This window comes from Salvelinus alpinus, chromosome 9, assembly GCF_045679555.1.
Source record: "Salvelinus alpinus chromosome 9, SLU_Salpinus.1, whole genome shotgun sequence".
NCBI lineage: Eukaryota > Metazoa > Chordata > Actinopteri > Salmoniformes > Salmonidae > Salvelinus > Salvelinus alpinus.
Window position 1 is genome coordinate 75,654,824 of NC_092094.1, and position 125,000 is coordinate 75,779,823.

At 44.1% G+C, this 125,000-nt stretch overlaps 1 protein-coding gene across 2 annotated transcripts; it reads right to left on the reverse strand.

The window, feature by feature from the left end:
• Positions 1–24,935: 24,935 nt before the first annotated feature.
• spata17 (spermatogenesis associated 17) lies at positions 24,936–89,695 on the reverse strand. Of its 2 annotated transcripts, XM_071415590.1 has the most exons (11): positions 89,483–89,695; positions 89,113–89,202; positions 88,098–88,179; positions 86,793–86,843; positions 83,363–83,466; positions 77,609–77,732; positions 75,672–75,881; positions 69,274–69,422; positions 54,715–54,850; positions 25,839–25,931; positions 24,936–25,025 (listed from the first exon to the last, which is right to left on the reverse strand). In XM_071415590.1, exons 1-10 carry the CDS (start codon positions 89,620–89,622, stop codon positions 25,851–25,853), a joined length of 1,167 nt encoding a protein of 388 aa, XP_071271691.1. In that variant the 5' UTR covers positions 89,623–89,695; the 3' UTR covers positions 24,936–25,025; positions 25,839–25,850. The 2 variants fall into 2 exon arrangements, with proteins under 2 accessions (XP_071271691.1, XP_071271690.1); XM_071415589.1 differs by lacking the exon at positions 24,936–25,025 and having other exon boundaries at positions 25,706–25,931; positions 89,483–89,694.
• Between the last annotated feature and the right edge of the window lie 35,305 nt (positions 89,696–125,000).

A 125,000-nucleotide genomic window follows, 5' to 3' on the forward strand; every position in this document is an offset into this window, starting at 1 on the left:
TGGCTGCTACTGATCTAGACAGTACAGTAGCACAGTTAACTCTACATGGCTGCTACTGATCTAGACAGTACAGTAGCACAGTTAACTCTACATGGCTGCTACTGATCTAGACAGCACAGTAGCACAGTTAACTATACATGGCTGCTACTGATCTAGACAGTACAGTAGCACAGTTAACTCTACATGGCTGCTACTGATCTAGACAGCACAGTAGCACAGTTAACTCTACATGGCTGCTACTGATCTAGAGAGCACAGTAGCACAGTTAACTCTACATGGCTGCTACTGATCTAGACAGTACAGTAGCACAGTTAACTCTACATGGCTGCTACTGATCTAGACAGTACAGTAGCACAGTTAACTCTACATGGCTGCTACTGATCTAGACAGTACAGTAGCACAGTTAACTCTACATGGCTGCTACTGATCTAGAGAGTACAGTAGCACAGTTAACTCTACATGGCTGCTACTGATCTAGAGAGTACAGTAGCACAGTTAACTCTACATGGCTGCTACTGATCTAGAGAGTACAGTAGCACAGTTAACTCTACATGGCTGCTACTGATCTAGAGAGTACAGTAGCACAGTTAACTCTACATGGCTGCTACTGATCTAGAGAGTACAGTAGCACAGTTAACTCTACATGGCTGCTACTGATCTAGACAGTACAGTAGCACAGTTAACTCTACATGGCTGCTACTGATCTAGACAGTACAGTAGCACAGTTAACTCTACATGGCTGCTACTGATCTAGACAGTACAGTAGCACAGTTAACTCTACATGGCTGCTACTGATCTAGACAGTACAGTAGCACAGTTAACTCTACATGGCTGCTACTGATCTAGACAGTACAGTAGCACAGTTAACTCTACATGGCTGCTACTGATCTAGACAGTACATTAGCACAGTTAACTCTACATGGCTGCTACTGATCTAGACAGTACAGTAGCACAGTTAACTCTACATGGCTGCTACTGATCTAGACAGTACAGTAGCACAGTTAACTCTACATGGCTGCTACTGATCTAGACAGTACAGTAGCACAGTTAACGCTACATGGCTGCTACTGATCTAGAGAGTACAGTAGAACAGTTAACTATACATGGCTGCTACTGATCTAGAGAGTACAGTAGAACAGTTAACTATACATGGCTGCTACTGATCTAGACAGTACACTGGCACAGTTAACTCTACATGGCTGCTACTGATCTAGACAGTACACTGGCACAGTTAACTCTACATGGCTGCTACTGATCTAGACAGTACACTGGCACAGTTAACTCTACATGGCTGCTACTGATCTAGACAGTACAGTAGCACAGTTAACTCTACATGGCTGCTACTGATCTAGACAGTACAGTAGCACAGTTAACTCTACATGGCTGCTACTGATCTAGACAGTACAGTAGCACAGTTAACTCTACATGGCTGCTACTGATCTAGACAGTACAGTAGCACAGTTAACTCTACATGGATGCTACTGATCTAGACAGTACAGTAGCACAGTTAACTCTACATGGCTGCTACTGATCTAGACAGTACAGTAGCACAGTTAACTCTACATGGCTGCTACTGATCTAGACAGTACAGTAGCACAGTTAACTCTACATGGCTGCTACTGATCTAGACAGTACAGTAGCACAGTTAACTCTACATGGCTGCTACTGATCTAGACAGTACAGTAGCACAGTTAACTCTACATGGCTGCTACTGATCTAGACAGTACACTGGCACAGTTAACTCTACATGGCTGCTACTGATCTAGACAGTACACTGGCACAGTTAACTCTACATGGCTGCTACTGATCTAGACAGTACAGTAGCACAGTTAACTCTACATGGCTGCTACTGATCTAGACAGTACAGTAGCACATTTAACTCTACATGGCTGCTACTGATCTAGAGAGTACAGTAGCACAGTTAACTCTACATGGCTGCTACTGATCTAGACAGTACAGTAGCACAGTTAACTCTACATGGCTGCTACTGATCTAGACAGTACAGTAGCACAGTTAACTCTACATGGCTGCTACTGATCTAGACAGTACAGTAGCACAGTTAACTCTACATGGCTGCTACTGATCTAGACAGTACAGTAGCACAGTTAACTCTACATGGCTGCTACTGATCTAGACAGTACAGTAGCACAGTTAACTCTACATGACTGCTACTGATCTAGACAGTACAGTAGCACAGTTAACTCTACATGGCTGCTACTGATCTAGAGAGTACAGTAGCACAGTTAACTCTACATGGCTGCTACTGATCTAGACAGTACAGTAGCACAGTTAACTCTACATGGCTGCTACTGATCTAGACAGTACAGTAGCACAGTTAACTCTACATGGCTGCTACTGATCTAGAGAGTACAGTAGCACAGTTAACTCTACATGGCTGCTACTGATCTAGAGAGTACAGTAGCACAGTTAACTCTACATGGCTGCTACTGATCTAGAGAGTACAGTAGCACAGTTAACTCTACATGGCTGCTACTGATCTAGACAGTCCAGTAGCACAGTTAACTCTACATGGCTGCTACTGATCTAGACAGTACAGTAGCACAGTTAACTCTACATGGCTGCTACTGATCTAGACAGTACAGTAGCACAGTTAACTCTACATGGCTGCTACTGATCTAGACAGTACAGTAGCACAGTTAACTCTACATGGCTGCTACTGATCTAGACAGTACAGTAGCACATTTAACTCTACATGGCTGCTACTGATCTAGACAGTACAGTAGCACAGTTAACTCTACATGGCTGCTACTGATCTAGACAGTACAGTAGCACAGTTAACTCTACATGGCTGCTACTGATCTAGACAGTACAGTAGCACAGTTAACTCTACATGGCTGCTACTGATCTAGACAGTACAGTAGCACAGTTAACTCTACATGGCTGCTACTGATCTAGACAGTACAGTAGCACAGTTAACTCTACATGGCTGCTACTGATCTAGACAGTACAGTAGCACAGTTAACTCTACATGGCTGCTACTGATCTAGACAGTACAGTAGCACAGTTAACTCTACATGGCTGCTACTGATCTAGAGAGTACAGTAGCACATTTAACTATACATGGCTGCTACTGATCTAGACAGTACAGTAGCACAGTTAACTCTACATGGCTGCTACTGATCTAGACAGTACAGTAGCACAGTTAACTCTACATGGCTGCTACTGATCTAGAGAGTACAGTAGCACAGTTAACTCTACATGGCTGCTACTGATCTAGAGAGTACAGTAGCACAGTTAACGCTACATGGCTGCTACTGATCTAGAGAGTACAGTAGCACAGTTAACTCTACATGGCTGCTACTGATCTAGACAGTCCAGTAGCACAGTTAACTCTACATGGCTGCCACTGATCTAGACAGTACAGTAGCACAGTTAACTCTACATGGCTGCTACTGATCTAGACAGTACAGTAGCACAGTTAACTCTACATGGCTGCTACTGATCTAGACAGTACAGTAGCACAGTTAACTCTACATGGCTGCTACTGATCTAGACAGTACAGTAGCACAGTTAACTCTACATGGCTGCTACTGATCTAGACAGTACAGTAGCACAGTTAACTCTACATGGCTGCTACTGATCTAGACAGTACAGTAGCACAGTTAACTCTACATGGCTGCTACTGATCTGGACAGTACAGTAGCACAGTTAACTCTACATGGCTGCTACTGATCTAGACAGTACAGTAGCACAGTTAACTCTACATGGCTGCTACTGATCTAGACAGTACAGTAGCACAGTTAACTCTACATGGCTGCTACTGATCTGGACAGTACAGTAGCACAGTTAACTCTACATGGCTGCTACTGATCTAGACAGTACAGTAGCACAGTTAACTCTACATGGCTGCTACTGATCTAGACAGTACAGTAGCACAGTTAACTCTACATGGCTGCTACTGATCTAGACAGCACAGTAGCACAGTTAACTATACATGGCTGCTACTGATCTAGACAGTACAGTAGCACAGTTAACTCTACATGGCTGCTACTGATCTAGACAGCACAGTAGCACAGTTAACTCTACATGGCTGCTACTGATCTAGAGAGCACAGTAGCACAGTTAACTCTACATGGCTGCTACTGATCTAGACAGTACAGTAGCACAGTTAACTCTACATGGCTGCTACTGATCTAGACAGTACAGTAGCACAGTTAACTCTACATGGCTGCTACTGATCTAGACAGTACAGTAGCACAGTTAACTCTACATGGCTGCTACTGATCTAGAGAGTACAGTAGCACAGTTAACTCTACATGGCTGCTACTGATCTAGAGAGTACAGTAGCACAGTTAACTCTACATGGCTGCTACTGATCTAGAGAGTACAGTAGCACAGTTAACTCTACATGGCTGCTACTGATCTAGAGAGTACAGTAGCACAGTTAACTCTACATGGCTGCTACTGATCTAGAGAGTACAGTAGCACAGTTAACTCTACATGGCTGCTACTGATCTAGACAGTACAGTAGCACAGTTAACTCTACATGGCTGCTACTGATCTAGACAGTACAGTAGCACAGTTAACTCTACATGGCTGCTACTGATCTAGACAGTACAGTAGCACAGTTAACTCTACATGGCTGCTACTGATCTAGACAGTACAGTAGCACAGTTAACTCTACATGGCTGCTACTGATCTAGACAGTACAGTAGCACAGTTAACTCTACATGGCTGCTACTGATCTAGACAGTACATTAGCACAGTTAACTCTACATGGCTGCTACTGATCTAGACAGTACAGTAGCACAGTTAACTCTACATGGCTGCTACTGATCTAGACAGTACAGTAGCACAGTTAACTCTACATGGCTGCTACTGATCTAGACAGTACAGTAGCACAGTTAACGCTACATGGCTGCTACTGATCTAGAGAGTACAGTAGAACAGTTAACTATACATGGCTGCTACTGATCTAGAGAGTACAGTAGAACAGTTAACTATACATGGCTGCTACTGATCTAGACAGTACACTGGCACAGTTAACTCTACATGGCTGCTACTGATCTAGACAGTACACTGGCACAGTTAACTCTACATGGCTGCTACTGATCTAGACAGTACACTGGCACAGTTAACTCTACATGGCTGCTACTGATCTAGACAGTACAGTAGCACAGTTAACTCTACATGGCTGCTACTGATCTAGACAGTACAGTAGCACAGTTAACTCTACATGGCTGCTACTGATCTAGACAGTACAGTAGCACAGTTAACTCTACATGGCTGCTACTGATCTAGACAGTACAGTAGCACAGTTAACTCTACATGGATGCTACTGATCTAGACAGTACAGTAGCACAGTTAACTCTACATGGCTGCTACTGATCTAGACAGTACAGTAGCACAGTTAACTCTACATGGCTGCTACTGATCTAGACAGTACAGTAGCACAGTTAACTCTACATGGCTGCTACTGATCTAGACAGTACACTGGCACAGTTAACTCTACATGGCTGCTACTGATCTAGACAGTACACTGGCACAGTTAACTCTACATGGCTGCTACTGATCTAGACAGTACAGTAGCACAGTTAACTCTACATGGCTGCTACTGATCTAGACAGTACAGTAGCACATTTAACTCTACATGGCTGCTACTGATCTAGAGAGTACAGTAGCACAGTTAACTCTACATGGCTGCTACTGATCTAGACAGTACAGTAGCACAGTTAACTCTACATGGCTGCTACTGATCTAGACAGTACAGTAGCACAGTTAACTCTACATGGCTGCTACTGATCTAGACAGTACAGTAGCACAGTTAACTCTACATGGCTGCTACTGATCTAGACAGTACAGTAGCACAGTTAACTCTACATGGCTGCTACTGATCTAGACAGTACAGTAGCACAGTTAACTCTACATGACTGCTACTGATCTAGACAGTACAGTAGCACAGTTAACTCTACATGGCTGCTACTGATCTAGAGAGTACAGTAGCACAGTTAACTCTACATGGCTGCTACTGATCTAGACAGTACAGTAGCACAGTTAACTCTACATGGCTGCTACTGATCTAGACAGTACAGTAGCACAGTTAACTCTACATGGCTGCTACTGATCTAGAGAGTACAGTAGCACAGTTAACTCTACATGGCTGCTACTGATCTAGAGAGTACAGTAGCACAGTTAACTCTACATGGCTGCTACTGATCTAGACAGTACAGTAGCACAGTTAACTCTACATGGCTGCTACTGATCTAGACAGTCCAGTAGCACAGTTAACTCTACATGGCTGCTACTGATCTAGACAGTACAGTAGCACAGTTAACTCTACATGGCTGCTACTGATCTAGACAGTACAGTAGCACAGTTAACTCTACATGGCTGCTACTGATCTAGACAGTACAGTAGCACAGTTAACTCTACATGGCTGCTACTGATCTAGACAGTACAGTAGCACATTTAACTCTACATGGCTGCTACTGATCTAGACAGTACAGTAGCACAGTTAACTCTACATGGCTGCTACTGATCTAGACAGTACAGTAGCACAGTTAACTCTACATGGCTGCTACTGATCTAGACAGTACAGTAGCACAGTTAACTCTACATGGCTGCTACTGATCTAGACAGTACAGTAGCACAGTTAACTCTACATGGCTGCTACTGATCTAGACAGTACAGTAGCACAGTTAACTCTACATGGCTGCTACTGATCTAGACAGTACAGTAGCACAGTTAACTCTACATGGCTGCTACTGATCTAGACAGTACAGTAGCACAGTTAACTCTACATGGCTGCTACTGATCTAGAGAGTACAGTAGCACATTTAACTATACATGGCTGCTACTGATCTAGACAGTACAGTAGCACAGTTAACTCTACATGGCTGCTACTGATCTAGACAGTACAGTAGCACAGTTAACTCTACATGGCTGCTACTGATCTAGAGAGTACAGTAGCACAGTTAACTCTACATGGCTGCTACTGATCTAGAGAGTACAGTAGCACAGTTAACGCTACATGGCTGCTACTGATCTAGAGAGTACAGTAGCACAGTTAACTCTACATGGCTGCTACTGATCTAGACAGTCCAGTAGCACAGTTAACTCTACATGGCTGCCACTGATCTAGACAGTACAGTAGCACAGTTAACTCTACATGGCTGCTACTGATCTAGACAGTACAGTAGCACAGTTAACTCTACATGGCTGCTACTGATCTAGACAGTACAGTAGCACAGTTAACTCTACATGGCTGCTACTGATCTAGACAGTACAGTAGCACAGTTAACTCTACATGGCTGCTACTGATCTAGACAGTACAGTAGCACAGTTAACTCTACATGGCTGCTACTGATCTAGACAGTACAGTAGCACAGTTAACTCTACATGGCTGCTACTGATCTAGACAGTACAGTAGCACAGTTAACTCTACATGGCTGCTACTTATCTAGACAGCACAGTAGCACAGTTAACCTCTTGACACTACAGGGGGTGCTGTTTCAACTTGGACATTTATCGTTCCCAAATTAAACTGCCTCGTACTCAATTCTTGCTCGTACAATATGCATATTATTATTACTATTGGATAGAAAACAATCTCTAGTTTCTAAAACCGTTTGAATTATGTCTGTGGGTGAACCAGAACTCTTTCTGCAGCGAAATCCATGACAGGAACTGCGAAGGTCTGAAAACGAGGCTCTGTTCTCAGATCAGTTTAAAGCTCTGTATGTATCCTATGGGTCGACATGAACTGCACCCGCCTTCCCCTGGATGTCAGTAACCAATGAGAAGTGGAATGGAGTGTCTACGTAGTTCTCAGAGCTTATAAAAGGCCAAGGAACGAAGGGAGCTCTCTTTTCGTCGTTCGTCATTGCGCAAAGCAAGACCTCAGAATGGCATTTTGAAACGCTCAGTTATCGGCTTTAGCTATATTCGTCTGTAATTTAATTCGATATAGGTGTTAGAAACATCATAACGAAGTTATTTTAAACCGAGTTATATCAGTTTATGCGAGTATATTGCTATTTTCGGAATTTCCTTAGTATTGCGTTTTGGGGATTTGGGCATGTTGTGGCCACATAGCTATTGTTAGCTGCTAATTCCGAAGTTGAAGACGACGTTTTACAACCAAGCAACGATTCTTTTGGACAAAGGACACCTTGCCCAAGATTCTGATGGAAGCTCGTCCAAAAGTAAGAGCTATTTATGATGTTATTCCGTATTTATGTGGAAAAATGTAAACGGATTTGTCCGCCATTATTGCGGCACTAGTCTGGCTGTAACGCACACTGTATGTCTAGTAACGTTAATTTTAAAAATCTAACTCAGCGGTTGCATTAATAACTAATGCATCTTTCATTTGCTGTCCAACCTGTATTTTTTAGTCAATCTAATCGATAAATAATCGTAAACTTAGGTGCCTTTCCAAGATGGCGCCGGCCAGAATGCATGACCTGTTGCCACTGATCACATTGTATAACCACGATTTGTGCTGCTAAATATGCACATTTTCGAACAAAACCTATATGCATTGTGTAATATGATGTTACAGGACTGTCATCTGACGAAGTATATCAAGGTTAGTCAAAAATTATATATCTTTTGCTGTATTGTTACGATCGCTAACCTGTGCTGCTGGTAAATTGCTTGTGTTTCTGGCTATTGTGCTAAGCTAATATAATGCTATATTGTGTTTTCGCTGTAAAACACTTAAAAAATCTGACATATTGGCTGGATTCACAAGATGTTGGGCTTTCATTTGCTGTACGCTGTGTATTTTTCAGAAATGTTTTAAGATGAGTAATTAGGTATTTGACGTTGGTCTCTGTAATTATTCTGGCAGCTTCGGCACTATTTCAGATTGCAGCTGCAATGTAGAACTGTGATTTATACCTGAAATATGCACATTTTTCTAAAAAAACATATGCTATACAATAAATATGTTATCAGACTGTCATCTTATGAAGTTGTTTCTTGGATAGTGGCTATTTATATCTTTATTTGGTCGAATTAGTGATGGCTACTGATGGAGTAAAAAACTGGTGGAGTAAAAAAAGTGGTGTCTTTTGCTAACGTGGTTAGCTAATAGATTTACATATTGTGTCTTCCCTGTAAAACATTTTAAAAATCAGAAATGATGGCTGGATTCACAAGATGTGTATCTTTCATCTGGTGTCTTGGACTTGTGATTTAATGATATTTAGATGCTAGTATTTACTTGTGACGCTATGCTAGGCTATGCTAGTCAGCTTTTTTACTGTGGGGGGTGCTCCCGGATCCGGGTTTGGGAGGAATTAGAGGTTAACTCTTTTCTGGACAACAATACTACAACATGGGCTTGACAGTAATACACTATCACATGTATTCTACATGGGTGATATTGTGATGGGACGTCAACAATTGACACTTAATGTTGTAACATTTTGAAAAGCTATTTAATCTGTCAATAACCATCTGAGGTGCAGACTGCAAAAGCTTTTTATTTTAACAACCAAACCTTTATAAAGTAAATAGCTACATATATTCTGTATTTTAGGTACATACAATAGATGAATGTGTCCAACCACCCCTGGTGACTGGGACAAATGAACATCACTGCAGGACTTACTGAGAGACAGAGGAAATGAACATCACTGCAGGACTTACTGAGAGACAGAGGAAATGAGCATCACTGCAGGACTTACTGAGATACAGAGGAAATGAACATCACTGCAGGACTTACTGAGATACAGAGGAAATGAACATCACTGCAGGACTTACTGAGAGACAGAGGAAATGAGCATCACTGCAGGACTTACTGAGAGACAGAGGAAATGAGCATCACTGCAGGACTTACTGAGAGACAGAGGACATGAACATCACTGCAGGACTTACTGAGAGACAGAGGAAATGACCATCACTGCAGGACTTACTGAGATACAGAGGAAATGAACATCACTGCAGGACTTACTGAGAGACAGAGGAAATGAACATCACTGCAGGACTTACTGAGAGACAGAGGAAATGAACATCACTGCAGGACTTAGTGAGAGACAGAGGACATGAACATCACTGCAGGACTTACTGAGAGACAGAGGAAATGAGCATCACTGCAGGACTTACTGAGAGACAGAGGAAATGAGCATCACTGCAGGACTTACTGAGAGACAGAGGAAATGAACATCACTGCAGGACTTAGTGAGAGACAGAGGACATGAACATCACTGCAGGACTTACTGAGAGACAGAGGAAATGAGCATCACTGCAGGACTTACTGAGAGACAGAGGAAATGAGCCATCACTGCAGGACTTACTGAGAGACAGAGGAAATGAACATCACTGCAGGACTTACTGAGAGACAGAGGACATGAACATCACTGCAGGACTTACTGAGAGACAGAGGAAATGAGCATCACTGCAGGACTTACTGAGAGACAGAGGAAATGAACATCACTGCAGGACTTACTGAGAGACAGAGGACATGAACATCACTGCAGGACTTACTGAGAGACAGAGGACATGAACATCACTGCAGGACTTACTGAGAGACAGAGGACATGAACATCACTGCAGGACTTACTGAGAGACAGAGGAAATGAACATCACTGCAGGACTTACTGAGAGACAGAGGAAATGAGCATCACTGCAGGACTTACTGAGAGACAGAGGAAATGAGCATCACTGCAGGACTTACTGAGAGACAGAGGAAATGAGCCATCACTGCAGGACTTACTGAGAGACAGAGGAAATGAGCATCACTGCAGGACTTACTGAGAGACAGAGGAAATGAGCATCACTGCAGGACTTACTGAGAGACAGAGGAAATGAGCATCACTGCAGGACTTACTGAGAGACAGAGGAAATGAGCATCACTGCAGGACTTACTGAGAGACAGAGGAAATGAGCCATCACGCGCACGCAGACCCGTTCCCATGTAATTCCTCATTAACTCTGTGAGAATGATAAAGGAATGAAAAACGTGTTTTATTTCCACCCCTCCAAAAGATTCTACACGAGGAGATAATATTTCAAGGTGCCAATGCTAAATATCTCATGATGAGTTTATTTGAAGAAAACAAGAGTACACTTAATAAGCAAATGATCCTGCTGTGGAGGAGAGGAGAGATAGATTAGAGGGAAACCTCCAGCTGAGACAGAGAGAGAGAAAGAGCGAGAGAGGCCTATATAATGATACTGAGGGAGAAAGAAAGGACTCTAAAAGCCAAACATTCAAAGATATAATTATGTTCGCCTTTCAGTGGCCGGTGGATAGATATCAGTAGAAGTTAAATGAGCATGATCACATGACAAACTCTCTCTCTCTCTCTGCTTCCCCCCTCTCTCTGTAACTGTGGGAAGAGTAGATAACTTTGAAGTTGCTCATAAAAGAAACATATCTGTGAGTGTTTCAGCATGAACTTATTATCCAGGGTGCCAATAAGGCTGTGCAAAAGCGAAGAATGTGTGTGTGTGTGTGTGTTGGGATGCGTGCGCGCTTGTGTGTGTGGAGGCGATAGATCATATCTAAGGAGTGTTTGCTCTCGGCACAGATGCCATCATCACTAACTACTTGCTGCAGATCCTTGAGAATTAAATCACTTTGCCATGCAACATTGGCTGTTCAGTCACTTCGCCGGCAGATGCTCCATCTGTTGGTGGAGATGTCTTCTACACTCCCTGCTCACCTTCAGCCAGAGCTACCCACACACAGGGGTGTGTGTGTGAGTGTGTCGTCAGCGAGCTAGGGGCAGAGAGGACCAGGTTCAGTATTACAGTCATGGTCCAGAGGCTTCTCTACAGTTAATGCTTTACCACAGTCACGGTCGTGTCTATGTTAATCGACAGAGCAGCCATAGCCACTCACTACCCCTCTTGACCGTACTCTCTCAACCGTTCCTAACCCGACCACACTCTCTTAACCCTCCGGACCTAATCGCCACGTCTATTGAGCATACCCTGTTTGACCCGACGAACCAGCCTCATCAGCCACTCCGCCTTCTCAACTAGACTCCTCTTGACCGCACTCTCCACCTCCCTCTCCACCGTCAGACACGCCACTCTACCAGGTCATTATGAACCGCCGGTGATGTGACGACGACTTCTCAACCCCAATTTAACACTGTTTTTCTAACCAAGGACTCGTTCTCTTTATCTTTCCCGCCACTCCAAAGCTCTTCTGAGTTAAGTGCTGCTGTAGATGAGATTGACTTGTAATAAAAAATTTAAAAAAAGTCACCAAGGTTTTGCCATTCAAGGTTGAATTCATTTTGGTTCACTAGCATCCTGTCTCTTCTCTGTTTAAATCTAGGAGTTGTCGGGTCCTCATGTCTCTGTGTGTCTGCCATTCAGATGTCACACAGCTAGCTGGAGCTATGGTTCACACTCATTTTACATGTATATTTTTGACATATGCTTAGTGGGGGCTGGGGAAATAGCTCCCTAGCACTGTGTGTGTGTGTGTGTGTGTGTGTGTGTGTGTGTGTGTGTGTATGATGGTTCCTCAGACTCCCTGAGCTGCCCCCCCCCCCCCTCCCCCTCCTGTTCCAATCTAATGAAGTTGTTGTTGGACTTTCCAGACTGACAGCTTAATTATCTTTTATGATAGTGGGACAAATGGAACTGTGTCTCCCCATCACATTCGGAACTATCCGGAAGCACCCAGGGTCCTCACTGCACTGTTGCCTGTGGTCTCAGCTAATCCACTCACACATACACACACACCCGTCACCACCATCCTGACACCCAGGCCGATCACACCCCTCTCCCAATCTCAGACCTCCTGATTTTTCTCCTACTCTCCTACTCCTCGCTTCCTATATCAAACAGGCCGTTCTGTCTACCCCTCATCTAACACAATCAAATAAAATTGTATTTGTCACATGCTTGGTAGACAACAGGTGTAGACGAACAGTGAAAACAGGCCCTTCCCGACAACGCAGAGAGAAAGAAAATAGAGAAATAATAGAAAAGTAATAACACGTTATTATAAAAGTTATATTAAATACACAATGGGTAATGATAACTTGGCTATATACATGGGGTACTAGGACAGAGTCCATGTGCAGGGGTACGAGGTCATTGAGGTAGATATGTACATATAACTAGGAAGAAAGTGATTAAGCAACAGGATAGATAATGCACAGTAGCAGCAGCGTATGAGTCAAAAATCTATAAACTCAACATGCAGTTTATACGTGGTTACACGTGGTCTTGTGTATCTGTCTTGAGACATCTGTGGCATTTTATTGTGTGACCAAACTGCACATTTTAGAATGGCCTTTTATTGTCCCCTGCACAAGGTGCACCTGTGTATTGATCATGCTGTTTAATACGTTTCTTGATTTGCCATACCTGTCAGGTGGATGGATTATCTTGGCAAAGGAGAAATACTCACCAACAGGGATGTAAACAAATTTGTGCACAAAATTTGCGAGAAATAAGCTTTTTGTGCAACTGGAAAATTTATGGGATCTTTTATTTCAGCTCATGAAACATGGGACCAACACTTTACATGTAGCGTTTATATTTTTGTTCAGTATATTTAGCAGTTATGACTTGGGGGTAAAAGCTATTCAAGGTCCTGTTGGTTCAAGACTTGGTGCATCGGTAGCCATGAGGTCTCGTAGAGAACAGTCTATGACTTGGGTGGCTGGAATTTGAGAAAATGTTTAGGGCCTTCCTATGACACCGCCTGGTATAGAGATCCTGGACAGCAGGGAGCTCGGCTGGGCTGTACGCACTAGTCTCTTTACCGCGTACCAAGCGGTGATGCAGCCAGTCAAGATGCTTTCAATGGTGCAGCAGTATAACTTTTTGAGGATCTGAGGTTGGGTTAAGTTGTAATCATCACAGTGGAAACAACATCCTCTATGCACTTCCTGATACCTGACTGACCCCCGTTACTTACCCCTCTCTCTTTTCTCCCTCCCTCCTTTTCTTTCCTGTCCCCCTCTCTCTTTAACCCCCTACCCTCTCTCTCTGTCCTTCTATCTTTCTTTCTGTCTTTCTCTCTTCACCCTTTCATCCCCTCTCACTACCCCCTCTGTCTTCCTCTTTCCCAGACTCCCTACCTCCATCCCTCTCTCTCCCTCCTCTCTCTCCCTCCTCTCTCTCCCTCCTCTCTCTCCCACCTCTCTCTCCCTCCTCTCTCTCCCTCCTCTCTCTCCCTCCTCTCTCTCCCACCTCTCTCTCCCTCCTCTCTCTCCGGAGTGTGTAGTCCATATGTTGTTTGACAGCAGGCATCAGTAAATTATAACTGCATCTAAATGTTGATGACTGGGACTCTGGGAGATGCAGGGAGATAGACAGGGAGCGGTGTGTGCGTGTATGTGTGTGTGCGCGTGTGTAGATGAACGGTTGTTTATGAAGGGAGGCGGCTGCGGAGATGGGGTGATATGATGGGGTAGAGGAGTCAGGGGAGGTAGGGGGTAGAGGGGGTGCTGGCAGATGTCAAACAGTTGAAGCTTCTCACGGACACGCTAACAATTCACTCAGAAGCAATGGGGGGGGGGGGGTAACAGACGTGACCTGCCCCCCAACCCCCACCCCATCTGTGGTCTGACACCTGACAGGACTCCCCCAATACACCCCAACACCTATACCTCCTGGGTCAGGGGTAAGCTGGGTAAGGGAGGTAAGGGAGAGAGCAGCCAGGTCGCGCAAGATCCACTTCGAAATCCGACGTCCGTCCAGAGACCCAGGACGTTATGAGATGCCTTCAGAACCAGCCACTAGGGGCAACGGTGAGCGATATTACCATCAAGCAGGCTTGGATTTTGCTAGTGTGTTGTGGATGGGCGTAAGCTGCAGGCTCTGGCTCCGAGGGTCGCGTGTTCAATCCCAGGGATAGGCACTCTTTTATAGATGTTTTACCCTATCTCAAACCTTAACCCTTAACTTAGAACTTCTTATGGCTGCAATCCCGTTAACGGGATGATATGACAACAGCCAGTGAAAGTGCAGGGCGCCAAATTCAAACAACAGAAATCTCATAATTAAAATTCCTCAAACATACATGTATCTTATACCATTTTAAAGGTAATCTTGTTGTTAATCCCACCAAAGTGTCCGATTTCAAATAGGCTTTACAGCGAAAGCACCACAAACGATTATATTAGGTCACCGCAAAATCACAGAAAAACAATTTTTCCAGCCAAAGAACAAAAAAAGCAGAAATAGAGATAAAATGAATCACTAACCTTTGATGATCTTCATCAGATGACACTCATAGGACTTCATGTTACACAATACATATATGTTTTGTTCGATAAAGTTCATATTTATATCCAAAAACCTCAGTTTACATTGGCGCCATGTTCAGAAATGCCTCCAAAATATCCGGAGAAATTGAGAGCCAAATTGAGAGCCACGTCAAATAACATAAATACTCATCATAAACTTTGATGAAAGATACATGTTTTACATAGAATTAAAGATACACTTGTTCTTAATGCAACCGCTGTGTCAGATTTCAAAAAGCTTTACGGCACAATATTCAATAATCTGAGAACAGCGTTCAGCCACAAAAGGAAGCCAAATAGTTACCCGCCAAATTGTGCGGTCAACAAAACTCAAATAGTATTATAAATCTTCACTTACCTTTGCTGATCTTCGTCGGAATGCACTCTCAGGACTCCCACTTCCAGAATAAATTTTCGTTTTGTTCATAATGTCCATCATTTATGTCCAAATAGCTATTTTTGTTAGCGTGTTTGGTAAACAAATCCAAAGTCAGGAAGAGCGTTCACTAAAAGCAGACGAAATGTCAAAAAGTTCCGTAACAGTCAGTAGAAACATGTCAAACGATGTATTGATGATGTATCAATCTTTAGAATGTTTTTAACATAAATCTTCAATAACGTTCCAACCGGAGAATTCCATTGACTTCAGATGTGCGATGGAACAGAGCTCCCTCTCATGTGAACGCGCATGGTCAGAGCATGGTCCGGTCATGGTAGACCTGAGTCATTCCTGTCTCCTTCGGCCCCACTTCACAGTAGAGGCATCAGACAAGGTTCTACAGACTGTTGACATCTAGTGGAAGCCGTAGGAAGTGCAAACATATCCATATCCCACTGTGTATTCAATAGGGGCTGGGTTGAAAATCGACCAACCTCAGAATTCCCACTTCCTGTTTGGATTTCTTCTCAGATTTTTGCCTGCCATATGAGTTCTGTTATACTCACAGACATCATTCAAACAGTTTTAGAAACTTCAGAGTTAACCATTCAGAATGAATGCCTAAACGTAACCTGCCGCGAGGCGTTGGCCACAGCAGCGGAGCAACCCAGAGTGCAGCTGCAGCAGGAGGAGCAACCCAGGTTGTCGTTTGGAGAAACGTGGATAAACGTTGGAATCTGAAGTCAAATTGGTCAGACCGTGAGATTTTGTTGGGGAGAGAGGGGAGGCAGGGCCAGGGTATGCTGTTTAAAGGTAATAGTATGGAAATGATTCCCCATGTTGCCTGAGACATGAGCGGTGGCCCTTTGGAAAGCTTGCAAACACACATGCACTCACGCACACAAACATCCAGCCACACACACTCCCCCACACACACACAGGTGGTACACAATCCTGACAGGGTCACACACCTTTCTTCTCATGATTAACCCACTATAAAACAGCAGCCAAATGTGTGTGTGTGTTCTGATGGACCCCTGCCTCCTTAGGACATTACCTATCAAATTAACCACATGACAGCGTCTCTTGTCCACCCTCTCACTACCTGTCAATCATCATGATTACACACAACCTAAAATGTCTACCATGGCACCAGCCAGGTGGGGGCTACATATTGGTAGTGGAAGAGGTAAGTTACCCTCTATACAATGTAAAGAGCTTTCAGACCTGGTGCTGTGTCAATAGAAAATGAGATTCATTCATTTTAAATAGACTTGAGATAGGCTGATGGCTCAATACGGTGGGTGGCTCAATTGGGCGTCCTGAGAAATGGACTATTTCAGCTCTCTACATCACGTATCCAAAGAATGACTGGCTTGACCCCTCTGTGACTAAAACTGTAGTTGAAGCCCAGGATAATTAAGCAATAAGGCCTGAGGGGGTGTGGTATATGGGCAATATACCACGGCTAAGGGCTGTTCTTAAGCATGACACAACGCGGAGTGCCTGGACACAGCCCTTAGCCGTGGTATATTGGCCATATATCACAAACCTCAGAGAAGCCTTACTGCTATTATAAACTGGTTACCAAAGTAATAAGAGCAGTAAAAACACATGTTTTGTCATACCCGTGGTATACGGTCTGATATACCACGGGTATATCAGAATTCAGGGCTCAAAACTCCTAGTTTATCATTTGAAATATCCAACCCATAGAGATAGATCTCTGAACCAACCCATAGAGATAGATCTCTGAACCAACCCATAGAGATAGATCTCTGAACCAACCCATAGAGATAGATCTCTGAACCAACCCAAAGAGATAGATCTCTGAACCAACCCAAAGAGATAGATCTATAAACCAACCCATAGAGATAGATCTACGAACCAACCCATACAGATGGATCTCCGAATCAACCCATACAGATGGATCTATGAACCAACCCTTAGCGATAGATCTCTGAACCAACCCATAGCGATAGATCTCTGAACCAACCCATAGAGATAGATCTCTGAACCAACCCATAGAGATAGATCTCTGAACCAACCCTTAGACATACATCTCTGAACCAACCCATAGAGATAGATCTACAAACCAACCCTTAGAGATAGATCTACGAACCAACCCATACAGATGGATCTCCGAATCAACCCATACAGATGGATCTATGAAACAACCCTTAGCGATAGATCTATGAACCAACCCATAGAGATAGATCTTTGAACCAACCAACAAATACAGATAGATCTATAAACCAACTCATAGAGATATAGTTGAAGTCGGAAGTTTACATACACTTAGGTTGGAGTCATTAAAACTAGATTTTCAACCACTCCACAAATTTCTTTTAACAAACTATAGTTTTGGCAAGTCGGTTAGGACATCTACTTTGTGAATGACACAAGTAATTTTTCAAACAATTGTTTACAGACAGATTATTTCACTTATAATTCAATTTATCACAATTCCAGTGGGTCATTAATTTACATACACTGAGTTGACTGTGCCTTTAAACAGCTTGGAAAATTCCAGAAAATGGCTTTAGAAGCTTCTGATAGGCTAATTGACATAATTTGAGTCAATTGGAGGTGTACCTGTGGATGTATTTCAAGGCCTACCTTCAAACTCAGTGCCTCTTTGCTTGACATCATGGGAAAATCAAAAGAAACCAGCCAAGACCTCAGAAAACAAATTGGAGACCGCCACAAGTCTGGTTCATCCTTGGGAGCAATTTCCAAATGCCTGAAGGTACCACGTTCATCTGTACAAACAATAGTACACAAGTATAAACACCATGGGACCACGCAGCCGTCATACCGCTCAGGAAGGAGACGCGTTCTGTCTCCTAGAGATGAACGTACTTTGGTGCGAAAAGTGCAAATCAATCCCAGAACAACAGCAAAGGATATTGTGAAGATACTGGAGGAAACAGGTACAAAAGTATCTATATCCACAGTAAAACGTATATCGACATAACCTGAAAAGCCGCTCAGCAAGGAAGAAGCCACTGCTCCAAAACCGCCATAAAAAAAGCCAGACTACGGTTTGCAACTGCACATGGGGACAAAGATTGTACTTTTTGGAGAAATGTCCTCTGGTCTGATGAAACAAAAATAGAACTGTTTGGCCATAATGACCATTGTTATGTTTGGAGGAAAAATGGGGAGGCTTGCAAGTCGAAGAACACCATCCCAACCGTGAAGCACAGGGGTGGCAGCATCATGTTGTGGGGGTGCTTTGCTGCAGGAGGGACTGGTGCACTTCACAAAATAGATGGCATCATGAGGGAGGAAAATTATGTGGATATATTGAAGCAACATCTCAAGACATCAGTCAGGAAGTTAAAGCTTGGTCACAAATGGTTCTTCCAAATGGACAATGACCCCAAGCATACTTCCAAAGTTGTGGCAAAATGGCTAAAGGACAACAATGTCAAGGTATTGGAGTGGCCATCACAAAGCCCTGACCTCCATCCTATAGAAAATGTGTGGGCAGAACTGAAAAAGCGTGTGCGAGCAAGGAGGCCTTAAAACCTGACTCAGTTACACCAGCTCTGTCAGGAGGAATGGGCCAAAATTCACCCAACTTATTGTGGGAAGCTTGTGGAAGGCTACCTGAAACGTTTGACCCAAGTTAAACAATTTAAAGGCAATGCTACCAAATATTAATTGAGTGTATGTAAACGTCTGACCCACTGGGAATGTGACGAAAGAAATAAAAGCTGAAATAAATCATTCTCTCTACTATTATTCTGACATTTCACATTCTTAAAATAAAGCGGTGATCCTAACTGACCTAAAGAAGGGAATCTACGAACCAACCCATGTCACACTTCTATACAGTAGATCTGTATACTCAGAACATCGAAATGCTAAGAATAGCGAAATACAAAGTTACTTAATACAGTTATTTACTCAATTTGAAAGGGTTATGGTGCAATGATTTAGAATGATAAAAAATAATAATTCCCTTCGAATTCCGTAAGAGTTACAAATAGGCACTTACAATGAGTGTACAAAACATTAAGGACACCGTCTTAATATTTAGTTATTTACTCAATTTGAAAGGGTTTTTAAGAAGGACACCTTCTTAATATTTAGTTATTTACTCAATTTGAAAGGGTTATGGTTCAATGAATATAAAAAATAAAATCCCTTCGTATTCCATAAGAGTTAGAGCTAACAGGATTACTGTGTGAGTGCTGCTGTTTTCAGAAGGCTAGGGTGTGTGTGTGTGTGTGTGTGTGTGTGTGTGTGTGTGTGTGTGTGTGTGTGTGTGTGTGTGAGCGTGCGTGCGTGCATGTGTGGGTGCGTGGGAGTGTGTGATTGCAGAGGACGATATTGTGTGGATAATAACTTGTGCAGTAGTCAGTGGCTGGGCTACAATATGATTAGAACCAAGCCCTGAGCATGGTGGACACGTAGAGGTAGAGTTAGGAAATGGACTTAATATTATATTTTTATTGGCCAGTCTGAGATATGGCTTTTTCTTTGCAACTGTTGACGTTGAAACTGGTGTTTTGCGGGTACTATTTAATGAAGCTGCCAGAACAAGAATAGACTGACGAGTTTCAGAAGAAAGTTATTTGTTTCTAGACATTTTGAGCCTGTAATCAAACCCACAAATGCTGATGCTCCAGATACTCAAATAGTCTAAAGAAGTCCAGTTTTATTGCTTTTGTAATCAGCACAGTTTTCAGCTGTGCTAACATAATTGCAAAAGGGTTTTCTAATGATCAATTAGCCTTTTAAAATGATAAACTTGGATTAGCTAACACAACGTGCCATTGGAACACAGGAGTGATGGTTGCTGATAATGGGCCTCTGTACGCCTATGTAGATATTCCAGAAAACATCTGCCGTTTCCAACTACAATAGTCATTTACAACATTAACAATGTCTACACTGTATTTCTGATCAATTTGATGTTATTTTAATGGACAAAAAATGTGCTTTTCTTTAAAAAACAAGGACATTTCTAAGTGACCCCAAACTTTTGAACGGTAGTGTATGTCTGACTGCACTGCTACAGAGCTGACTGGGACACTGAATGCAATACCAAACCATAGAATAAAAACCACACAGATATACAGTATGGGCCCCCAGGCTGTACAAACTGATCTACAACAAATTTGGCACAATGATTATGATATAAATTACATTTTAATGATACAATGGAGAGTTTGTCAGCACAAAACTGTTTACACAACCATTGGGCGGAATCTCCACAATGCTTGTGTAATAACTTTTCTGCAGAAAAACTCTGTGAATCACGACCATTGAGTCAAATGCGTTGTACATCGGTTGTACAACTTGAGTGTGAAAGGGGCCTTTGTGAGTAGATAGAGTTAGAATGAAACCACTTGCTGTCTCCTAATGATGACTGTAATTTAGCAAAAACACCACAGTGCTATCCCCTATAGAGTGAGACGAGACAGGCACACGTGCTACCACGGCCCGTGCACCAATCACACAGCAGATAGCACAGCGCCACGACAACCCACATGATGACCAATGGCGCGGCGCGACAGAGCAGAAGGCAGTAGTCACGGCGACCAGTATGTGATTGACGGGAGGGCCGATGCCCCCCCCCCCGTGTATGAACCATGCCTGTCTGCAAGTGAGCTGCCCCGCCATACGGACATGGTTTATATGTGTGTGAATTCTGAAAATAGTTACTTAGCCACCTAGCCACATCCAAGCTGCCCAGGTGGTCAGTACAGAGACCAGTACATTAACAGAATGAGCCACAAACCCATCTCTCTCTCTCTCTCTCTCTGTCTCTCTGTCTCTCTCTCTCTCTCACACACACACACACATACCATCTGGTCCTCCGTTGGAGCCCCCACTAACCCCTGCCTTGCCTACCCAGCGGTGTCTGTCTGATAGGGGCCACTGATGAGCCGTGTGTGTGTGAGTCTACGTGTGTGTGTGGCGCCAGCCCCCAGGCCTTCCATCACTCCCTGCTACCAGGTCTACACCAGCTGTCTGCGCTCATTTGCATTCCTCTCCCCCCCAAATAATGAAATTAGCCCCAAGTTTCCTGAGGTGCTGCAAGACACAGACTTAGGTTGCGTGTGACGGGGTGTGTGTCTGTGTGTGTGATCGAGGGGAAGGTCAGAGGGAAGAGAGAGTTGGAAAATGCTGCTCGCACAAGAAATCAAACGCTGATAAAACCCGAAAGCAAAAAAAAGAAAGAAAGTGATTTAGACTTTTTAGGTCCTTTCTTCACCCTCTTCTCTCACAGAGGTATTTTATACCATTTCAATTGCATGTCCTGCGCCAACGCATAATGTGTGTGTGCGTGTGTGTGTGTTGTATACGCGCGTATGTGTGTCTGGGAGGCAGAGTGCTAGCTGAGAGCTACTGTCGGTCTCTGTTTAACTCAACTCCACTGGCCCTGGACAATACGAGACTACAAAAACAAGTGCAGCGAGCCAGGATGGTTTTTCACTTAGCTCCTGGATCGCTGCTATTGCACTACATGATCAGAGGGGAGAAATATGAGACTGTTGCCAAGATCAGAAGTGAGTCTGTGTATCTCACCACTGCAAACCAATGTGAGGCAGGACATTGTGCTTCAGGACCTTGAGAGTTGGTCAGACGTTGTGTGGAGGTTATAGTTCATTGTAAAGGAACGTCAGCATATCCTGTCCATCAATAGTGTGCTGCCAGTCAACCCACAGCACAATCGGCAGGCCGGGACAGCTGTCAATACAGCAGCTACAGAGACAGACACCTGCCTCCGTACTCATCACCTCTCACAACAATCACCTGCCAATACCCCTAACCGCACTGATCAGCCCCCATCATCGCTGATTCACCTTGAAGAGGTGTGTGTGTGTGTGTGTGTGTGGTTGAGACACAACATGTTCTGGACTTCTGATCAGAGGGGAGACAAAAGGGACCTTTTCCTGTCTGAGGACAATGACTGTGAGAACACACAGACACACAGACACACACACACACACACACACACACACACACACACACACACACACACACACACACACACACACACACACACACACACACACACACACACACACACACACACACACACACACACAAAGGGGCATTATCATAATTGCTGCATTGAAAGCCTTTGCTGTGGCCTCCTCAGAGACACAATGGAACAGGTGAGAAATGGCGCCTCCAACTGGAAACCTTTAACATGACATGAGACCTAAATACTTTCCAACCATTATTTTCCTTGAACTGATCTCTGATCTCTGATGAGATGACTGGATCTGTGAAAGCTATGTAGTAGAACCCTGGGATTATTCGGCTCATATTAGATCAGTGATTACTAAAACGAAGAAAAGGGAACAGAGGAAAAGGGAGGAGGGAAGATGACACAGGAAACAGAGGGAACAGAGAGAAAGCAGGACAGAGGGAAGGAGGAGGATAGAAAGAGAGAGAGAGAGAGAGAGAGAGAGAGAGAGAGAGAGAGAGAGAGAGAGAGAGAGAGAGAGAGAGAGAGAGAGAGAGAGAGAGAGAGAGAGAGAGAGAGAGAGAGAGAGAGAGAGAGAGAGAGAGAGAGAGAGAGAGAGAGAGAGAGAGAGAGAGAGAGAGAGAGAGAGAGAGAGAGAGAGAGAGAGAGAGCGAGAGCATCGCGACGCCTGGGCTGTATCTGCATGAGAAATGTAATTACAAACGAGAGCGTGAGTGATCCTCAGCTCACCCACATCTGGTCTGGCATCTGGCAGCCAGCTCGTCTGTGCCCGCTGCCTGGTACTACCCACCCTAATGTTTCTGTCTACACGTCCATTAAGAGACCATTACAAAACGCTCCATCTCTCCCCTCACAGTCTACCACAGACCCAAGGGACTGGGAGGGACTTGGGGGAGAGAAGAAGGGAAGGAGAAGAGAGAGGGAGGGGAGAGAGAGAGAGCGAGAGCGAGAGGGAGGGAGGAGAAGATAGAGAGAGGAGAGAGAGACTTTTAAAAACGGTCCAAAGTCATTCACATTGCTCCACACAAACATGCTAAGTGCTTTCTATGGAGACTGAGATGCTGGGCCCTGAATGCTGTCTGATCAACACCCATCCATTAGCTGCTTTATAAACCAGACCTGGGTCAAATACATACAGTGTTACATATACAAATCTCAAATACACTCACTGAAAAACATGTCCACCTGGGTTAAGATAAATGTACAGGTCATTGGTGCTTTGATATCAAGATGAGATTTGACTGAGTGTGTGTCAGTGTGTCAGGGAATGTGAATGTGTGTGTTGGTGTGTGTGTGTGTGTGTGTGTGTGTGTGTGTGTGTGTGTGTGTGTGTCTTTATATGTGGATTGTAGTCCAAGCACGATGGTTGGGGGGGGGGGTCTATTTTCTGTGTGTGTGTGTCAGGGAGGGGGTGTAGGGATACGGGGTCAGGGGTGTGACAGGGGAGTGACGGGCTGTCTCAGCACACTGCAGCCTCACAGCAGGAGAACGTCAGAGACACACACACACACACGTTCCTGACACACCTGACCTTCCAGTCCACACACATGCACACACCCTTCCTGCCCACCACCCCACCTGCCTGTCTCAAGCTCACCTGTCGGACACATTCAGTTTCTAAAGTGTTTGTTAAAGTGACGCTCCAGAACTTTTGTGTCATTTCAGCCGGTAGTTTTAAAAGTGGTGCTCACGAGCCAAAACGGGTCCCCGTTTTTAGTGTACTACGTCATCCAATGCTGTACTACGTCATCCCTTCTTGTTGTTGTTGTGCAATCCGTATGGTATGTTATGAATCCAATTCATGCAATATGTTAGTCATTTGTTGTGTGTAAGATCATCTTTAAGTGGTAAGTGGTTTGTGGTCTGTTAATAATCTGTTGATTGTGGAGCGAGAGAGGGGTTGAGAAGGGGAGGGGTAAAGCGGGTGAGGAGTTGAGACATCGTTGTCAGGCTGAGACGGGGTGAGGCAACACGATCTCGTAGTTTCCGTATTATGGATGAACGTCTATTTTTGGACTCCTTTAATTTCGTGTGGTTACAGGTTTATAACAGAAACTACTCAAAAGGTTAAGAGTTTAGGCATCGTTTCAGTGTGGTTAAGGTTAGGGCTATGGTTTGAGGAACCCTTAAAACGAAATCATTGAAAATGACTCGCTCTTACCATCGAGTATCATCAATTATTCTCACGGATTACTCGAGTGTTGCCGCCATCGCAGCGGTCTGAGCAGCAGGCCTTGGCTCCGAGCGTCACCAGTTCACGCCCGGTGCTGGGTAAATGTCTTTATTATTGTTCTGTGAGTGCAGAGGTAGTGGGGATCTCAGGATCTTTTCAAACTTCCGGAATGCAAGGCTATTTTCGGTGATCAGGCTGGGTCGAGGAGGGTAAAGGGCAGGGCGGGGAGGGTGAGGAGGAGGAGGAGGGGGGGAGATCATTGTCAGCCTGGGTCATTTCCATGCCCTCCTCTGGTCTCCATCGAGCTGTCAGTAACAGCTGCCAGACCTGGCAAATAGGAAGCGCAGCACGCTCACACACACACACACACACACACACACACACACACACACACACACACACACACACACACACACACACACACACACACACACACACACACACACACACACACACACACACACACACACACACACACACACACACACACACACACAGTCAGCACAGGTTGAGTTATTGGGAAGTGATGGACTAGGCCAGAGCACAACAATCCCTCTACTGAATCTCCAGATTACACACTGCTGCCCTGGACTCATCACCAGACAACACACACCCGCCCAGACAGAACAAAGCACTCAGTATGAGGTGTGGAAATGAAATCAGGAAGCTATAGGCAGATGAGTTGCTCCACTCTCTCAAATTAAAGCACATTTATTTTGGGCCGCCAAGTGTGGCCCCGCTCTGTGGAAAAACGTCCGCATTAGCCTGATTCCAGGACGGGAAAAATGAGCAGAGGGATCAGGTAGTCGGCTTTATGTGCTCATGTGCTGTGTGTGTTTGGCGGTGTTGGCGGTTGACAGAATGAGGCGTTTCTTGGAAGAGAGAGGTGTGTGTGTGTGTGTGATTACATTGCTACTGTATAAAATGCATGGCATTATGAAACACTATCATTAGGTTAAGTTGAACTGGAACAGAGGTTGAAGAAAATGCTCATCATAACATTATGGTACATTTCTTGTGATCGTGAATTTAATGAATTTTGTGAATTTCCGTCCATATACAGTAAGACACACAAACGAAAAGGGATACAAAAGGAATACAGTTACCAATACAATATAATGTAGAGTTGAATTTTCTTACTGAACGATAGTTTCATACAATCTTCCCAGCGTTGGAGTAGAGGCGTCCAAATTTATCAAACACATGACAAGTGGTGAAGACTGTCTTGAATGGCTGGAGAGAGAGAGAGAGAGATGGAGAGAGAAGGAGAGACAGAGAAGGAGAGAGAGAAGGAGAGAGAGGAAACACACAAAGTCACTCACTTCCGGTTTTAGCTGTCGTCATCGAGGAGTAGCTATGAGAGATTTCAAAGTGGGACATAACATAAATCTGTCATTATTCAGAAACATATTCAATGAAGCATTAAGTCCGCATACAGCATGTTCTCCTCATAAAGCCAGTGTGTGTTCCTGTGTGTGTGTGTGTGTGTCTTCGGCAGTGACTGCTCTTTTCATGAGTGATTGTGACAGGTCTGTCATCGGCCCCCCAAGCCTCTCACAGAGGGCACGGACGTACTGCTACAACACCCCAACAACCCAACACAGAACACAATAACTACACACACACACACACACAGACTCAGGAAAATAACTTCACGCACACACACATACAGGGTTGGGGAGTAACGGACTCCATGGAATCCGTGACATGTAACAGATTACAAAAAAAAACATAACTAGAATCTGTTACGTTACCAGCACAAATGTTGTAATCAGATTACAAATACTTTTGAAAAACTAGATGATTACTTCGACGATTACTTCGACGAAAAATGCGCTCTTGCAACAGTTGCATAGTACAGATCCCAGCCTACGGAACAAACGTTTGAGGGAGTTCCTCTCTTCTAAGCTCCTCAGTGGTGTTGTCCTCCATAATGTCAACAACAAGTTTCATTTTAGACGGCCACGAGTGGGGGCTTTGGTTGCTCAATCTCATTCGTGCTGATAAAAAAAAAATGTCCAGAGGCCTAACGGACACATGCTCAAACTCGCACACTTTTGCAAGACTTCAACAGCTTATCGAGACATCAAAGTGTCCCCAAACAAAGAGGTAAACAGTAAGCCTATTGTAAACGCAGCATATGACATGCATTCTTCTCATACGACACTTTTCGGGTACACTTTTCGGGAAAAAAGGTGCTATCTAGAACATACGTAAAACCCAAAACAATTTGGATAATCTATACTTCCAAATGTACAAGTTCTGTTCTTGAAGACCAAGGGGTGTAACATGAACTCTGTATGACTGGAAATCTGACATACTTCGGTTTTTAATGTAAAGAAAGTATTTGTCCTCAGGCCTGGAGGGAAGCCAAAGTCATTCAAGTACAATGGTATTTATCGATAAAGAAATGAACAACAGACTTTCAGAGAAGGGTATTCAACATGTACTGCACTGAGACAATTGACTGATGACTGGTTGAAATAAATTGATAATACGAAGATTGTGAGAGCTGTACTGTTATGTATCAGCCTGTGTGTCCATGTATGCTGATGATTCAACCATATACGTGTCAGCAACCACAGCTAATGAAATCACTGCAGCCCCAATCACAGAGTTGCAATCAGTTTTAGAATGGGTGGCCAGTACTAAACTGGTCCTGAACATCTCTAAAACTAAGACCGATGCATTTGATACAAATCATTCTCTAAGTTCTAGTCCTCAGCTGAATCTGGTAATGAATGGTGTGGCTGTTGAACAAGTTGAGGAGACTAAATGACTTGGCGTTACCTTAGATTCCAAACTGTCATGGTCAAAACATACTGAATGGTTGTAAAGATGGGGAGAGGTCTGTCCATAATAAAGAGATGCTCTGCTTTTTTGTCACCACACTCCAGAAAGCAAGTCCTGCAGACTCTAGTTTAGTCTTATCTTGATTATTGTCCAGTCATGTGGTCAAGTGCTGCAAAGGACCTATTTAAGCTGCAGCTGGCCCAGGACAGAGCGGCACGTCTTGCTCTTCATTGTAATCAGAGGACTGATATCAATAGTATGCATGCCAGTCTCTCTTGGCTAAGAGCTTCTTGTTTTCTTAAGAAACATTAACCTGTTGGAAATTCCAAATTGATTGCATAGTCAACTTACACAGGGCACTGACACACACACTTACCCCACCAGACCTGCCACCAGGGGTCTTTTCACAGTCCCCTGGTCCAGAACAAATTCAAGAAAACACACAGTATTATACAGAGTATAGTATTATACAGAGTATAGTATTATACAGAGCCATGAGTGAACAGCAAACTTTGTTTCAAAAAACAAATAAAGCAACACCTCACAGCACAACAACTCTCCCCCATGTGACCTATTTGTTGTGTTTATGTACTGACATGTATGTGGAACTGACACACACACACACACACACACACACACACACACACACACACACACACACACACACACACACACACACACACACACACACACACACACACACACACACACACACACACACACACACACACAGATACAATCTGTCTCTCGCTCTCTACATCTCTCTGACCATGCGACCGCGTGTTCCTGTAGGAGCAGAACCATAACATGGCCGTAACCTCTGGCGGTCGATGGCGCTATGGTCGGTGAGGAACGGTAGCAGAGTGGAGCGGCTGCTGAAACTAACCGGGCCCTTAATCACGGCTGTAACGGGCGAATTACCGGCAGCGGCAGCCCGCTAATGATGAATGCAGAGTCTCCGCTCAAACCCTGACCTCCTTTTCTGCTGCGCTGCAGAAAAGGCTGCCGGGGTATTTATAGCTGGGCCTGAGCCCACTTTATAACTGGCCTACATGCTAGGGAACGCCACACCGCCGGGTAAGTGTGTGTATGTGTAGTTGTACGTGTCTGTAGGTGACTGTGAGAGTGTGTGTAGGTATATATATATATATAAATATATATATGTCTGTGTATGTGAGTTCCTGTGTAGTGACTGCGTGTGTGCATTTGTGTGTGTGTGGTCTGATGTCCATGCCTTCCCCTGCCTCCACACACATACACACATACCAGAGAGTGACCTGGTGTGAACTCTGACCCCCTCGTCCAGGCCCTGTGATTACCCAGCAACCTTTGCAGCACGGCAGCGGCCACAACCCAGAACAAAGTGGCGCCTCGGAATTAGAGCTGGCCGCTAAGGGAAGGAGGGAGAGAGGGAGGGAGAGGGAGGGAGGGAGAGGGTGGGAGGGAAGGGGTTTAGTTATTTATTTCTATATGTAGTTAGTAGAAGTTGAGGAAGGACAAACTAATGTCAGAGACTGGGGCGCTGTGTACTTCCTGCTCTCGGGGTAAACATGTGATCGCCCTGTCACTCACACTCCATCGCCATGACAATCATCGCCATGCCGACCGACGCCTGGGGGGCGGGGACAAGCCTGTCCTTGTAAACAGGAGCCCCCCTCCGCACACTGACACTAACGACGGAAGAGCAGTGCGCACACACACCAACACACACACACGCGCGCATGCTGTCACCACCAAATACATATATCCTCTGCAAACTGATCATACAGTTAAAACATCTAAGACAGATCTCTCAGTCAAAATCCCTTAGAGATCAGAAACCCATCCAAGTCTTGGCTAGTAGCATGATGTGATCTTTGACTAACTTAGGGCTCTGAAAGGTCAATCACTAGATTACTAAGTGGATTTTGTTCCCGCTACTTGTGATGTGTGAAGCTGACCAAAGTGGCCATGTTGGTGTCACTATGGTGAGTTAATGTGTTTAATGTGCGTGTGGATGGAGTGCAGTATACGGCATGTCAGTGTGTGTGGAGACATGTGCCATGCGGATGTGTGTGTGTCGGTGGAGAGTGTGTGTCAGTGCGTGTGCGTGGCCCCATCTCTCTGTGGTGTGGTAACCAGTGGGTAGTAGGCAGGGACTTGTCAGGCTGAGGCAGAAGGCAGAGAGGACCATGACTGGAGCTTCGTGTGACAGCTTCCTTTGCACCCGGGTACACCGATCCCTCACGCACACGCACACACAGCCACCAGAGCTGTGAAAGCAGGAAGAAAGACAGAGCAACGCTCCTGGAACGCAACACAAACATAGGGGGAGGGGGTCAAAGTGTCATATCAATTTGTGGCTGTGGTGGCATTTCTTGAAGAGGCTAACCACTGTCACTTCAGTTTAGTTTAGCTTGACACTGTATGTCTGTCTGTCCAGCAGAAGAACTGACCGCACACTGGAACACAGCACGGCTGATAAATCACTACTACAAAAGGCTTTAGTATACGGCTTTAACTTGCATTGTCCTATTCTGGGTTGGGGTCATCCTCAATTCAAGGATAAAACACTTAAATATTCATTGAAAATGAATGACAGTTATCCTGAATTGGATTTCGATTCAACTCTTCAAGTGACCGAATTTCAGTCATCTTGTCATTCACTGCCTGTATGTCTCTGTGTTGTTTTGGTTTGGCATAGGATAGGTGGTGTAGCCTAATGAGGGCTAAATGCTAATACCATGGTAACAACATATTTTGAAATTATGAATAATGATTATTTATCGTTTTTCAAAGGACTTTACATTCGCTTGAGCCTGAGGTAAAGCTCTGACGTACTGGAATGGAAACCTCATAGGTTTAGGTCACCTCATCAGTCCAGAGCACTTTAACCAGACCCCTCCATTAACACCCTAGATATTGTTACCTCACGGGACCAGTGCTCTAACCAAGCATTTATCCTCTCTTTCACTCTATCCCTCCCTAGCTCGCTCCCCCTCCTCTCTCCCTCCAACTCAATGAAAAAAGACAGGGGAAAAAATATGAGATTGATTTATTTGCTTCAGTGTTCTTTGGGTTGAAGTTTTTTTTCTCTCTCTCCCTTTCCACAAACTGAAACCAATTAGTGGGTCTAGCACTTGTAGTGTGGAATGTAGGTCGACCGAGGAGTAATAAAAAACTATTGACTTTCGGTGACTGTAAGCGGCGTGAAAGGGGTGCCGCGGCCTTGTCCAACATGAAAAGAGCTCCATTAATTTCACTTATTTCACGAAGGGCCCTGTCAAGTCCTAATGCGTCCCACACACTTCTAGCATTCAGACACCCTGACACCAGCCCCGGCCCAGCCAAAATGAGTTACTTTACTTCAACCACTCAGAGAGAGAGAGAGGGGGAGAGAGAGAGAAGGGGGGAGAGAGAGAGAGAGAGAGAGACAGAGAGAGTGAGAGAGAGAGTTGACAGAGTAATTTCTAATTTCCTGGTTGAGGCTGGAACTGAGGCCTTTCATACATGGCTAATTCTGCCTCAACCTCTCGCTCTTCATCCCTCTCTTCTCTCTCCCTTTCCCTTTACATCTCTCTCTTTCTCTCTCTCTCTCTCTCTCTCTGTCTGATTGCCAAGCATGTCCAGGACACTGTGAGACCAACGTGACACAATACAAAAAAGACGACACATTCTTTTGAGTATAACGCATGGGGCGTTCTCGGAACATTTCTCCTTTAAGCAGTGACACAACACACCACTCGGATCGACCACAGAATGTTGAGAGGCCTTAAAACAAAATGAACGTCTGGACGGGAAAACAGATCAAGTTCAGTTCAGTGCATGACAATGGTTCCTATGTGGCCATCAAATGTGTACAGTGTATATGACTAAAATACAGGTCATTCTACCAAAACCAACCAGCTCCTGATTAAGGTTGCTCTTGCGGTAAATTATTAAATTTGGTTATCATGGACACGTGTTAATCCTGCCTTGGATATAGCTAAGGCTCATTTAACAAAGTTCTCAGAGTGTGTAGTTCAGGGGGCTGTAATCCAAGGTTAATCTATATCTCATCTCCTAGTCCCTGATTAACTAAACCTGAATTAGGCCTTTACCTGGATCTACATCTATCTAATCCGAGGCTGGGAGAGTGGGACGTCATTTCAGGGAAATGAGTCTATTTCACTGGCTTTAGCAAGTGTGTGTGTGTGTGTGTGTGTGTGTGTGTGTGTGTGTGTGTGTGTGTGTGTGTGTGTGTGTGTGTGTGTGTGTGTGTGTGTAGAGGAGGGTAGAGGCTATCTGCAGACAGAAACTAATCAGTGTGTATGAGATAAGAAAGCAGCCTTTATGGTGCATGGTAATCAGGCCTAACCCTGCCACGGCTATGCATAATCACTCACACGTATTCACATGATTGATGAAATATGCGTTTGTGAAATCCGAGCTGCCTTTGTTATCCTCCTGTATTTTTCGCTCTCTTTTTTTCCCTCTCCCTCTCTCTCGTCCACACCAGAGGGTTTCGCAGGGGGCCGAGCGAGACGAGGAGCGACACGACGGAGCGCCACACAAACAAGAAATTACACGCACAGCGAGGGGCCTCCGTAAAAAAAAAAAAAAACACACCCTTGTTTTTTTTGTTTGGTATTCCGTAATATATGAGATGCATGAGAAAAAGTCCTCTGAAGAAGTGAAGGAAGAACAAGAGAGAGGAAGAAGAAGAGAGAGGAAGAAGAAGAAAGATGAGAAGGCGAAGAAGGGCGGAAATAAAAAGAACATTAATTGTAATCCCCCCCCCAACAGAAGTGTAAGACGGATAAGAACGAGATGAGAGAGGGAGGAAGAGAGAGGGATAGGATTGATAGAGTTGTGTTCACTGACACGCGATCACATTAATGAGCAGACTGAAACAGAATACTAAACTTAAGTTACCATCTCAGACCAAGACGCACGTCTACAAACACATTGCAAATAAAAAACCCAGTCACATTAAGCCTATTCCCTCATTGTAAAGCCTGTTCGCCCATATCGCCACATGAAATATGGTACTGATGTTTTAATAAAGATATCACTGGTTAATTCTTTGACAAACCTAATTCCTCCACAAAATCAGACCACTCTTTATGTTAGCTATGTGGGCTAGATTAACACTGTGTTTTCCAATGCGAGCATCCCAGCTTATCTCAACATCGACAAACGTGCTTTACTGGTCTACTGAAGCTAAAGCTACGCTCTTAGAGCAAAAGGTTCTATCTAGAACCTAAAAGGGCTCTTCAGGCTGTCCCCATAAGAGAACTCTTTGAATAACAATTCTTGGTTCCAGGTAGAACCATGTTGGTTCCACGTAGAACCCTTTTGAGTTCCATGTACTGTAGACCCCTTCACACAGAGGGTTCTACCTGGAACCAAAAAAGGATTCTCCTATGGGGACAGACGAATAACCCTTTCGGAAACCTATTTTCTAAGAGTGTACCCTCCGTGATGTGTGGCTGGTTGCTGGGGCATTATTAGGGACAGATCCACAGACAGACAGTTAGCGCTGTAATGAGAAACAGAGAGACGGCTTGGTCTGGGCGCAACATGCCTGTCTACCCGCCCGTCCGCAATACACAGATTAAATATGCACAATTCCCATGCAAAGCAGGCGGCAGCGGAGGCGATGTGATCAGCCGTCTCCATCTAATCCCAACGCTGGGCTCTCTCAGCCAGGGTTAGCGGCCTCATTCGTCAACACACCTTTTAGCATGTGACACAATGGTCATTTGCAGCTGTAAGTGTTTGCGATTGCTAGTGCCGTGTGTCAGTGTGTGTGTGTGTGTGTGTGTGTGTGTGTGTGTGTGTGTGTGTGTGTGTGTGTGTGTGTGTGTGTGTGTGTGTGTGTGTGTGATCAGATCTCATTCCACTCTACCATACGGAAGACACAGGTCCAACAGGATTCTGGTCACACACTAAAACAACAGCAATGTTTACCAGGCTGGGAATTACCAGGGATATCACGATACTTACGGCATTACGATTCTCACAATTCTATATGTACAGTATTGTGATTTGATGCTGCGATTGTATTGCGATTCGATGTTCCAATCATATTGCTCACCATATGTCTGCTGCAGAAGGAAAAGAGAGCGAGCCATGAGAAAAAGAGTGTCGATCAGTCATGGAAGTAAAAGTGGTGAAAACAAATTGCCTCCCTTTTTAAAAAGAAGATGGAGAACATGCTATGTAGTTTTATGCAGGTGCAAAAATATTATCCCGATATGTAAACCGTATGAATTTTTCCCCCATCAATAATAATAGCACATTATTGCAAAATCTAAAAGTGGGAAATATAGGATGCCACAATGATAGCAACACTCTCATCTTGTGTCCTTATGACACAGGAAATTACTGACACAATTAATGAGTGCTTTAAAAGAGAACGAATACGCAAGCAACGCAGCAAATACATGAAACATGGTTTGTTTTTTGTTTAATGTGACATGGATGTACTGTCTTTTCTCTTTGAGTGTTCAGAAGTGTGTACGTGTGTGTGTGTACCTGCATACACTTGCTTCATATGTGTGTGTGTGTGTGCATGCTTGTCTATTTAATGGGCGTGTGTGTGTGTGTGTGTGTGTGTGTGTGTGTGTATGCATATGTGTATCCTGTCCACAACATCCTGCATGTCTATAACTAAAACAGCATCTACATGTTCTCTCTCTCTCTCTCTCTCTCTCTCTCTCTCTCTCTCTCTCTCTCTCTCTCTCTCTCTCTCTCTCTCTCTCTCTCTCTCTCTCTCTCTCTCTCTCTCTCTCTCTCTCTCTCTCTCTCTCTCTCTCTCTCTCTCTCTCTCTCTCTCTCTCTCTCTCTCTCTCTCTCTCTCTCTCTCTCTCTCTCTCTCTCTCTCTCTCTCTCTCTCTCTCTCTCCCCCCCCCCTGCTGAACTCTGATCATAGACACAGTCCATATGAAGGCTGTCATGTTGCTGTTCTAGTGATGTGTCTGCTGCTGCAGAATGTGTGTCAGGGCCGGCCAGGGAGAGGGGATACAGACAGGCTAGTATTGTATGCTTCACTGGAGCATAGCCCCTCTCACAGGCCTGCTGGCTCAATTAAAACACACCTAGTCTTATCCTTATGGCTCTGTTTTGCATGTACACTGGGTGAAATATCTCCCATATCTAAATATACCTCCAACATCAAGTATATGTCTTCCCCTCCAACAACCTGCTTGTATTCAGGAATTCACTGCTTATTCTACAGCTAGTTTTGCGTATTTCGTACTATAGTATACGTAGCCATTTGGATTTCCATAGAATATGGGGTAAATTGCTTTTATGTACACTGAACAGAAACATAAACGCAACATGTAAAGTGTTGGTGCCATGTTTCATTAGCGGAAAATAAAAGATTCCAGAAATGTTCCATACGCACAAAAAGCCCAATTGTTTACATCGCTGTCAGTGAGCATTTCTCCTTTGTCAAGATAATTCATCCACCTGACAGGTGTGGCATATCAAGAAGCTGATTAAACAGCGTGTGATAATTACACTGGTGCACCTTGTACAATAAAAGGCCGCTCTAAAATGTGCAGTTTTGTCACACAAGAGAGAGTGTGCAATTGGCATGTTGTCTGCAGGAATGTCCACCAGAGCTGTTGCCAGATAATTTAATGTTCATTTCTGTACCATAAGCCGCCTCCAACATTGTTTTAGAGAATTTGGCAGTACATCAAACCAGCCTCACAACCGCAGACCACGTGTATGGTGTCGTGTGGGCGAACTGTTTGCTGATGTCAACGTTGTGAACAGTTCCGCATGGTGGCGGTGGGGTTATGGTATGGGCAGGCATAAAGATACGGACAACCAACACAATTGCATTTTATCGATGGCAATTTGAATACACAGAAGTACCTTGAATAGATCCTGAGGCCCATTGTGAGGACCCATTGTGAGGACCCATTGTGAGGACCCATTGTGAGGCCCATTGTGAGGCCCATTGTGAGGACCCATTGTGAGGCCCATTGTGAGGACCCATTGTGAGGCCCATTGTGAGGCCCATTTATTAAAGTTATCATCGAACAACAGCTGCATATCTGTATTCCCACTCATGTAAAATGCATAGATTAGAGCCTAATGAATTTATTTCATTTGACTGATTTCCTCATATGAACTGTAACTCAGTAAGATCTTTGAAATTGTTGCATGTTGCGTTTATACTTTTGTTCAGTAAATAAAATGCTTCACCTTGAAAATAAATGTTGAGGGTGAATCTTCTCCGCGTCTATTAGTATATCACCGTGACGTGCTGAGTAAGGGCTATAAATTATTAAAACATTTTAATTGCAGCAAAAACACCATGCCTAAATATGTGTTAATATTATGATGATCTGGCCTATTCAAACAAGTGTATTCTTAAAAACATATTTGGTAATGGTAGATATGGTGGTGATTTCTGATCAAATATCACAATGAAGATGACATTCTCAGCACAGATTGACAATGTTAGCTCTGTTTTTACATGGACCCATTTTAATATGACAGTGAAAGCTGTGCTATCTGTTCTACGTTCTGCTGATGGCGGATCACCGCGTGTATAACAACTGAGAGGGACCCCTTTTAAAGCACCAGGCAGCTAGAACGCCTCTGGCCTCTCCTCCTCTCCTCTCCTTGTCTCCTGTCTCTGCCTGGTTACTCAGTATGCAAGTCTGGAAGGGGAAATGCTGACATAATGGAGAAACGTGCGGGGTTAATTGATAAATATACGGGGAAGAGACGGAAGGAGCATGTCAGGGGAATGCTTTATTACACTGCAAATGAAGGAGTCTGGGAGTTTTACACCGCAGTAAAACCGTTATGGTGAATTAGCCCTCTTTGGTCTGCCCGGATGCTAATGTACATGGAGAGGCTGGAGAGAGGACTGGGGATGGACGGGACAGAGACACCGTCTCACACACGCACGCTCACACTTGGGCTGGACGATATGGCCAAAATATCATATCACGGTATTTAAAACAAATTGGTCAGTAAGACAGTATTTGACGGTATTATGTTTTTTAATAATAAAAGTTTGCTTTAAAAATGTGCTTTATGAGTAGTGCGTGAGCCAAGGGTGGCAACACATACAAGTGTTGTGTTCTGACAACAAATTAAAATGCCAGGGAGGACTTATTGTGACAGGGTAGGAAACAAAGTGTTGATAAGTGTTTCCTAGGGGACACTATAATCTTTGGCTTTATTTAATGTTTTCTCTTAGCTACTTCATGTAGCTAACATATTCATGCTTTGCATATTCCTCTTTGATTTAGAAGATACTGTTGCACAAATATCATGCTGATTTAGGTCTACACCATCACTGGTATTATCAGGCTGTATAGCTAATTACGTTTGCTCTGACTCAGTACATTTATTAGCTAGCCAGCTAACTAGCGATTAACATTAGTGGCTAACAATATTTAGGCCCAACTTGCTAAGAAAATACATAATAGCTGTTTGCAGATGTAGGAAACACAAACTAATAGTGTCATTATAGAACGCTAGTGGATTTATATTAAGAAGCAAAGTGAGAACAGCATTGTTGTCATCAACATTGTTGTATGTGCTGCATTGACCATGCAGACTGAACGCAAGTGTCTCGTGGTTGAGGAACAAACAAATGTGCTCCTTAAGTGACAGGGGGCGTGGCTTGGTCTGTGTGGAAAGCCGCATGGAGAGAGAGAGAGAGCGGAGAGGGATGACCCAAGAAGCGAAGTAAACTATAAAAATGGACGTTACACACGGCGTATCACATTTAACAAAACTAACATTCAAATACCGTTATAGAAGGTCAATTCAAATCAATACCGGTATATAGTCAAATACGGTGTATTTGAACAAAACTCACACACACACAATACACACACAGACACACAGTACACACACTGCCCCCTCCCCGCCTCCCCATCCTTACGAGTGGCCTACTTTATTTTACTTATTAATGGCTCATAATGAATATCATTGGTATTTAAACACAGCTCGTGTATCACACACGTCACGTTGATGCATTACGCCCAGGATAATTAACAAGAGGAGGCCGCAGCAAATCGTCATCTTCAGATGAAACATTTTTCCCCCTGTCCTGTCCTGCCCTGTCCTGTCCTGTCCTGCCACAAGCCTGGAGCCTGGCTCCACAATAATGATCCTAATAAAATGTGTGGCTGGGAGGGAGGGGGGGGGGGGGGCAAGAGGAGGAGGGTTGGAGGAGGGGGACTAGAAAGGATAGAGGAGTAAAACAAGCAATTACTGAAGCAACGTTAACAACGGTGTGTGTGTGTGTGTGTGTGTGTGCGTGAAAGCGTGTGTGTGTGCATATGAAAGCATGTGCATGTGCCTGGTTATGTTTGTGTGTGTGTGTGTGTGAATGTGTGTGCGTGTATTTCTGTCTTTATATCAGCGCACATGCGTTTGTGTGCGCATGCATGTGTGCGTGTGTGCAAATGTTTGTGTCTAGCACTAGGCAGTGGGTCTAGGCAGTGGCGTAGAGGCATCAGTTGAGCGGGCTGATGGATGAAAGCCTAATGCGAGGGGAAGGAGAGGAGAGGCGGCCAGACGTGCCCACTACGTGCACTTCATTAGACACTGTAATTAGCCACCGTCCACCATTAGACAGCACTGGTGGTAAGAACGCTAGCTACCGTTAGCTTAATGTCACAACATCAAAGGCCAGGGAGAGGGCTGGGGATTGGGCTTGGGGATGCATTGGGTTAGAGGTAGGATATGAGCCTGGGCTGGAGGTTGGAAACAGGGGCTGGGGCAAGGACAAGGACAGGGGGACCCGGACAGGGAATGGAAGTTGGGCTGGGGATGGGATCTAGGTCTGCTGCCTTGTCACTGGCGGCTAAGGTAAGGACCATGGGGTTGGGCGCATTGGTATGGGGCTGGGTATGCATTGGTATGGGGCTGGGTACGCATTGGTATGGGGCTGGGTACGCATTGGTATGGGGCTGGGTACGCATTGGTATGGGGCTGGGTACGCATTGGTATGGGGCTGGGTACGCATTGGTATGCGGCTGGGTACGCATTGGTATGGGGCTGGGTACGCATTGGTATGGGGCTGGGTACGCATTGGTATGGGGCTGGGTACGCATTGGTATGGGGCTGGGTACGCATTGGTATGGGGCTGGGTACGCATTGGTATGGGGCTGGGTACGCATTGGTATGGGGCTGGGTACGCATTGGTATGGGGCTGGGTACGTATTGGTCTGGGGCTGGGTACGCATTGGTCTGGGGCTGGGTACGCATTGGTCTGGGGCTGGGTACGCATTGGTATGGGGCTGGGTACGCATTGGTATGGGGCTGGGTACGCATTGGTCTGGGGCTGGGTACGCATTGGTCTGGGGCTGGGTACGTATTGGTCTGGGGCTGGGTACGCATTGGTCTGGGGCTGGGTACGCATTGGTCTGGGGCTGGGTACGCATTGGTCTGGGGCTGGGTACGCATTGGTCTGGGGCTGGGTACGCATTGTTATGAGGCTGGGTACGCATTGCTATGAGGCTGGGTACGCATTGGTATGGGGCTGGGTACGCATTGCTATGAGGCTGGGTATGCATTGGTATGGGGCTGGGCACGCATTGGTATGGGGCTGGGTACGCATTGTTATGAGGCTGGGTACGCATTGGTATGAGGCTGGGTACGCATTGGTATGAGGCTGGGTACGCATTGCTATGAGGCTGGGTATGCATTGGTATGGGGCTGGGCACGCATTGGTATGGGGCTGGGTACGCATTGGTCTGGGGCTGGGTACGCATTGGTCTGGGGCTGGGTATGCATTGTTATGAGGCTGGGTACGCATTGCTATGAGGCTGGGTACGCATTGGTATGGGGCTGGGTACGCATTGCTATGAGGCTGGGTATGCATTGGTATGGGGCTGGGCACGCATTGGTATGGGGCTGGGTACGCATTGTTATGAGGCTGGGTACGCATTGGTATGAGGCTGGGTACGCATTGGTATGAGGCTGGGTACGCATTGCTATGAGGCTGGGTACTCATTAGTATGAGGCTGGGTACGCATTGCTATGAGGCTGGGTACTCATTAGTATGAGGCTGGGTACGCATTGCTATGAGGCTGGGTACTCATTAGTATGAGGCTGGGTACGCATTGCTATGAGGCTGGGTACTCATTAGTATGAGGCTGGGTACGCATTGCTATGAGGCTGGGTACTCATTAGTATGAGGCTGGGTACGCATTGCTATGAGGCTGGGTACTCATTAGTATGAGGCTGGGGATATACAGGACTGTAACGGCAATATACTGTATATACATTTAGGAAAACACTAGACATACATTTTAATGACATGATAGAGATGTAAGAAAGGGAAAACACTACTGATGCTTAGAGGGCAACATATCAGGAATACCTAATGAATCAGGGAAGATGACATCTTAGTAACAGTGATGAGCAAGGGGGAAGGGTGGCTTGGTGAGGGCTGAAGGGGTGAGGGGTGAGGGAGATTTGGGGAGACACCAGGGTTGAGGTTGTCCACTCTAGCAGCCCTCTGAGCCTGATACAGGGGTTGTGCTCTCCGTTTGCTGCCGGTGACACACGCGGTAAGCAAACACACTAATTACCAGAGAGAGAGAGAGAGAAAGCAAAAGAGAGAGAGCGAGAGATGGAGAGAGCGAGAGAAAGAGAGAGGGGACTTTCTATCCGTATCTCATCTCGGTGACAGCAGCCTGACGTGGCAGAGCTGGGGACCTTCACTGACGATGACAGGAAATAATCATCATCCTCCTCATCATCATCCTCCTCCTCATCATCATGGCTAGCATCACCAGGGGGATGAGAGGTCATTAGGTGAGCTGAGTGCTGTCACTGCAGAGCAGCAATCAACAGTGAGACAGCCACATGAGAGAGGGTAGAGATGGCGCTCACTGACACACACACACACACACACACACACACACACACACACACACACACACACACACACACACACACACACACACACACACACACACACACACACACACACACACACACACACACATACACACACACACACACACACACACATACACACGGCAACGCAACCTCCACCGCAGGCAACAGAGACATGGAGTGTCTTGCCCTTTTAATTGATGGAGTGCAGTGGTGCCGTCTGTAGATTATGGAGTGTGTTGCCGTTTTAATTACGGTGTGTTTTGCCGTATACAGATGTAAGATCTAAATTGGAGCCAATTTGCTACAGCAGGAACATCAAATCAAATCAAATTGGTCACATACACATGGTTAGCAGATGTTATTGCGAGTGTAGTGAAATGCTTGTGCTTCTAGTTCCAACAGTGCAGTAATATCTAACAAGTAATCTAACAATTTCCCAACAACTATCTAATTCACACAAATCTAAAGGGAATATGTACATAGAAATATATGGATTAGCGATGGCCGAGCGGTATAGACAAGGCGCAATAGATGGTATAAAATACAGTATATACATATGATATGAGTAATGTAAGATATGGAAAAATTATTAAAGTGGCATTGTTGAAAGCGGCATTGTTTAAAGTGACTAGTGATCTATTTATTAAAGTGGCCAGTGATTGGGTCTCAATGTAGACAGCAGCCCCTCTGAGTTAGTGATTGCTGTTTAGCAGTCTGATGGCTTTGAGATAGAAGCTGTTTTTCAGTCTCTCGGTCCCAGCTTTGATGCACCTGTACTGACCTCACCTTCTGGATGATAGCGGGGTGAACAGGCAGTGGCTCGGGTGGTTGATGTCGTTGATGATTTGGCCTTCCTGTGAAATTGGGTGCTGGAGGTGTCGATTGTGCATCTGAAAAAGTTTGTCAGGGTTTTGGGTGCCAAGCCAAATTTCTTCAGCCTCCTGAGGTTGAAGAGGCGCTGTTGTGCCATCTTCACCACACGGTCTGTGTGGATGGACCGTTTCAGTTTGTCTGTAATATGTACGCTGAGGAGCTTAAAGCTTTCCACCTTCTCCACTGCTGTCCCTTCGATGTAGATAGGGGGGTGCTCCTTCTGCTGTTTCCTGAAGTCCACGATCATCTCCTTTGTTTTGTTGATGTTGAGTGAGAGGTTGTTTCCTGACACCACACTCCGAGTGCCCTCACCACCTCCCTGTAGGCTGTCACGTCATTGTGGGTAATCAAGCCCACTACCGTTGTGTTGTCTGCAAACTTGATGATTGAGTTGGAGACGTGCATGGTCACGTAGTCGTGGGTGAACAGGGAGTACAGAAGGGGGCTGAGCACGCACCCTTGTGGGGCCCCAGTTTTGAGGGTCAGTGAAGTGGAGATGCTGTTTCCTACCTTCACCACCTGGGGGCAGCCCGTCAAAGTCCAGGACCCAATTGCACAGGGCGGAGTTGAGACCCAGGGCCTCCAGCTTGATGATGAGCTTGGAGGGTACTATGGTGTTGAATGCTGAGCTATAGTCAATGAACAGCATTCTTACATAGGTATTCCTCTTGTCCAGATGGGATAGGGTGGTGTGCAGTGTGATGGCGATTGCATCGTCTGTGGACCTGTTGGGGCGGTATGCAAACTGAAGTGGGTCTAGGGTGACAGGTAAGGTGGAGGTGGAGGTGATATGATCCTTGACAAGTCTCTCAAAGAACTTCATGATGACAAAAGTGAGTGCTATTGGGCGGTAGTCATTTAGTTCATAATCCTGCAGCAACAGGAAATGTGAACTATTATATGGATTATAATTCATGGACATTTTTGTAGGAGTTGATAAATTTTTGTAGGAGTTGATACATTTTTGTAGGAGCTGATACATTTTTGTAGGAGCTGATACATTTTTGTAGGAGCTGATACATTTTTGTAGGAGCTGATACATTTTTGTAGGAGTTGATAAATTTTTGTAGGAGTTGATACATTTTTGTTAGGAGTTGATCAATTTTTGTTAGGAGTTGATACATTTTTGTAGGAGTTGCTAAATTTTTTTGTAAGGGAAAAATCAAGTCTGAAATGTCAAACTTCAGAAGCCTTTATAAACCTCAAATACACAACAAGTTTTCCATTTCCTGCATTGCAGTCATAAGAGTGTCTGCTAAATGACAAAGAAGAGTGCAGGAAAGTTCTCCTGCAACAGAGTGATCAAATGAAGACCCTACTGGAGAAGAGACAGGAGAAATGGCACCCACACAACCTCTCTGACCCAGACTAGGAGGGGTTGGGAAAAAGTAGAAGATTTCATGGACTGTAAGGAAAATGGATCAATAAAGTACTCTTCCTTTTCTTTTGATACCAGAAACAAATGAATATATGGCAGAACATGGAGGGCTAGGGGTACGTGGATAGCTCCCCTAAAATAACCATAGCTTTTATACTGTTGAATGAGTTCAAATGGGTTTGTTGTCATGGCTTATCCATGATATATTATCATGACATAGAAATACCAAATAGAACAGGGTCCAACAGGGTCATTTCCTCAGCCCTGGTTGCTCTCAGAACAGGTGAGGTAGTGGGGTGAGTTAGTGGGGTGAGTTAGTGGGGTGAGTTAGTGGGGTGAGTTTGTGGTCTGTGTTTGTGGGTTGAGTTAGTGGGGTGAGTTAGTGGGGTGAGTTTGTGGTCTGAGTTTGTGGGTTGAGTTAGTGGGGTGAGTTTGTGGTCTGAGTTTGTGGGTTGAGTTAGTGGGGTGAGTTTGTGTGGTGAGTTTGTGGTGTGAGTTAGTGGGGTGAGTTTGTGGGGTGAGTTTGTGGTCTGAGTTTGTGGGTTGAGTTAGTGGGGTGAGTTAGTGGGGTAAGTTAGTGGGGTGAGTTTGTGGTCTGAGTTTGTGGGTTGAGTTAGTGGGGTGAGTTTGTGTGGTGAGTTTGTGGTGTGAGTTTGTGGGTTGAGTTTGTGATGTGAGTTAGTGGGGTGAGTTTGTGGTCTGAGTTTGTGGTGTGAGTTTGTGGTGTGAGTTAGTGTGGTGAGTTTGTGGTGTGAGTTTGTGGTCTGAGTTTGTGGGTTGAGTTAGTGGGGTGAGTTTGTGTGGTGAGTTTGTGGTGTGAGTTAGTGGGGTGAGTTTGTGGTCTGAGTTTGTGGTCTGTGTTTGTGGTCTGAGTTTGTGGTCTGAGCTTGTGGGGTGAGTTAGTGGGGTGAGTGCTGTAGAATGTGTAGGTGTAAAGGTCACTAGCCATGTATCAGAGATACTGTAGACAGAGCCACAGTGGATCTGCTGTAATCCTGCTTCATCTCCTCTTTTATCTACCTGCTGCATTCAGATAAATCACCCTGCCTGCCTGCTCCCTGGGTTAACGCATGCTAATCTGGGGAAATAACACTGATCGAGGTTTGTGTGTGTGTGTGTGTGTGTCACACACATGCACAAATACACAAACACACACACACAGAGAGACGTGCGAAAGCATGCACACACACACACACACATCACACAGAGGAGAGAAGAGGTAGTAAGAATAAAGAGAGAGAGAATAGAAAAATGGGTATAATTTAATCAGAAATGCACTTGAAAATCACCATATCCATCATTATCTTCTCCTCAGTCAATGGGAGAGGAGCGCAGGCCGATAGAGATTCATTAGACAGCCAGGTAGGTGTGTGTGTGTGTGTCTGTGCGTGCGAGTGTCTATTTCACTGTGTGTATGAAAGCATCACTGTGTGTGTGTGTTTCAGTATGTGTGTGTGTTTCAGTATGTGAGTGTGTGTGCGCGCAGGCTCTCTCTGACGCCACCTCATTGGTAAGCAGGAGAGGTAGGCAAAAAGCAGGACATTCATCACGCGCCAGACGAATGACAGAGGATTACTAGTTAGACAGTGTAATAAGCACCATCTAATTTCCTCTTTAGAATCAATTTATGTTTCCCAGCTTGGGATCATCATCATCATGGGGAAAAGCTTCCCTGCTGAGAAATGAAGGAGTCAAAAAAGCCCTTTTCCATAAGAGGTAGAAGTAGAGGCAGACTGGAGTGAGGTAATGACTTGGTGGTTTCTGATTAAACTGTGAGTGGTATCTTCACTTCCTGTCTGGGTGAAATAGGACTGTTGAGTTTTCCTCAGAGAGTATCAGAGAACACAATCTGACCAGAGTAGGCCTCAAATGGCCAGACCAAGCGCTCAAGGGTGAGCCATGTGTTTATATGATAGCTTCATACTGTATGTTCAGTTGAGTTATACACTGTCTGTACATTCACATTGAGTACTTGCCATGATTGTACCTGTGTTTTGGGGAAACAGGATTTCGTTGCAACACAACTAAAGTGAGAGACAGAATGACTAGAATATTACAAGCTAGACGTCCAAGTAGCCAGCTATGTGGTAACATTCACCACAAATGCAGTCTGTCGGAACAGTGGTCTGTGGTTGCGCTTACTTACAAACGTCCCAAAAAATCAGAATTCATCAAATGTGCGTGTGCGTGTTCGCGTGTGCGTGCGTGTGCGCTCCCTAATCCAGTCAAAGCACCGCGTCTCCTCCGTGCCGCGTGTTAGTGTGTGTTACTCAGCGGTGGGGTGCTAGCTCTCCAGCAGGCTAACTGATCGGGCCAGCCTGTGGGCTCACAATAACAACAACAACAACCAGAAACACACACTGCAACAAACACACACTCCCCCAGTCACCTCTAAAGTTAGAGAGAACAGACCGAGCGAGAGGGAGATAGAGAGAGAGAATATTGTTTATTTCACTTTTGTTTATCCATTTCACTTGCTTTGGCAATGTAAACATGTTTCCAATGCCAATAAAGGCAATTTAATTGAATTGAGAGAGAGACAGAAAGGACAGAGAGAGAGAGAGAGAGAGAGAGAGAGAGAGAGAGAGAGAGAGAGAGAGAGAGAGAGAGAGAGAGAGAGAGAGAGAGAGACAGAGAGACAGAGACAGAGAGACAGAGAGACAGAGAGACAGAGAGACAGAGAGACAGAGAGACAGAGAGACAGAGAGACAGAGAGAGAGGAATAAACCAGTCCCCTGAACCATAAAATACACCCACATCAAAACATATTCCCAAAATGCCTTTTAACCTACACCAGGTGTTTGATACCAAACATTTTGGCCCACGACCGCATTTTGATATCTGACAGTTCGCGCGACACCAACCACGTGAAAATAATCATGTAATTAACAGCCAATGCTTACTTTTTTTTTTACATGGGGCTATGGCAGTCAATCGAAAAACATTCCAGCAGTATTTCTGATTGTCTTCTCAACTCACCATCAGATACTTTTAACGTGGGGCTATGACAGTCAATTGTTAATTAGTCTGACATAATGTATCTTATCTCACCACCACTAATGAGATGGGTGTGCTTGATCCATGTCGTGTGCGGAGATTCTCCAACCTGGATCGATATTTGGTTTTAATGCAGACGAGAGCACCGAATCCAGCTTCACACGGATATGAGTTGGTGAAGGGTACCATGAGTTTTATGGTGCTTTCAAGACAACTGGGAACTCAGAAAAATCCAAGGTCAAATCATGACGTCAGTGATCTTCAGGTCGAAAGTCGGAGCTCTAGAAAGGAATTCCGAGTTGGATGACCGTTCAAAACCATATTTCCCAGTCAGAGCTTGTTTTTTCCCCCCCAGTTGTCTTGAAAGCACTGAAGTCGGAAGTCAGAGATTTCCGAGTGCCCAGTTCCTAGTTGTTTTGAAAGCGGCATTAAGGCTCAGAGGGAGATGGCAGGGTATTTATTCCATTTGAGTCAGGAACCAAAACTCCTCCGTAGTGACCCGGGAATGCGTTGTCTGCAGCATTTGGTCACATGACAGCTCGATCAGCTGTTCGATTTCACTTACTGGCATGTCAACTGAGCCAGGATCACAGTCAAGCGGATTGGGAAGTAGGCCCCAAAGTCCTCTTCCAAGCGCTGGAGGGGAGCAGTCATCACTCGTGTGGGACACTTACTGATGCTGTTTTCTGTTAGAAACATGCACAGCCAAGGGAAAGGGGGCATCGTTCGCTTTTGAAAGACTCTCTCTCCAATAAATCAAATCAAATTGTATTAGTCACATGCGCTGAATACAACAGGTGCAGACCTTAGAGTGAAATGCTTACTTACGAGCCCCTATCCGACAGTGCAGTTAAAAAAAATATGGACAAGCAAAAGAGATAAAAGTAACAGGTAATTAAAGTGGAGCAGTAGAAAATAACAATATACAGATGAAGTCGGAAGTTTACATACACTTAGGTTGGAGTCATTAAAGCTTGTTTTTCAATCAATCCAAACATTTCTTGTTAACAAACTATAGTTTTGGCAAGTCGGTTAGGACATCTACTTTGTGCATGACACAAGTAATTTTTCCAACAATTGTTTACAGACAGATTATTTCACTTATAATTCACTGTATCTCAATTATGATTTCTTTTGATTTCCCCATGATGTCAAGCAAAGAGGCACTGAGTTTGAAGGTAGGCCTTGACATACATCCAGAGGTACACCTCCAATTGACTCAAATTATATAAATTAGCCTATCAGAAGTTTCTTAAGCCATGACATAAAAATATCTATATCCACATTAAACGAGTCCTACATCGACATAACCTGAGAGGCCGCTCAGCAAGGAAGAAGCCACTGCTCCAAAACCGCCATTAAAAAAGCCAGACTATGGTTTGCAACTGCACATGGGGCCAAAGATCGTACTTTTTGGAGAAATGTCCTCTGGTCTGATGAAACAAAAATAGAACTGTTTGGCCATAATGACCATCATTATGTTTGGAGGAGCCGAAGAACATCATCCCAACCGTGAAGCACAGGGGTGGCAGCATCATGTTGTGAGGGTGCTTTGCTGCAGGAGGGACTGGTGCACTTCATAAAATAAATGGCATCATGAGGCAGGACAATTATGTGGATATATTGAAGCAACATCTCAAGATATCAGTCAGGAAGTTAAAGCTTGGTCGCAAATGGGTCTTCCAAATGGACAATGACCCCAAGCATACTTCCAAAGTTGTGGCAAAATGGCTTAAGGACAACAAAGTCAAGGTATTGGAGTGGCCATCACAAAGCCCTGACCTCAATCCCATAGAAAATTTGTGGGCAGAACTAAAAAAGCATGTGTGAGCAAGGAGGCCTACAAAACTGACTACAAACCTGAGTTACAGCAGCTCTGTCAGGAGGAATGGGCCAAAATTCACCCAACTTATTGTGGGAAGCTTGTGGAAGGCTACCAGAAACGTTTGACCCAAGTTAAACAATTTATAGGCAATGCTACCAAATACTAATTGAGTGTATGTAAACTTCTGACCCACTGGCAATGTGATGAAAGACATAAAAGCTGAAATAAATCATTCTCTCTACTATTATTCTGACATTTCACATTCTTAAAATAAAGTGGTGATACTAACTGACCTAAAACAGGGATATTTTACTAGGATTAAATGTCAGGAATTGTGAAAAACGGAGTTTAAATGTATTTGGCTAAGGTGTATGTAAACTTCCGACTTCAACTGTATACAGGGGGGTGCCGGTACAGAGTCAATGTGCTGGGGAACCAGTTAGTTGAGGTAGTATGTACATGTAGGTAGAGTTAATTAATTAAAGTGACTATGCATAGATGACAATAGAGAGTGGCAGTGGTGTGGAGAGTGGCAGTGGTGTGGGTAGCCATTTGACTAGATGTTCAGGAGTCTTATGGCTTGGGGGTAGAAGCTGTTTAGAAGCCTCTTGGACCTAGACTTGGCACTCCAGTACCGCTTGCCGTGTGGGAGCAGAGAGAACAGTCTATGACCTGACTTGGGTGGCTGGAGTTTTTGACCATTTTTAGGGCCATCCTCTGACACTGCCTGGTATAGAGGTCCTGGATGGCAGGAAGCTTGGCCCCAGTGATGTACTGGGTCGTTCGCACTACCCTCTGTAGTGCCTTGCGGTCGGAGGTCGAGCAGTTGGCATACCAGGCAGTGATGCAACCAGTCAGGATGCTCTCGATGGTGCAGCTGTAGAACCTTTTGAGGATCTGAGGACCCATGCCAAATATTTTAATTCTCCTGAAATAGGTTTTGTCGTGCCCGCTTCACGACTGTCATGGTGTGCTTGGACCATGTTAGTTTGTTGGTGATGTGGACACCAAGGAACTTGAAGCTCTCAACCTGCTCTACTGCATCCCCGTCGATGAGAATGGGGGCGTGCTCGGTCCTCTTTTTCCTGTAGTCCACAATCATCTCCTTTGTCTTGATCACATTGAGGGAGAGGTTGTTGTCCTGGCACCACACGGCTAGGTCTCTGACCTCCTCCCTGTAGGCTGTCTTGCTGTTGTCGGTGATCAGGCCTACCACTGTTGTGTCATCGGCAAATTTAATGATGGTGTTGGAGACGTGCCTGGCCGTGCAGTCATGAGTGAACAGGGAGTACAGGAGGGGGCTGAGCACGCACCCATAAGGGGCCCCTGTGTTGAGGATCAGCGTGGCGGATGTGTTGTTACCTACCCTTACCACCTGGGGGTGGCCCGTCAGGAAGTCCAGGATCCAGTTGCAGAGGGAGGTGTTTAGTCCCAGGGTCCTTAGCTTATTGATGAGCTTTGAGGGCACTATGGTGTTGAACGCTGAGCTGTAGTCAATGAATATCATGCTTACATACGTAGGAAAGGTCAGTGTGGAGTGCAATAGAGACGGCATCATCTGTGGATCTGTTGGGGCGGTATGCAAATTGGAGTGGGTCTAGGGTTTCTGGGATGATGTGGTTCATGTGAGCTATGACCAGCCTTTGAAAGCACTTCATGGCTACAGACGTGAGTGCTACAGGTCAGTAGTCATTTAGGCAGGTTACCTTAGTGTTCTTGGGCACAGGAACTATGGTGGTCTGCTTAAAACATGTTGGTAATACAGACTCCGACAGGGAGAGGTTGAAAATGTCAGTGAAAACACTTGCTAGTTGGTCAGCGCATGCTCGCAGTACACATCCTGGTAATCCGTCTGGCCCTGCGGCCTTGTGAATGTTGACCTGTCTTAAGGTCTTACTCACATCGGCTGCGGAGAGCGTGATCACACAGTCGTCCGGTACAGCTGGTGCTCTCATGCATGTTTCAGTTTTATTTGCCTCGAAGCGAGCATATAAGTAGTTTAGCTCATCCGGTAGGCTTGTGTCACTGGGCAGCTCTCGGCTGTGCTTCCCTTTGTAGTCTGTAATGGTTTGCAGGCTCTGACACATCCGACGAGCGTCAGAGCCGGTGTAGTACGACTCAATCTTAGTCCTGTATTGACGCTTGGCCTGTTTGAGGGTTCGTCGGAGGGCATAGCGGGATTTCTTATAAGCTTCTGGGTTAGAGTCCCGCTCTTTGAAAGTGGCAGCTCTAGCCTTTAGCTCAGTGCGGATGCTGCCTGTAATCTATGGTTTCTGGTTCGGGTCTTACCAGACGCCGCTGTTCTACCCTGCCGGTACATTGTACATCGTATAACCAGCCAACCAGTATGTTGATATCCTCTGCCTCGGGTCCGTCAGAATCGTGAAATAATTATTTCCTCTGAATCCACTGATTCGGTCACTCATCTGTAGAATGTTTTTGTATTTCCCCTGCATGCAGTTCGTCTAGTTTCCCAAATATGTCTGTTACATAGGCAAACAGACATTATCTTTTCATTACACAGAAAGTCAACCAAGTCTCTTTTTTTTTTCATCCATTGTGAACGACAACAGTTCCTCTCTCGATGCGAAAAATCTTTCCAACACTCCCCCTCGATAACCACCGAGCCTCGGTGTGAAATAGAACGTTGGCATGCTTTGATCCCATATCGCCACATAGTTTTGTGAACAGGTGTGTGCAGTGGATGTGGTTTGATGTAGTTTACAATCGAAGTTACCTGCTGCAGTATATCTCTGAGTTCTGTGCTCAGCTCTTTTGCCACCAGTTGCTCTCACACATTCATAACTAGAGTGCAGAGGCCTGCCCGCCACCCCGCTTTAGATAGAACCCCATCTGTGTAAAAGCCCACCATTCGATCCCGGGGAATCTGTTCTTCGCCAATATAGCCACGGAGCACACTGAACATCCCCATCATGGTCGGGAATCGTGAGGAATCGTGAGGCAGAACAATATGTTCTTGTGAATAGCATGTGTAGCAAACAAAGGTCAATCCATGGGCATAAGGTCCATTTGGAGCGCATAAGCTGGGGAGTTTTTGAGTCGTTCTGTCAGAGATTCCCCTTGATTGCTAGCAATAGCATAAATTCTTTGTTTAACAGTGTCATCTGATAAAGGTATTGATGTGAGTTTTTGCGCCTCTGCCTTGTTTTCACCATATCAATTGTGGCCGGTAACATCAAAGTCTCTGCAATAGTGTGTGGTTTCATAGCGTAGCAGGTCTAGCCATTCACCGTGGGAATGATTCAAGTGCAACGGTCAAGTGTGGCCTTTTCCCATGATCTCTCTAATCATGTCCCTTTAGATTTTTACGGTTAACCACATTACAACAATTTTGAGATACAAAGACGATGTTGTAATATATCTTTTTTTTTTTTTTTTTTTTTACATGACTCTATCCTGATCTATCTTTTGATAGAACATGCCAAAAATATTTCAAGAGCAGCCTTTTTCAATCTTTGTAACATTGCAAAAATCTGATACTTTTTATGAAAAAAAATTGCAGAAAAGCTAAACCATGCTTTTGTCACTTTAACATTAGACTACTGCAATGCCCTACTCTCCAGCTACCCAGATAAAGTTCAGCTAGTGCTAAATACGACTGCTAGAATCTTGACTAGAAGACTATTTTTAAAAGTTTTACTGCTAACCTACAAAGCATTACATGGACTTGCTCCTACCTACCTCTCCGATTTGGTCCTGCCGTACATACCTACACCTACGCTACGGTCACAAGATGCAGAATTTTTGGAAGCAGGGCTTTCTCCTATAGAGCTCAATTTTTATGGAATGGTATGCCGATCCATGTGAGAGACGCAGACTCTGTCTCGATCTTTAAGTCTTTACTGAAGACTGATCTCTTCAGTAGGTCCTATGATTGAGGAGTGTGAAGGTGAACGGCAAGGCACTGGAGTGACAAACCACCCTTGCTGTCTCTGCCTGGCCGGCTCGCCTCGCTCCGCTGGGATTTCTGACTCTGACCCTATTACGGGGGCTGAGTCACTGGCTTGCTCGCGCTCTCCCATGCCGTCCCTAGGAGGTGTGCATCACGTCGTGCCAGGCTTTTCGCTATACTCGACCTGGTTGAGTCACTGCCTTTCTGTCCTCGGGCTCATGCGGTGGCGGAGATCTTCGTGGGCTATACTCTGTTGATATCCCTTTGGTGGTGTGGGGGCTGTGCCTTGGCAAAGTGGGTGAGGTTATATCCTGCCTGGTTGGCCCTGTCCGGGGGTAACTTTGGGCGGGGCCACAGTGTCCCCTGACCCCCCTGTCTCGATCTCTAGCATCTATGCTGCAATAGTCTGCCAGGGGGTAGGGTCAGTCTGTCATATCTGGTGTAATTCTCCTGTCTTATCTGGTGTTCCATGTGATCTTAGGTATGCTCCCTCTAATTCTCCCATCTCTCTCTCCCTCCCTCCCGGAAGACCTGAGGCTTAGGACCATGCCTCAGGACTACCTGGCCTGACTACTCCTGGCAGTCCATCTGGTCATGCTGATGATCCAGTTTCTGCTGTTCTGCCTGCGGCTATGGAACCCTGACCTATTCATCTCTCTCTCTCTCTCTCTCTCTCTCTCTCTCTCTCTCTCTCTCTCTCTCTCTCTCTCTCTCTCTCTCTCTCTCTCTCTCTCTCTCTCTCTCTCTCTCTCTCTCTCTCTCTCTCTCTCTCTCTCTCTCTCTCTCTCTCTCTCTCTCTCTCTCTCTCTCTCTCTCTCTCTCTCTCTCTCTCTCTCTCTCTCTCTCTCTCTCTCTCTCTCTCTCTCTCTCTCTCTCACTCACTCACTCACTCACTCACTCACTCACTCACTCACTCACTCACTCACTCACTCACTCACTCACTCACTCACAACGTTTGAACATCTTGATGAACCATCTGGCCTTACTGGCCATGTACTCTTATAATCTTCACCCGGCACAGCCAGAAGAGGACTGGCCACCCCTCAGAGCCTGGTTCCTCTCTAGGCTTCTTTCTAGGTTCCAGCCTTTCTAGAGTTTTTCCTAGTCACCGTGCTAAAATAACCGCATTGCTTGCTCTCTGGGGTTTCAGGCTTGGTTTCTGTATAAGCACTTAGTGACTACTGCTGACTTAAAAAGGGGTTTCTAAATCAATTTGATTGATTATCCGTGAGAAGGCTTTTAAGCCTATTAATTGATGGAAATACCAGTTGTGTGTAAATACATTTGGCCGGTCATGCTTATTGGTCTATGGGTTCATTTGCATAATTTAGTGGAATTAAATTGGCGTGTGTATATTCGTTATGTATCGTATCTATCACAAACGCACAGCATACAGATCCAGAGCCTTTGAGTTGACAATTTGTCAGACAGCGCTTTTATAAGCCCAATCACTGCGCAACAATTCGAAATGCAATCGTGTGTTAAAAAAAGGTTGGACGGCCACGATTAAAAAAGAGCTACGATTTCTAGGCCTATTTCTCAACTGGTAGCCTAAATGAAGCGCGCTTCCCATTCGCCATTCAAATGTATAGGCAGCGCAAGGAAGACTTCTTCAGTACGTCACACACCAATTTGCATTGAGCTGGAGGCAGTATGCATTTTGAAAACATATACCGTAGCTACTTAATTGTTTGAAGCCTTAATGTTTTACTACACATTATGAGGCATGTTTTACGTTGCTTCAAAGTAGCCTAGGCAAAGTCCGACTATATCCATGGAGGCAATTATTTTATAAAGACTTCCATATGCCATTGAAACCAGTAGCCTCTCTCTCTCAGCTTCTATTGGTTATCAACTTTCCTTCATTGTCCAGAGCCAAAAGGCACAATCCTAGTCATATTAGCAATCCATAGTTCTTGCATCTATAGATTTCCCCTCTTTCTAAATTTCTCATTTTGACAATGGTGTTTTCCCGCTAAATGTATTATGAAACAAACATTTGGGCGTAGCCTACGGTATGGTGCACATTGCTGCGCTTATAATGTGAAGAAATAATCGTTTTGCAACATTTTAAGCTAAATGTTCTGATCTGTTGCATCAGAATCATTGCTTTTTAACTTTTTTTAAATTTACTGTAGCCTGTTTCTATTGGTTGTATGCATTTGGGATCTATTGTCCCACAACTGTCCCAGAGTCTGTTTGGTATAGGCAATTTTTTCTCGACAAGCTGACCAATATAATAGGTAAACTTTTCTACTATGGGGGATAGTAGATTGATATAGGCTTGGGATTTGCTGTTCGTTACTCATCTTGTTGGCTGAAGAAAAGTAAATGTGGAAAGTGAATCTAACATCTTCAAAGTGCACATCGGAATTCGGTAAGAAGGACATACATCCTAGACTTGCATGTTCTGTTAATATGAATTACCATAATCTACATGTGATTGTGATTTCTGTCACTCTGAGCAGCGTGGGTAGACGCCCTAATCAGGTTACTCACCCAATGCATTATGGGTCCGGTAAATTTCTCAAATGTCTGGTAAATTAAAAATGCTGCCGGCAAATGTCCGGCGCAACATTTTCATGACGGAAACCCTGCTTGACACATCTCAACACACACATCCCCGTAGCAAAGTGTCCAGTGTTGCTGAGACATGCGACATATCCTGCCCCTGCCGTCAGCGGCGGGAGACCCTGTGGCGTGCCGCCTTGTTTATCTCATTCTGGGCAAAGTGTTCTCTCATTTGCCTCGTTTCCAGGCAATTGGTGTGTGTGTATGTGTGTGTGTGTGTGTGTGTGTGTGTGTGTGTGTGTGCGCGCTGCGGGGCTGTGGCTGCTGGGAACAGAGCTAATAAAAAACCCTGATCCATGAAAGGCCTTGAGCAAAGACACACTCAATTACCTAATGCCTGGGGCCGGGGGGCCGACCACACTGCTGCTGCCACAGCCCACTCATTTACGTATGCATCCCCGCAGGTGTGTGTGTGTGTGGGGGGGTGGGGGGGGGATTTGACTGTGGCCAGGGCGTATGTGTGGGTTGTGATTGTGTGTGTGTGTGTGTGTGTGCATTTGCGCGTGAGAGAGTGCATGGATTTATTAAATTGCTGTCAGGTTTGACAAATGTGTATAGCTGAAGTTGGGAGGTTGTGTTAGAGTGCTCTCCATGGTAAAAGCGAGTGTTGTTTCTTAAACTGAGGCTGTGTGTGTCTTCAGATATTGAACGGACTCATATCTCAAATAACAATATAGTTAAAAAGATAGCGGGATGTCCAACAACAAAAAAGGTTGACTTGAATAATACACAATGCATAGAGGATGATGTGAGAAGAACAGGAATTCCCAGGTTGAAAACACACACACAAAGAAAACAACATTGGTACCTGTTTCCCCTGCAGGTCCTCCTGGTGTTCCTCTCTGAAGTATTTGGTCCCATAGGGGACAGGCTGGAAGGAAGAGGTGGTGTGGAGCATCCTCTCATAACTCCTGTTCTGATGGGCCTTAGAGAACGGCTGGAACCTGGAGAGAAGGAGAGGAGAGGACCTATGAAGTCTCATGTCAACAACGTCGACAATAATGCTTTCGAAAGAATCCAGTGCACCTTCAAAACAATATACAGTCCAATCTCTGTAAACCTAAGCCCCATCTCTAAGACAATTCCTAGACACAACATTCAGTATGGGCCTCCTATTCGATCCCTCTATCCTTTCATCCCGCTTCCCTCCATCCCTTCATCCCGCTTCCCTCCATCCCTCCCTCCATGATGGCAGGGTCCTCTCTTCATCTCCATCCCAGTCTGATATTACATGAATGCCTGCTGGTCCAGTCTAATGATGTAGGCCTTGTCTTATGTCTCTCTGTATCTCTGCTTTGGACCACACAGTGGAAATGACCCAGGAAACACACACACACACACGTCTGATTTCCATCCAAATTCCCCCCACACACTCAAAGAGCCTCTATAGCAGGGGTGGGCAATTCCAGTCCTCAGGGGTCTGATTGGTGTCACAGTTTTGCCCCAGCCCCAGCTAACACACCTGACTCCAATGATCACCTAATCATGATGTTCAGTTTAGAATGCAATTTGATTAATCAGCTGTGTTTGCTAGGTATGGAGACAAAGTGTGACACCAATCAGGCCCCCGAGGACTGGAGTTGCCCAGCCCTGCTCTATAGTGTGTGTTTTTGCAGCCAAATGGGACTTCTTGTCTGCAGAGCTTATCACTACATATAAGAGTTAGGAGGTGTGTGTGTGGTTGTTTTTTGTTGTTTGCTGGTGTTCAGAGTAAATCGCTATTGCCGAGGAGAAAAGCCAGCTGTTAATTTCTGTCAGGTTGATTTTGTAAATTACACCCCAGACACATTACTTAGGGGAATATTTATCCTGTGCACTAGGTGTGTGTGTGTGTGTGTGTGTGTGTGGGGGGGGGGGGTCAACTTGAGTACATCACTAAACAAACAAACAAACAAACAAACAAAAACGCTACCTAGGCACAACCCAGCTAGCACATAACGTTCTGAGAACCATATGTTTCTTAGAGCTTGGTGAGAGTGTGGTTGTCCTATGGTTATTTTGCAAACAACTTTCCCACGAAGTTCTGGGAATGGTGCAGGATACCCAGCTAGCACATAACGTTCTGAGAACCATATGTTTTTTAGGTGGTTTCAGTAATTCAGCATATCGTTTCATACAGGTTTCCTCATGGTTCTGTTTAAAGTAATGTTCTCAGAACATTAAGAACACTTTCCATTAAAACTACAAGAAAACATTAGTAACATTCAAATAACGTTATAAGTATGTTATTTAAAAACATACACATTCTGTTATCAGCGCCAACAAACTCTCTATAGCCTCTATCTTGTTAAAACTTCTTATGGCTGCAATCCCGTTACCGGGATGATATGACAACAGCCAGTGAAAGTGCAGGGCGCCAAATTCAAACAACAGAAATCTCATAATTAAAATTCCTCAGACATACATGTGTCTTATACCATTTTAAAGGTAATCTTGTTGTTAATCCCACCAAAGTGTCAGATTTCAAATATGCTTTTCAGCGAAAGCACTACAAACGATTATGTTAGGTCACCACCAAACCACAATAAGCACAGCCATTTTTCCAGCGAAAGATAGCTTTCACAAAAAGCAGAAATAGAGATAAAATGAATCACTAACCTTTGATGATCTTCATCAGATGACACTCATAGGACTTCATGTTACACAATACATGCATGTTTTGTTTGATAAAGTTCGTATTTATATAAAAAAATCTGAGTTTACATTGGCGCGTTACATTCACTAGTTCCAAAAACATCAAGTGATTTTGCATAGCTACATCGTTTCAACAGAAATACTCATCATAAATGTAGATGATAATACAAGTTATACACATGGAATTATAGATATACCTCTCCTTAATGCAACCGCTGTGTCAGATTTCAAAAAACTTTACGGAAAAACAAACCATGCAATAATCTGAGACGGCGCTCAGAACAATAGCCAAATTAGCCCCCATGTTGGAGTCAACAGAAATTACATCATAAATATTCCCTTACCTTTGATTATCTTCATCAGAATGCAGTGCCAGGAATCCTAGTTCCACAATAAATCGTTGTTTTGTTCGATAATGTCTATTACTTATGTCCAATTAGCTAATTTTGCTAGCATGTGTAGTACACGTGTCCAAACGCTCGCACAGATGCAGGCAAACGTCGGACGAAAACTTCAAAAAGTTATATTACAAGTCGAATAAACTGGTCAAACTTAGTAGAGAATCAATCTTCAGGATGTTGTTATCATATACAGTGGGGAGAACAAGTATTTGATACACTGCCGATTTTGCAGGTTTTCCTACTAACAAAGCATGTAGAGGTCTGTAATTTTTATCATAGGTACACTTCAACTGTGAGAGACGGAATCTAAAACAAAAATCCAGAAAATCACATTGTATGATTTTTAAGTAATTCATTTGCATTTTATTGCATGACATAAGTATTTGATCACCTACCAACCAGTAAGAATTCAGGCTCTCACAGACCTGTTAGTTTTTCTTTAAGAAGCCCTCCTGTTCTCCACTCATTACCTGTATTAACTGCACCTGTTTGAACTCGTTACCTGTATAAAAGACACCTGTCCACACACTCAATCAAACAGACTCCAACCTCTCCACAATGGCCAAGACCAGAGAGCTGTGTAAGGACATCAGGGATAAAATTGTAGACCTGCACAAGGCTGGGATGGGCTACAGGACAATAGGCAAGCAGCTTGGTGAGAAGGCAACAACTGTTGGCGCAATTATTAGAAAATAGAAGAAAATAGAAGAAGTTCAAGATGATGGTCAATCACCCTCGGTCTGGGGCTCCATGCAAGATCTCACCTCGTGGGGCATCAATGATCATGAGGAAGGTGAGGGATCAGCCCAGAACTACACGGCAGGACCTGGTCAATGACCTGAAGAGAGCTGGGACCACAGTCTCAAAGAAAACCATTAGTAACACACTACGCCGTCATGGATTAAAATCCTGCAGCGCACACAAGGTCCCCCTGCTCAAGCAGGCGCATGTCCAGGCCCGTCTGAAGTTTGCCAATGACCATCTGGATGATCCAGAGGAGGAATGGGAGAAGGTCATGTGGTCTGATGATTCAAAAATAGAGCTTTTTGGTCTAAACTCCACTCGCCGTGTTTGGAGGAAGAAGAAGGATGAGTACAACCCCAAGAACACCATCCCAACCGTGAAGCATGGAGGTGGAAACATCATTCTTTGGGGATGCTTTTCTGCAAAGGGGACAGGACGACTGCACCGTATTGAGGGGAGGATGGATGGGGCCATGTATTGCGAGATCTTAGCCAACAACCTCCTTCCCTCAGTAAGAGCATTGATGATGGGTCGTGGCTGGGTCTTCCAGCATGACAACGACCCGAAACACACAGCCAGGGCAACTAAGGAGTGGCTCCGTAAGAAGTATCTCAAGGTCCTGGAGTGGCCTAGCCAGTCTCCAGACCTGAACCCAATAGAAAATCTTTGGAGGGAGCTGAAAGTCCGTATTGCCCAGCGACAGCCCCGAAACCTGAAGGATCTGGAGAAGGTCTGTATGGAGGAGTGGGCCAAAATCCCTGCTGCAGTGTGTGCAAACCTGGTCAAGAACTACAGGAAACGTATGATCTCTGTAATTGCAAACAAAGGATTCTGTACCAAATATTAAGTTCTGCTTTTCTGATGTATCAAATACTTATGTCATGCAATAAAATGCTAATTAATTACTTAAAAATCATACAATGTGATTTTCGGGATTTTTGTTTTAGATTCCGTCTCTCACAGTTGAAGTGTACCTATGATAAAAATTACAGACCTCTACATGCTTTTTAAGTAGGAAAATCTGCAAAATCGGCAGTGTATCAAATACTTGTTCTCCCCACTGTATATCCAATAACGTTCCTACCGGAGCATTCTTTTCAGTCTCTATAAGTAATGGAACGCATGGCGATATCATGAGGAAAGTGCGTGACCAAGAACTGGCACTCTGCCAGACCACTGACTCAAACACCTCCCATCCAGTCCCACAACACAGCATAAGCTTCATTCCCACACTTCCCAACTTGTAAGTCGCTCTGGATAAGAGCGTCTGCTAAATGACTTAAATGTAAATGTAATTCCACGTTCTACTGACTGTCGACATCTAGTGGAAGGCGTAGGAAGTGCAAACAGATCCATATATTACAGGGAATTGAATAGGCAATGACTTTAACATCGACCACTCTCAGAATTCTCACTTCCTGTTTGGATTTTTTTGCCTGCCATATGAGTTCTGTTATACTCACAGACATAATTCAAACAGTTTTAGAAACTTCAGAGTGTTTTCTATCCAATACTAATAATAATATGCATATATTAGTAACTGGGACTGAGGAGCAGGCCGTTTACTCTGGGCACCTTTCATCCAAGCTACTCAATACTGCCCCTGCAGCCATAAGAAGTTCAGTTTGTTCAGGTGGGTGCTTGTTTCCTTTGAAATGGGGTCTGTTTGAATCGACTTTAATGAACAGCTTTGTATGATAAAAAAACATGGTATGCTAGACCCATCCTTTACAAACTCTCATAGTCTCACGTCAGAATTAGATTGTCACATCTGCCGCCGCTCCCCCTCTCTGGCGCTCGAGGTTGCCAGGCTGCTCATCATTACGTACACCTGTCACCATCATTACGCGCGCCAGTGCTTCATCGGACTCACTTGGACTCTATCACATCATTGATTACCTCCCCTATATCTGTCACTCCCTCAGTTTCATTCCCATTACTGCACTGATGTTGTTTTGCTTCTCTTGTCCAGACACTGTTCTTGTTTAGTTTCATGTCTATTTATTATTAAATCCTCACCCTATACTTGCTTCCCATCTCACAGCGTCTGTAGTTACAGAACCGTTACAGAATGCAGAAACCACAATTGGAAGCATCAGGGAGTTTTTTGTTGGTGATGTTGGGTCCGGGTGCTACTGCCGAAGCAACCGGGGAAGCCTCAGCTGGCTTGTCAGGCTCCCATGCCTCAGCTGGCTCGAGAGGCTCACAAGCCTCGGTTGGCTCGAAAGGCTCACAAGCCTTGCTTGGCTCGACAGGCTCCCACGCCAAGCCTTGCTTGGCTCGACAGGCTCCCACGCCATGCCTCAGCTGGCTCGTCGGGCTCCCACGCCATGCCTCAGCCGGCTCGTCGGGCTCCCATGCCGCAGCCGGCTCGCCTGGCTCCCACGCCTCGGCCCGTCAGGCTCGCCCAGGTAGGACGCCAGGAGGGGGGTGGGGGGGGGTACTGTCACGTCTGCTCCCGCTTCCCCTCTCTGGCACTCGAGGTCGCCAGGCTGCTAATCATTACACACCTGTCACCATCGTTAGTCGCACCAGCACTTCACCGGACTCACCTGGACTCCATTACTCACTGTTGCCCCTAGTGGTCAGTTTCCATGTCATCTTCCGACGTCCTCAGACATGGATGGACACCAAATAATGATTTTTATTATAGGTGACCTGCTTGCCATCCTGGTGGCGCAGTGTACTAATTATATGGATAAAGAGCAGAAGTTCAAATGTTTGAATCTCACTGACGCAAGTGCCAGATTTAAATAATAAATATGTTTGCATGATTAATACCAAAGCAAATTAATTTCCAAGTGTCCTATCTGAGCTCAAAGCAGTTAACCTAAACTAACAATGTTATTCAAAATTTTACTGAAAAATATTCTCAGGGAACCATAGTAAAACGTTCTTAGAACCTCCCTGCAACCTAAAAATGTATGTTCCCAGAACAGGCAAAATAATCACTTCCGTTCTCAGAACGTTTAAAAATGTTACCGGTCAGGAAACTTATGACTTCGTTCACAGAAGCAATGGGAAACCAAAATCTTACATTCCCACAACTGTCAAGGAACCAAATGTGCTAGCTGGGTTTGTATTAAAACCCTACTCAATAGATACGCTTTCCACGTTGACTTTTTTAGATTTGGCGTATGTATGGTAGAGTTGGCGTATGTATAGTAGAGTTGGCGTATGTATGGTAGAGTTGGCGTATGTATAGTAGAGTTGGCGTATGTATAGTAGAGTTGGCGTATGTATAGTAGAGTTGGCGTATGTATGGTAGAGTTGGCGTATGTATAGTAGAGTTGGCGTATGTATGGTAGAGTTGGCGTATGTATGGTAGAGTTGGCGTATGTATAGTAGAGTTGGCGTATGTATAGTAGAGTTGGCGTATGTATGGTAGAGTTGGCGTATGTATGGTAGAGTTGGCGTATGTATGGTAGAGTTGGCGTATGTATGGTAGAGTTGGCTTATGTATGGTAGAGTTGGCGTATGTATGGTAGAGTTGGCGTATGTATAGTAGAGTTGGCGTATGTATGGTAGAGTTGGCGTATGTATGGTAGAGTTGGCGTATGTATGGTAGAGTTGGCGTATGTATGGTAGAGTTGGCGTATGTATGGTAGAGTTGGCGTATGTATGGTAGAGTTGGCGTATGTATGGTAGAGTTGACGTATGTATAGTAGAGTTGGCGTATGTATAGTAGAGTTGGCGTATGTATGGTAGAGTTGGCGTATGTATGGTATTGTTGGTGTATGTATGGTAGAGTTGGCGTATGTATGGTAGAGTTGGCGTATGTATAGTAGAGTTGGCGTATGTATAGTAGAGTTGGCGTATGTATAGTAGAGTTGGCGTATGTATAGTAGAGTTGGCGTAAGTATGGTATAGTTGGCGTATGTATGGTATAGTTGGCGTATGTATGGTAGAGTTGGCGTATGTATGGTAGAGTTGGCGTATGTATGGTAGAGTTGGCGTATGTATAGTAGAGTTGGCGTATGTATAGTAGAGTTGGCGTATGTATAGTAGAGTTGGCGTATGTATAGTAGAGTTGGCGTATGTATGGTAGAGTTGGCGTATGTATGGTAGAGTTGGCGTATGTATGGTAGAGTTGGCGTATGTATAGTAGAGTTGGCATATGTATAGTAGAGTTGGCGTATGTATAGTAGAGTTGGCGTATGTATAGTGGCGTTGGTGTATGTATAGTAGAGTTGGCGTATGTATAGTAGAGTTGGCGTATGTATGGTAGAGTTGGCGTATGTATGGTAGAGTTGGCGTATGTATAGTAGAGTTGGCGTATGTATGGTAGAGTTGGCGTATGTATGGTAGAGTTGGCGTATGTATGGTAGAGTTGGCGTATGTATAGTAGAGTTGGCGTATGTATAGTAGAGTTGGCGTATGTATAGTAGAGTTGGCGTATGTATGGTAGAGTTGGCGTATGTATAGTAGAGTTGGCGTATGTATGGTAGAGTTGGCGTATGTATAGTAGAGTTGGCGTATGTAGAGTAGCTTTGGCGTATGTATAGTAGCTTTGGCGTATGTATAGTAGCTTTGGCGTATGTATAGTGGCGTTGGCGTATGTATAGTGGCGTTGGTGTATGTATAGTGGGCTCACAAGTGGCGCAGCGGTCTAAGGCACTGTATCTCAGTGCTAGAGGCGTCACTACAGATCCTGGTTCGATTCCAGTCTGTATCACGACCGGCCGTGATTGGGAGTCCCATAGGGCGGCGCACAATTGGCCCAGCGTCATCCAGGTTATGGTTTGGCCGAGGTAGGCCGTCACTGTAAATTAGAATTTGTTCTTAACTGGCTTGCCCAGTTAAATACAATAGTACTTACATGAACATGTCAGTCTGTGTGGAAATTGTGTTTGCCAATAATATAATGCATGTAGCAAATACATAATCAGCATCTATCGCTAGTGTGATGTATTCAAGAGCTAGTGAACTAATTTCCTACTATACATATTTATAGAGAGACAAGGAAGAGAGAGGGACGTGTACACCACACAAGGTGGCATGACAAGCCTGGAATTGGTCAGTTTAAGCGATGGTCCTGCACGCGCGCACACACGTCTACACACAAACACAAACACAGCCAAGGCGGCAAAGACACTCTGTGGCCACCAGAGACCCTACAAGACAGATTACCCAGCAGTCCTAGCTAATGTGCACATGGGAGGGACATCAGCGGCGTGATATTAATGTGGCCCCAATGTCCCAGGCTGCACTGGGCCCGGGCGCAGCTCGCCTCGCCGGCTGGTTCCACTCACAGCTCTTATTGCCTCCCGATTGCCTTTTAATAGGCTAGTTTTTATTCATTCAGGGCCATTAAGGAAAGTTTGACTCCTCACCAGGGATCTTTGGGCTGAGGCCGAGCTGCCGGCCCCGGTGACAACACACACATACACATTTACACACACACGCATTCACACACACATGGGCATACATGCACACACACATGGGCATACGAGCACACACGCACACACACACACAGACACTGCCACCAAAAACCGGCAGAGGGAGAGGGTGAGGTTAGGAAAATGAGAGAGAGAGAGAGAGAGAGAGAGAGAGGGGAGCAGGGGGAGGTTGTTGAGTTGATCAGTCTCCCGTGTCTGTGGGTGACTACATAAACTGTGCTGTTTCAGTCAACTGAGACAGACGTGTGTGTGTGTGTGTGTGTGTGTGTGTGTGTGTGTGTGTGTGTGTGTGTGTGTGTGTGTGTGTGTGTGTGTGTGTGTGTGTGTGTGTGTGTGTGTGTGTGTGTGTGTGTGTGTGTGTGTGTGTGTGAGTGTGTGCAAACTGTGTTGTTTCAGTCAATTGAGACTGATAATGTGCCTGTTAAACCTGGACTCTCAGATGCTTTAGGCTGTGTGTGACCAGGGTACGAAAGGACTGCATCGCTTTCAAATCTCCAGTCTCTTTGTCTTCTCTGGGTCTAGGCAGAGCTCACTTGTCCTGTACTATAGCTTGTATTCCGTAGTCTTCATTTGGTAACATCCTGTTCAATAAGTGGCCATATGTATACACTCCCATCTGAGCATGTACTGAAGACAATGACCCACTAGCATTAGTGAAGCGTTTTGTTTGTCATGAATCTTGTTCTGGAGGCAGCTCTGCAGAGTGGTCACTAGCTGGCAGAGACACAAAGTCATAAAATCTGATTTGAAACCTAACCCCAACCTTAACCTTAACTAGGGTTGCAAAAGCTCGGAAACTTTCCGGTAAATTTCCAGAATGGGAAGTTAAGTCCTGGAATTTTGAGAATTTTGCTTAAATTCATCAAAAAAGTTAGCTCATAACAGTGAACCTTTTTTGTGAGATACACATAAGGCAATTCTAGGTCTTGTGGCATATTTTGGTTAAACTATCCCCAATTCAATGGAATTGCAACCCTCTGCATGAACAATGCATTCTTCCATCACATGTACAGCTGATTCTCAAGATCTTGCACACTAATGAGATGCTATTAAGCCCACACTACTACACTGTCTGAGCCAAGGACTGCATGCTTTCTGGTAAGTTTTGATTACAATACTGGGTGGGGTGAATATATTTTATATGACCTACATTATTTTTTGTTAACTAGTAAATAGTAGCTTACAGCAAAGAGTGTTTAAATAATTTTTTTACTTGTTAACAATTTCTGCTAGTTAGTTTTTGCTACCATGTGGGTTTTAGCTTGCTTGAGCCTGTTAACTGAGGAGTGTTAATTCACATGTTTCCATACATGTTTCATTTAACACATTTATCTTACAAAGGAGTTGTTTAGGGGGCAGCATTTTCACTTTTGCATGAAATGCGTGCCCAGAGTAAACTGCCTCCTACTCTGTCCCAGCTGCTAATATATGCATATTATTAGTAGTATTGGATAAAAAACACTCTGAAGTTTCTAAAACTGTTTGAATGATGTCTGTGAGTAAAACAGAACTCATATGGCAGGCGAAAACCTGAGAAAAATCCAACCAGGAAGTGGGAAATCTGAGGTTTGTAGTTTTTCAAAGCTTGGTCTACCGAATACACAGTGTCTATGGGGTCAAGTTGCACTTCCTAAGGCTTCCACTAGATGTCAACCGTCTTTAGAAACTTGTTTCAGGCTTCTGCTATAAAGGAGGGGCTCATGAGACCTGTTTGAGTTAGTGGTCTGGCAGAGTGTCTCAGGCTCGTGACGCGCGCTCCCGACAGAGTTACCTCTCGTTCCAGTGCTTTGCTACAGACGATGGAATTCTCCGGTTGGAACATTATTGATGATTTATGTTAAAAACATCCTAAAGATTGATTCCATACATCATTTGATATGTTTCTACGACCTGTAACAGAGTTTTTGTCTGGACCTAGTGCTCATGAAGATGGATTACTGGGCTGAACACGCTAACAACCAGTGGCTATTTGGACATAAATTATGGACTTTATGGAACTTTATGGAACAAATCAGTCATTTATTGTCGAACTGGGATTCCTGGGAGTGCATTCTGATGAAGATCATCAAAGGTAAGTGAATATTTATCATGTTATTTCTAACTTCTGTTGACTCCAACATGGAGGAAATTTCTTTGGCTGGATTTGGCTGGATTGGGCTCTGAGCGCCGTATTCAGATTATGCTTTTTCCGTAAAGTTTTTTGAAATGTGACACAGCGGTTGCATTAAGGAGAAGTCTATCTTTAATTCTGTGAATAACACTTGTATCTTTTATCGATGTTTATTATGAGTATTTCTGGGATTTCTGTGGCTATCTGCAAGATCACCGGGATGTTTTGGAATCAAAACATTACTGCACGTAACGCGCCAATGTAAACTGAGATTTTTGGATATAAATATGCACATTATCGAACAAAACATACATGTATTGTGTAACATGATGTCCTATGAGTGTCATCTGATGAAGATAATCAAAGGTTAGTGATTCATTTTATCTATATTTCTGCTTTTTGTGACTCCTATCTTTGGCTGTAAAATGGCTGTGTTTTTTTGACTTGGCTCTGAACTAACATAATCATATGTTGTGTTTTCGCTGTAAAACCTTTTTGAAATCAGACACGATGGGTAGATTAACAAGATGTTTATCTTTAATTTGCTGTATTGGACTTGTTAATGTGTGAAAGTTACATATTTCCCAAAAATATTTTTGAATTTCCCGTGCTGCCTTTTCAGCGGAATGTTGTCAAGGAACGCCTGCGCTAGAAAGGTTAACTATTTATCTGTACATGGAATTGTATGTTTTTTTTTTACTCATTTTTTTCTAATCTTTACAGGAAAATGCCACGGGCACTATCTGATGTGTGAAGACATTTCACTGCAGCTAATGTAGAAGGAAAAGCTCTGTACATTTGCACATACTGTGCCAAATCATATGTGAAGAATGCAACTTAGATGCAGAATCATCTGGCCAAGTGCATAAAGTTCTCTCAGCGCTCACAACAAGCAACCTCTGACAAAAGTCCCTCTACTTTTAATTCAAGGTGACAATGCTGAATCGGACACCTTATTCGATAGCAACAGCTCATGGTCCTCCTGGAATCAGAAGTGTTTTTGACTCAATGGAGGAACGTAGTCAGAGAAATACTGATGAATGTCTTGCTCGAGCTGTGTATGTAACTGGTTCACCTCTGATGCTCACAGGCAATGTGTATTGGAAGAGATTTCTGAATGTTCTTCGCCCAGCATACACCCCTCCAACCAGACATGCTTTATCTACTCATTTGCTGGATGAGAGTTCAACAGAGTTCAAGTGAATGTCAAGCAAATCATAGAGAAAACAGACTGTATTGCAATCATCTCTGATGGGTGGTCGAATGTTTGTGGGCAATGAATAATTAACTACATCATCTCCACCCCTCAACCAGTATTCTACAAGAGCACAGACACAAGGGACAACAGACACACCGGTCTCTACAATGCAGATGAGCTGAAGGCAGTCATCAATGACCTTGGACCACAGAAGGTATTTGCATTGGTGACAGACAATGGTGCAAACATGAAGGCTGCTTGGTCTAAAGTGGAGTAGTCCTACCCTCACATCACACCCATTGGCTGTGCTGTTCATGCATTGTATCTGCTCCGGAAGGATAGCACTGAAAACAATGGATACACTCTACAAGAGAGCCAAGAAAAAAGTTAGGTATGTGACAGGTCATCAAGTTATAGCAGCAATCTACCTCACCAAGCAAAGTGAGAAGAATAAGAGCACCACATTGAAGCTGCTCAGCAACACCCGTTGGGGTGGTGTTGTCATCTTGTTTGACATATCTTCCGATATGGACAGCCCCATCAAGAGGATCCTCCTGGATGATGTATTTTGGGAGAGAGTGGTAAGCAGCCTGAAACTCCTGAAACCTATAGCAGTAGCCATTGCACGGATTGAGGGAGACAATGCCATCCTGTCGGATGTTCAGACTCTGCTTGCAGATGTAAGAGAAGATATCCCTACTGCCCTGCCCACTTCACTGTTGCTCCAAGCAGAGGAAACTGCAGTTCTGAAATACATCAAAAAGTGTGAAGACTTCTGCCTGAAGCCCATACACAGCGCAGCGTACATGTTGGACCCCAAGTATGCTGGCAAGAACAAGGTCTATGGTGTCATCACTACCGTGTCTCGCCACCTTGGCCTGGATTAGGGCAAGGTTCTTGGCAGTCTAGCGAAGTACACTTCCAAGCAAGGGCTTTGGGATGGAGATGCAATATGGCAGTGGTGCCAACATATCTCCTCAGCCACCTGCTGGAAGGGACTTTGTGGATCTGAGGCTCTTTCCCCTGTTGCCTCCATCATCCTCCAAATCCCACCAACATCAGCTACATCAGAGCGCAACTGGTCCTTGTTTAGGAACACACACACCCAAGCACGCAACAGGCTGAACAATACAAGGTTTGAAAAATTGGTGGCCATCCGGGCAAATTTGAGGCTTTTTGAGCCTGACAACGAGCCATCCTCAACAAGGTTGGAAAGTGACAGTGAAGATGAGGCCTCAAAGTCTGATGTTCAAGAGGTGGACATTGAGGAGGTCCAGGGAGAAGACATGGAAGCCTGGGAGGAAGATAACCAAAGCTTAAGTCTCTAGACTATCATTTTACAGATGTATGTTGAAAACATTTTTGGGAGATGTGATGGATCATTGGGGATCATTCAATATTCCCTTTCTTTTGTTGTTCAGTGAAATCATCCCATGTGAAGAGTCAACTCATTTAATTAAAGTTCAATTCGTAAACTAAATAGTTTAAAAATATATATTTTGGAAGGATTTAATCATTTGCAATTATGTCTACTTATGATAAGGTAAAAGGTTTATGTTTGTCTCCATATGATATGGTAAATATATCCAATGCAAAAAAACATCTACATTTAAATGGTATTAATATTAATTTGCATATATTTCCGTTAATTCCCATATATTCCCGTTAATTCCCATATATTCCCATTAATTCCCACGGAAAGTTTCCAGCTCTGAATATTCCCCAAAATGTGCAACCCTAACCCTAACATTAACCACACTGCTAACCCTAATGCCCAACCCTAAACTTAAATTAAGACCAAAAAGCACACACATTTTTACAATATAGCCAATTTTGACTTGAAGGGGAAATCGCTCTGTTCTGCCTCCAAGACAAGACTTATGAAAATAAACGTCAACCTGCCTGTGAAACAAACCAGCGTGTTACAGTAACCCTATTCACCCGTTACAGACCTACAGTACTGTAACAGTGTTCTCTTCAGATGTGAAGTTGTCACCTCAGCCACTTGAACTGTTTAACCCCCCCCCCCCAAAACCATCATCATCACGCTACACTGGAGAGTCTGATAACTCATTAGAGACACATTCAACTGGAAAGGGAGAGAGAGTGGGGGAGACAAGGAGGGTACGCAGGCAAGTTCAGTGTGGTCCCTTGAAACGTCTAGTTGAAATGAGTGTGTGTGTTGGCGGCTGGTGGATCAAACAGGGGGTTAATGGCGTCTCTCTTTGCCCACGAACAGACGCACGCACGCACACACGCACACACACACACACACACACACACACACACACACACACACACACACACACACACACACACACACACACACACACACACACACACACACACACACACACACACACACACACACACACACACACACACACACACACACACACACGCTCGCACACACATATTGAGAATAATTGGATTCCCACATTAACTATCTGTGGTGTTTCTGTGTGCATAGTGTGTGTGTAGGATCATGCATTCATGTGAGTGTGTGTGTGTGTGTGCTGTGGTAATGGGGTTGTGTTTGAATATAGTCTGCATATAACACAGTGAGCTGGTAATTAAACTACAGAGTTAAACAGCCATTCTAGTCTAAAGTGGGGTGATGATAATCCCCTGTTATACTGTGATTATGTTCTGTTGTGGAAGGAATGTGTTCTGATGCTGTAGTGCTGCTGTCGCTGTCGTGCTGCTGTTGCACTGTCAGTCTCCCCAAAAGGCTCAGGTGTGAGCCACACACACACACAGGAGGTGGATGAAGTCCATTATCCACACACACACTGTAAAGCCCTTTTTCATGTGATGAAAAGTAGCATATAACTGCTATCCATTAGGACAAAAGGCTGCATCTGTGTTCGTGTGTACTTACATGGTCTCCATGGTGCGGTTCCTCCATTCTTCAGAGCGTAGCTGGTCCTGGGCCTGCTCCAGGTCAGAGATGGAGGTCTGGACTCTCAGAGACGGCTCGAGACCACGCTGTCTCTGAGCCCACACCTCCGCTGGCTCACGGAACGGACCCTAACACACAGGAGAAAGATGGGGAAGCCATTATACAGACACTAGCGGGCATGACAAATACATTCCCAACATTCGAAACATTTTCCATTGATCAAACATGCTGTAATGGAAGTCAGAAGCCCTGCAGTGTTAAGAACTGACGTCTTAATCAGAGGCACATTGTCTCTAGTCTCTCCCTCATTCTCTCCCGGCTCTCTCTCCTTTTCTCTGCATCTTTCTCCATCTCTTTCCCTCTTTCTCTCTATCCCTCTTTCTATTTCTCTAACTCTTTCTATCATTCTCTGTCTCTTTCTTCTCTCTCTCTGATCCGTCCCCCCCCCCACAGGTAGTTATGGCTTAGCAGTAAATCCACAGCCAATTTAGTCTAATTCCTTCATCTAATTAGTAACTTTCCTTAGTCTTGGACTAGTTTTGTAACTTTCCTTGGTTACTAAAGTTTAGTAACTTTCCTTAGCTTAGTAACTTTCCTTAGCTTAGTAACTTTCCTTAGTCTACAGTAACTTTCCTTAGTTTAGTAACTATCCGTAGTCTACAGTATCTTTCCTCAGTTTAGTAACTTTCCTTAGTCTACAGTAACTTTCCTTAATCTACAGTAACTTTCCTTAGTTTAGTTTACTAACTTTTCTTAGTCTAGTTTAGTAACTTTCCTTAGTCTAGTTAAGTAACTTTCCTTCGTGTAGTTTAGTAACTTTCCTTCGTGTAGTTAAGTAGCTTTCTTTATTCTAGTTAAGTAACTTTCCTTTGTGTAGTTTAGTAACGTTCCTTTGTGTAGTTTAGTAACTTTCCTTTGTGTAGTTAAGTAGCTTTCTTTATTCTAGTTAAGTAACTTCCCTTCGTGTAGTTTAGTAACTTTCCTTTGTGTAGTTAAGTAGCTTTCTTTATTCTAGTTAAGTAACTTTCCTTTGTGTAGTTTAGTAACTTTCCTTCGTGTAGTTAAATCACTTTCTTTAGTTTGGTTAAGTAACTGTCCTGTGTGTAGTTAAGTAACTTTCCTTAGTCTAGTTAAGTAACTTTCTTTAGTTTGGTTAAGTACCTTTTCTTTGTGTAGTTAAGTAACTTTCCTTAGTCTAGTTTAGTAACTTTCTTTAGTTTGGTTAAGTACCTTTTCTTTGTGTAGTTAAGTAGCTTTCTTTATTCTAGTTAAGTAACTTTCCTTTGTGTAGTTTAGTAACTTTCCTTAGTCTAGTTAAGTAACTTTCTTTAGTTTGGTTAAGTACCTTTTCTTTGTGTAGTTAAGTAACTTTCTTTAGTCTAGTTAAGCAACTTTCCTTCGTGTAGTTAAGTAGCTTTCTTTATTCTAGTTAAGTAACTTTCCTTTGTGTAGTTTAGTAACTTTCCTTAGTCTAGTTAAGAAACTTTCCTTCGTGTAGTTTAGTAACTTTCCTTAGCCTAGTTAAGAAACATTCCATTGTGTAGTTTAGTAACTTTCCTTCGTGTAGTTAAGAAACTTTCCTTTGTGTAGTTAAGTAACTTTCCTTCGTGTAGTTTAGTAACTTTCCTTTGTGTAGTTAAGTAGCTTTCTTTATTCTAGTTAAGTAACTTTCCTTTGTGTAGTTTAGTAACTTTCCTTCGTGTAGTTAAATGACTTTCTTTAGTTTGGTTAAGTAACTTTCCTTAGTCTAGTTAAGAAACTTTCCTTCGTGTAGTTTAGTAACTTTCCTTAGTCTAGTTAAGAAACTTTCCTCTGTGTAGTTTAGTAACATTCCTTCGTGTAGTTTAGTAACTTTCCTTCATGTAGTTAAGAAACTTTCCTTTGTGTAGTTAAGTAACTTTCCTTTGTGTAGTTAAGTAGCTTTCTTTATTCTAGTTAAGTAACTTTCCTTTGTGTAGTTAAGTAGCTTTCCTTTGTGTAGTTAAGTGGCTTTCTTTATTCTAGTTAAGTAACTTTCCTTTGTGTAGTTAAGTAGCTTTCCTTTGTGTAGTTAAGTAGCTTTCTTTATTCTAGTTAAGTAACTTTCCTTTGTGTAGTTTAGTAACTTTCCTTCGTGTAGTTAAATAACTTTCTTTAGTTTGGTTAAGTAACTTTCCTGTGTGTAGTTAAGTAACTTTCCTTAGTCTAGTTTAGTAACTTTCTTTAGTTTGGTTAAGTACCTTTTCTTTGTGTAGTTAAGTAACTTTCCTTAGTCTAGTTTAGTAACTTTCTTTAGTTTGGTTAAGTACCTTTTCTTTGTGTAGTTAAGTAACTTCCCTTAGTCTAGTTTAGTAACTTTCTTTAGTTTGGTTAAGTACCTTTTCTTTGTGTAGTTAAGTAACTTTCCTTAGTCTAGTTTAGTAACTTTCTTTAGTTTGGTTAAGTAACTTTCCTGTGTGTAGTTAAGTAACTTTCCTTAGTCTAGTTTAGTAACTTTTTTTAGTTTGGTTAAGTACCTTTTCTTTGTGTAGTTAAGTAACTTTCCTTAGTCTAGTTTAGTAACTTTCTTTAGTTTGGTTAAGTAACTTTCCTGTGTGTAGTTAAGTAACTTTCCTTAGTCTAGTCTAGTAACTTTCTTTAGTTTGGTTAAGTACCTTTTCTTTGTGTAGTTAAGTAACTTTCCTTAGTCTAGTTTAGTAACTTTCTTTAGTTTGGTTAAGTACCTTTTCTTTGTGTAGTTAAGTAACTTTCCTCAGTCTAGTTTAGTAACTTCCCCTTGTCTCCACTAACTTCCCGTAGTCCTTTAACTTTCCTTAGTCCTGTAACTTCTCTCAATGTGGTTGTGTTGTTAGGTAGCTGTTGTTTAGTGGAGTGACCTTCAGCTGTTGTTGCTGTTGGTTGGTTGGGGAGAGTAGCTAGCAGGGAGCCCCTGTCCTTGGTCCTATCACCACAGGATCAGCGCCCTGGCCTGACCAGACCCAAACACTTCCCAAACAACCACCTCCACCTATCCATCACCACTGATGTTATCACACTGGGGACAGGCCAGGACTCACACTACTGGAGAACACACACACCAAGAACACTGGGAAACACAGGGAGGGAAAGAAAGAGGAAGAGAGGGAGCGAGAGGGAGGGAGGGAGAGAAAGAGAGGGAGGGAGAGAAGTGAAGAGGGTGACAATAAGACAAAGGGAGAGACTGGGAAAGATAAAGGGAAGGAGGGAAGGAGACAGAGAGGTTGGTAGAGGCAGTGGTAGGAAGCAATAGAAAGAGCGTGGGGGGGAGGAGAGAGAAAGAGGGAGAGATAAAAGAGAGGGATGAGGCGGAGGGAGGAGAGGAAATGGGGGTGAACCCTGTCCTTAGCGAGGGTAAAACACAGATAAATAATATAGGCTCATCTCATCCATGGAGCAGTGCTAGACATCCCAGCCTTCTATAATGAATTCCTGTTAGCAAGAGCCAGATGGAGCCGGAGCAGGGTGTGCATAAGAGAGTGTGTGCGTGCATGTCTCTATGTGTATGCGTGTGTGTGTGTGTGTGTGTGTGTGTGTGTGTGTGTGTGTGTGTGTGTGTGTGTGTGTGTGTGTGTGTGTGTGTGTGTGTGTGTGTGTGTGTGTGTGTGTGTGTGTGTGTGTGTGTGTGTGTGTGTGTGTGTGTGTGTGTGTGTGTGTGTGTGTGCACCATCTCAGTGCCCGGGGTGAGGGACTCTGGGCTAATAAAAAGAGATGATCCACGCCTCATTTCTGCTCACTTATGTTTTACATTAATAGAAACCAATAATAGGAACCAGTTACCATAAAAGCCTTGGACCGTAAATAACACAAATGGCAAACGCTTCTCATCAAATCTTTCTCACAGCTGGACGAGATGACACGCCGGAATCCAGGGGTACTTAAAGAATTCTTCATCAAGGCTGTTTTAAATGGCGGAGTATTCCCTGGCGGAGGCCTGGTTTGATGGGCTCACTTTAATAGCAGCAGCTTGGGCTGACAGGACCTGCTGATCTGCCTGGATCGGAGGGTCTAAACGTCTTCCAGTGGCCCCGCGAGAGACACGCCGCCATGTTTTAATGATATCATTCTTTTTTAAGGGGAGTTTAAAGAATCATCTCACGGCACCACGCGCCCCCTTTCATCATCCTCACCAGGGGGAGAGCTCCTCCGATAATTGCTATGACACTTTGTTATCCCCATCTCTGGAGCCTGATTGGACCAGTCAGAGGAAGTCAGTGAACACATCTGTTTCCTCTAAGAGGCCTGAGACTTTACAGATATACTGCTATACTAGTAGTAGTACTGTTACTAAGTTCCTAGTAAGACTTCTATACTAATACTGTTACTACTTCTATACAAACTTTGCCAGCGAGAATTTTTTGGGTTGAGAAGTTTGCATAAAACAGATTTATCAAATATCTTAACAAGGAAAGTCTGTTATACAAATATCAGTATGGCTTCAGAAAATCTCTCTCCCTACATGGCTGTTACTTACTTAATTGACGAAATACATGAGGCAAATGACCGCAAAGATCATACATTAGATATTTTTTATATATATTAATTCCATAATTCAGACAACAGCTACGTCAGCCATATTCAAGAACAACCAATTCTCAATTCTGAATGACCTATAGAGGCCCTATGATCTGGAACTCATTCTCGCCTGATTTTGCCAAGCTATCCCTGTCGTTGTTAAGAAAAAAATGAAGAGGCACATACTGTCCATCACAGTTCTACACCGCAGTAGCTTGACTGTCTGTCTCTTTTGCGTCTAGTTTTTATTTTATTGTTTGTTTGTCCACACTGCGGAATCTGTGTGATTTAAGCCCTTTTGGGCCTTTTCCCCTCTTGCACATACTGTTACAAACTGTCTTTCTATTTGTGCAAACAAACTAAACTAGAAAGAATGCTATACTGGTACTAATACTGTTACTATTAGGACTGCTATACTGATACTACGTTTCTAATAAGACTGCTCTACTGCTACTAAGTTACTAATACTATTACTCTACTGCTACTAAGTTACTAATATGATTACTATACTGCTACTAAGTTACTAATACGATTACTCTACTGCTACTAAGTTACTAATACGATTACTATACTGCTACTAAGTTACTAATACGAATACTATACTGCTACTAAGTTACTAATAAGTCTGCTCTACTGCTACCAAGTTACTAATACGATTACTCTACTGCTACTAAGTTACTAATACGATTACTCTACTGCTACTAAGTTACTAATACGATTACTCTACTGCTACTAAGTTACTAATACGATTACTATACTGCTACTAAGTTACTAATACGATTACTCTACTGCTACTAAGTTACTAATACGATTACTCTACTGCTACTAAGTTACTAATACGATTACTATACTGCTACTAAGTTACTAATACGATTACTATACTGCTACTAAGTTACTAATACGATTACTCTACTGCTACTAAGTTACTAATACGATTACTATACTGCTACTAAGTTACTAATACGATTACTATACTGCTACTAAGTTACTAATAAGTCTGCTCTACTGCTACTAAGTTACTAATACGATTACTCTACTGCTACTAAGATACTAATACGATTACTATACTGCTACTAAGTTACTAATAAGTCTGCTCTACTGCTACTAAGTTACTAATACGATTACTCTACTGCTACTAAGTTACTAATATGACTACTATACTGCCACTAAGTTACTAATACGACTACTATACTGCTACCAAGTTACTAATACGATTACTATACTGCTACTAAGTTACTAATACGATTACTCTACTGCTACTAAGTTACTAATACGACTACTATACTGCTACTAAGTTACTAATATGATTACTATACTGCTACTAAGGTACTAATACGATTACTATACTGCTACTAAGTTACTAATACGATTACTCTACTGCAACCAAGTTACTAATACGATTACTATAATGCTACTAAGTTACTAATACGATTACTATACTGCTACTAAGTTACTAATATGATTACTATACTGCTACTAAGTTACTAATGTGATTACTATACTGCTACTAATACTGTTACTGCTAAGATTGCTATAACAGTACTAATACTGTTACTAGTAAGACTGCTATACTGATACTAATACTGTTACTAATAATACTGATATACTGGTACTAATACTGTTACTAGTAAGACTGCTATACTGATACCAAGATACTAATACGATCACTATACTGGTACCAATACTGGTACTAATATAACTAGTGTTTTGCTCGTTACTGCTATACTGTTACTATAATGATACTAATAAGACAACTATACTGGCCCTATACTGGTACTTGACTGCTATACTGTTACTAATAACACTACCAGACTGGGAATATAGTGCAATGATATTTCTCTTTCCTTTCATTGCTGAGTATGTCTCACCTGTGGTTTCTTGCTGGGAATGGGAGGCAGGGGCTTGGCTCCAAAGGCTCTAGGGACTCCCGGAAAGGAGGGGGCTGAGGGGCTGGTGTTACCCAGGAGAGAGGCTCTGTCCCTGGGAAAGTTTCTGGGTGGCAGGGGCTTGGTCCTCCGGAGCCTCAGCTCCATCTCATCTGGCCCAGGTCTGAATGGAGAGTTGAATACTCCAGGGCACTGCAGAGGAAGAACAGGATAGAGTGAAGGGAAAGACAGGGAATGTACAGTATCGTATAACCAATGCATTATCTACAAATACAGTATGGGAGAATAAACAGGAAAATGAATGTAACACTTTGCCATGCACCAGCCATTACTTACGCTTTACAGTAGTTGTACCAGTTACACTGGACATATGAGGAAAAGAGAGAATTACCAAGTGATTAAATGTTTTGTAACAAATGACTGTTTGCTAGTGTGTTAGTGCTGAGCAGGAACAAAAGCCTGCACGCACAGTGTCCCTCCGGGATTAGAGTTGGCCACTCCAGCTATAACTCCAACACAGGGCCAATGTAAGTTCACACAGACTAAGAACGTATTGTCCAAGCCCTAGCCTCAGACTCGCATCCCTTCAAATAGAGAGATTGGTCACAGACAGACAGACAGGCCGAGAAATAATAATTATTCACATCAGACTGATCCACTGCTCTGCTTTAATTAGGAGACCAAAGCTTTGAGGAGCTCTGCTAGCTAGCTACTATATATGCTAATAACTTCCTTTTTTAGGCCAGACTAGGAGTGGGACTGCCTTCGTGCTACTACTTTTGCCTGGCCACTGAAGAGGGACAGGGCAGGGTGGAATGTGTGTGTGTGTGTGTGTGTGCTTGCATGTAGCTGCTAGTTCCTGGCCACTGTGGGTAGAGGGACTTGTAGGGTGGTGTAGCATCGTAGCAGGGGGTAACACACTGTGAACCCACCTCGACTGGCCACCGCGCTGCGCTGGGGAAGAGCAATGATGTTGACCCCCTGAACAGGGGAAGTAAATCTATGTCAGAGCGGCCACTTGTGTCCAGCGGAGTGGCTGGCGTTAAGGATGAACTGTGGGAGACCCATCCATTTCCTGGCCACCGCGAGGAAATGGATGGGACCATATGCACAGCCCACTACCACCCAGAGACACTAAACATTTTCTCTCTCTTCACACTCATTTTCTTATAGCTATTTCCTTCTACTCTCTCTCTCCCACCGTGTCCACAGCGGAGTGCCACAGAGAGACATTTGGCTAACTATTTTCTTATACTCTTCCACTTTTTTTTGTTCATCTCTCTTCCACTCTCTTTCCTTCTCCTCCTCTCTCCCGCCATACGCACAGCCCAGCGCCATGGAGTTCATTCTCTCCTTCACTATCTCTCTCACAATCAGCCTCTTTTATGCCCCATCTTTAACAGCTTCGGTCAAATGTCACAGTTCCGGTCCTTTTCAAAGCCAATGACTCCCGGGCAACGTTTGTCATGACGCCCGTGAGAACATTCCTTTACCGGAGTGGGGGTGATTATGGAAGCAGGACAGGTAAGTGGACAGGCGGACGGACACACACATCAGAATCTGATGGAAAGATCATGACGACGAAAAGAGAGTACAGGCAACAAGGAAATGACTACCTGGTGGAGACACACCCACCCACCCACACCCACTGACCAGCAACACACTACTTCATCTTCATTATGAGCACACAGGGGTGCCAGGAGAGAGCAGCCGTGTAAACCTCCCACTCAGCAGATACCTACAGCCGCCTACAGCCCACAAACACACACACACACACGTGCGCTACTGGACGTGCCCCCTAAATTATACATCCCCTTCTCAATTACTGCCAACACCACCCCCGCTAAAAGGAACATGAAGGCTTGTCAGTGGCAGTGGCTGTACGCATGGCTCTCTGAATCCAGTGTGTGTGTGTGTACCTGCTTTGTGCTGAGTAGGAAGTGCATCCTCTGAGCCTGGACAGTCTTCTCCTCCTCCTCTCTCTCCATGGCCAGACGCTCCCTCTCTCTCATCTGGAACTCTGAAAACTCCTCCAGATCCCTCCTACACACACACACACACACACACACACACACACACACACACACACACACACACACACACACACACACACACACACACACACACACACACACACACACACACACACACACACACACACACAGAGAGAGAGAGAGAAAATATTGTTTGCAGTTTGTTTAGTGGCCATTTACCCGCTTGAGTGTGTGTGTGTGTGTTTTGTGTGTGTGTCCGCGCGGATGTGTGTGAGGGAGAAAGACTGAGTACACAGTGATCAGGGATCAGGGAGTTTCTTGCTACAAGTGAATCCCTGATCTCTCCTCTAGCAGGAAATACATGCCTAATGACTCCAATCAGGGCTGAGAGAGAGGGGGGGGGGGGGGGTGAGAGGGAGAGAGAGAGAGAGAGGGAGAGAGGGGGAGAGAACGAGAGAGAGAGAGGGAGAGGGAGAGAGAGAGAGGGAGAGGGAGAGAGAGAGAGGGAGGGAGAGAGAGAGAGAGAGGAGAGAGAGAAAGAGAAGGAGAGAGAGAGAGAGAGAGAGAGAGAGAGAGAGAGAGAGAGAGAGAGAGAGAGAGAGAGAGAGAGAGAGAGAGAGGGAGAGAGGGAGAGAGAGAGAGAGAGAGGGAGAGAGAGGTAGGGAGGGAGAGAGAGAGAGAGAGAGGGAGAGAGAGGTAGGGAGGGAGAGAGAGAGAGAGAGAGGGAGAGAGAGGTAGGGAGGGAGAGGGAGAGAGACTGAGTGAGAGAGAGAGTGAAGCCGTCAGTGTGCCAGGCAGTGGGATGATGAATATATTCCATCAGAATAGCCAAGGCGCTCCATGACATCTGCTATCCGAGCTGTCTAAATGGGACACATTAAAAGCCCATACGCAATCTCATTTTACAATCACACACTGTTACTGTGTGGGGTAATAACTTAAGGGGAATCGGAAACAATTACTAAAACATACACACGCGCGCACGCAAACACAACGGCGCAGTCAAACAGGCGCGCACACAACACGGACATGACAATGCGCGCCCACACACACACACGCAAACGCACAAAGACATTAGACTAAAAGAAAAGCCCATCCAATTCATCAGCAAGCGAGAGATATAAAAAGGTAACCATTGCTCATCAGGCTTTCGTTCCCAAGCCGCTCTCAGTTTTCAATTATGTGCTCACAAAGGAGAATATTCATACCGTCCTAACGTAAGGTTACACACACCGCCGTATTGACATTTAAAAATCACCACCATTTCCCTTTGCGTCGCAGCATTTTCATTCCTCCCTCCACACAAGATTAAATGACAAAATAAATGAAATATGCAGAGTAGTGTGGCACCCATTTGGCCACCTGGTGAAGGGGAAATTGCTTATTAATGTGAAAAGATGAAGTTGTGGGACAGTCTGTTTCAGGTTTCTTTCCCCTTTCTTTTTCCGCCGTCTCCGGCCACCGTGTGTGTGTGTGCACATGTGTGCATCGATGTATGCTGGTGGCTGTGTCGGTGACCTTTGTCTCCCTATATCCCAGGTTTATTATTAATTGCTGTGTAGTGGACAAAAGCCAAACAGATTTGTAACGGCTGAAGGGACCTCGATCTGTGTCACGGCTGAGCAGGAGAACATACAACCCTCATTACTTCTGATGGTCATGGGGGGGGGGGTGAGGGAGGGAGGGGGAGCACGGGAGCGGCCCAACACGCGTGACCTTTCCGCGTCCTCAACACTCAACTCACACAGGAGAGAAGTTCAGTCAAAGCTGGGCAGAAGTTAGGCAGAACACTTTTCTAGGGGTTAACCTCTCTTTTAGGAAAGTTGTCTCATGCTCAACTTAAACTGTAGAAGCACATTAATGATAGTTAGCAATTAAGGAAAGAAAATCAGATAGGAGAGAAATATTACAGTGGTCAGAGTGTACAACAACGTATTTGTACTAGATGTTCTAGATATTTGTGATATATTCTTACAAATCTGTCTTTTATGAGAATTTGTACTTGTCTGTTAGACATTGTTAATCTTTGTTTTTGTATGTCTGTATGTGTCGAGACAGATAAATGTGCTTTAAATAAAGCTTGATATGATTTGATGAAACAGGGAACATTTTCATTGTAAAATCATATAGGCCTCTTCATACATGTATATAAATTACAAAGCATTTAAACAAAAAACAGGTAATTAAATATAACATGTGAGTATACATACAACTAATTTACAAAATACTGTTAACAACATTTAACCTGTTTAAAGGATCCAATAGGATGTCAAGGAAATACTACTTCTATGAAAACATTTCTAAATCAACAGTGTTGGATCTGTATTTGGAACAAAAATCTCCTTTTCATGTTGTACATGTGAACTATCAGATCCCAGCAGCTGTTCTGTAGTCCCTGTTGAAACTATGACGATGATGACAGTGTATTACAGCATAAACACATGCATACAGCTGCTTTATCTATATTTAAAATCTTGGGGCATAGAGCTGGGTACGGGTAGAGTGGGGTGATGGGGAAATCATAGCCTGGTGCTTTGTGGGGTAGCGGGGTGGGGTAGCAGGCCGGCCCACCAGTCCTCCAGGCCAACACCGGAGCAGCTAATTGGCTCTCCTAAATATTTAATGACCGTACAAGCCGATTGGCTGTTTTAATTGTTCCAATTAAATAATTCAATAGCTGGCAGGGAGGGAATTTTCAGCAGTCCATTAACTTCCAGTGTCTGACTCGATATATTGACCTCTGACCTATGACCTCTAATAGAGCAGGCCTCAACCCTGACCAACCTGTAACCCTACCACGGCAGAGGACACACAACATCATCGCCATCAACAGGACAAGTTTACTGCAATTATATAGAACCACAAAACCAGAAATCACAAAACAGAAGTTAACCAGGTTTGTTTATTCAACAGATTCCCTCCTGTAACAAGAAGAAACAGCGGATTTCCAGGGTGAGGTGTCAACTTCAACAAAAATACCAAACCCTCCAAAAAACACAAAAAACACAAAAAAGTGATGACAACCAAAAGCAATATTTTTTTCATCACTTTCCTTCCTGTGGCGAAGTACTTCCTAACGAGTCAGTGACTGAACTGGAGAGCAACAGACTTTTCACACGGAGACAAAACCCTCCAATCAAAGCCAGTGTGTACGTGACCTCCTCTACACCCCTGGTGTAGCGTCAGGAAGTGTGTAACTGGAGGACCGGTCCTCCCAGATCTCCTTTCATGGATGTCCTTGAGCCGAGAACCGGGACGCCACACAGAGAGTAAAATCCCTCAGCCTCACCACTCCGAGTCCATAAATTTCCCTCAGCCCGCGATGAGTTAAAAGATTTTGCCACGTTAGAACATTACAGAGAGAATTTATCTGATTATGGCAGTAATAATTACCCAGCTGTTTATTGCAGATAGAATAATAATTCATGCAGGCAACAGGCCGTGGTGGCAATGACACTCCGCATTTAGTAAATATGCAAACGGCTCCCTCCTAATTGCCCAGGCTCGCAGGATGCCCTTATTAAGCAGCACAACTTTAAGTGTCTTCCTGACAAGTGATAAATTGTTGTGTTGCACCAACTCTAGTCGCTTGAATTACAGTGGTGCCGAGAGGTCCTGACTTCATTAGGCTATGCAGGAGGGGACAGCTCCATGAAGATGGACACGCTAACATGGTGAACCCCGGCCAGGGGGAGAGAGGGTAGGAGGGAGAGAGAGAGAGCGTCGGGCGGTGCGGTTAATGAAATGACACAGATGGTTTTGTATGGGGAGATCCGTCAGTGAGGAGCAGGAAGAAAGAGAGAGAGCGCGAAAGAGATGGTCCTCCCGTCGGGCAGTCTCCCGTCATTGGCATGCCAGGCCAGTCGGCCTGCACTAAATGGGAGCCATTAGTAAAACTTTGAATAATTTATGCAGCGGACAGACAGAGGGGTGGAGGGATGGTGGGAGGGAGGGAGCGGCGGATTAAAAAGCGGACCTTTGCGGGGTGAGTGATCGGGCAGTGTGCGATCCGAGGGGCCCTGGCGAACACAGAAAGGATATTTTAAATAAACGTGGCGCTGCGTTAATTGATCGCGGCCCCAGAAGCACTAAATAAACAAGTGATTAACTGGCGAGAGGATGACCTCTCCATGGAGAGGAGCAGCCAGAGAGGAGGGGCTCAATGGCCGTGTGTGTGTGTGTGTGTGTGTGTGTGTGTGTGTGTGTGTGTGTGTGTGTGTGTGTGTGTGTGCGTGCGTGCGCGCGTGTGTGTGTATGTGTGTGTGTGTGTGTGTGTGTGTGTATGTGTGTGTGTGTGTGTGTGTGTGTGTGTCTGGGAATGATAGACAGGGAAACATTGAGATGGCAACATCCTCCTGACTCTCACCGATATCTCCCACCCTTACCCACAACCATCTCATCCACTCTCACCCACAGCCAGTTTATCACAACACATAGTCTGCCTCCCAACAACCTATTTGGTCTATGAATCAGATCATATTTGGCCTATGAGTCCAGATAAATACCGAGGCTGAATATAGGGGAACAGGCCTAATTGAAATCTCTACCTATTTGGCCATTTTGTGTGTCCTATACCTTAAACGGGGAAGCAGGCTTCCACTGTCTACCTGGTGTTTGTGTTACCCTCTCAACACCACAGAACCACTGTGTTTGTGGACTAGCAAATGCTCGTAAAGAAGACAGGTGACGTGTGGGCTGTGCTAGAATCATACAGAGACGTCATGGAAATGCAAATGTAACCAGGTTCTATCATACCCATCATGTCCCTGGCTATCCCACTGCACACATACCAGTATAACCTAGTGTTGTAAGTCTGCTGTAGCTGTGCAGGTGTCTGAGGTGACACAACTCAGAGGTGACAAACCTCATTACTTCTCACCAGGCCTGCCTACCTCTGGAGGGAGGGGGGAGTCAGTGATCCGACGAGCACTTAACAAATTTACATTTAATTTTAGCTGAAGCCTTAAGATATTTTTACCCCCCCCACAAAAATATATTAGCGACATAAAAAAATGTGACTTAAACGTACATTTATTTTTTTTACTGTATAAAATAAACGATGGCATCTTTTTCGGCCCCTGGAGCCGAGCATGTTTTATTAATGCCGGAGCTCTCGCTGGAAAAAAAATCACAGGCACATTTTTTTTATTTTGTCACGTCGTTCGCTGGCCACCCAAGGCACTTCTGAATAGTTTTTTTTTCTCCTTCAGGTTACCGGTACACATGTATAGCCATCATACTCGCCGCCTCTAGATTAATCAGATCAATTCATCTCTGCCCAAGCACCCAGAGTGAATTCCTGTTAAGCATAAACTCTGCTCCTTGTTAACTAATAGGAGTCTCTTGGTGCCACGATACACATTAGCATAACACCCATACCTTCTCAGACTTTCTTGCACACGGCAAAGACTGGCCAATAGGAAGAGTGAGGTAGCACTCTGTAAAGAAAACACATCTATTCCAATAGCCTACAACTTATCCTCCGAAATAAAACTACAAACTGGAATAATGAATACATAATTGGGTATGTACTGAATCGACTGAAGAAGGGATAGAGAACTCACCGGAGACATTTGTATAGTACATAGCTCGACACGGACTATTTATCTCTGTTAATATCTCTGGTATGTTACCTACTTTAGACAGATGGCTTCTATCAGTCCTCTTAATGTATAGTACCTGATCTGTTTGTTTTTGCGGGCCAGTCCCTCCATGTATCTCTTGCGTGCGTAGTAGTTATGGCTGTATTTCCTCACGCAGTAACCTCTCCACCTCTGCTGTATCTGTAGGAGAAAAACACAGCAACACACATCTATAGTTAACTTAACAATCCACCAGTTAGATGAGATGGGACCGAACTGACAGTTTTTTTTTGGGTTGTATTAAATACAACTTTATGCAAACTGGACTGGCAACACTTGCTTTAGAGGTCCCTTGCATTTATGTCAGTTTGACTTGACACACACACACGTATGCATGCACGGTATGGACACGCGCACACACGCAAACACCCACACACAACGAGTGTGCCCCTAAGCTGGGGCCAGATCTCTAAACAGAGGGGAGCGGATGTCCTTCACTCTAATTAGAAGATTAAACAATAGCAGGTAGAAGAATTATCAGAAGAGGGGAGAGCCAGTAGAAAATAAATAAGACCAAAATGAGAATTGCGATTGATCCGCAGTCAATAGATCATTTTAAATAAAGTAATTGCCCGGCTCGCAACTCAAAGTTCTTGTTGACCTTTTTTTGACTAGCGAAATCAATGATGCATATTGGCCGGGTTAAATCTAATCAAAAGTCTCGGGCCTCTTGTAAACACTGTTTTCTATTAACGTGCTAATACATTAGCCTTTGCTAGAGCGACGATGATAAAGACATCGGAGGAAAGGAAGAAAAAGGACTAGAATAAAAATTGATTGAAAAGGAAGTGCCACAAGGGGATTCAGAGATTGTATCTTTTTTTTCTGGTCAATGAGAGGCGGTGGGTGGAGATGTCCTTCACACACACACACACACACACACACACACACACACACACACACACACACACACACACACACACACACACACACACACACACACACACACACACACACACACACACACACACACGCAGAGTTGGAGACTGAGTTTATCACACACAACATACTCTGCGTTGCTCCAAAGTTTACTACACCTGTGTATGCAGCTTTTTCACTGGGCCCTTTTTGAAAAAATAGCGTCTACACTCCGGCACACCGAAACCGGTGGGTTGGACACACTACCCATGAAAATGTCACAACATTTTCAATGTAGACTATTCTAAAACAGCATCTCAGTAAACATGATTGTACTACATGTTGGTGTAACTGTGGCTTGTTTCTTCTATTTCCCTCTCATCAGTTGGTGGGCTGGTGATTCACTGCACTGATTCGACCAGGTTTAAACCCGACTTCATCGTGATATAAGAAGGTTGAAAAATATACAACTCAAATATGAGAGTCGCTGATATGGTCCGCAGTGTACAGTACATGTACAGTTTAAATCTCCCCACTTACAAATACAATCGTGTAGTTACCTAAAACATATATTTTTTAAGAAATTAATATAAATAAAACCAAAACATTAGCACGAGGCCCTATTTGTTTCATTTGAGGATAACGTTTTGTATAATTTGAATGAAATGCTTAGGCCTTTCAAGACCCCCCAGCATTTTACAACAACCATTTTTACAATAATCCTTCCTTATTTTTATTTGATCAGATTTTGACATCCATTCAGATTCCTGAACATATGACATGTTTTACAGGAGTAATAAAGCAGGTCTATCCTGCTGTGAAGCTTCTGTTCTCCTCTAAGTGCCGACATGACCTTTAACCTTTGGCCCTGTGACCTCAGGCACTTGGTCAGATCCAGATGGCTGCACGTAACATGAGCCTGACTAAAACACTGGGCCTGGACTTCTTTATTTGTTTGGATAACTGTCTGTCATAAAACTTTTCCTCAAATTTCTGTGGTTTCAGCGAATGTCCAAACAACTCACTGGTAATGTACCCTTTTTCAATAAAGCATAGAATTTTGTGGGCTTATAAAAAAATCTTTAACAATTTCACTTGGGGTGGAAAAGAGAGGCTATATGGAATTGTAAAATATAAGGTTTCGATGCGATATCCTCGCATAAAAGTGCCAAAGCATCACTCAAATGCAAAGGCTTTTGATTTATAGGTTGTGTGGTAGGAGTTGTTAAACTGGTCAAATGGGACTTATGACGATATGGGCTATGACAGAAAGATCTGCTCTAGAGGAAAAGCCAGCAGAAAAGTTTTTCAACCAGATATTTGTCACAGCTTAGCTAAAAATGCTAATAATAAGGCTAAACATGCTAACTTCTCTCCTGACTGGTTTAGCATAACTGAGTACAACTATTCCATTTAGTTTCAACATAAATGCCTGTGCAAAAGGGTATAATATCATTTCTGGGATTTTCTGCCATTGAAATTCTTGGGCCTAAGTGTTTTTTTGGGTCGCCCAAGTCCAAACAGTGTTAATTAATTTTCGTGATGGAAAAATGCTTTCAACGTTAACTTAAACGACTGAAACCACATATAAAGTATGTAGAAAAGATAATGGACCTATATATTTTTTAAGAATATAATCTTTGATAAGTAACAATTACCAAAATAAAAGCTAGACAGTCAGGGATAATTGAAAATTCCAAAAACAATGAAATTAGCAGTATAGATTTTCTTGATATGTTTGAGCAAAATAACACATAATTGCTCGAAATTAGCTTTAAAACTTCAACATTTTCTCTCAGCTGCATGGCAAAATGTGTAGAATGTCAGGAAATTTGCTTTAAAACTGCTCAAATTTGTCTCAGCTTAATGGTGGACTCAGCGAAATGACGTTGCCACAAGCAGCACCGCAGATATTGAAATGAGCGAGATACAAGACTTCGCTCCCATACAGTCACGCAGTATCTGTGTTAGTGCACAAGTTCGCTTCATGCTGTTCACAGCGTGGTAACCAGGGCACCAAAACAGCAGAGAAGTTGAGCCTCGCGCTTCAACACTCTTAGTTGATGCGTAAATTGACCCACTATACCCTTTACTTTCTGCATCTACGTCAAAATCGCTGAGTCTACCTTTAATAGAGAAATGTGTGGAATTGCAGTGAATCGGCTTAAAAATTCTAAAATGTCGCTGACCGCTAAGATGGAGGTGTCCAGAATGTTCTCTAAGATTCAGCAGCGCCGACGGGCCAACCGCGTCCCCTGCCACACCCCTGCCACGCCCACCACCTAAGAACCGTTTTGATCCGGAAAAAGACCTGAATTTAATTTAAATAAGATTGTCTGATCAAAACTGCATATTAAAATCTAGACTAAATGTAATAAGAATTTTGCCCATCCGATGCAAAATAATACTGATAACATTCCATTACAATCAATTGCTGTATGGTATATAGGTAGAATTATCCAGGATGTGTAGTATTTCTACTGTGCACCCCCACATACGGACAGAGACACTGGTGGTGAAATGAAACAGGACTGCAGAACTACTCGTGGGGATCACATTGTGAGACCAGGGGACTCTCCATTTGCTAAAACAGACAGTGTGATATTTACCCTGACGGACATCTCGTGGTAGAAATTCATCTTCATGATAAAATATGCGGCCTGTGAACAAAAGGAGAGACGGCGTTACATCTCTGTCGCCTTATCCAGGCTCTCTGATCTGTCCTGAGCAGCCCAGAGATAAAGAAGTCTTTATACCTTATACATAATAAGTCTCATAGACACCACGGAGAGAGAGAGAGAGAGAGAGAGAGAGGGATGGAGGGAGGGAAAGAGTGTGTGTGCGTGCACATGCAAGCTTGTGTCTATGTGTGTGTCGAGGGAGAGGGAGGTATAAGTCAGACTTTGTATTGAGGGGACAGGGCTCCTCTCTTAATACATAATGCAGACAAGGCCAAGAAAATGTATGGTAGTCAAGCTGAGAGCTAATGGAGATGTATGATGGCCCAGTGCTCTCCGCTGGGTTTGATAACCAATGACGCTCCAGCCAGGATAGACTAACAAAGGCCAGAATATTCACACGGCTCGCCTCACGCCTCGTTCCGCTGTGCCCAGACCACTGGGGGCACATTTACAGGAGCAAACTTGAGAGAACTATATAAAAGGAATTCATATCTCAAACATGTCTCTTTTTAATAACGACGTAAGAAAGAGGGAACGCTCATGGAGGAAGACAAAGACGTGAAAGACGAGAGGAAGTTTGGCCTAATGTGGAGATGAGAGTTCAGAGGGAAAAATAAGGGTGTTGGTTTTGAGTCATGTATAATAATGAAAGTTAAACTCTGCAAAGTCTGAACTCTGAAGTCATAGAACGTTGTTTTGGTAATTTTGAGAGATTCAATGAGTTCTGTTTTATTTTTCAGATACTGTGTGTGTCTGGTGACATGTCCTTTACCTAACATTAAATCAGGGTTATCCCCAGATTCCAGCTCGTGAAAGCTTCCCAAATGTGCCTGGCAGTTATGCTTTACCAAACAGTCAATTTAGGAGGTGATAAATAGCTGTTGTGATTTGTTTACAAAACTCAATCCAGAGAAAATTATTTGTGAGAGCAGTGGGGATTGGATTTTGTATCAACAATCTGTTCAATTAAGAAGCAGTTGGAGGCAATCTAAACCCTTCCACCATCCCTCCCTCTTTACTCTCTTCCTCTCTCGTTTATGCATTCCAGAAGCGATAGAGCTGCAATTCCATACCATATGACTTCGTATTCCTAAGTGCTAATTTCCAAATGTGTAATAGGTGAATTATATGTCTTCAGGTCAGAGTTGCGGCTTCTGAATATAGCAATTGAATTTTAATGTATGCTATCATAACATAATCAATATATCCGTAGCATTTCAGCGGCTAACGTACCTTCACCATTTGTCTGAAATGTGCCCTTGCTGTGAATCCTCGCCATATCTTCTGAATAATGGTGGCCTTCCTGTGTAGGTGACTGGGAGAAATGGTCATGAAAACATATGCTTTTACAAAGAAGAAATATGAAGAGATTAATTTACTGGTATAAGACAATATGGGATATACTATGTACAGTATGTGGACTAGTATTTCGACTTGCCGATAATCTGCAGAAAAAAGGAAAGAAATATGTAAAAATCTTTTTTTTGGTTGAGTTGAAAGGTCACGATAAGAGATAGTCCACCCCCCTGCAGACAGGACAATGCACAGCAACCTTTACTTAAGGCTTTTCAATTATGTCCAGCGATCATGGCTCCCAGAGCAAGTGGACATTTGTATTCATCATCAAACATACTCTAAATACAAGTCTACTGCGATTCCAGCCTCAACGAGGCCATCAATTTCCAAAAGGCCATTTATATGCCCAGAAAATCAATGCTTATAGGGGGGATATGGTAACCCCGGAGTTGCACTTAAGAAGCTCAAAATGTGGCTAATTAGCCACTTAACACATTGATCAATTAACTAAAGTAATCTGAATTAACCTGCAGTCTGGAAGTTTGTCAGCTGACCCTGCAAAATGGTGTTAGGGTCACAGTACAAGGCAGAGAGTGGAATAGGCCTTTATTTCCCTCAGCCATTTGCACAACTCTCTAAAACCAAGAGGGGGTCATTTCATACTGTAAAGTGATCATTTAGGTTTTGGGGGGTGGGGGTTCTTCTGCGGGGTCATGCGGCTGAAGGTCAATTTTTATTTGGGGTGAAGAAAAGGTGCAGTGTTTTGATAAAGAATACTACAAATTAGGTGTATTCATTCTTTGAAATTGCATGCATGATAATATTTATATTTTAGAGATGAAATTAGGAGTTTGTGTTATAATTATTGTTACATTGTCAAAGTTAATTTATGTACTAGGAAAACCCCTTTGCAACAAAATGAGCTATTTTAACTCCCACACACATCTCTTACCTGAGGTAGGCCCGCACCTGACATCCCCTGAACCAACTCTGTATTTGGATGGCTGCTTCGTTCTCTCTCTGTCTGTTCTCCTCGGCTATCCTACACAGCAAATGCAGAAATGTACGAGCATGCATGGTTCAACCAAGTCAGATGTTTGTTCATCATACTATAAAAGGCATCCGCTGTTGTTGTTGTTAGCAAAGCTGCCTTACTAGCTAGCTACCGGTACAGTAACTAGCTAATGTAAGCTAGCTACAGTAGCTAGTTTTTTTCTCAACTTAAAACAGTTACGCCAGGTACTGTTAGAAATAGTTCACCGTGTTACAGAGTGTAGGTTACAAGTTAAATGTGCATGCTGCAACAGCTGCATTAACGTTACCTGTTTCTGGTGAAATATTCTTCTTTCATTTGTTCAATCTCATTCTGCAACCTGACCAACGTAGCCATGCTCTCCGGACCAAGACACAAGAGTTTACATGTTCCCTTGACAACGACAGAGACAACCGTTTCCTTCTCCATTTGCGCGTCTCTTATGGGTGGGAAAGTTGTGGACACCGGGCGTTTGTCAAAATGTTTTTCTCTTCTCGTCAGAAGCCAACTTGTAAGGTAGTTTGGCCGTTGTTTGGCTGAATAAGCACAGGAAAAAAACATTTGTGTACCAGTGAATTACTAGAGGACGCTGTTGTGTGTGCGTTTATTTTTACACCCTTGCAATTTGCTCAGTCTTGTAGCCTTAGCCTAGCGAATTGTATCAGATGGGGGAAATGCATTTGAACGTTATATGAAAATTATAGTTATCTATTATCTGAATATTGCAAGCATTGTGTAGGTTATCTATGTTTTTCAAATAATGTGTTTTATCAATTATATTTACCGCAAGAAAAATTAAGGTAAATTGATGGATTATTTATTGTATCTGATTTAAATTACAAACATAATACTATATTATTATAATATAATACCTATATTTACCTGCTGTGAGAAAGTCACATGTCACACAGCAAAGGAAGGTGCTGGACAACCTCTTTTAGGTGAAGTCAGGTGTTTTATTTAGGTCTACAGCAAGGTGATAGCGGTAGGCAGTTCAATTGACATTTAAAAAAATGGATCCAGAAAAATAAGATGCATAAGAACAGCTGGAATATAATCTTTCTAGCAAAACACTCTTTAGTGAACTTCAACTATTTGCCATTGAGCTGCCTGCCTCACAACAAGCATTTAGGCCAACACTGAAAATGGAGGACTGCAGGCAGGTACGAAGTCATACTTATTCTGTGTTCTCTACAGTCTGTCAGTGCTCTGACGGTTTTCAATCACCACATCGAGCCGCTGAACATCTACCTCTGTGGAGAGCGCCTCTTCTTGGTCACATTCCCCTTCTCTCCCTCTCTCTCTCTCTCCCTCTCTCTCTGCTCCACTCTCTTTCCCTCGTTTTAAATGCTGACAGATCCCAGGATGCAGAATGTCGGAGTGACGATTGATCTGTCAGTGCTCACCAACTCTCAGCCTGCTCCCATCCCGACGTTATCGCCCCTCATCACAGAGTTATCACTTTATTCTTCCCCCCTTTCCAACCCTCCCTCCCCTCTTTCCCCCCTATCCACACGTCAAATATTCTGCCTTGGCAATAGAGGCAAGGTGTCCATCCTCCAGCTTCCTCCCTCACTCCCTCCCTCCCTTCCTGCAATACAGATAACCAGCGAGGACGGGCTCAGCAAGCGGAAAGACGCAGGCCAATTTGCTGTCCCTCCACTGCGGTGCTGGCCGGTAGAGTTATGGGGAGAAGGGTGACCCCATGGCAGCCAGGCCCATCCATCGGGGGCTGCAGTGGGCTGGCCACCCTGGTAATTGCCCTGGAAGTGTTGTTTTGACAAGGCAGACGGGTGTAAGCCATCACTCCTGGCGCACGTTGATGAGGTGTCACCTGGAGAGGCTGTGGAGAGGCAGGCTGTTTACACGGCGCCAGGTGACCCACTTCTGCCCAGATTGAGACCGCCGGAGATGCAGACACACACCTCAACACCTCCCCAAACAGTGTGAATACAGCCATGTGCCCAATTACACACAGGCACACATATCTTTATATATTATATTGTTCTAACGTTATACAATTATTTTTCATATAACTTATCAACTAACCCATATACATTTTATTTTGCCCATTGTGCCGTAGGCCTGCATTAGGCCTGTGTGTGCAAGCCATGGTCTTTACTGAGGTAAGGCAGATGAAATAGCCAGCTCCAGGCTAGGGCCACATTGTGCATGTCATTTACCAATCCTCTGGTCACCTCTCACAGCCAGAACACTCATCCTCCTTCCTGCCTATTGTCTCTTAATGAGGGCCACAAGGGCTGGGGCCAGGGCTGCTCATATAGCTGGTAAACACATGCAGGCATACACACACACACACACACACATAGGTGCACGCATTCTCATATGCACCCATGCACAGACAGACACGGCGCGCACACACACACGCGGCCAAACACTCTCACACAGCTCATTGCCTCCCCACCCCACCCCAGCGCTCACTGTCTGTCTGCAGCCTGTGTTTGTGTGTGTGTGTGTGTGTTCCAGGGGGCATGGGGTGTGGTGGATGGAGTGCTCTCTCCAGGACCAGACTACCATTATTAAACATCTGCCTGCAGCACATTAATCCATGTGGCTAGGCATCCCTCACATCCCAGGGATCACCTAATTGAAATCCATTATGACTTTTTTTTATACCTCTAGTTTCCCGTTCTTTCCCACACGCTTTTAGACCAATTTGAACCTCTCTCTCTCTCTGTATCTCTCTCTCTCTTTCTCTCATCCCTCCCTTCAACTCACCCTAATATCCTACTAATGGATAAAAAGTGTGATTTTGCCGGCGGAGTAAAAGAAAAATTATATCTTTATTAGCTCACCATTGCCCATGGAGGAGGTGGGAGGGTGTAATGAATTGGGCATTGTTTAAAATAGTTTAATGTAGGGGTGTTTTATCATTATTTGTGGCGGAGTGCGTGCAGACAGGGGTGATCTGTTAAGATGGCCGCCACCATGCAGGTCCGATGATGATCCTCAGTGTGTGTGTGTTTGTGTGTGTGTGTCCCACTCAGAAGGACATTCGCTGCTGCCGGCCCCACCGTCACAGCGGGAAATTCATCACCGCACACACACACACAATTATTTCTCTGCCTCCTCCCCACTCGTGAACACCCCATCATCATCCAAGTGACTCTAGACATTCTCCCCTTCCACCCTCCCTCCCTCCCTCTCTTTTATTTTTCTTGGTAGCAATAATAGGAGATCGGGGGATCCACAAAAAAGGCTCAGTCGGCGTCTGATTGAGGTTTCCCCGAGCTGAGGGGTCTCACTGTATCACTGTGTCACTCACTGTATCACTGTGTCACTCACTGTATCACTGTGTCACTCACTGTATCACTGTGTCACTCACTGTATCAAATTTAACAGAGGAGAGGATGGGAGAGCAGAGCCAAGCAGAGGAGAGGAGAGGAGAGGAGAGATGCATGACTGCTGTCTGAGTCTCCCTCCAGTCTCCACCGACCCTTTTTGCCCCCTCATCCCTCCCTCCCTCTCTTCATCACAAGCAGACTGGCTTTATGTGGCCAAAATAATACCCTGGGTGGTTAATGGAAAAGAGATATTTGCGCGGCCTGACTGCAGCGGACCGAAGAGAAAATGAATAATCTTATCCTGCTCTGATCACCACCAGGCTTATAGCTTCCATCTGAGCCACCACTGCTTGCCTTCCCTCTATATCATTTTATGATTCAGAAATCAATTGTTCTCTCTTTTGATATTTTCTCTCTGTCTGTTCCTTCCACTCCCCTCTCTCATGCTCTCTATCTGCCTCCCTCTCTCTGCCCTCTCCTACTCTCTCTCTCTCTCTCTTTCTCTCTCTCTCTCTCTCTCTCTCTCTCTCTCTCTCTCTCTCTCTCTCTCTCTCTCTCTCTCTCTCTCTCTCTCTCTCTCTCTTTGTAATGGCAGGGTGTCTGTATTAGAGCAGTAAAAGCCGGGGCCTGAACAAAGGCGGCAACACAGACAACAAAACGCCAATAACAGTAGCCAGTCTACATGGCTACAGGGTTACGTGTCTCCCTCTTTTCACTTCTCCTCTTTTCCATCCCTTCATCCATCCATCCCCAATGTAGCCGTGGCAGGCGGTTGGATCTGCCGTGGCAGCCCTCCATTTCTCTCTGCCAGGACTAATTGGGGATCATGGCAGCGACGACCATAGACCTGTGTGTGTGTGTGTGTGTGTGTGTGTGTGTGTGTGTGTGTGTGTGTGTGTGTGTGTGTGTGTGTGTGTGTGTGTGTGTGTGTGTGTGTGTGTGTGTGTGCCACCACCCTGTCAGGTGAGGGGTTGGACGTCCTCTAGCGTAGCTGGGAAAGCTAATCATAACCGCGGTGCAGAGATTAATGAAGTCATGAGCAATCAGAACTGACACACACACAAGGACACACACACACACAGGTTTGCATACATACACTCAAACACATACACACACACACTGGCCTGTCTGTCTTCCTCTCTTGTTAGCTTGCTAAGAGAGAGCTGTTTGTCCATCAGTGTGCATGTGTGTGTGTTCGTGTGCGTGCATTCAATTCATGCGTGCAGTCTTGGGTTTGTGTTTGTGTTGGCACTTTATGATTGTGTGTGTGTGTCACATCACTTCTAATTAAATTTTCCTTAGATTGGCTTTATTTTATGTTATAATGTCAAATTCTGTAATCTCAGATTATTTTCTCCAGTAACAGCAAAGAATTTTGACCTGGTGTGTATTAGCAGTGCTCAGAGCAGTACGGTGTATTAGCAGTTCATTTCCTGAAACAGACTATAATTGCTGGGAATTGGACCTAATCTGTGCGATCCCCAGTCAGCACTGCAATCCATCTTTTACGGCACAGAGAGAGAGAGTGTGTGTTGTGTGTGTCTATATTTCAAAGCGGGGGTTTGGTTCCTCATAAAGACCTTGACCCTTGCCCTCTCTAGGCCTCTGTGGATATGGTTCAGCCTTGAGGTACCTAGGCCCCTGATCCCATTTCTCTGTGTGTGTGTGTGTGTGTGTGTGTGTGTGTGTGTGTATGTGTGTGTGTGTGTGTGTGTGTGTGTGTGTGTGTGTGTGTGTGTATATACTGTATATGTGTTTTCAAGTGTGTGTAGGTGAGTGTATCTTTACCTCACCAGCGTTGTTGCCCCAGCATATGTCTGTGATTGTTTTATCGTGTGTAATATGTGTGCAGGTGTTTGCCCCGGCGTATGTCCTGCTCGAGCACTTTCCAGAGAATTTGTTGGTCTGTCCGTCCCTCTCTGCTTTCCCTGATTTTCTCTCTCTCTCCCTCCCCCTTTCCCCCTCTCTCTCCCTCCGTCCCCCTTCTCTCCTTCCCACCCTCCGCCCTCCTTCTCTCCTTTCCTCCCTCCCTCCGCTGGCCTGTAGGGAGTCTATTGCCCCTGATAGATTAGCTTTCTCAACCCCAATCACACCAGGCAGGCCTAACTAACAGCATAAAACACCATTACCAGGGAAAACTTCTCCAATCTAACTATCAAATCAACTCAAATAAACTCACACAGTCACACTGCATAACCCTTTCTGTTTCTGTAGGGAGGTTATTTACTTCCTATTTTTGGTGCTGAAGGGGTTTCTGTCCGCTGCCCTGGCCAAACAGTTTGTCATTATTTACCGTACGTTTTGCTTTAGAGAGCTCTGGGTTTCTCCATATTAGGCCAATGTGGCAGTGTTTTTTGTCCTTTAATAATGGGTCTAGGTCTGGAGGACCCCTGGTCTTAATGTAATGGGCAATTCCTCCCATGAATGGCCATTATGAGATACTCCATTGAGCATGCTTAGTTTAGTCCAGGAGTAGGTTTATTAATCTGGGTTCGGGAAACCAGTCCGACATGTTTTGCTCCTCTCTTGCTCTCTTTCTGTGGGTTATACCTGGATTATTTGTCATTTAGAGCGATTCTGTATGGTATGTCCTATTCAAAATTGCTCTACAAGGCAAGGATCCTCTCTGAAATCCATGATGGTCAAAATGTTGCCACAACAATTGACGGCAGCATCGAAAACAATGCGTAGCTGTTGTATCTAAACTGAAGGTTCTCTTTCTGTGGGAGTGTTGTCTTGACAATGAGAAAGCTGGTGTACAGAGTACAGACAAGCCTCTGTCTCAGAGAGTCACTGGAGGTCACAATGGTAGCCGTGTGAAGGATTGGCACCTCTACAGGGGCAGGAAAACAATAAACAGCCCTAATCCCCACTTATTTACCGCATGGATGACTAAAAGCTACTTGAAGCCCCATAACATTAAAAAGGAGCGTGTCCCCGCCGGCGCGGAAAGGCAGGGAGATGGAGCCGCCAAAATAGCCGGGCAGAATGACATGTCAGAGCCCTTCTTTAGTTCTAGATGTATGGTTAACAGTGGCTGCCTCTGATTAATACATTCCATCTAAATCATCGGAGGTTCTTCTGCCGTTTTATCCATAAAACGCAATAGGGCACAAATCAGTTTTACTGTAGCTTGATAACAATCGGAAAATAATGCTTCTTCCCACCCAATAAATTGTTGCTTATACCTCCAACCAAAATCAATTCATTCTCCTCCCATTTATTAAAAAATGCTGGTAATAAATCTTCCCCAATGTTTGTTCATCTGTTTTTTGATACGTTTCTATCACTTGGGTTCTGCTCTAATGTTTTCCCTGTCTCTGCAGCGTAAAATGGAAAAATCTATTTTGGGCCAATTTAATAGTTAAAGGAGTGTCATGGCGGCGTTCGGGGTGTAAATGGAATCAATAAAAGTGGCAGTGTGTGGAGCAGATAGCACCTTTCCCCTTGCCTCTGTGATTAACCCATCGGACTAGCAGGAAGCTGGCAGCAATATAGCACCCTGTGTCGGGCTGGGATCCCCACAGGCCTCTCCATGTCTCTTCATAAACCCCTCACCACACATTGGAATCTGTGTTTATAGGTATGAGTGTGCTCGTGGCTCTGTGTGCGTGTGTGTGTGTGCGTGCGTGCATGTGCACGTTCAATAGTGTTTATAATTTTAACCGGGAAAATGCTTTTTTCACCTTTCCTCCCCTCTCCTAGCATTAGCATATTTAGCGGTTCTATCACCTAAAACTGTGTTTGTGACGAGGTGAGGGACAGACGGAGAAGGGAAGAGAGGAAAAAGAGGAGAGGACTGCTAGCTCTATCCCTCCATCCATCTGTTTTGTCTGACTAATGAGCGGGGTGTGCTTCAGATGCAGGAATACAATACGGCTCATTGCGGTGCGTTGTCTCATTTGTTGTTGATCAATGAGCCTGTTCTCAGCAGACTGGGCCAGTGGTGAGAAAGATGCCCCGTGATTTATTCTAGGTGTTAAAAAATAATTTGTTTGGATTGATTAATGTTAATTAATTATGCTAATTGTGCAGGAAGAAAACAGATGTCGGCCCCCTCCCTCTAAGACCAGAACTTAATTACGGATGCTACAAATAAATAACACTACTAGTGCTGCTGGTTTTCCTACAAATAAATAACACTACTAGTGCTGCTGGTTTTCCTACAAATAAATAACACTACTAGTGCTGCTGGTTTACCTACAAATAAATAACACTACTAGTGCTGCTGGTTTACCTACAAATAAATAACACTACTAGTGCTGCTGGTTTACCTACAAATAAATAACACTACTGGTGCTGCTGGTTTACCTACACATAAATAACACTACTAGTGCTGCTGGTTTTCCTACAAATAAATAACACTACTAGTGCTGCTGGTTTACCTACAAATAAATAACACTACTAGTGCTGCTGGTTTTCCTACAAATAAATAACACTACTAGTGCTGCTGGTTTACCTACAAATAAATAACACTACTAGTGCTGCTGGTTTACCTACAAATAAATAACACTACTAGTGCTGCTGGTTTACCTACAAATAAATAACACTACTAGTGCTGCTGGTTTTCTGACAAATAAATAACACTACTAGTGCTGCTGGTTTACCTACAAATAAATAACACTACTAGTGCTGCTGGTTTACCTACAAATAGCACTACACTACACCAAACGGTGCTATCTAGAACCTAAAATAGTTCTTTGGCTATCCCCATAGGACAACCCTTTGAAGAACCATTTTTGGTTCCAGGTATAAACCTTTTGGTTCCAGGTAGAACTATTTTGGGTTCCATATAAAACCCTTTCCTAAGAGGGTTCTACATAGAACCAAAAAGGGTTTGCCTATGGCACGTGTCAAACTCATTCCACGGAGGGCCAAATGTCTGCTGGGATTTTACTCCACCTTTGTACTTGATTGATGAATTAAGATCACTAATTAGTAAGGAACCCCCCTCACCTGGTTGTGTAGGTCTTAATTGAAAGGAAAAAATAAAAATTGGCAGACACTCGGCCCTCCGTGGAATGAGTTTGACACCCCTGTCCTATGGAGACAGCTGAGAACCCTTTTGAAAACCTTTTTTCTGAAAGTGTACTAGTTCTACCAGTTTACCTTGAAATACATAACACTACTAGTATCAGTTTACTCCAGGGATAAGTTAAATCACTCTCCCCAAATCCTAACCTTAACCATTAGGAGGCAAACACAGACTGAGCTTATATCAGCGTCTATGATCAGCCTCACCTAATCTTGTACAAGGAGCTGACGGGAGTGAGTTATGAGTGTTTAGGGAGGAGATGGGAGGGAATTAACACACATTATTGATCAGGAAGATTCATTTATTGAGACGAATCAACAGCGGAAGACTACTGGTATAATAGAGTTGGTCTGCCATCTGTTGTGGTATTTATACTCCTTTGTCCTGCTGTCTGTCTGTCTGTCTGTCTTTGGTACAGTAACTCTCCTGCTGTCTGTCTGTCTGTCTTTGGTACAGTAACTCTCCGTCAGTCTGTCTGTCCGTCTCTGGTACAGTAACTTTCCTGCTGTCTGTCTGCCAGTCTCTGGTACAGTAACTCTCCTGCTGTCTGTCTGTCAGTCTCTGGTACAGTAACTATCTTGCTGTCTGTCTGTCTCTGGTAAAGTAACTGTCCTGCTTGTCTGTCTGTCAGTCTCTGGTACGGTAACTGTCTTGCTGTCTGTCTGTCAGTCTCTGGTACATAACTGTCCGTCTGTCTGTCAGTCTCTGGTACGGTAACTGTCTTGCTGTCTGTCTGTCAGTCTCTGGTACATAACTGTCCGTCTGTCTGTCAGTCTCTGGTACATAACTGTCCTGCTGTCTGTCTGTCAGTCTCTGGTACATAACTGTCCTGCTGTCTGTCTGTCAGTCTCTGGTACATAACTGTCCTGCAGTCTGTCTGTCAGTCTCTGGTACATAACTGTCCTGCAGTCTGTCTGTCAGTCTCTGGTACATAACTGTCCTGCAGTCAGTCTCTGTCTGTCTGTCTGTCTGTCTGTCTGTCTGTCTGTCTGTCTGTCTGTCTATCTGTCAGTCTCTGGTACATAACTGTCCTGCAGTCTGTCTGTCAGTCTCTGGTACATAACTGTCCTGCAGTCAGTCTCTGTCTGTCTGTCTGTCTGTCTGTCTGTCTGTCTGTCTGTCTGTCTGTCTGTCTGTCTGTCTGTCTGTCTGTCTGTCTGTCAGTCTCTGGTACATAACTGTCCTGCAGTCAGTCTCTGTCTGTCTGTCTGTCTGTCTGTCTGTCTGTCTGTCTGTCTGTCTGTCTGTCTGTCTGTCTGTCAGTCTCTGGTACATAACTGTCCTGCAGTCTGTCTGTCAGTCTCTGGTACATAACTGTCCTGCTGTTTGTCTGTCAGTCTCTGGTACATAACTGTCCTGCTGTTTGTCTGTCAGTCTCTGGTACATAACTGTCCTGCAGTCTGTCTGTCAGTCTCTGGTACATAACTGTCCTGCAGTCTGTCTGTCAGTCTCTGGTACATAACTGTCCTGCAGTCAGTCTCTGTCTGTCTGTCTGTCTGTCTGTCTGTCTGTCTGTCTGTCTGTCTGTCAGTCTCTGGTACAGTAACTATCTTCCATAATGAGCACTGCTCTTAATGACGGGGTTGCCTATAGTCTGTCCCTTCCAGCTGACCTACTGACACAGAGACAGACAGGCCAAGTCTGTCCCGAGGTGCTGGACAGGGATGGATGGCACATCACCACATACACACACACACACACATCTTTGTTGTTTGCAATTTTTTTAATCCAATGGATACTTGCAATTTTTTGTTGTTGTTGCAAATCCCATTATAGCGTTTAATTTTATCTTCTGTTCACAAAAAGTAATTTGTTCACTAGTATCACACAGAGACACACACACACACACACACACACACACACACACACACACACACACACACACACACACACACACACACACACACACACACACACACACACACACACCTACATGCCCCCCCACACACACACACCCATACACACAGTCTCATCACAGTGATCACCATGCATTTCATCCAGTACATTACATTAACCCTCTTTCCCAGCCAGCGGAGGAGAGAGGAGAAGAAGAGGTTAACTCAATCCCTGCTCTCTTCCAGGAAATGTGTTTGTTGTGATTTATAGACGGTTCCCCGTTCCCGGGAATCACAGGCTTCCGAAGCAGAAAGGAGAGGAGGGGGGAGGAGGGGGTGAGGGAGGGAGGGAGCCGTAACCATACAGAGACGAGAGCTGTCCGCTATGATGCACTTAAACTGTTATTGATAGCCGGGATGAAAAATAGATCATACCAGCGTCTGTTTTACCTCATGTCTCTGTGCACCTGTGTGTGGCAGACATATAGTGTGCATGGTTGTGTGTGTGTTGAGTTTCGCCTCCTCAAAGTCATTTACTGACAATGACAGACTTGTGTGTGTACGTGTGTGTACGTGTGAGTGTGTGTTTGTCTGTGTTTGTATTTGTGCGTGTTTGTGTGAAATGGAAAACACTGCTACACGTCTGTCTATAAAAGAATGCTTGTCCCAGTGAGTGTCTGATTAGTGGGAGAAGTCAACTGAGGCTCTTCGACACTTCCTTTCCACTGCTAGCTTTCACTAGCTTTAATATACTATTCTATGCTAGCTTTCGTGTCCTGTAATATTACATCATAGTACATATGCAGTATCTTAATTTGCTCACCCTATTGTCGCAGGAACTGCGGCACATGAAATTCAAATGAGCCTCGTGATTTACATGAATTCATGGAAAACCAGCTGTTCTCTCTCAATAGATCTCACACCTAAGCTATTGCCTATTGTAGCAAGCCTGGCCTCAGAGCCAAACAAAATATACTTGATGTATTTCTGAGCACCTCCATGAAGAAGTAGAAATACTGGTGTGCAAAAGAGTAGAAAAGTAAATAAAAACAATATGGGGGATGAGGTAGGTAGATTGGATGAACTATTTACAGATGGGCTATGTACAGCTGCAGCGATCGGTTAGCTGCTCTGATAGCTGATGCTTAAAGTTAGTGAGGGAAATATAGGTCTCCAGCTTCAGCGATTTTTGCAATTCGTTCCAGTCATTGGCAGCAGAGAACTTTAAGGAAAGGCGGCCAAAAGAGGTGTTGGCTTTGGGGATGACCAGTGAGATATACCTGCTGGTGCGCGCACTACGGGTGGGTGTTATTGTGACCTTATCTCTGAGATAAGGCGGAGCTTTACCTAGCATAGACTTGTAGATGACCTGGAGCCAGTGGGTCTGGCAACGAATATGTAGCGAGGGCCAGCCAACTAGAGCATACAGGTCGCAGTGGTGGGTGGTATATGGGGCAGAACCGTCCAGAGTAGTGATGCTGGTCGGGCGGGCGGGTGCGGGCAGCGATCGGTTGAAGAGCATGCATTTGGTTTTACTAGCATTTAAGAGCAGTTGGAGGCCACGGAAGGAGTGTTGTATGGCATTGAAGCTCGTTTGGAGATTAGTTAACACAGTGTCCAAAGAAGGGCCAGATGTATACAGAATGGTGTCGTCTGCGTAGAGGTGGATCAGAGAAAAGAGTCGGCCCACATAGAGACTGCCAGAGGTCCAGACAATAGGCCCTCCGATTTGACACACTGAACTCTGTCTGAGAAGTAGTTGGTGAACCAGGCGAGGCAGTCATTTGAGAAACCAGACTTTAGAAAGGCAGGGCAGGATGGATAATAGGTCTGTAACAGTTTGGGTCTAGAGCGTCTCCCCTTTGAAGAGGGGGATGACCGCGACAGCTTTCCAATCTTTAGGGATCTCGGACAATACGAAAGAGAGGTTGAACAGACTGGTAATAGGGGTTGCAACAATAGCAGCGGATAATTTTAGAAAGAGAGGGTCCAGATTGTCTATCCCAGCTGATTTGTACTGGTCCAGGTTTTGCAGCTCTTTCAGAACATCTCCTGTGTGGATTTGGGTGAAGGAGAAGCTGGGGAGACTTGGGCAAGTAGCTGCGGGGGGTGCGGAGCTGTTGGCCGGGGTTGGGGTGGCCAGGAGGAAAGCATGGCCAGCTGTAGAAAAATGCTTATTGAAATTCTTGAGTGGGCAACTGGGAGGAGGTGCTCTTATTCTCCATGGACTTTACAGTGTCTCATAACTTTTTGGAGTTAGAGCTACAGGATGCAAATTTCTGTTTGAAAAAGCTAGCCTTTGCTTTCCTGACTGACTGCGTGTATTGGTTCCTGACTTCCCTGAAAAGTTGCATATCGCGTGGACTATTCGATGCTAGTGCAGTCCGCCAAAGGATGTTTTTGTGCTGGCCGAGGGCAGTCAGGTCTGGAGTGAACCAAGGGCTATATCTGTTCTTAGTTCTAAATCTTTTTGAAAGGGGCATGCTTATTTAAGATGGTGAGGAAATTACTTTTAAAGAACGACCAGGCATCCTCGACTGACGGGATGAGGTCAATATCCTTCCAGGATACCCGTGCCATTTCAAATCTAAATGGGTATCCTTCCAGGACAGAATAATACAAATTGCCCTGAGACCACATTGCTGTAGCCTATCAAAGGTCATTTCCTGCTAGAAATGATCACTTAAAAAAAAAGAAACATCTAATCCCCATGCAGCAGGATTATTTTACTCCTTTTTACAAATTATTTTATTCTACTCTGGGAGGAATAGGCCTTTGAAAGAAGAAGAAGACACACCTCCTTAAACATCCTAGTCCTCTTCACAGTCTCCCTCACTGTACTCCTCTGCCCCGCAGTTCATATGGAGTCCATACAAAGTGACAGGGCATGTCTATAAGGTGTGTGTGCGCACATGTATTTGTGTGTGGGGTCAGGGTGAGTGGGATTCTGATCTAGCAGTCGCAGAAGCCAAGTATATGTGTGTGTGTCTGTGTGTGTCTGTGTGTGTGTGCACGCGTGGGGCAGGGGCTGAGCTGCATGGATTTGCTGCTGAAGTTTGAGCACTTTTAAATTAAAATGTATTGCTCCTTCTCATTGTATTGATTCTTACCCAGCAGTGTCAATACAGAACCCAGCTATTTTTCCAATAACTTATAAAGATCTGCCAGCCAGGCATAAATTCATTACATCGCTTTGAGTTTACTCTCCTCTCTCTCTCCTCCCTTCCCTCGCTTTCTTCCGCTCTTTCCTCGCCATGACTTTTACTCTGTATTAGAATAGTTCATATGAACAGGGTGTTTCTGTGTTTCTGTGTGATGTGTATTGACTATCTGTAAAGAGCAGAGGGGTTATTTTCTGTGGAATACGGGTCGCTATAGACTGTATCCTACAGTGGACTGGCCTGAAGGTGAAACTACATATTTGATTACAATGAAATAGTATCGCACAGTGTTTTCTAGTTCATTTTAATAAACCTCAGAATCTTCAAATTTATTTCAAATCTGAGAATCATAAAGTCATGCTTACCATCTCATAATCATATCTTATCATATCTTTCTCCCTCTCTCTTTACTCCTCTCCTCTCTCACTCACTCGCTCATCTCATTTGGCCTTCTCTCCATGCTTCCTCTATATTTTGTCCCCTGTGTTATTCTCCCTCTACCCCTCCTTTCCAAATGTCTCTCCTTCCACTTCCCCTCCTCTCTTAATTTGTCCCTCTCTTTTTCTCCCCCAATTTTGCTCTTTATATCTCACTCTCTCCTCCCCCCTCCTCTCCTGCTCTCTTTCATCGCCTCTCTTCTCCGAACCCTCTCTCCTTCCCTCTCCTCTCCTTCCCTTCCTCCTTCCCTCTCTCCTCTCCTTCCCTCTCTCCTCTCCTCCACCCCACACCTCTCCCATTGTCAATACCCATCTAATACCACTTTAACAGCTGTAATTGGCTGATGGATAGAAGCTATGGATTTGCTTTCCTGATGACTCCCAGACTTTCTCCCTCCCACCAGAGGTAATACTAATAGAATTCCAAATCCGCGCCACTGTGATCCTGTCATGAGTGGGTCAACAGTTATGTCAAGGTCCTATTGGATACCTCACATCTAACATCTTAATGTTGACTTAGCCAACTCGCTTTTTTCTCCACCCTCTCTCTCTCTCTCTCTCTCTCTCTCTCCCACTCTCTCGTTTTGCTAACACTCACTCTCTCTCTCTCTCTCTCTCTCTCTTTCTCTCCCTCCATCTCTGTCTTCAGACACTAGTCATGTATGAGATGTATGCAAGTGTAAGTGATTCTTTCAAGTTGCGTCATTCATTCCATTACTGGGAATTCATTTAATTCTGCGCCCTCTGTCCCAGTTTTGCATGTGAATGATTCACTGTGTGTCTGTGGGTGTGTGTGTATGAGTGTGTGTATGAGTGTGTGTGTGTGTGTGTCCCTTATTGGAGACTCTGCTGTCTCCGCTGAAGGATTATAGATCTGATTTCCACCCAGCTGGCACCTGAAAGGAGTGTGTGCGTTTGTGTGCACGTGCGCGTGTGTATGTGTGTGAGAAGGGAGGGCCCCGGCTCACTGAAGCTCATTTATTTATATTTATAGACTTTGAATTGAATTTCTGATCAATGGGAGAGGACAAGTCGTACTCTTTGCTAACTTCTGCCCCCAACAAAGAGACAGAAAGTACTTATCGGATTAGAGAGACGCTACCCATACCTGGGCTGAGTTTACAGTACACACCCTTACACCCTACTGGTTAACCCTATAGAGGAGCTGTGGATGTTTTAGTTAGCATCACCTTCGGGAGACATGAAGTTCTGTTGCCCTGGACCAATAAATACCTTGGCTTTTAAGGTTCACATGTATTGACGGTCCATTGCGGAGTATGTTGTGATATTGATAAGTGGGTTCGAATCCTAGGTCTGTTGAAAGATAGATAGATATATTGTACAAAAATATAAATGCAACATGCAACAATTTCAAAGATTTTACTGAGTTACAGTTCATATAAGGAAATCAGTCAATTTAAATAAATGAGTCCCTAATCTATGGTTTTCACATTTCTGAGCAGGGACACATCCATGGGTGGGTCCACACACTGGGGAGCCAGGCCCAGCCAAAAAGTTTTTTTTACAGACAGAAATACTCCTCAACCCCCCCTCCTCAGACGATCCAGCAGGTGACGAAGCCAGATGTGGAGGTCCTCGGCTGGCAAAGCCGTTGTTGCTCCTAGACGTTTCCATTTCATAATAACAGCAGATACAGTTGACCGGGGCAGCTCTAGCAAGGCAGACATTTGATGAACTGACTTGTTTGAAAGGTGGCATCCTATGGCTGTGCCACGTTGAAAGTCACTGAGCTCTTCAGTGAGGCCATTCTACTAATAATGTTTGCATGGCTGTGTGCTCGATTTTATACACAGGTCAGCAACGGGCGTGGCTGAAATAGTCGAATCCACTAATTTGAAGGGGTTTCCACATACTTTTGTTTATACAGTATAGATACTATAGGTAGGGTCTTTGTGAAGGGGTAGGGTAGGTACATGTGTAGGATCTTAGTTTGACCACCCTGTCGCAGGAAAACGTTTCTGCGATGCAGGACTTCTGAAGATTCTAATTTCAACTTCTAAATTATTATATTAACCCCTATAAAAATGTCCAGTAATCATAATCTACATAATAATTATTTTCCTGCTGTAGCAAACTGGCCCAAATTAAGATCCTGCAACTGTACTAGGTAAGGTTTGGGGTGAAGAGGTAAATCAGGTTGTCATGCTAATGTGGAGTGAGGTGGCTGCTGGGTAATTGAATGCAGAATGGAGCAGCCTTGGAGGAGGCAGAGTGAACTTGACCCAGCTAAAACTGGATGACCTTGACCCCTTTCCGCCGACACAAACACACACACACACACACACACACACACACACACACACACACACACACACACACACACACACACACACACACACACACACACCACACACACACACACACACACCTCCTACCTTGGTTAACACTGACTGGGAGATTGTATGTGTGTGTGTTTGTGTGTGCGTGAGTGTCTGTGTGCATGTTTGTGTATATGCGTCCGTGAGTAAGAGGTGGGGAAATGATGCCAATAAATCTGTGTCTGAGGCTTAGGGCCCATTTACATCAGAGGGAGAGCATCTGTACATTACCTTTTCATTCCAATCCACATTAAATATCTTCTCATCACACGGTCTCTGATACACAGACATGGCTTCTGTTGTTTTTTTACTATGCATTGTTTTGACCATAGAAACAGAATCATTGATCAATCGATAGAATACTATTTCTATGGTTGTGACCTCTGAAGACTCAAATCTTAGACAGGGAAGAACTACAATTTATTTATACTGATTACAAAACCTACCACCCTTATGAATACATCCATATTCAATAATGAAAAAAAGACAAGAAAACCGATTTTATGCAGATATGAGATGAGAAATCCTACATTTTATTTATACATCGAGCAAATAGATAATAGCTTTATCCACAGTTTAGAGAACAGCAACTCAGCTATTCATGTGAAAAGGAGTTTAATGTGTGTTTGTTTAGGTGTGTGTTTCTGCTTGTGTTGAACGGCCATTTAATTATTCAAACGCAATCACATCTGCTTTCCCCGGATCACCAGATAGACATCAGGGGTCATCCATTCTTCCTGCACAGGGTCACCTTACCTCTCTCTTTCACTGGCGTCTCCTTCCCTCGCTCTTTCTCTTCCTCTCTTTCAGCACTGTTTGAAAGGCTCTTCTCTCTTTCAGTAGCGTTAGGTCAGAGTCACACACACGCACACGCACACAGACACACATTCATTATAGTCAGTTTGTTCATTATGCTTTATACATACTGACCATTGATAGTGACCTTTCCTTCTGGTGAATTTATTGCTTTAAATGCATCTTCCTTTAGTTTAGAGCCAACAATGGGATCTGTGATGTAAAGAGGAGGAGATGGGGAGGAAGAGGAGAGGGGGAAGAGATGGAAGAGTGTTAGGCTAAATAGAGGGGCTAATCATAGCCACACAAAGACAGGCTGGATCGAGAGAGGGATGCGAAGGAAATCGGGACAGGAAGGAGGGAGAAAAAGAATGGAAAAAGAGAGTCGAGAGAGAGGGGATAGAGAGAGGACATCTAAGGGATAAGGACAGATGAGTGAGATGGACAGCAGGGATTGAAAGAGTGCAGTACGGCGATGATCAACATAACAGTGAAACTTTTCAGTGTACGTTTTAAAAGACCTTTAATGACTTGACGTAAATCCAATATTGTAATAATAATATTGTACATTGAACATAGAAAATGAACATTAAGGCCAAGGGTTTGGTTTCATTTGCCCATGAACATTGATTGTGAATGTACAGTACATGCGTAGATTGCGAATGTAAAAGAGAGGGCAACGATGATGACATAAACCTTACAAAAAAATAAAACATCTATTTTTTCATGTCATCATCGTTGCACTCTGTTTTTCCCTCCCTCTCTCTCTTTGTCAAACTCACAAACACACACACAGCAGCAGTAACATAGCTGTAAGATGAATGACATTTGGTGGATGTGGTGTGTGTGTGTGATTGAGTGTGATGTGTGTGTTTTTGTGCCTGTGTGTGTGTGTGTGTGTGTGTGTGTTTTCATGCGTGTGTCTGTTTTCATACGTGTGTGTGCACGAGCGTGTGTGTGTGTGTGTGTGGCCGCTGGAGGCTTGCTGTCAGTGAGACTCTCTCTTGGCCAATTAATTATGATGGCCTACTTATGATGTGTAATGTGATGATTTATGGAGTAAATAAACACACAGGCTCAGGACAGCTTCTTATGAACCACACCGTATGACACACACACAGACCCGTGTGACACATCGTCAAGATCAAACCACACCCCTGGCTCTCTGAGAAGAGAAGACCTGTCCCTGAGGTATCAAGGTAAATGACAAGAGAAAGATTGTCTCATCATTATAAAAATGCATGTTGTTTTGTTGTTGATCAAAACACTTAGCTGGCCCTCTGTGTTTTGCCTCTCAAGAAGAATACAATAACCATCTTTAAAAGGAAAGAGACAGAGTGAATGATCACTGGAGAACTTCAGAAGTGATTGTCTTGTTGTTGGCTCTGTAGTGTCTGTCTGTAAATTACTACAACTACAACCTCTTTCGCCATCTGGCTTGGATCCTTAGTCGACACGGCGCCCTGCCGCATCACCACGACAGGTCTGCCTGACGAATACTCCATTCAACCGGCCTCTGTCGGACGTCGGAGCAGACGCTTCTACTAGCTCCGGGCTACTAACTTTAAACGCTGTGTCGCCCGCGTGTTAGCGTAGTAACGACTACTCCGCGGCTTCCCTGTTCCTTCTATTGCTGCCCCCTGGACCCTATGATCACTTGGCTACATAGCTGATACCCGCTGGACTGTCCATTAATCACGGTACTCCATTCTGTTTATTTTTGTTTATCTGTCGGCCCCAGCCACGAACTCAGGCTCTGTGTGTAGTTAACTGACCCTCTCTGCACATTCATCGCCATTTTACCTGTTGTTGTTTTAGCTGATTAGCTGTTGTTGTCTCACCCGTTGTTGTCTTAGCTAGCTCTCCCAATCAACACCTGTGATTTTTTTTATTTATTTTTTATTTCACCTTTATTTAACCAGGTAGGCTAGTTGAGAACAAGTTCTCATTTGCAACTGCGACCTGGCCAAGATAAAGCATAGCAGTGTGAACAGACAACAACAGTTACACATGGAGTAAACAATAAACAAGTCAATAACATGGTAGAAAAAAAGAGAATCTATATACAATGTGTGCAAAAGGCATGAGGAGGTAGGCAATAAATCGAATAATTACAATTTAGCAGATTAACACTGGAGTGATAAATCATCAGATGATCATGTGCAAGTAGAGATACTGGTGTGCAAAAGAGCAGAAAAGTAAATAAAATAAAAGCAGTATGGGGGGTGAGGTAGGTCAATTGGGTGGGCTATATACCGATGGACTATGTACAGCTGCAGCGATCGGTTAGCTGCTCGGATAGCAGATGTTTAAAGTTGTTAAGGGAGATAAAAGTCTCCAACTTCAGAGATTTTTGCAATTCGTTCCAGTCGCAGGCAGCAGAGAACTGGAAGGAAAGGCGTCCAAATGAGGTTTTGGCTTTAGGGATGATCAGTGAGATACACCTGCTGGAACGCGTGCTACGGGTGGGTGTAGCCATCGTGACCAGTGAACTGAGATAAGGCGGCACTTTACCTAGCATAGCCTTGTAGATGACCTGGAGCCAGTGGGTCTGACGACGAACATGTAGCGAGGGCCAGCCGACTAGGGCATACAGGTCGCAGTGGTGGGTCGTATAAGGTGCTTTAGTAACAAAACGGATGGCACTGTGATAATCTGCATCCAGTTTGCTGAGTAGAGTATTTGAAGCTATTTTGTAGATGACATCGCCGAAGTCGAGGATCGGTAGGATAGTCAGTTTTACTAGGGTAAGTTTGGCGGCGTGAGTGAAGGAGGCTTTGTTGCGAAATAGAAAGCCGACTCTAGATTTGATTTTGGATTGGAGATGTTTGATATGAGTCTGGAAGGAGAGTTTGCAGTCTAGCCAGACACCTAGTTACTTATAGATGTCCACATATTCTAGGTCGGAACCGTCCAGGGTGGTGATGCTAGTCGGGCGTGCGGGTGCAGGCAGCGAACGGTTGAAAAGCATGCATTTGGTTTTACTAGCGTTTAAGAGCGTTTAAGGCAGTTGGATTACTTTATGCCTCGCTGTATGTCTCTCTCATATGTCAATAAGCCTTGTATACTGTTGTTCAGGTTAGTTATCATTGTTTTAGTTTACAATGGAGACCCTAGTTCCACTCATTATACCTCTGATACCTCTTTTGTCCCACCTCCCACACATGCGGTGACCTCACCCATTATAACCAGCTTATCCAGAGATACAACCTCTCTTATCATCACTCAGTGCCTGGGCTTACCTCCGGTGTACCCGCACCCCACCATACCCCTGTCTGCACATTATGCCCTGAATCTATTCCACCACGCCCAGAAATCTGCTCCTTTTATTCTTTGTCCCCAACGCTCTAGGCGACCAGTTTTGATAGCACACTCCGCCAAGATAGAACTGCCAAAGGGGGAGGAGTCGCAATCTACTGCAGAGATAGCCTGCAAAGTTCTGTCATACTTTCCAGGTCTATACCCAAACAGTTTGAAGTTCTAATTAAAAAAATTAACCTCTCCAGAAATAAGTCTCTCACTGTTGCCGCCTGCTATCGACCCCCCTCCGCCCCCAACTGTGCCCTGGACACCATTTGTGAATTGATCGCCCCCCATCTATCTTCAGAGTTCGTTCTGTTAGGTGACCTAAACTGGGATATGCTTAACACCCCGGCAGTCCTACAATCTAAGCTAGATGCCCTCAATCTCACACAAATCATCAAGGAACCCACCAGGTACAACCCTAAATCCGTAAACATGGGCACCCTCATGGACATTATCCTGACCAACTTGCCCTCCAAATACACCTCCGGTGTTTTCAATCAGGATCTCAGCGATCACTGCCTCATTGCCTGTATCCACTATGGGTCCACGGTCAAACGACCACCCCTCATCACTGTCAAACGCTCCCTAAAACACTTCTGCGAGTTTTCTAATCGACCTGGCCTGGGTATCCTGGAAGGATATCGACCTCATCCCGTCAGTCGAGGATGCTTGGTCATTCTTTAAAAGTAATTTCCTCCCCATCTTAGATAAGCATGCCCCGTTCAAAAAATGCAGAACTAAGAACAGATATAGCCCTTGGTTCACTCCAGACCTGACTGCCCTTGACCAGCACAAAAACATCCTGTGGCGGACTGCAATAGCATCGAATAGTCCCCACGATATGCAACTGTTCAGGGAAGTCAGGAACCAATACACGCAGTCAGTCAGGAAAGCAAAAGCTAGCTTTTTCAAGCAGAATTTCGCATCCTGTAGCTCCAACTACAAAAAGTTTTGGGATACTGTAAAGTCCATGGAGAACAAGAGCACCTCCTCCCAGCTGCCCACTGCACTGAGGCTAGGTAACACGGTCACCACTGATAAATCCATGACAATCGAAAATGTCAATAAGCATTTCTTAACGGCTGGCCATGCTTTCCTCCTGGCTACTCCAACCCCGGCCAACAGCTCCGCCTCCCCCGCAGCTACTCGCCCAAGCCTCCCCAGCTTCTCCTTCACCCAAATCCAGACAGCAGATGTTCTGAAAGAGCTGCAAAACCTGGACCCGTACAAATCAGCTGGGCTAGACAATCTGGACCCTCTCTTTCTAAAACTATCCGCCGCCATTGTTGCAACCCCTATTACCAGCCTGTTCAACCTCTCTTTCGTATCGTCTGAGATCCCTAAAGATTGGAAAGCTGCTGCGGTCATCCCCCTCTTCAAAGGGGGTGACACCCTAGACCCAAACTGTTACAGACCTATATCCATCCTGCCCTGCCTATCTAAAGTCTTCGAAAGCCAAGTTAATAAACAGATCACTGACCATTTCGAATCCCACCGTACCTTCACCGTACCTTCTCCGCTTCTCCGGCTTCCGAGCCGGTCACGGGTGCACCTCAGCCACGCTCAAGGTACTAAACGATATCATAACCACCATCGATAAAAGACAGTACTGTGCAGCCGTCTTCATCAACCTGGCCAAGGCTTTCGACTCTGTAAATCACCGTATTCTTATCGGCAGAGTCAATAGCTTTGGTTTTTCTAATGACTGCCTCGCCTGGTTCACCAACTACTTTGCAGACAGAGTTCAGTGTGTCAAATCGGAGGGCATGTTGTCCGGTCCTCTGGCAGTCTCTATGGGGGTACCACAGGGTTCAATTCTCGGGCCGACTCTTTTCTCTGTATATATCAATGATGTCGCTCTTGCTGCTGGTGATTCTCTGATCCACCTCTACGCAGACGACACCATTCTGGCCCTTCCTTGGACCCTGTGCTAACTAACCTCCAAACGAGCTTCAATGCCATACAACACTCCTTCCGTGGCCTCCAACTGCTCTTAAACGCTAGTAAAACCAAATGCATGCTTTTCAACCGATCGCTGCCCGCACCCGCCCGCCCGACCAGCATCACCACCCTGGACGGTTCCGACCTAGAATATGTGGACAACTATAAATACCTAGGTGTCTGGCTAGACTGTAAACTCTCCTTCCAGACTCACATTAAACATCTCCAAATCAAAATCAAATCTAGAATCGGCTTTCTATTTCGCAACAAAGCCTCCTTCACTCACTCCGCCAAACTTACCCTAGTAAAACTGACTATCCTACCGATCCTCGACTTCGGCGATGTCATCTACAAAATAGCTTCCAACACTCTACTCAGCAAACTGGATGCAGTCTATCACAGTGCCATCAGTTTTGTTACCAAATCACCTTATACCACCCACCACTGCGACCTGACAATGCTCTAGTCGGCTGGCCCTCGCTACATATTCGTCGCCAGACCCACTGGCTCCAGGTCATCTATAAGTCTATGCTAGGTAAAGCTCCGCCTTATCTCAGCTCAATGGTCACAATAACACCCACCCGTAGCACACGTTCCAGCAGGTATATCTCACTGATCATCCCCAAAGCCAACACCTCATTTGGCCGCCTTTCCTTCCAGTTCTCTGCTGCCAGTGACTGGAACGAATTGCAAAAATCGCTGAAGTTGGAGACTTTTATTACCCTCACCAACTTTAAACATCAACTATCTGAGCAGCTAACCGATCGCTGCAGCTGTACATAGTCCATCTGTAAATAGCCCACCCAATCTACCTACCTCATCCCCATACTGTTTTTATTTTATTTACTTTTCTGCTCTTTTGCACACCAGTATCTCTACTTGCACATCATCATCTGCTCATTTATCACTCCAGTGTTAATCTGCTAAATTGTAATTATTCGCTCCTATGGCCTATTTATTGCCTACCTCCTCATGCCTTTTGCACACACTGTATATAGACTTTCTTTTTTCTACTGTGTCATTGACTTGTTTATTGTGTTATTGGCTTGTTTATTGTTTACTCCATGTGTAGTTGTCTGTGTCACACTGCTTTGCTTTATCTTGGCCAGGTCGCAGTTGCAAATGAGAACTTGTTCTCAACTAGCCTACCTGGTTAAATAAAGGTGAAATAAATAAAAAATATATTTAAAAAAGTGTGAAGAGGGGAAGTCCTTTACAAGACACTTTTCACTCTGCTAGTCTATCTGACATTAAAGAAAATACAAAATCTAATCTAATCTTTAGGGAGTGGTTATTTTTCACTAGTGTATATGAAATAATAGGGGGAATCTTGGCTGGTCTGAGACTGCACTATTCTATTGTACTCTATTCTGTTCTACTCTACTCTATTCTATTCTGCTTTACTCTGTTATGTTCTATTCTACTCTATTCTACTTTACTCTATTCAATTCTACTGTACTTTGTTCTATTCTATTATACTCATTTCGACTCTTCTATTCTATTCTATTCTATTTTACTCTACTCTACTATTTTCTACTATATTCTATTCTATTATATTCTAATTTGTAAGTCGCTCTGGATAAGAGCGTCTGCTAAATGACTTAAATGTAAATGTAAATTGTATTCTACTACTCTATTCTGTGCTACTCTATTCTGTTCTGTTCTACTCTATTCTACTCTTTTCTATTCTACTCTATTCGGTTCTATTCTACTCTATTCTGTTCTATTCTACTCTGGGCTTGGTTGTACTGTGTTGTTGGTGCTGGTAGGTAGTGTGATTGTGTCGAGAGGTCTGGAGACTGATGTCCTGTACTATACGTGTTGTGGAGTTGTGTAGCATAGTCAGGGGTGAAAGTAAGGCGGTCTGGTATGGCGTCCCGGCAAAATAAATAGTTGGTGTATGCCGTACTGGTAAAACATGAACCTATCCCAATAATTAAAACACAATGTCAAACTGTAGGCTAATACACCATTATTAATCATTACCGCATGTCAGAGGCATGAAACATTTGCGAATGGACTTGAAAATGGGTGTTAGCCTACTCTCCAAAATGTGATGTGGTTCAACGAGAACACAGACTTTTTGCCAGGGCAGAGATGACCGACACCGAGACGCGCACGGACAGCAATGGACATAAATTCTGGCCTAATGACAATCTTCAAATGTCAATAGGCCTACACTTTTTGGTGTTTTGTGTAAAATAAGTCTCTCCATTCAACACTGTTTGGAGGCTGGAGAAACTGTACATTGTGCACGGATGAACATGCGCGGGGCAGCCTTGTAAAGAATCCTTTCAAAGTGATTGTTTGACAATCAGATGAAAACATTGTGACTGGTTGTGTTTATGCCACAATAAAATATAAAACATTTTAAAAGTTAAGTGACAAATCTTAACGACTAGGCCCACAGAGATCCGATTGAATTAATAGGGGTTCTGTATGGAATTCTATGATTAGGCCCACACGCACACATCGGAGGTCCCGCACCAGGAAGAAATTAAATCTGCAGGTGTCCTGCAGGTCTCATCTGGCATCCTGTAAATGGACATGTCTCTCTTGCTTCCCACTGTTCCTCTGACTGCTGCTGTCTGTCACTGCAGGCAGGTAGCCATACACACACACACATCACGTTTTATTTGTCACATGCTTTGTAGACAAATGTAGACTAACAGAGAGATGCTTACTTACAGGTCCATTTCCAACAATGTTAAAGCCAAGATAAAAAACGGAATAAAAAACGTAAATAGTTACACATTGAATAAAGAATTAAAATAACGAGTAAAAAATAACATGGCTATGTATAGGGATTAGAAAATAACAGGGCTATATACAGGGAGGACCAGTACCTAGTAGATGTGCAGGGGTTCAAGGCAGTTGAGGTAGCTACAGTTGAAGTCAGAAGTTTACATACACTTAGGTTGGAGTCATTAAAACTCGTTTTTCAACCACTCCACAAATTTTTTGTTAACAAACTATAGTTTTGGCAAGTAGGTTAGGACATCTACTTTGTGAATGACACAAGTAATTTTTCCAACAATTGTTTACAGTCAGATTATTTCACTTATAATTCACTGTATCACAATTCCAGTGGGTCAGAAGTTTACATACACTAAGTTGACTGTGTCTTTAAACAGCTTGGACATTTCCAGAAAATTATGTTATGGCTTTAGAAGCTTCTGATAGGCTATTGACATAATTTGAGTCAATTGGAGGTGTACCTGTGGATGTATTTCAAGGCCTACCTTCAAACTCTTTGCCTAAATGCTTGACATCATGGGAAAATCAAAAGACATCAGCCAAGATCTCAGAAAAAAAATTGTAGAACTTCACAAGTCTGGTTCATCCTTGGGAGCAATTTCCAAATGCCTGAAGGTACCACGTTCATCTGTACAAACAATAGTACGCAATTATAAACACCATGGGACCATGCAGCCATCATACCGCTCAGGAAGGAGACGCGTTCTGTCTCCTAGAGATGAACGTACTTTGGTGCGAAAAGTGTAAATCAATCCCAGAACAACAGCAAAGGACCTTGTGAAGATGCTGGAGGAAACAGGTACAAAAGTATCTATATCCACAGTAAAACGAGTCCTATATCGACATAACCTGAAAGGCCGCTCAGCAAGGAAGAAGCCACTGCTCCAAAACCGGCATAAAAAAAGCCAGACTACGGTTTGCAACTGCACATGGGGACAAAGATCGTACTTTTTGGAGAAATGTCCTTTGGTCTGATGAAACAAAAATAGAACTGTTTGGCCATAATGACCATCATTATGTTTGGAGGAAAAAGGGGGAAGCTTACAAGCTGAAGAACACCATCCCAACCGTGAAGCACGGGAGTGGCAGCATCATGTTGTGGGAGTACTTTGCTGCAGGAGGGACTGGTGCACTTAACAAAATAGATGGCATCATGAGATAGGAAAATTACGTGGCTATATTGAAGCAACATCTCAAGACATCAGTCAGCAAGTTAAAGCTTGGTCGCAAATGGGTCTTCCAAATGGACAATGACCCCAAGCATACTTCCAAAGTTGTGGCAAAATGACTTAAGGACAACAAGTCAAGGTATTGGAGTGGCCATCACAAAACCCTGACCTCAATCCTATAGACAATTTGTGGGCAGAACTGAAAAAGCATGTGCAAGCAAGGAGGCCTACAAACCTGACTCAATTACCCTAGCTCTGTCAGGAGGAATGGGCCAAAATTCACCCAATTTATTGTGTAAAGCTCGTCGAAGGCTCCTCGAAACATTTGACCCTATTTAAACAATTTAAAGTCAATGCTACCAAATACTAATTGAGTGTAAGTAAGCTTCTGTCCCACTGGGAATGTGATGAAAGAAACAAAAGCTGAAATAAATCATTCTCTACTATTATTCTGACATTTCACATTCTTAAAATAAAGTGGTGATCCTAACTGACCTAAGACAGGGAATTTTATTAGGATTAAATGTCAGGAATTGTGAAAAACTGAGTTTAAATGTATTTGGCTAAGGTGTATGTTAACTTCTGACTTCAACTGTATGTACTGTACATACTGTATAGGTAGAGGTAAAGTGACTAGCAGCAGTGTATGTGGTGTGTGTGTGTGTGTATATGTTTGTTGGGGTGTCAGTGTAAATATATGTGAATGTGTGGGTAGAGTCCAATGTGTGTGCATAGAGTCAGTGCAAGAGAGTTTTTGCAAAAAAAATGGTCAATGCAGGTAGTCTGGGTAGCCATTTGACTAGCTATTTAGCAGTCTTGTTTAGAAGTCTTATGGCTTTGGGGAAGACGCTGTTCAGGGTCCTATTGGTTCCAAACTTTGTGCATTGGTACCACTTGCCAAGCTGTGGCAGAGAGAACAGACTGTGGCTTGAGTGGCTGGAGTCTTTGACAATTTCATCTGACACCGCCTGGTATAGAGATCCTGGATGGCAGAGAGCTCGGCCCCAGTACTGTGCCGTATGCAGTACCCTCTGTAGCGCCATGCGGTCCAATACCAAGCAGTTGCCATACAAAGTGGTGATGCAGCCAGTCAAGATGCTCTCGATGGTGCAGCTGTAGAGCTCTTTGAGGATCTGAGGGCCCATGCCAAATCTTTTCATCCTCCTGAGGGGGAAGAGGCATTGTCGTGCCCTCTTTACGACAGAGTTGGCGAGTTTGGACCATGATAGATCCTTAGTGATATGGACACCGAGGAACTTGAAGTTCTCGGCCCGCTCCACTACAGCCTATTCGATGTGAATAGGGGGCGTGCTCAGCCTTTTGTTTCCTGTAGTCCATGATCAACTCCTTTGTCTTACTGATGTTGAGGTAGAGATTGTTGTCCTTGCACCACAGTGCCAGGTCTCTGACCTTATCCCTATAGGCTGTCTCATTGTTGTCGGTGATCAGGCCTACCACCGTTGTGTAGTCAGCAGACTTAATGATAGTGTTGGAGTCGTGCTCGGCAAGACAGTCGTAGGTGAACAGGGAGTACAGGAGGTGACTAAGCATAAACCACTGACGGGCCCCAATGTTGAGGGTCAGCGTTGCAGATGTGTTGTTGCCTACCCTCACCACCTGGGGGATGGCCCATCAGGAAGTTCAGGATCCAGTTGCAGAGGGAGGTGTTCAGTCCCATGGACCTTAGCTTAGTGATGAGCTTTGAGGGCACTGTGGTGTTGAATGCTGAGCTGTGGTCAATTAACAGCATTCTCACGTACAGTAAGTGTTCCTTTTATACAAGTGCGAAAGGGCAGTGTGGAGTGCAATAGAGATTGTGTCATCAGTGGATCTGTTGGGGCAGTATGCGAATTGGAGTGATCCAGGGTGTCTGGGATGATGGTGTTGATGTGAGCCATGACCAGCCTTTCAAAGAATTTCATGGCTACAGATGTAAATGCTACAGGGGGGTAGTCATTTAGATAGGTGTTCTTGGGCACAGGAACTATAGTGGTCTGCTTGAAACATGTAGATATTAGAGACTGGGTCAGGTAGAGGTTGAAAATGCCAGTAAAGACACTTGCCAGCTGGTCAGCACATGTTCTTAGTATGCATCCTGGTAATCTATCTGGCTCTGCACCCTTGCGAATGTTAACCTGTTTAAAGAGCGTGATCACACAGTCATCCGGAACAGCTGGTGCTCTCATGTATGGTTCAGTGTTGCTTGCCTCAAAGCAAGCATAGAAGAAATTTAGCTCATCTGGTAGGCTCGTGTCACTGGGCAGCAATTCCTACTACATCCGACAAGCTTCAGAGCCGGTGTAGTAGGATTTGATCTTAGTCCTGTATTGACCCTTTGCCTGTTTGATGGTTCGTCGGAGAGTGTAGTGGGATTTCAGGTTAGTGTCCCACTCCTTGAAAGCGGCAGCTATAGCCTTTAGCTCAGTGTGGATGTTGCCTGTAATCCATGGCTTCTGGTTGGGATATGTACATACAATCACTGTGGGGATGACATTGTCAATGCACTTATTAATTAATGAAGCAGATGACTGATGTGGTAAACTCCTCAATGCCGTCGGATGAATATTTCATTCTGTGCTAGCAAAATAGTCCTGTACACACCATATGTAACTGGTTTCAGGAAACAATGCTCACACATCATTACTTCACAGGAGAGGCATTTAATCAAAATTAGTTTTTTGGGGGCAGAAATATCTTCTGGAGCATGTGATATTTCATGTGCCTAAATATCAAACTTTTATGCAATCTGTAAATTACGAGCTTAGTTGATTTAGCCATGGAAAAAGTAAGGAACCTTTCCGTTAGCTATGATTAGCTGAGATAATGGATGGGCTGGACCCAGAGATGAGTTCAGATTGCTATGCCATGTAGCACTCTTCTGTCTATAACAATCCTTTCTAACACAGGTTTTTTGAAAGATATCATGAAGAACTGCAAAAATGTTGCTAATGCTCTCCACTTTCTGGAGGACCGAGATTTGAAATCAGTGGAATGCCTGATGGCAGCAGAGTATAATACCTAAGGAAATTGAGAAAATTCAGGCATTTGACTGCAAATATGAGGAGGTAGTCGAAAAGAGAACACACAGAAGGCTGTTGTATATAACACCTGTCTCCGGATTACATCTTCAAACCATGGCATCTGTGACAGAGAGGGAGAAGCGTTTATCCATGTATACGGGTAAGAAAGTCTAGCTAGCTACGTTTTCAGATATTATATATTTTTGATTTTGTTAGAAAGTTGTTTTCATTGCAAGTTAAAGTGTACGTTAGCTAGCTAACGTTAGCTGGCTGGCTGGCTGGCTCGCTAGCTAGCTAACGTTACGTGTATAATCTGTATAGTAATATTATTCATATCTCAGAGACATTTGCATGGCTAGTTTTAGCCTAATGTTAGCTAGATAACTAACATTGAACCTAGTTGGTTAGCTTTAGCTACCTGTAGATTCATGTAGGGTAGTAACGTTATGATTTGGGATTATGGTTCATTGTTTAGCTAGCTAGCTAGCTACATGTCTAAACAAAAGACTCCACTATGCAAGTAACCATTTCACTGTACCGTTTACACCTTCTGTGTGCCAAATAAACGTTGATTTTATTTGATATAGTGTGTGTTTACCAGAGACGGTAACATGAAGAACAACATGACCTGCACCAAAATCAAATTAGGAAATAATGTTAGGCCAACGAGATGGTGTCCAAGTTCTAAAATTCTCTGGTAGAATGCCCTGCTTTTATTTCGTCACACTCACAACTGTAAGCTATTTTCTGTAATTAGCTCGCCATTAACTTGTAAAAAATGATCTTGTTGTCTGTTTATTTTCCTGTAATAATGAATACAAACGAGCTAAAGTTAAGACATTGTCAGCTATATGATATGGTCATTATTTTAACTAGCTAGCCAGCTAACTTAACGTTAGCTAGCTAGCTAACTTGCTAGAAATGAACCAAAACATTATTTAGAAAGTTGCTTTTAGTTGCCCGATGTGCTAGACTGACATATCCTAAATACATTTTTAAACGGATGGGTTTATTGGTGTTAAAATACACCAGTTATGCTATTTTTGGACCACCAGGCTGCTGATGTCATGCAGCCTGTTGTTTTTGTGTTTATACTTTTTCATAACGACAATGACAAGTTTGATGTCAGACGACAATAGAATGTTCATGATGTCACTGCGACAACTGTCTACAGACATGTCGATAGAAGTGGTATAAACCAGCCTTTAGTCTCGAAATCTTTGGTTGTTTAGTATACTACTGTACACTCTGTTTAGCACATGGCCTCACATGAATCCTTAAAGAGATGGGTAGGGCTAAGGCTTAAGACGGTGTGAACAATTCTGAATGGGTGTAGACAAAGAAGAGCTCTACAGTAGGTGCACAAAAACATTCATGGCCCATTTTCTCAAAAATGGGGTTACAAGTTTATCAACTTTCAAAGCAGAATGACTTTCCCATTGTTCCTCAGCTGTAGTGTATAATATACACTTTTCTAGCTCGGAGTCTCTACTTTTATCTCATGTAAAAAACACAATTTTGTATTTCGCTACATATGACCGAATCGAGTCTGTTGGCCACATATGCATGATCACAGATACATACAGTACCCGCACATGCACAAGCATACAGACAGACACATGCATGGAAGCATGTACATAGAGGCAAACACACACAAACATGGACATAACATTTACACACAGGTATCGCAGCCCTAAGGGCTCGGCATGCCAATATGGATAAGCCAGGGCTACATCGACCCCTCATCTACAGCATGATGTCACTGAAACAACTATCTCTCTCGCTCTTTCTCCCCTTCTGTCAGCTGGCCAATATAAATAGTCACCTTCATGAATAACAGTACGTTTGCACGTGCAAAACAGTTGGTTGAACAGAGCAGGGTGACGGTAGGTGTCCTATGCTCAAAACGACCTGGAATCAACGGCCAGCATCAGTGTGCTATGTAAAGCAGCTCTCTGGGGTCTCCTGACCCCCACACCCTGTAGCTGTGGACCTGCTCACCATGAAACCCCCAGCCAGGTCACATGGATGAACGTCTAATTCTGACGTGAGACTGAGAGCTAGTTGGAAACCCCTCTCTTCTCCCTATTCACAGCTCTAGTAAATCTACCCCTCCACTCTGACTCACTCTCTGACGCCCCCCTACCTCCCACCATCCCTCCCTGCCTCCTCCATCCTCTCTCCACGGGCGTAGGTGAGTGGAGAAGGGTAGATGAGCTTTCACCCTGGTGCCTGTGTGGTATAATATCTCTATATTTCTTCTATACCTCTCTCCCTCATCTCTCTCTTATCCTCGCCATCTTTTCCCCGTCCAGTCTTCCCCCTTTCCCCTCTCGGTTTCCACTTTCTCTCCTCGCCCGTCGGCCTCCCATCTTTCCTTGCTCTCTCTCTCTCTCTCACACTCAATCCTAGTGTTTGTGGGAGTGCGCGTGAGGTCTTGCATATAGATGTGTTTTTGTTTGAGTGTGTGTGCGCGTGTGTGTGCGTGTGTATGTTTGTGTGTCCTTGCGAACGTGCTTGTGTGTGGCCAGCAGTGCTTGTGCATGCATGCGTGTGTCTGTGTGTATATCAGTGGGTCTCTCCTGCAGATATTGGGGCTATTTGTTTCCTCTCTGCCTGTCTCTCTTTGTGGCCTATTTCGGGATCACCCCTCGCTGGCCCCACCGTACGCTTGGACGTAATTTATGATGCCATTGTAACATATGGACTTTTCATCATTCAATGGCACAAACTCTCCCTTCAATGTTACGTTTCCTCTCTCTCTCTCTCTCGTCGACCCTTTCCACCTTCTCCCTGTCTCGCTCCCGTTTGCTCTCAATCTTTCGGTCTTCCTCAGCATGGCACAATTGTAGCTTTTTAGGAGTCTTCGCACTTGTACAATTCCATTTTTTTTGTGTATATAGTCCTTATTCAAATTGGAACACATGTTTTATTATTTTATTTATTTTGTTATTTTATGACCATGATACTGTGATTCTGTTAACAGCAAATTGTACATCGCAAAGAATCTAAGAGGGTAAACCCAGGACACAGAAGATGTGTAGTAAACAGTAGGATGTGTGTGTTTACTGGGTGTTGTGTGATGCCCTCATCTCAATGCATGGATAGCTTCTCCATGGCGATTATAATAAAACTCTCCATAAGTGCGTAAAGGCTCTGATCGTTAGAATTTTATTAGCACACACACACACTAACACACAAACACACACACACACACACACACGCAAATGGCCTTGTTTAAGATTTATCATGGTGCTACTCCAGAAATTCTATAAAGATCAAAGGATCAAAGGATCAGATTACAATGTTGACCTTTGCATTATCTTGTCTATATTTAAATGTGACTGTTTGATTTTCATGAAATAAGTCTATTTATCATTGAGCCTGCTGTGTAGAGGACTGGAAGAGGAGGACAGCTTGACTACATTGGTATGAATGGAGGTGGATATCACAGGGGTCATATAGGGGGACGGAGAAGAATGTGCTTACCATAGAAAATTTGAACACTATTATAACTGTACATAGCCCTATGGTGTTTATACCTTACATGCATCTGGACTAAAATAGCAGGACTAAATATGAAAGGCTGTAGAACAATGATGTGTCTTAAATGTTGTTTGTGTATCACTGATACACAACAGCCACACTTGATACCGTACATTGTACTGAATTAAATATTGTCAGGGCAACCGCTAAAGAAAAGGCCATAACTGCAGGACAACAGAGCTAGGGCATGTCTTGCCCTTTTAATTGACGTGTGGTCAACAACAAGCCCTCACATTCTCACTGCAGAATTAGACGTTCATCCACGTTCTCCAAACGTCAAATTTTCGAAGTTGCTCCAAACGTGGTTTTGTTGCCCCTGCTGCTCTGTATCGTTCTATTTCTCCAAACATCAACTTTTGAAGTTAAGGGTTAAGTTTAGTCACTTATTCAAAATGGTTGAGGTAAGGGTTAAGGTTTGGGACAGTGTCCATGACTGGGATCGGACACTCAAGCCTACTTGATTGTAGTAGCGCTCACTGTTGCCCCTAGTGACCGGTTTTATAAGCATTTCCCAACGTCCTCAGGACATGGATAGACGTTCAATTTCGACATCAATCTTGAACGACCTGGCTGGTGTGGTGCCGTCTGTAGATTACGGAGTGCGTTGCCGTTGATATTGAACGACCTGGCTGGTGTGGTGCCGTCTGTAGATCACGGAGTGCGTTGCCGTTGATATTGAACGACCTGGCTGGTGTGGTGCCGTCTGTAGATCACGGAGTGCGTTGCCGTTGATATTGAACGACCTGGCTTGTGTGGTGCCGTCTGTAGATTACGGAGTGCGTTGCCGTTGATATTGAACGACCTGGCTGGTGTGGTGCCGTCTGTAGATTACGGAGTGCGTTGCCGTTGATATTGAACGACCTGGCTGGTGTGGTGCCGTCTGTAGATTACGGAGTGCGTTGCCGTTGATATTGAACGACCTGGCTGGTGTGGTGCCGTCTGTAGATTACATCCAGCCAACTAGTAAAAACCTAACAAATGAAACGTAGTGTTTTCCTGGTCCCCATCTCTTCCACAGAGATGTGTTTAGCTAGAATAGCAATGCACATGTTGCTCCTCTGTACATAACTCCAGAGCAGTATTGATGGGTGTATGGCCCACTGATAAATCTAGCTGTGTGATAGGTCGATGCTTCTCATTGTTGTATTGATGTAAGGATGGTCTCCTGGGTTTGCTTTCCTCTGTTAGCACAGATCCATAAATCCATGCTGTGTTTCTACATAAGACCAGTCATCACTTCACTAGCACCCACGCAAGACTAGTTAGCGCTATCCCGCTAACACACACATACTATACATACTAAAACACAGAGCACCTACGCTAGGCTAGCTAGAGCTATGCTGCTAACACACACATACTAAAACACAGAGCACCCACGCTGGGCTAGCTAGAGCTATGCTGCTAACACACACATACTAAAACACAGAGCACCTACGCTAGGCTAGCTAGAGCTATGCTGCTAACACACACATACTAAAACACAGAGCACCCACGCTGGGCTAGCTAGAGCTATGCTGCTAACACACACATACTAAAACACAGAGCACCCACGCTGGGCTAGCTAGAGCTATGCTGCTAACACACACATACTAAAACACAGAGCACCCACGCTGGGCTAGCTAGAGCTATGCTGCTAACACACACATACTAAAACACAGAGCACCCACTCCAGGCTAGCTAGAGCTATGCTGCTAACACACACACACACATACTAAAACACAGAGCACCCACACCAGGCTAGCTAGAGCTATGCTGCTAACACACATATAGCGCCTACTATACTGTAGGCCTACATCCAAGAATACATAAATGTACATTTTACATTTAGTATACACTCTTATCCAGAGCGACTTACAAGACCTATTAGGGTTAAGTGCCTTGCTCAAGAGCACACCGGCGGCTCGGATATACAAACCAGCGACCTCTTGGTTACTGGCCCAACACTGTGAACCGCTAGGCTTCGTGCTGAAATACCACACCAATGCAATCACACACTCATAACTACACACATAGCTTACAGCCTACTCAAGTAAGTCTGGTGGAATGTTGCACATGATTTGCCTAAATTTGAAATATTATGTTACTATAGGCCTGTGTGTACATGCTTGCATCCATGTGTGTGTGTGTGTGTGTGTGTGTGTGTGTGTGTGTGTGTGTGTGTGTGTGTGTGTGTGTGTGTGTGTGTGTGTGTGTGTGTGTGTGTGTGTGTGTGTGTGTGTGTGTGTGTGTGTGTGTGTGTGTGTAGTTCATATGATGGTGCTGCAGCTCGTCTGTACTGAATGACTTATGTTGCCCCCAGTTAGCCAGTAGAGGCCACTCACAGCATTCGGTTCAGTCGTCAGACAGCCACACTACTCACTATACTGTCTACACTCACTACCGTCCACCCTGTGTCTACCGCTGTTCACAGAAACAGAGACGGATAGATGGAGGGAGCGAAAGAGAGAGAGAGAGTGAAGAGAAAGAGACTGTAATGTACTTTTATTCAATTCATAAACCATTTCCAAAATGAGAGCAAGTGATATCACCATTTAAAAAAAATCTCCAAATCAATTCCTTTAAATCACTGCATGAAAATCAGATTAGAAAAAAAATCACTATTTTCCCCAGGAATATAAAACATTGGATTTCTGAGTTGACTTCTTCCGATAGTCAGTGTGCATGTTTTGATGTGTCATTAGTGTTTTCTCTTTTCCTCTCCTCCGTCAGAGCGGAGAAGGAAAGTGAGGGAGAGGAGAGGAGAAGAGAAGGAGGAGAAGACCATCTATCACAGGGTGGTAAAAACAGATAAATGATTTATCCATGAGAAAATATTAACTGCAGCCTGCACGATTGATCTACGGGTGATAAATGTACCGTGTTTGGATTATAGGAGGAAGCAGAGGAGCGCGCCTGTTAATAGAGAGTAGCTGTAAATATAGATGTCAGACCAGAACATTCAGGGATCTCTGTCTTTCTGACATATCGCTTCATTATGTGATTTTGCACACAAAGATAAACATAAGATATGACATTAAAGCAAATTCACACATACAGTAAAACGCAATAACACCTAATTTTGGGAAACGTATCAAAAATAGTACATAAATAAAATATGATACAGCAACTTCAACATGCACAATCAGGTCTCTCGCTCTGTATCTCAGACCACATACCTTTAT

Bases quoted from the DNA above. Each gene is read 5' to 3' on its own strand.
- spata17 (XM_071415590.1), bottom strand. From the start codon at position 89,622: ATGGAGAAGGAAACGGTTGTCTCTGTCGTTGTCAAGGGAACATGTAAA. The intron at 88,180-89,112 runs GTAAGAGATGTG...CATTTCTCCCAG, and splicing joins CAGGTGCGGGCCTACCTCAG to TCACCTACACAGGAAGGCCA. The intron at 83,467-86,792 runs GTAAATATCACA...TTTCTCCTACAG, and splicing joins ACCACGAGATGTCCGTCAGG to ATACAGCAGAGGTGGAGAGG.